Source organism: Rattus norvegicus, chromosome 3 (genome assembly GCF_036323735.1).
Source record: "Rattus norvegicus strain BN/NHsdMcwi chromosome 3, GRCr8, whole genome shotgun sequence".
Taxonomy (NCBI): Eukaryota; Metazoa; Chordata; class Mammalia; order Rodentia; family Muridae; genus Rattus; species Rattus norvegicus.
In genome coordinates this window covers 110,262,362-110,406,042 of record NC_086021.1, presented here as the reverse complement: position 1 = coordinate 110,406,042, position 143,681 = coordinate 110,262,362, and the positions used below count along the sequence as shown (strand labels likewise).

Here is a 143,681-nt window from a genome sequence, read left to right as displayed (position 1 = left end):
AAGAGCAGCTTCGGCACACACACACACACACACACACACACACACACACACACACACACACAAAGGCTCAGGGAAAGTGGAGGCAGTGAATGTATTACGCCAGAGATGGCTTGAATTCCAGAAATCACGCCTATGGGGACTTGACAGTGCTGTGATCAGGCAACTGGTACAAGACACTTTCAGAGTGACTGACAACAGGTCATACAACTCTGGGATGAGGGGAAGAAGAGGAGGACATTGCAAAGTCAAATCAGGGATCTAGATATGGTTACTGTGAGGTCCACGATGGAGCTGGACACAAGTTTAGAGAGTGAGGACAAAAGTATCAAACAATGTGACCTCAAATCTCTGATGGGCCGGGCTGAATCTCCCTGCCTATCTTGTGTAGGGGTGGCAGGCTTGGTCTGAGAATATAAGATAAATCTGGGCTCATGCTGTTAGTTGATAAGGCCTGAGACTCGGTGAGAAGGAACCCAGAAGTAGGGAAGATTTGCTTGCCCCACACTCTTTTCACCATGGTTGCCTATCACTACATGCCTGAAGATGGATGACCATTTAACTGCATGCTTTTCAAACTGCTTAGTTGAGAAATTATTTTTCTAGTCTTACACAAAACATAGTATGAGTAACAAAAAATACTAGGTTTGCTGTCGGGGTGTGATAAAGGGTTGAGCAGAGAATGTTGAGCCATGCCCACTTCATTTTTAGGCAGCCTGTGAGGAACCTTGTCAGAGCTTTGCCCTCTAGGAAAATTAACCAAGAGAGGGTCACCATCTCTTCTTTGATTCACCACCCAGGTTAGTGCACCTAGGGGAGAGATGATGAACAGAGAAAAACACCTCATGCAGAAGCAAGGAGAGCTGAAAGGGCCAGTAGGTAGGAAGGGTACATCAACACAGAGTTTTTTTTTTTTTAAGATTTTATTTATTTACTTCATGTATGTGAGTACACTGTTGCTCTCTTCAGACACACCAGAAGAGGGGATCAGATCCCCATCACAGATGGTTGTGAGCCACCGTGTGGTTGTGGGAATTGAACTCAGGACCTCTGGAAGAGCAGTCAGTGCTCTTAACCGCTGAGCCATCTCTCCAGCCCAACATAGAGGTTTTATTGTTGACAGAGAACCAGTGGTGTGTAAGCTGCTTTTATCTTAGGAAGTCCAAAGAAGCCTAGACTTGTCACAGGCATTTCTTTTATGATCTTCACAATTAAAGAAAAAATGGTCCTCTGTATTCACAGGTTCTGAATCTTGGGTTCAACCAATTGGTATATAGAAAATAATCTTTTAGTGTCTGGGAAGATAGCTTGGTCAGTAAAGCACTTACAAGCACAAAGACCGGAGTTCAATCCCCAGAACCTACATAAAACTCCCAGTATCATGGGTCTTGTTTATAATCCCAGCACTGGAGGGATGGAGACCAGAAGGAACCTGATACTTGCTTGCCAGCCAGCCTAGTTGAGTCAGTAAAACCCACGTTCAGTGAAAGTCTGTCTAAAACACTAAGCTGAAGATAGAGAAAGATACTATTGATTCCTCACCCCCACCTAAATGCATATGAACACCTACACATATGAACACTCACACATATGAACACCCACACATACACACGAACATCCATTTATGAATATATTACCTAGTCAATAATAGGTTTCTCCACCAGGGTCATAAGTCAATTCAAGCCGAATCAAGAGTATAAATGTAGGTTTATTGAGAGTCAGTTCTCAGGAGGGTTCAACTATCTCACAGGGAGAAGTCAGTAGAGTCTTGCACCTGAGCTAAATCAAGGGGATTTTATAGAGTTCAGGCAAGGAATGATGATGTGTCACCTAGGAGGTGGAATTATGACTATATGGTCAAAAACTGAGGCCCTGGGCTGGTATTCTTGGGTGGGTTCCCAGCTGAGGAGTGATGATTTGTTAGCCTGAAGCTTTCTCTGTGCAAGTGTTGAGAGTTGAGAGAAGGAGGACAGACAGGATTTCCCAGCTTGTGTAGAGGTGAGCAGGCATTTTTCTCTTAGTTGGGGTTTTACTGCTGTGAACAGACACTATGGCCAAAGCAAGTCTTATAAAGGACAACATTTAATTGGGCTGGCTTGCCAGTTCAGAGGTTCAGCCCATCATCATCAAGGTGGAAGCAGGGCAGCATCTAGGCAGGCATGGTGCAGGCAGAGCTGAGAGTTCTACATCTCTGTCTGAAGGCTACTAGTGGAAGACTGACTTCCAGGCAGCTAGGGTGAGGGTTTTAAGCCCATGCCCACAGTGACACACCTACTCCAACAAGGCCACACCTCCTAATAGTGCCACTCCCTGGGCCAAGCATATACAAATCATGACAGGTTCCAACACACACACACACAAGCACACACACACACACACACACACACACACACACACACACAAGCACGCATGCACACACCTTTAATCTTGTCATTTTATAAAACAGTTTTGAACATGTTTGGGTATGGGTATGGAAAAGTATCCTAGAAACAGTTCCTTAGATATGGAATAATGACTATAATTTGAAACAGAACCTCCATGGTGACTATGGGAAAGGAAAATATTCATTTCCCCAATACATGCTCTGTTTATGCTCATGAAATATCCCATGCAAAAAGAATTATAGGTTTGGGAAATTTTGCATTGTCTTTCTAGTATGTTCTTGACAAATAATATTTTATTTAAGACTTTGTTTGCATCTAACTTACTCTAGCCCAGGTTTAAATAGAAAGAGATCCCCCACCCCTGACCTGGATTTCATGTATGCTTGTATGCAGGTAGGCTGTTGTGTAACAGAATACAGGGAGATGCTATACACATCTACTCACCCCAGACCAGGAGCCCACAACAGACCAAAGTGCAGCTTGGTAAACCATTAAATTTTTTGGGGGTTATTTACAGGAATATTAGTGGGGGGTTGCTTAAAGGAGCAGAAATGATTCAGATAGCTACATCACCAAAGCCCACCCAGCATAGATGACAGCTCACAAAACTGGGAACCTGAAGGGCAGCACACAGCCTGCAGGCAGCTCAACAGTTTGGAGGGTGTCTTTTCCAGTTAGTCTAAACTTCTAGGCTGATTCTAGGCAGCACAGCTAGTTTCTGCTCTTCCCAGGCACCTAGTCTGGTTCAGAGTCTTCTTCCTGGTTTTGCTTGTCTGAGAATCTTCTTTGTGGCTTGGGCACTCTCAGCTTTTATTGTTTACTCTGGCAAGGAGGGGTTAGTAAAGTCTAGTCAATTTCAGGAACTTCCTGAATCTGTTTTGAGGTTTGTTTGTTTTTTTTTTTACCATCCCTTTAAGGAGCTTCCTACAAGGTAAAGTGTTTCAATCTAGGAAGAAACTGTTACACAACAGAGTCCTGAGGTTAAAATTTGCTGTTAATGGGTTGGGGATTTAGCTCAGTGGTTAAGCGCTTGCCTAGCAAGCACAAGGCCCTGGGTTTGGTCCCCAGCTCCAGAAAACAAAACGAAACAAACAAAAACAAAATTTGCTGTTACTGTTTTGTTTATTTATTTGTTTGTTTGTTTGTTTGACTTTCCATCACATATATTAAGGTTTGCTTTTTGGCTAGTCTGGTCAGCCAGTGGTGATAAAGTATCCTTATCTCCACCTCTCCCAAGCCAGGATTGCAAGTGGGACAACATGCCCACCTGGCTTTTTTATGGTAAGTTTTTGAGGTCCAACTTTGAGGTCCATGCATGTCATATGATCACTTTACCAGCTGAACCATCATTTCCACAGCCTAAGAAACCTTTCTTTCCAAGCCCTCTGTGGTTACTCTAAAATAATGGATACTTTCAAATTAATTTTAAGGACAAAAGATAGGCCCCACCCCCTTCATGTGTCTACTTAGGTAACTATCGCAGAAATCCAGTGACCTACCTGGATTAGAACAGGTCAGGGCTCACCATCCGGCCACTGACAACACTGATGTGCTGTATACAACTAAGATTCTGAAGGTATTTCTGATAGGTTTTCTCCACCAAAGAAATAAGTCAGTTCATGTAAACTAAGGCAATTAAAGGTTTAAAAAAAAAAAAAAGGCAGGTTTATCTGGGAATGGGCTCCGGGGAGAGTTCACCAGTCTTAGGGGACCGGACAGGGGTGGTGGGTGAGAGTGATGGGGTGGGGGTAGTCCTAAGCAGACCATGGTGTGGAGTTTTTTATAGACTGAAGGCAAAAGAAAATGTGTCTGCCACACACTGGGCTTGTGTGTGTTCTGCATTCTGAGGGGATGGCCTGGGCTCATGGCTGGTGACTTCAGGTGAAGGGGGTTGGGACAGGAATGTCAGGAATGCAGGACTGGACGATTTTGGCACCTTTTCTGTTTGGAGACTTTCTGAGTGGGTCGGGCTGGAGAGAGAGGGAGGCCTGGACCATGTTGGGGAGGGTTACAAGTGAGGAACTCCAACTAAACATCCTGATCTCTTTGGATGTATGGGTGCCAGTTCATGTCTGGCTTCTTCCTGCTCAAAAGGGACTGCATTAGGTGAGGGAGTCAGGAATTGGTGGGTTGGTGCTCAGCCGGAAGTTTGGGTGAAGAAACATGTTTGACCGTTACCTGGGAAACCTCAAGACTGTTTCTGGAGAAGGCAGAGGAGGAGAGGGGCTGGGGTGGGGGTTGGTTAAAAAGAAAAAATAGGCAGATAAAAATGAGGGGTCCTCATTATTGGGACAAGCCATTGGAAAAGGAGAGACTGCCAACAATTGGGGTGAAACGCCCCAGTTGTTGTATAGACCATTCATCTTGGGTGGGTGCCCTCTTAGTTTGAAGAGGTGGTACTAACACTGGTGTACCAGGAGTTTGGCACAGTGAAAGGTTCTTTCCACCAGGGCTCTAGAGACTTGGGAGATAGTTGCTTGAGGAGTCCTAGGTTCCCCGGGGAGAGTGAGGCAGACTCAGGAACAGTTGGGTTCTCTGGCACGGGAGCAGGCAGGTGCGGGTAGCTCTGTCATCATGCAGAGAAGAGACCATAGGAAGGAGAGGTAGAGTAGGTACCAGGCTAGCAGGGGGTTTGGGACAGGAAGTGATGGCTGAGGAGGAATGGCCTCCCATACGGGAGTTCCAAAGGATTTAAACCTGTTAGGGTTGGCCCGGAGGCAGATAAGGGTTATGGTGAGGAGGTAGGGCCAAGATAACCTGAGCTCCAGAGAGAGTTAGTAGGCTGCTGTTTGATGAGTCTGTTGGCTTTCTCAACCTTTCCAGAGGACTGTGAAGGGATACGGAGTTTCCAGGAGACGTTGAAAGCTTCATACAGGAACTCATTGACCACTGAGGTGAAGGCTGGACTATCGTTTGTTTGAGTGGTCTGCAGCACGCTGAACCAAAGAACTATGAGCTACTACGTCCATCAGTGTTTCCCTGGAGGTGGGGACTGACTCGATCCAATCAGTAAAAGTATCAACAAGGGTTAGGAGATAGCCGAGCTTTTTATAAGTGTGCATGTGGGTGGAGTCAATCTCCCTGTTTTGCCAGGCTGCTATACTCAAAACAGGTGCAGAGGCTGACGGCTCTTGAGAGCCCCCTGCTGGTTGGTCTTGGCACACATCTGGAAGGAAGTGTGGCCCTGTAAAATGTGGGCTCGGAGGTCAGTGGGATCTAGAAATTGGAATACGGTCTTGGGGCTGATGTATAGTGGTGGACATAGAAGAAGAGAGAAGGCACCTGCCTTGAGGGAAGAAGGTGGTTATTTAGGTAAAGCGGAGGAATTTGTTTTTCCCCTTTCTAGATGGTATTGAGGTTTGTAGGAAGATGTCAGGAAGAGGATGTATCCTGTGGGTCTAGAGGAGGTGAAGGCAAACCCCAGGCTACTAAGTCAGCTCTGACATTACCCAGAGCCACTGCATGGAGGTCTGCTGCCCCACGGCAGTAAATTACAGCTACCTCTGTTGAGAGTTGGAGAGCCTCCAAAAGTTTGGCCATAAGGGGGCCATTAACAATGGGTGTGCCCTTGGTGGTGAGGAAGCCCCTTTCCTTCCAAAGGAGTGGGTATGGGCTATTAAGAAGTCAGATTTAGAGTCAGTATAGATGTTAGCCCATTGGTTCTTGGCTGCTTGTAGCACCCTGCTTAAGGCAATTAACTCAGCCTTCTGTGAAGAGGTCGCCCAGAAAGGAGGTTTGCCTCAACTGTTTCAGTGGAGATAACCACAGTGTAAGCTCCCTGGTGGTTTCCCATCTGTCTGTGAGAGAGTTCCATCCATAGAGGATAAGTTGGGGTTATGAGGACCGGAGGAGGGAAAGAAAGGATTCAAAAAGTCTGAGAAGGGCTGGAGAGTTGGCTCAGAGGTTAAGAGCACTGTCTGCTCTTCCAGAGATCATGAGTTCAATTCCCAGCAACCACATGGTGGCTCACAACCATCTATAAGAGATCTGGTGCCCTCTTCTGGCCTGTAGTTGCATACATGCAGGCAGAAAGCTGTATGATGTATACATAATAAATAAATAAATAAATAAATAAATAAATGTTTAAAAAAAAGTCTGAGAAGCAATGGATGGAGTATATACTGTGATAGGCTGGAACTGGGTGATCTTGAGAGCTACCTGGGTGAGTTCTGTTGATGCTAGAGCTCTCAAGTGTGGCAGTCATCCACATAAGGTGGGAATCTAACTGTTTGGATGAAAAGTCTATGGCCTGACGGGAGGGCCCAACAAGTTGAGCTAAAACACCTATGGCCACTCACGTCCTCCCATCTGTTAAGAGGCGATAAGTGTGGTGGAGTCTGGGAGGGCCAGGGTGGGGCTCACTAAGAGGGCATCCAGCAATGAAGAGAACTGACTACCAACTGTGGCTGGGAGGGTGAGGGGTCTCATTGGGGTGTGTGTGGCTTAGCTGTAATAGCAAAATTGGGAATCCAATATCTGAAGAGCCCCACCAGGCTCAAAAATAAAAGAATCTGGTTTGCTGCATGGGGTAGGGAGGGTGTCTGCAAGTCCCACAAGGCTTGGTCTCAGTCAGAGGTGAGGGTCTTAGACCCTGGGCTGAGTTCGACATCAAAGTACACAACAGGAGACAGAAAGACTGGCAATCTAAGGAACCAAGGTAATTTAGGAGTGAGGCAGTAAGGGATGCATTGTAAAATGTCATTTACATCATAAAGAAGTGCATTAGGCTTAAGGTGTACAAAGGAAAGATCTCAAGCCAAAGTTTGGCCAAAAATTTCGAGGACTGTTCTGGAATCCCTGAGGGAGACCTGTCCATGAGAACTATCTCAAGCCCATGTAGCAGGGTCCTCCCAAATGCAGGCGAAAAGAAAATACAAGTCAGGGTGTAGGGGACAGTAAAGGTGCCCTTCGGGTCCAGGATGGTAAGTGGGAAGTTACAGGAAGGATGTTAGAAAGAAGGGTGTAACGGTCGGTAGTACCCACAGGGCGGGTTGGGATTGCTGCCCCATTCTGTACTCAGCAGTAGGCCCCAGAGGGCGGATGCACCGGGAGAACGGAACTGTTGCGAGGTGAGTCAGTAGGAATCAGGAGTCCCTGAGATAGAAGGCAGGTAATGATAGGCTTGAGACCATGGCAGTTGGTTTCAGAGATAGGAAACGGGTCTGGAGGGGAAGGAAGAGGGGTCCTTAAGGTGGATAGCAATTAATTACTGATGTGGAGATAGCCCATACTTGCGGCTGACCAGATTCTGTAGGATAGGGACAGAGCCGTCTGGGGTAGAGTTCTATGAGGCAACAGAGAAAGAAGATGGGAGTCAGGGAGGTTAGGGGGTCAGGGAAAGGGCAGCTCCAAAGCGGCTGAGAATATCACAGCCAAATGAAGGAACGGGGCAGACCAGCATGACCGGAACAAAGTGTGAGAAGAATCCTCCTGCAAGAATGCAGGAGAGTAACAGGGTCTTAGGAGGAAAGGAGGAAGTTCTGTCCACCCCTGTGACAGAAATTGGTGGTGGGGCCGTGGGACGGAGTGTGAAGAGAAGGCAGCCCCTGTGTCCATCAGGAATGAAATGGACTTACCTGCTACCTGCAGCGTTACCCTGGCCTTGGCAAGGGTGATGGATGCCCCGAAGTCTGAGAGCCATCAGTTCTCCAGCAGGCCAAGAAGCTCAAAGGCTGGAAGGCTCTGCGGTGCCTGTGCTGGTGAAACTGGGCCTCCGGGGCTGGGCACAGAGGATGAACCTGTATCGGGGAGTTCTGGCTTCCAGTGGGCAGGGCATGGCCTGGTGATCTGCTGAGGGTTTGGGTAGTTTTGAGAACAGTGTCCTTCCTGGCCATATTTCAATCAAGTCCTTGGTAGAGTTGACTTAGGCTGGACCCTGGCAGGATGGGGCCTGTCACACCTCACTTGTTCCCTCTGCTGAAACATCATTGGCCTCAGGGCAGCTGCCAAGGCTTGGGCCTGAAGCTTAGCCTTCTGCTCTAAGTCTTTTTCATCTACTCCTGTGTGGGAGTTTGGGGACCATCCTCAGCCCTTTTTACTTTTTTTCCCAAATATATGGCCATGACTGAGAAATAAAATGTGTAGTGAGGGCTCTAGCTCTCACTGTGGAGGCTAGGTCCAGGTGGGTATAATGGATCATGGTCTCTTGCAATCAATTTAGAGAAAAATGGCCTGATTTTCGTCCAATTACTGTGTAATTTTGAGGAGTTTATCAAAGTTAACAACTTTATTTGAGACTGATTCCATCCCTTGAAGGAGCCAGTGGACCATGAGATTCCTCCTCTGGTGGCCATCTTGATTTGGCTGGGCTGGTCATTCGAACTGGGTTCCATAGCTGGCACTGCTGTGCCACCCACGGGGACTATATTGTCCACTGAGTGGGTCTGCTCTGCATACTGCCCGGTGGCTGCCTGAACCCATCCATATTCCTCAGGAGTGAGAATGGAAGCCTGTATGATATAAAGGTCGAGCCGTGTTTGGTCATAGGCCTGGCAAAGGTAGTGCAACTCTTTAATATAGGCAGATGGGTTGTAGAGGAGACTAGCTGCTTCTCAGTCTGAGAGACTTCCTGCTGGGAGAAAGGAAAGTGAACTGGAACAAGCCCCTCAGCTCCTGCTGTGGGAGGAGGGAAGAGGTTGGGGAGGAGGTGGGTAAAGGGGAGGTGGTTGATTACATGGAGGTTGTGGCGATGAGGAAGAAGGGGGACAGTGAGAGAAGAGACAGAGGAAGGAGGTAGGTAAGGGAGAAGAGGCTGGTCCTTGGCTTATGTCAGAGGGGAAAAGAGGGGAGGGGGAAGAGGGGGGAGGAGGAAAGAGTGGGTGAAGGGAAGAGGGCTGGCTACTAGGTAAGGCACATAGTGATGTAACAGGAGAAGGATCAAGTGGGAATGGGAAAGGGGGAAGCCAATGACTCAGGCAGCTCAGTCATGGCAGATGACTCAGGGTCCAAGTCTCCCCGAACTTTGGGGTGCTGTAACCATGGCCAACAAGACTTGGGCTGTCATGCATTGACTACAAAAGAGGGGCAGGAGTGCAGTTCCCCAAAAACCTGAACTTAAAGGGAGCTCAGTCCACTTGCCCATGAGCCAGCAGGAAAATCTGAAGGTCATGGAGAATGTTAAAGTCCAGAGTGCCTCCTGGTGGTCATTTAGATTGGTTACCTAGTGTGTTCTGAGGTCAGGCCACAGAGCATTTTGGACACAAGTTCTGAGACAAACCCAATTTAGATACATTTTGCAGCAGATAGCCCAAGAGCATCTAGGGATCGATTTTAGACCTGGCAGTGTTCGTCTTCCCAGTCTTTCCCAGGACCTGAAACTGTGGGCGTGATAGCCTGGGGTCAAAGGTTAGCCTCAGAAGAAAGTCCTGGCCTTTGTTTTGGAATGGGTTAGCCCTGGTGAGGCTGTAACATGGCAGAGAGCCCGTCCCAGTGGGACCCAGAGGATTAGGCAGGCGGCAGCTGGGAACGGGTTACTCCCCCAGTCCAAAGTCGATCCATATGGGGTGGAGAGAAAGACAAGGGGAAAGAGACAGTCCCCAGGTGGCCAGAAAGGAAGGACCCAGGCCACTGGGTTAGGGGCTCAACTCCTCCAGGGTTCTCAGCACCCAGGTGATAACAGGTTTTCTCCTCTGAAGATAAAAACCAACTCAGCTGAATTAGAAGTAAAACAGGCAGGTTTACTTGGATTTGGGCTCGAGGGGGATGAGACTAGAAAAATCCACAGGCACACTATTGCATGGAAGTTTTGTTTTTCTTTTGGGGTGGGGGCGGGGGCTTTGTTTTTGCATTTTAAAAAATATTAATTCTTTTATTTATTTAGATTTCAAATGTTGTCCCCCTTTCTTATTCCCCCTCCACAAGCCCCCCAACTCCTTCCACCTCCCCTTCACCTCTAAGAGGGTGCTCCCCCAACTCCCACCTCACACCTCTAGCATCCCCCTTCCCTGGGGCCTCGAGTTTCCATAGGACCAAGCGCATCCCCTCCCACTGAGGCCAGACAAGGCAGTCCTTCGTTACATATGTAGTGGGGGGCACGGACCAGCCCCTGTATGCTCTTTGGTTGGTGGCTTAGTCCCTGGGAGCTCTGAGGGGTCTGCTTAGTTGACACTGTTGTTCTTCCTATGTGGTTGCCATCCCCTTCAGCTCCTTCAGTCCTTCCCCTAACTCTTCTATTGGGTCCCTGGGCTCAGTCCAATGGTTGGCTGTGAGTATCTGCTTCTGTCTTAGTCAGGTGCTGGCAGAACTTCTCAGAGGACAGCTATACCAGGCTCCTGTCTGCAAACACATCTTGGCATCAGCAATAGTGTCCAGGTTTGGTGTCTGTGCATGGGATGGAACCCAAGGTGGGGCAGTCTCTGGATGGCCTTTCCTTAAGTCTCTGCTCCATTTTTTGTCTCTGCATTTCCTTTAAACAGGAACAATTCTGGGTTATAAAATTTCAGATGCGGGTGGCCCCATCCCTCCACTGGGGGCCATGTCTATCTACTGGAGGTGGTCTCTTCAGGTTCTACCTCCCCTCTTTGGATATTTCAGCTAAGGTCATCCCTACTGGGTTCTGGGAGCCTCCCACATCCCTGGTGTCTGGGACTTTCTAGTGGTTTTCCCCATTCCCTACCGCACACTGCTGCATATTTCCATTCCTTCTCCTGGCCCTCTAGACCTCTCTCCTGTCTCTCCCCACACCTGTCCCTGCCTCCCTTTATTTCCCTCCCCCTCCCCTGTCTCACCCAGATCCTTCCCTCCCTCTGCCTCCCATGACTATTTTGTCCCCCCTTCTAAGTGGAATTGAAGTACCTGCACTTGGGCCTTCCTTCTTGTAAAGCTTCATATGGACTGTGAGTTGTATCATGGATATTCTGAACTTTTTGGCTAATATCCACTTATCAGTGAGTACATACCATGTGTGTCTTTTCGAGTCTGGGTTACCTCACTAAGGATGATATTTTCTAGTTCTATCCGTTGGCCTGCAAACTTCATGATGTTCTCCTTTTTAATAGCTGAGTAGTACTCCATTGTGTAAATGTATCACATTTCTATATCTATTCCATGTGTGTTTTTTAATTTTAGTTTCTGACTATCATAAATAAGGCTACATATATAAATGTGAACATAGTGGAGCACGTGACCTTGTTATATGTTGCAACATCTTTTGGGTCTATGCCCAGGAGTGGTGTTGCTGGGTCCTCAGGTAGAACTATTTTCAATTTTCTGAGGAACTGCCAGACTGATTTCCAGAGTGGTTGTACCACTTTGCAATCCCACCAACAATGGAGGAGAGTTCTTCTTCCCCACATGCTTGCCAGCATGTGCTGTCACCTGAATTTTTGATCTTAGCCATTCTGATTGGTGTAAGGTGAAATCTCAGGGTCATTTTTATTTACATTTCCCTGATGACTAAGGATGGTGAACATTTCATTAAGTGTTTCTCCGCCATTGGAGACTGTTGAAGGAATATGATGTGTCTGCCACATGCAGGGCTTGTGACAGGGTGGGGCTTGTGACAGCTGAAGTGGGTTGGGTGGTTGGTGACTTCAGGTGAGAGGGGGTTTGGGACAGTTGTCAGGAATGTAGGGCTGGGCTTTTTGGTGCCTTTTCTGTTTGGGAGGTTTTCTGTGTGGGCGGGATTGGAAAGAGGGAGGAATGGAATTTGCTGGTGGCAAATTCCATGTGGGGGAGGGGCAAGCCCAGGACTCCAAGGGAACCACTTCCACCCACTAGAAGGACAGAGGTTGGTTGAAGGAGGGATGGGGGAGGGGAGTAGTGCTACACCAGGCATTTTAGGATTCCTAGAGCAAAGAGGACCTTAGGTGGTTGTAAAGAAACATTCCACCCAGTAGGAAGTTAACGTTATAGCTTCATCATCAATCCGCTGGAGCTTGAAGTTTAGGTAATAAACTGGATCAAAGGACAAGACCTGGACAGAAGTACCCGGATATCCTGGCAGTGGCATTGCGGCCCAGTTCCAACGTGTAGATGTCTCATGAGTAGTTGTTAATCGTGACCAGTGCTCATCAGTTATGCACCACTCTCTACACAGTTTCCAGAGTAAAGAGTGGCTTTCACTCCAACTCTGTAGGATTTGCCAAATGTTCATTTTTGGCAACTCCGCTCTTACTACAGATCGGAAGTCCTAGGCTTCCCATCTTGAAGGTCTTGCTTCCATAAGTCTGCAATATGAACAGGCAACTGCTTTGAACCGAATTCCCAAGTGATTCTTATTAGATAAATTTGAGAAAGGCATTTGCAGAGCACCTAAAATCTTAACAGTGCTATTCCTAAGGCCCCACCTACAGAGCTTCAGTCAACGGGTCTCCTAAGACCTATGAATCCTTTTAACCAGCAGTCTTACACCACTGGTGTTGTGTTTTATAAATAAATTTAAAGAGAAAAAAGAAAAAGAGGAGCCAAGGATATGTTTTGTAGATCTTTGGTATGGTGAGGTGGGAGGGTATCCCCCTGAGGTATAGTGTGTACAGGTATAGTGTAAAATAGACTTTATTTAGGGTTTGGGAAGGGGAGATGAGAAGGGAGTAGAGGCAAGAAAGAGAGGGAGAGGTCAGGCAAGAACACGTGGAGGGTGGGGAGGGGAAAGGGGAGAGAGGGAGAAAGGGCCGGGGAGAGAAGAGTCAAATAAGGGAGGGTGGGCAGCTCCTTTACAGCTCCTTTCATAGTAAGCCAGGAATTACCTGACTATTGCCAGGTAACTGTTGGGCACAGCCTAGAAGGAATGCTAACAACTGATCCAGGCTAGCTTGCTTTCTAACAAGCAAATTTGGGTACAGATACAAGCCAGCATGTGGTGCTACAAAAATATCACCTGAAAAGTCAAGTTATTTGCACACGATCTGAAAGTACGACCATTTTCAATCACCCCTGATGATAGATCTGGGACCAAATCATTCTTCCTATTAATGAATTCTTCCCCATGCCTGAGGACAGCTTTGACTTTGAGTAAGGAAATTCAGCATCTAGAATGATTATACACAGTCGCAGCACAGAGATGGAAGAATTGCAGGTGGGATCAGAGGAAATGGCCTTCAGTGCAGACTTCCGCCTTTTTAGACTGCTAATGTAGGATTGGTTTGAGAATAAGGAACACATTTTGGTGATGTGTCTTAACTTAACAGTGATAAGTTAAAATTTTAACCACATTTTGGTCTGTTTTTAAACACTCCAAATTAAAGTAAGGAGTCAAGAGTCCACTGAAGCTGTTAAAGGACATTAGGGATGACCCTGACGCACAAGTGAATTCTAGTACATGAGACGACTTGTTTGGGGGTTTTAAAACATATTTAATCAGCAAATGAGGATCAGATACCTTAGCAGAGTTGATTTCTAATCAAATATTTTAGTTATAAAGCCTACAACTTTTTCTTCCTGGGAAAGTCACACATTTAAAACCAGAATTCCATAGTGAGCCTTATGGACTCATCACTCAGCTTTCACAATTATTAATTTGCAGCCTCTTTGTTTATACCACATCTCCCTAGCTCCTCTGGATCCTACTGAGGTCTATTGTAAAAGCCTCTTTTGGTGTTTTGAATGAGAATGGCCCCTATACCCTCCTATGCTTGAATTCTTGGTCCCCAGTTAATGGAACTGGGAAAGATTAGGAGGAATGACCTTGTTGGAGGAGGTATATCACTGAGGGTGGACTTTGAGGTTCCCACATCAGTCTCTCTCTCTCTCCTCCTCCCCTCCTTCCTCCCTCTGCCTATTACCTGTGGATCAGTGTGTAAAGCCCTTAGCTTTTTCTCCAGCACCACCCCTGTCTGCTTCTGACCATGATAAACATGGACCAAGCCTCTGAAACCGCAAGTAAGCTCCCAGCCGAATGCTTTCTTGTTTGAGTCAGGGTGTGCAGGAGTGCCTGTCTTTGTGTGTGTAGAAGCTAGAGGTTATGTTAGGTGTCTTCTATTGCTTTCCACTTTGCTCTTTGAGACGGGGTTTTCCATTGACTATGGAGCTCATCCGCTTTGGCTATAACCTGGCCGGCCAACTAGTCTCTGCAGTACGCCTGATCCCTACCCCGGGGGGCTAGGGCTACAATGCACACCACTATGGCTGGTTTTTCTATGGGTTCTAGAAGAGTAAACTTAGGTCCTCACGTTTGTAGAGTAAGTGCTTTACCCCACCAAGCCATCCCTATAGTCCCAGAACCGACTTTTATTTTCAACAGTATTTATTATCAGGGTAGGGCCCGCCATGGTGTACGTGTGGAGGTCAGCAGACAGTCTCGTGTATTTGGTAACCTTTAGATGGTCTCTTGGGATCGAGCTCAGTTAATCAGGTTCACATAGTTGGGCAGCCAGGCCCTTTACCCTTTAAGCCATCTCATCAGCCCCATCAGAACGAGCTTGTTTCGTTCGAGTCTATATTGTTCTTCTAATTCCTCCCATGTTAATGTCTTCCCCGGTGACTAGTATTTCTTTCTGACTGCTTTTAGGTTTGCCTTGTTCCTGTTTTTCTGAGACCTTGAGTTCCGTCAGTAGGGTTATTTATTTGAGGACTCTTTGTTTTTGTTTTTCCTTTTAGTCCAAAGGCTTCATTCTAAATATACTTTAGAAAAGAAAGGATGGCCAATCTTATCGCTTCTGGTCAGTGGGATGAGGAGGACCCATCTGGTACTGCTGACAAGGACCCTGCTTTGTCTAGTCATGAGCAGAAGACATGTAGTCGCTCAGTCCTTGAGTCTTAAACCTTGGGCACTTTGTACTAAATCACCGCAGGGAACGGTGCTCCAGTCAACTTGAGTACAGAGAGCTCCTCAAGTGGAGCCTGCCTAGAAACAGCTGGGTTGGTGTCCCCAGGCAACACTTAGCCTGGCTTCACCACATGGAGGCCCTCTGAGACCATGGCTACTGGCCCTGAGCTCATTGTACTTCACCAGCCCTGGAAGCCCACTGGATTTTGTTTTGTTTTGTTTTGTTTTTGAGACAGGAGTCTTTCAGGTCAAAGTTTCACACTGCTTCAGATGGTCTTCATTGGCCACCAGGTGGAACCCTTTCTGTTAGAATCACTTGATGATCTCAGCCACCAGGCAGCGCTGTACACCAGCTGGCATGGTGGGAGAGAAGGTAACCCTCCAGGTTGGTATAGTCCAGAAAGCTGGTGGGTTGGTGGGCGGCTAGGATGCCCTGCTCTCTCTTAATTTTTTGTTTTGTTTTGCTTTGTTTTTTGAGGCAGAATTTCTCTGTGTGGTCCTGGCTGTCCTAGGACTCATTCTACAGAGCAGATTGGCCTCAAACCCAGAGATCTGCCTACTCTGCCCCTCAAGTCCTAGGACTAAAGGTGTACACCAACAGCTTTTAAGTGTAAACATCATAGTCATAAACTTTCCTCTCAGAAATGCCTTAGCTGTATCCCAAGAGTTCTGATAAGTTATACTTTCATTTTCTTTTGACCACAGGTATTTTGTCTTGTTTATCCAATTTATTTATTTTTTAGTGTGTGTGTGTGTGTGTGTGTGTGTGTGTGTGTGTGTGTGTGTGTGTGTGATGTGTTTATGCAGGTATGTGCTTCATGGTTGTGTGAGAAGGGTCAGTATTCTTCCCCCATGTGTTCTGGGCGTCAAATTCAGCTGACTTTTGTATAGAAAGTACTTTTACTCACTGAGCCATCTTGGCAGTCCATTGGATTTTGTTTTGTTTTGTTTTTGAGACAAGAGTCTCCTGTAGGGGTTGGGGATTTAGCTCAGTGGTAGAGCGCTTGCCTAGGAAGCGCAAGGCCCTGGGTTCGGTCCCCAGCTCCGAAAAAAAAAGATCCAAAAAAAAAAAAAGAGTCTCCTGTAGCTGACCTTGAACTAACCATGTAGCTGCAGATGAACTTCAATTTTGAGTCCTCCTCCTTCTACCTCTTAAATGCTGGGATTGTGGGTATGCACCGCTGCACCTGGCTTGATTTTAGAATTTTAAAATGTTCTCCCAGTTTTCCTCAATGCACTACTGTTCATTCAAGAGTGGAGTTTTTTTTTTTTTTTAAGTCTTCAAGTATTTTGGGGGTTCCTTTTACTACTGATTTCTAATTTCACTTTGCTATGATTTGCTAGAAAATTTATTCCATTTCTTTAATGCTGTACTCTACACAGCTCCAGGGACTGAGCTAACTGGATTGACAAGGAAATACAAGAAACTGACAGACACAAGTACAAAGAAAAGCTGGGATGAGTGGTCTGGGCTTTCAGACAAAGAAGCCCCAGCACCCTGGAAGCCTGGTGTATTTATTGATGGTTGAACAGGAAGGCAAGGGTTATTGCATACAGCTGAACAAGGATGCAAATTTGACTAATCTCAGTAGGCACAGGCCGTGTAGGGGAGCAGTAAGCTATGCTTAATTAGCAGTGGAGAAAGCTATGGTGGAGATTTTCTGCACAGACTATTGACATTCACTCTGGACTTTGCCATCCCTGTGAACCTCACCCAAAGAGAAGGCCCTGCCACTTCCATGGGGCTGAGGTATTGGTTTTTGACACCGTTAAGCCTATATCACAGCACACATTCACTCGGGGGTTCCTCCAAAACTCAGACTTTTCTATTTGCTAAGCGTTGTTTTGTGACTTAGAACGTAATCTATTTAACAGAGAGTTCTGTGAGATGCTGAGAAGAATGTATATCTCATTCGCTGGATGGAATATTCTGCATATATCTGCTTGGTCCATTGCATCTACAGGATAGTTTAACTCTGAAGTTTATTTGTGTTTTTTTTTCTTTTGTTTTGCTTTTGTTTTCGTTGTTTGATTGAGCTATCTAAAGATGAGACTGGAGTAGTAAAATCATCCATTACTGTTATATAAAAGTTAATCTGACTTTAATGTCCATTAATGTTTGTTTTATGAAATCAAGAGCTCTAATGCTAAGTGCATATATATTTCTAATTGTTCCATATTCATGAGTTGTCCTTTTCATATAGTGACCTCTAAAAAAAAATCCCCTTTGATTAATGCTGTTTTAAAACCAACTCCATTCAGTATCAGAATAACTAGTTACACCAGAATAAATAGTTACAGATTAATAATGGCTTCCATTGCTTGATAAACTGACTTCTATTCTTCGGCTCTCAGTCTGTGAGGTGTCTTTAGCAGTGAGGTGAGCTGTTGTGGAGATAATCCGCTCTAGTTTGTAAACTCCTGTCAGCTGGCCCCAGTCTCTGTTGGTGAGTGAGGCTATTTACCGTTGATGTTCTTATTGAGAGCTATGTTGCTGTTTCCTGCAATTTCATTGGTTATTTTTATAACTGGTTATTTGGCCTCTTTTTGCCTCCGATTAGTATTAAGGTTTTAGAGGTATTGGATATGATGGGTCCTTTCTGTCAACCGTTTGCATGTACCTCTCACAAAACTTCTTTCCTGTGCTCCTGAGACCAACCGTCTTCTTCCTCTGTGCATGCTTTTCCTTACCTTCTGCAGTGCTGACTCGGTGCTTGTGACCTTGTGCTGTCTTGAAATGGCCTTATTTCTCTGAGAGTTTTAAAACATAACTTTGCCAGGACACAACAGTCTTGGTTGGGTTAAATTGCATGTTTCCACGCTTTCTTGGCTTTTAGGGTTTCTCATGAGAGATCCGGTGTTATTCTGATGTGTTTGCCTTTCTGAGTGAGTTTGCGTTTCCCCGTATAGGTTTAAATAGTTTTCATTTCTTTGAAATTTTAATTAAATGTACTTATTTATTCATTTTATGTCCAATATCAGCCCCCATCTCCTCTCATGCACATCCCCCTCCCCATTCTTCTCTCTCCTCCTTTGAGAAGAGGGAGCCATCCTATGGGTATCAGCCCCTTTAACTCCCATCCCCCCACCCCTGGCACATCAAGTCACTGCAGGACTAGGTGCATCCTCTCCCACTGAGGCCACACAAGGTTGCAGTTAGGGGAATGGAATCTGCAAGCAGGCAGGCCACAGAGTCAGAGACAGCTCCTGTTCCGGTTGTTGGGGGACTCACATGAAGACCAACCCGGTTATCTGCTACATAAGTACAGGGGGCCTAGGTCCAGCATTTGTGCTCTCTTTGGTTGGTGGTTTGGTCTCTGGGAGCTCCAGGTTAGTTGACTCTGTTGGTCTTCTGGTAGAGTCCCTGTCTTTTTCAGGTCCCTTAATCTTTCTCCCAACTCTTCCATAAGATTCCCAAGCTCCACTAATGTTTGGGTGTTGGTCCGTGCATCTCTTTCTATTGGCTATTGAGTGGAATCTCTCAGACAGTTATGCTAGGTTCCTGTCTGCAAGCATAACAGAGTATCATTAATAGTGTGGGGGAATTAGTTCTTGCCTATGGGATAGGTCTCAATTTGGGGCAGTCATTGGTTGGCTGTTCCCTCTGTTTCTGTTCTGTCTTTGTCCCTGCACTTCTTGTAGGCAGGACACATTTGGGGTTCTGTGGGTGGGTTGCTGTCCTTCTCCCTCCACTGGGAGTCCTGCCTGGCTATAGGAGGTGGCCATTTTTCAGGGTCCATCTCCTCCACTGCTAGGAGTCTCCACTAGAGTCACGCCATGGATCCCCGCCCCCACCCTGTCATTTCTTTGTACTTTTGGCATCATGACTATGATATGCCATGGAGAGGTTCTTCTCAGCGTGCACTGGGATTCTAAATGTCTCTTGTGCTTGGATATCCATCTAGTCAAGGACATTATATCAGAAGAGTTCTCAAATCTAGAAAAAGAAACAGACATTCAGACACATAGGTCATCTCAAACCTTAACTATTTGGAGACCTTCATATTAAGCAGCCTTCTCTTGGGGCCTTATTCTTAGTGACACTCACAGAGGAGAAAGCAAGCTACTGCTGATGTGGAAGAAATTCAAAGTAATAACATTGATATTATAAATGATTTACTAATAGGTCTGCTTAGGAGGTGTTAAATCACGCTAGTAGAATTTAACTAAAGGAGTGAGCACCACCTCCAAAATACTCCAAAGATAAGTAATATGCTGACAAGACCTGTTAGAGATAAGGTAAATTTAGGATGCTAGGATATAAATATTATTCACCAAGATTTGCCAGGCATTAGGCCCCATTCCTGTGACAAAGGAGACAGATTGACTACCAGCCATCAGGCCTACTCCCACCTGAAGACAGACCTCTGCCTGGGCAGCTCAGGGCTGGGGTACAGTAGGGGACCACAGTCATCACTGAATCCAGATCTGCCATTAAGTCCCTTTTGATCTTTTTAGGAAAAACATAGTTTTGCCTGGTGGACAAGGTGACCTTGGGTAGCAACTATTAGAAAAAGAACAACACTGGTGTTCTTAAAACCATTCTGGAAATATGTAATGTCTTTGCTGTGTAAATGCCTATCTGTCTAAATGGCCAGACTTGCTATCTTTTGTCTCTGTTTAAGTTATTCAAAGTGTAACTGTTTTGGTTTGGGTTTTATTAGTATGAAGAGACCCCATGACCAAGACAACGTATATAAAGGAAAACATTTCCCTGGGGCTGGCTTACAGTTTCAGAGGTTTAGTCCATTATCATCATGGTGGGAAGCATAGCAGGGCACAGGCAGATGCGTGATGAGCTGTGGGAGCTAAGAGTTTTACATCTTGATGCACAGGCAGCAAGGAGGAGGTGCTGATTTCAGACTGGGTGGAGCTTAGACATAGGAGACCTCAAAACACATCCCCATAGTGACACACTTCCTCACTTGAACAAGGCCACACCTGATAGTGCCATTCCCTGTGGGCTAAGCAGTCAAACACGTGAGTCTATGGAGGCCAAATTTATTCAAACCACCACAGTGACCTGGGGCTAGGACCCAAAAGAGATTTAAAGAGAGCGGTGTATATAAAATCCATAAGCAAGTTAGTAAAATCTTCTGTTGAACACTGGCTCTTCTATGGACATTAGCCAAGAACTAGACACTATTGTAAAGAAGTTCTTGCCTTATCTCTAAATTGTAGTGTGATTCCTTACTAGGAAGGCATATTATGTCTACACTGTGACAGCAACAACATCAAACCTATAAGATGTAGAAATACAGTTGAAAGTGATAAAGGCCTATCAATGCATCACCAATCACCACAAAACAGAAAATGAAAAACCCAGTGCGGAATGTGCTGAGGGGTCAGAAACCATTTCAGCAAATACAGAGATAGGAAGTGAGCAAGCTAAAGGAAGGGGGCATGGGAAGGGGAAAAGAGGAAGAAGAGGAAGATTAAAAAAAGGAAGATAGAGATGAGCATTGTAGATAAGACAAGAGCAAGCAGAGACAAATAGAAAGAAATGACAGGAGGGACCTCTAACAATTGAGTTCAGAAACAAAACACAAAAATAAATGTAACGAGTGGAATAAAAAAATACAAACACGATAGTTTTTCTTTTCTTTTTTTTTCTAAGATTTATTTATTTTATGTATATGAGTACACTGTAGCTGTCTTCAGACACACCAGAAGAGGGCATTGGATCCCATTACAGATGGCTGTGAGCCACCATGTGATTGCTGGGAATTGAACTCAGGACCCCTGGAAGAGCAGTCAATGCTCTTAACCGCTGAGCTATCTCTCCAGTCCCCATGACAGTTTTTCTTAATCACTAAGTCAAAATACTATAAAAATATAGAAGAATGGTTGAGCACGAGCCTTAATAGCAACACCCAGGAGGCAAGAAATGGGCAGATCTCTGTGAACTCAAGGTCAGTGTAAAGTAATTGGAGAGTTCAAGGTTAGCCAGAGCTAGTGAGACCCTGTCTCCAAATAAATAAGCAAACAAACAAACAAATATATAGTAGAAAAAGAAGTCATAAACAGATTTTTTAAAGGAAAAAAGTTGTTTAATAAAAAGTGTAAACAAATTAGATACATGCTAGGCTTGATGGTGCAAGCTGCAAGCCTTTGATCCCAGCCCACTGGAGGCAGAGGTAGATGGAACTCTGTGAGTTCAAGGCTAGTCTGGTCCTCATGGTGAATTCCAGGATAGCCAGAGCTATGTAGAGAAACCCTGTAGAAAAAAAACCTATGTAGAAAAAAAAAAAATATATATATATATATATATATATATATATATGAAGAGGAATTTAAAAATGCCATGAAATAAATTACAATATTACTAAAAGTATAGTAAAAAGGAAAAGTAAGTGTAAAAACAAGCTTTTTTAAAACAAAACGATAAAATCTGGTAGTAGCTTTTTGGGGTCCTTAGAAAATAGAGCCAGTCAGGTGTATGCCTGGGATTGAGGGAATGGCTGAAATGGGGGCTCTGGTCTTGTGTTTTAGGACAGTGCTGAGTATGTACTGGACAAGTGCCCTGCCTTTGCTCTCTTCATTTTGGTAGCTTGCTTTCTTTGTATACTTGTGGCCTCCGTTGGCTAAATTTAGCTTTGCCACCCATGGGCTAGGCGGGTTATCTTACCCTCCTGAGGAAGTCCCAGCTACCCTCCCCCTTAGGGTGGCTAATAGTCTAGTGGTGAGCATCTTCCAAGTGCATTAGTGTTGTATGACTTTATCCTCAGAGCAGGGAAAACTGCTCTGAGGATTTTCCTGAGACCAGGAAAGCATCATCCCAGATGACATTCTTGACTGTTGACATTTCCTTAGAAGGAGTGGGTGGGGACAGTCTTTGAATTCTTATCTGAGTACTTGGCCTCACTTTCCTATCAGTTATAAACAATTCTGCCCTAATTGAATGTGGTCACAGGATCTCAGGCAGGGATTATATTATATAGCCTGGGGAGTCCTAAGAGAAGGGGGTTCCATCTACGAAGCCATAGGGTGCCATCATCCATGCAGAAGCAGACCTTCAAGATCACCTGTGCTCTGTAAGTAAGCCTAATAAACTACTAGTTCTCCTGGGGAAACTGGTGGATTCTAACTCTGGTTAATCATTGGAACATTAGAAGGTGTATGTAACCATTGCCTATGTCTCACCGCACCTCTACACCCAGGGAGGAAACTCTTTCAATAATCAGAGATGTGAGAAGCAACCAAACAGTGAAATCTGGACAAATAGAGGACCGAACTTGGTGTTTTCAAGACCTCTTAAGTATTAGTTACCATGTTGGAAGAATGCACCTGTGGTTGACAAGTGGCCCCTTGGAGCTTCACTTCTGAGTTTTGGGGTTCTATGGTAGTGAATAGCAGATGGGGGTTCCAGAAGTGAGTCTATATACTATCTATAGTATAATCTATACTACCTCGGGGTTAAGGCTCTTGGGTTCCTAAGTTATTCTTAGCTGATAAGATCTGTTTTGGAGCAGGGTATAGTCAGGGGTCTCTAGCAGAACTTATAGAATGATTCTCTCTCTCTCTCTCTCTCTCTATATATATATATATATATATATATATATATATATATATATATATACACATTCACCTTCTTATCTCTGTCCAAAATTCCTAGTAAATAGTACAGAATTAAATCTCCTGAATTGTGAGATAAAATGGGCATTAAAACAAAATAAAACAAAGCATGAGAATCAATAAGTTATTTATAGCAAAGTTGAATGACATTATTCAAAACATACATTAACAGTTTTCATAAGAATAAACTATGAAAGTATAGTTTGATTTAAAATGAAAATGAAAATTTTGCCTGAAGGGAAGGACAATAAATTATACCCTATGATGCCATTTCTTTTTCTTTTTTTTCTTCTAGTTTTATTAAACTGGGTATTCCTTATTTAGATTTCAAATGCTATTCCCTTTCCCGGTTTCCTGTCCATCGGTCCCCTAACCTCTCCCCCTTCCCTTCTATATGGGTGTTCCATCCCTCATTACCACCCCTCCCCAACAATCCCTTACCTTGGGGGTCCAGCCTTGGTAGGACCAAGGGCTTCCCCTTCCACTGGTGCTCTCACTAGGCTATTCACTGCTCCCTATGCAGTTGGAGCTCAGGGTCAGTCCATGTATAGTCTTTGGGTAGTGACTTAGTCCCTGGAAGCTCTAATTGGTTGGCATTGTTGTTCATATGGGGTTGCAAGCCAGTCAGCTCTTTCAGTCCTTTCTCTGATTCCTTCAACAGGGGTCCCGTTCTCAGTTCGGTGGTTTGCTGCTGGCATTCACCTCTGTATTTGACATGTTCTGGCTGTGGCTCTCAGGAGAGATCTATATCCGGTTCCTGTCAGCCTGCACTTCTTTGCTTCATACATCTTATCTCATTTTGGTGGCTGTATATGTATGGGCCACATGTGGAGCAGGCTCTGAATGGTCGTTCCTTCAGTCTCTGTTCTAAACTTTGCCTCCCTATTCCCTGCCAAGGGTATTCTTGCTCCCCTTTTAAAGAAGGAGTGAAGCATCCACATTTTGGTCATCCTTCTTGAGTTTCATGTGGTTTGTGCATCTTGGGTAATTTGACCATTTGGGCTAATATCCACTTATCAATGAGTGCGTACCAAGTATGTTTTCCTGTGATTGGGTTACCTCACTCAGGATGATATTTTCTAGTTCCATACATTTGCCTATGAATTTCATGAAGTCATTGTTTTTGATAGCTGAGTAGTACTCCATTGTGTAGATGTACCACATTTTTTGAATCCATTCCTCTGTTGGGAAAGAACCCAAATGGAAGGACATTTGGGTTCTTTCCAGCTTCTGGCTATTATAAATAAGGCGATATGAACATAGTGGAGCACGTGTCTTTGTTGTATGTTGGAGCATCTTTTGGATATATGCGCAGGAGAAGTATAGCTGGGTCCTCAGGTAGCGCAATGTCCAATTTTCTGAGGAACCTCCAGACTGATTTCCAGAGACGTTGTACCAGTTTGAAATCCCACCAACAATGGAGGAGTGTTCCTCTTTCTCCACCTCCTCGCCAGCATCTACTATTACCTGAGTTTTTTTATCTTAGCGATTCTGATTGGTGTGAGGTGGAATCTCAGGGTTGTTTTGATTTGCATTTTCCTGATGACTAAGGATATTGAACATTTCTTTAGGTGCTTCTCAGCCATTCTATATTCCTCAGGTGTGAATTCTTTGTTTAGCTCTGTACCTCATTTTTTTTTTCTTTTCTTTTTTTCGGAGCTGGGGACCGAACCCAGGGCCTTGCGCTTCCTAGGCAAGTGCTCTACCACTGAGCTAAATCCCCAACCTCTGTACCTCATTTTTAAGTAGCGTTATTTGGCTCTCTGGAGTCTAACTTTGTGAGTTCTTTGTATATTTTGGATATTAGCCCTCTATCAGATGTAGGATTGGTAAAGATCTTTTCCCAATCTTTTGGTTGCCATTTTGTCCTAATGACAGTGTCTTTTGCTTTACAAAAGTTTTGCAGTTTTATGAGGTCCCATTTGTTGATTCTTGATCTTAGAGCATAAGCCATTGGTGTTTTGTTCAGGAAATTTTTTCCAGTGCCCATGTGTTCCAGATGCTTCCCTAGTTTTTCTTCTATTAGTTTGAGTGTGTCTGGTTTGATGTGGAGGTCCTTGATCCACTTGGACTTAAGCTTTGTACAGGGTGATAAGAATGGATCGATCTACACCCGCGGATCCAGGACTGCAGCAGCTCTCTGCTCCCAAACCCCGTGGGAGAGAGACCTCACCGCCTGATCAGGTGGGCACTCCTGAGGCTGCAGAGCGGAGGAGACCACCAACACTGCCCACCCCTGCCCACATCCCTGGCCCAAGAGGCAACTGTATAAGACCTCTGGGCTCCCGTAGGGGAGGGCCCAGGGGTGGCAGGACCCCTGCGCCTGAGACACCGCCGGAACCTGAAGGAAACAGACCGGATAAACAGTTCTCTGCACCCAAATCCCGTGGGAGGGAGAGCTAAACCTTCCGAGAGGCGGACACGCCTGGGAAACCAGAAGAGACTGCACTCTGTGCACATCCAGACGCCAGAGGAAAACACCAAACGCCATCTGGAACCCTGGTGCACGGAGGCTCCCGGAAAGAGCGGCGCAGATCTTCCCGGTTGCTGCCGCCGCGGAGAGGACTTAGGCAGTACCCCACGAGCAAACTTGAGCCTTGGAACCACAGGTAGGACCAACTTTTCCCCTGCAAGAAACCTGCCTGGTGAACTCAAGACACAGGCCCACAGGAACAGCTGAAGACCTGTAGAGAGGAAAAACTACACGCCCGAAAGCAGAACACTCTGTCCCCATAACTGGCTGAAAGAAAACAGGAAAACAGGTCTACAGCACTCCTGACACACAGGCTTATAGGACAGTCTAGCCACGGTCAGAAATAGCAGAACAAAGTAACACTAGAGATAATCTGATGGCGAGAGGCAAGCGCAGGAACCCAAGCAACAGAAACCAAGACTACATGGCATCATCGGAGCCCAATTCTCCCACCAAAGCAAACACGGAATATCCAAACACACCAGAAAAGCAAGATCTAGTTTCAAAATCATATTTGATCATGATGCTGGAGGACTTCAAGAAAGACATAAAGAACTCCCTTAGAGAACAAGTAGAAGCCTACAGAGAGGAATCGCAAAAATCCCTGAAAGAATTCCAGGAAAACACAACCAAACAGTTGAAGGAATTAAAAATGGAAATAGAAGCAATCAAGAAAGAACACATGGAAACAACCCTGGACATAGAAAATCAAAAGAAAAGACAAGGAGCTGTAGATACAAGCTTCACCAACAGAATACAAGAGATGGAAGAGAGAATCTCGGGAGCAGAAGATTCCATAGAAATCATTGACTCAACTGTCAAAGATAATGTAAAGCGGAAAAAGCTACTGGTCCAAAACATACAGGAAATCCAGGACTCAATGAGAAGATCAAACCTAAGGATAATAGGTATAGAAGAGAGTGAAGACTCCCAGCTCAAAGGACCAGTAAATATCTTCAACAAAATCATAGAAGAAAACTTCCCTAACCTAAAAAAAGAGATACCCATAGGCATACAAGAAGCCTACAGAACTCCAAATAGATTGGACCAGAAAAGAAACACCTCCCGTCACATAATTGTCAAAACACCAAACGCACAAAATAAAGAAAGAATATTAAAAGCAGTAAGGGAAAAAGGTCAAGTAACATATAAAGGCAGACCTATCAGAATCACACCAGACTTTTTGCCAGAAACTATGAAGGCCAGAAGATCAGATGTCATACAGACCCTAAGAGAACACAAATGCCAGCCCAGGTTACTGTATCCTGCAAAACTCTCAATTAACATACGTGGAGAAACCAAGATATTCCATGACAAAACCAAATTTACACAATATCTTTCTACAAATCCAGCACTACAAAGGATAATAAAGGGTAAAGCCCAACATAAGGAGGCAAGCTATACCCTAGAAGAAGCAAGAAACTAATCGTCTTGGCAACAAAACAAAGAGAATGAAAGCACACAAACATAACCTCACATCCAAATATGAATATAACAGGAAGCAATAATCACTATTCCTTAATATCTCTCAACATCAATGGGCTCAACTCCCCAATAAAAAGAAATAGATTAACAAACTGGATACGCAACGAGGACCCTGCATTCTGCTGCCTATAGGAAACACACCTCAGAGACAAAGACAGACACTACCTCAGAGTGAAAGGCTGGAAAACAACTTTCCAAGCAAATGGTCAGAAGAAGCAAGCTGGAGTAGCCATTCTAATATCAAATAAAATCAATTTTCAATTAAAAGTCATCAAAAAAGATAAGGAAGGACACTTCATATTCATCAAAGGAAAAATCCACCAAGATGAACTCTCAATCCTCATCTTCGATTGGTTTATATACAAGTGTGCAATTTCTAGGCTTGAAAGTAAAATGATGCTATCTGGTGCTGGATAGAGGAGCCTTATTTTTTATTATGGCAGCTTGCTATTTTTGTAACATGGTGATTTGGTTGAACACAATAAAGTACAGTAGTAACTGATCTCCCCCTCTTCCTGGATGAGTGAGGAGATGATTAAATGTTGATGTCAGCATCCATGAGCATATTCAGATGAGCTTCTGCTTCTGTTGAAAAGGATGCTGTGTTTGATTGTGGTCCGAAGCTTTGAAGCACTACTTGGCATCTCCTTCCTTGGAGGTCTCACTGTTTTAACATAACAGATTTGATAGCTTGTTGGTAAGGTGAGGTCCAGCTTGTCTCCACTATGGTTATACGGTTTTGTTCTAGGGATATTTCATTTTTTTAATAACGGTTTTAGCTGACATTCATGGAGAGAATGAACCCTTAGAAGTGTGCCACTAGTGAAAGGAAATCCTGTCTAGAGTATGTTTCTTTACAAAGCTGTGTCACACCATCCTTTGGGCCCTCTGCTGGAAAAGTAGAATCAAGTCTCAAATAATGCCTTTTAAATTGTATCCTCTAGTATTATAGATGTAGGACAGTACTGTATCATACCTCTGTGGATGTAAAATAGCTTGTACCTGCTTTATGATACGTAGTAGTGACCGTGCTTTATCAGAGCTGTTTTTAATGATGTTGCTCAGAATGTTTTCTTTCCAGATGATGATTGAGAAGCTAATTTAAAAAAAAATGGTGCCAGGTACCACAAGAGTAACGGAACTGTGCTGTTTTCTCGGGTTTTGTTTTTTTTTTTTACTTTTTTTTTTTTAATGGAGTGTGCTGGATGTCTCTACAGTTTTGTTCAGATGACTGCAGAACCTGGAAAAGCTGTTGCTGCTGTTGATGCATAACACACTGCTATTATTGGTCTTTTTATATAAATATAAATATATATATACAGATATATAATTTGAATTTTTTGAAACTTTAGCTGTGCTGTCAACTTTGGAAAAAAGTATCCCCGTTTACTGTGTTGAGTTGGCACTGTACAGAAATTAACAGCCATATTGGTCTAGAAATGTTGAACTTAAGTTTTTTCCATTTGTACAGGGGTAACACACTGTATTAAATATGTAAGGTCTTAAAAAAAAAAAAAAAAAGAATGGATCGATCTGCATTCTTCTACATGTTGCCCTCCAGTTGACCAGCACCATTTGCTGAAAATGCTATCTTTTTTCCATTGGATGGTTTTGACTCCTTTGTCAAAAATCAAGTGACCATAGATGTGTGGGTTCATTTCTGGGTCTTCAATTCTGTTCCACTGGTCTATCTGCCTGTCTCTGTACCAATACCATGCAGTTTTTATCACTATTGCTCTGTGACACTGCTTGAGGTCAGGGATGGTGATTCGCCCAGAAGTCCATTTGTTGTTCAGGATAGCTTTAGCTTTTCTTATTTCAGATGAATTTGCAAATTGTTCTGTCTAACTCTATGAAGAATTGGATTGGAATTTTGATGGGGATTGCATTGAATCTGTAGATTGTTTTTTGGTAAAATGGCCATTTTTTACTATATTAATCCTGCCAATCCATGAGCATGGGAGATCTTTCCATCTTCTGAGATCTTCAGAAACCTCAAAGCCCACCCTCTGTGACACACTTCCTCCAACAAAGCTGTATCTCCTAATCCTTCTGATCCTTTCAAAGAGTTCCACTTCTTGGTGACCGAGCATTCCAGTAGAAGAGCCATTCTTAATCAAACCACCACACTCCCTGAGTTGAGCCTTCTGTTGGCAGCACTTCGGTGTGTGAGTGTCCTGACCTCTTGCAAACCACAACCGCTTCCAGGCTGCATCTCACCCCAAGGCTATGGAAGGTTAACTTCAGGACCTCACAGTAGCTTCAGGATGTAGTGATCAACAACTTACCCACAGTCAGTGACCAAATGGAGTTCCTCTCACTACTGATCTGTTTGTTAGAGGAATCAGGATCACCAAAACCTGCAAATGGATCTCAGGCTTGTGAGGGCCGTGGGCTTATCCTGAGGGTAGGACTGCCCACATCTATTCACTTGTTGCCCAAAATGAGGTGTCTGATTTTCCTCTTGCTACCAGAGAGCTGCTTGGCTGGATGATGGGAGCTGGGTTAATCTTGGCTTACTACTGTTTGCTGTGCTGTCTGTCTTCTCTAGCTGCCTTCTTACTAACTCATCATTACCTCAGAGAATTTCTAAAACTTGATCATATGTTTCTCTCTCTCTCTCTCTCTCTCTCTCTCTCTCTCTCTCCTTCCTTCTCTTCCTATTTCCCTCCCCTTTTCTGATATGGAAGTCTCTTTTCCATTCTGAGTCTGAGTCTGACTTTTCCCCTTTACCACATCACATGGACACAGTCTACCATCTTCCCTATCTAGTCTATGACTTCCTTAAGTCAGGTTCTGCTCTTGTTTCAGGCCTGATTATTCTTAAAACAATGCTCTTCGCTAGAGATTCAATGAGCAAAGTTTATATCTTCAAGTCAAATTCATCTTGTACTTTCTATCCCAAAATGGAACCTGCCACTTTCCTAGAGAACTTGGGATCCTCCTAGGGTACTCCGGGAGTTATTCCTTTCTAGAGCTTTCCATCCCCTCAGGCCTCACCCACACTCTCTTCTCCTGCTACTATAACCCCCCATCACATTCCAATGTAAATGCTCATGACATGTCTACCCCCACTTTGATGTAGGCACTGTGAAGCCTGAGGCTTTATATTACTTAATTGTACAGCTACAGCAGCCACTGAGTGTATGCTCTGACCTGTTTAAAGCATTTAATATTTTGTTGAATAAAGAGATGACACTGTCATGTATATCCAAAACTGAATCATTTTGTGGATGTTTGCTCTCTCCCACTCTCTCATATTTCTTGAAGCTAGGAACCCTATCTTAAGGCCCTTCCTTCACATTCTTGTCTCTCCAGACTCTAGCATCTAGAGTGGGCCCTGTCCTAGTTTCACTCCTGTTGCTGTAATACAATGAAAACATAACACTTACATGACTCACTGAACATGGAGAAATCAAACTGGTATAGGCCTAACTATAACCTTCACTCCTACTGACTAATGTTCATGGTGCCGGAAGGCACTTTGTATGCAACCAAAGGAGAAAGCTAAATACTAACCTAGATACCTCAATCTACAATGGTGTACTGCCTGCCAGATATGCTGGTGCAGTAGTGGCACTAAAGTCGTAGGAATAGCCAACCAGTATCTGTTTGGATTTAAGGCTCATTCCATGAGATGATGAGATGGAATGCTTGCCCAACACTACTTGGGACTAGACAGACCATGGACCTAGGGGAAAACCAAACACTATTATTCTGTTAAAGGAACACAGCAATACAGTAAAATAACTCCCGAAGAAGATGTGAAAAATACAAAACCCCACAAAGCACAGAAAAACGAGAGACCTTCGAACATTCAGTCCTAAATGGGACATCTCCATCAGATGCCTCCTCTCAGGGATCAGGAGACTGTGGAAGAGGAGGTAGGAAGATTTTAAGAGCCAGAGGGGATGGAGGACACCAAGGAAACAAGGCCTCTAGGCACAACAGGACTGACACAGAGACTGTGGCAGTATGCACAGGGTCTGCACAAGTCTAAGCCATATGGGATCTGTGCTGGATAGTTTTATGTCAAATTGACACAATCTAAAGTCATCTGAGGATGAAACCTCAGTCAGGAAAATGCATCCACAAGAATGGGCAGTAGAATGGACACACTTGGTGGTAGGGGCATCCCTTAAAGTGACTGGACCCCCAGTGAATGGGATTGTTGGGGGTAGGGCGGTAATGGGGAGAGGATGGGAAGGAGAAGGGGTTAGGGGGATGTTGGCCTGGAAACCAGTAAAGGGATTAACATTTGAAATGTAAATAAGAAATACCCAGTTTAATAACGTTGGTGAAAAAAGGTGACAACTCCTACCCATGATAAATACCAAAAGAAAAAAAAACCAAAAAACAAACAAACAAACAAAAATCCACAAAACAGATTTAAAAGGGTAAAAATGGACTGTAAGCAAGCCTGTAGAACCTATCCCATTGCACCTGGGCTGGTGGTCCTAGGTTCTATAAGAAGGCAGGCTGAGCAAGCCAGTAAGCAGCATCTTGCTGTGGCCTTAGCATTAGCTCCTGACTCCAGGTCCCTGCCCTGTGTGAGTTCCTGCCCTCACTGCTTTTGATGATGAACTATTTATTATATGGAACTGTGAGCAAAATAAACTCTTTCCCCCCTGAATTGCTTTGGTCCTGTGTTTTATCACAGCAATATTAACTCTAAGACAGGGTCCCAGAGCCCAGAGAAAGAGGGAACCCAGAAGCTCTCTCCTGTTGATAACCACTCACAAAGAAAAACCTAGTTTTCTCCAATGAAGTCTTGCCTTATGCCCAGAAGTAAATGAACAACACAAACAAACAAACAACCTCAGTGGTATATTTGGAGGATTTTTTTTTTGTTTCATATTGCTTTGGGCATTTTAAAAAAGTCTTTTGGGTCTTTCGTTTATATATTATGGTTTCCAATTTGTCTGCAGTCATGTGGCATTAGAGTTTGCTTTTTGAAACTCCTGAGGGGCCATTGAGTAGTAATTAAATAATTCTCTTTTCCCTGTCTTCTACCCTTTCAAACTTCCAAAGACAAATAAAATTGGTCCTTGCTCAGACTTGGTGTGGACACTGGTGGCTAAATGGTTCCAGTAGGAGTCTCTAGTGTAACCTTAGGGATCATTCGTTTAGATCTGATACATGGCTTCAGGGTCTTCCTAAGAGTTGGTAACCAGGATATTGGGTTATATCCAGTAATACCCCAGGAACCCTGAAAACCAGGAGTAGACAAGTTGTGTTGGAATCATTACCCAGTATGTAGCAGGCTCTGCCTGGGAACCCTGGTTCAACCATCGGTCACAAAAGGAATCTGTTGTTTTATTTCCCCGTTTCTCGTTTTCTTTGGAGAGAAATCTAGGTGTTTGAGAGTAATCAATCTGCTCTTTGTTTGAACTCATTAACAGCTGTCTTGGAGCTGACTAAGATCAGACTCACCTTTACGGGAGGAAACATGCCCATGTTTTTTTGTGAGCACAGTATGGGATTATTCTCCATCAAACGGCTGGCTGCCACCTTCAGGAGTCATGACAGCTGGGCTTGTTCACTGTTGGAAGGAGGGGTCAGGGAGGATCCCCGAATGCCATCTCCTAACCAGGTGTATGCAATTCTGCCCTAATTACACATATGGCCTTGGGTCTTTGGGAAGGACTGGAGGAGATAGGTAGGGAAGGATTAAGGGAGGGGACTTGGTCTACTGACAAACACTAGTTTTCCTTAGTTTCTTCATTCTTCTTTTCTCCAATGACTGGATCCCTTTAAATAGTTTCTTTTTTAGTTTATTTCATTCATGGTTATAGTACTCAGGTACTACATGTTTGTATAGGTTTTAATGAATTGTTTTTCTCTTTGTTGAACGTACTTCTTTCTAAAACACTTCTGTTGTGAGTGTGGTGTATGCTCACAAGTGTGCCACTGCACGTATCTGTGTGAGCATATGGAGGCCAGAGCAGGATGTTGGGCGCCTTCCTCTCTCTGTCTGCCTGGAGACTGCACTAAAAGTTTGCTGTTGTGGCTAGGCTAGCTTTTCAGCAGGCTCTTGGGACCTGCCTGTCTCCTCTCTTCAATGAAACCACTTCTGGCTTTTAGTTTAACAGCTAGGGATTTGAACTCAAGTCCCTCTGCTTGTAGAGTAAGCGCCCTTAACTAAGGACCCATCTCCCCAGACCCTGAATGAAATTCCCTTGTTTTTCTTGTTGCATGTAATATTTTAAAAAACCAACTTACAGCCAGTGGTGACAGTCTGTGCCCAGCCTGATACTGAGACCACATGTTATCTTGTTGCCAAAGCCTGTCCTACCAAGTTGACTCTGCCTGTCCAGACTCTGAAATCGCTCTCTCCTCCCCACACTCTCTGCCCCCTGTTACTTGCTGTCACAAATCTTTGTAACCCAGTAAAATAAAACTCTAGAGGCTTATAATTTATCAGTCAGGTTTAGATCAGTAAGTTCTCAACCCAGAAAATGCCCACACAATGAACTCAGAGCCAGTTGCTAATACAGGCTGCCCACCTAGACTGGACAGATAGTCTGATATTATTTCATTCCTTCTACGATATTCACAGCTGCCTTTGGTTATTTCAAGTCACATAGATCAGGTTCACCCTTTTCTTCCTCCATCTTCTCTCCTCTCTCCTCTCCTTCCCCTATCTCTCCCATCTCTTAAACTCTCAGCCCGCCCTCCCTTTCCACTGGCCAATCACTGTGACTGCCCTCACCTACGTGTAGACAGCAATCCACATTTCCTGATCACACTGAGTTCTCTGTTTTCTAGTAGCTTACTAAACCTCTTTAAAAGAATTTGTTAGGTTTCATTTGGTTTTGATTCAAGATATTGCTATGTAGGCCAGGCTGGCTGAGAACACATTGTGTAACCCAGATTGTTTTCAAACTCTCAATCCCCCTGCCTTAGGATGTTCAATACTAAAGCATTTATTTTGAATTTTTCATTGGACAATGAAAAGACCTTCATTTCTTTGGTTGCTGGAAATTTGTGTTCCTTTGTGTAGAGAGAACATCTTGTGTATTGTATGGATGCATCACCTGTCAATCAAAAAATCCTATGGCCTACAGGAAAGGGTAAAACAGAAGGTGGATTATCTGCGAGACAGAAAGAATTCTGGGAAGACCCAGGTTGGAGGTTTGACGGGAAGGGTACCTGAGCACAGATAACCAGCCACATGGTAGAATGTAGGTTAAAATAAATGAGATAATTTATGATCCAATAAGAGACAAGCCTAGCTATATGGCCAAGGTAAATATATTTTTAGTCCAAGTCTTATTTCTGGGAGCATGGGGTATATGCTGTGATAACTCCAGCTTGTGTCTTGGGAGAAAGAACCAGACATAATGTCTACAGCTTTGTTCGTTAAGGTTCCCTCATGTATCATGTTCTTGTAGTCCTTTATTGATGTCTCTGTGTTTGAGGAAGGAGTCACCTCTTGCAAATGGCACAGGCTTCATTTGGTAAGGAAAGACCTTCATATCTCTTGTCTTAGTCAGGGTTTCTATTCCTGTACAAAACAGCATGACTATGAAGCAAGTTGGGGAGGAAAGGGTTTATTCAGTTTACACTTCCACATTGCTGTTCATCCCCAAAGGAAATCAGAACTGGAACTTAATCAGGTCAGAAAGCAGGAGCTGATGCAGAAGCCATGGAGGGATGTTACTTACTGGCTTGCTTCCCCTGCCTTGTTCAGCTTGCTTTCTTATAGACCCCAGCACCACCAGCCCAGGGATGGCACCACCCACAATGGGCTGGGGCTGGGTCCTCCCTCCTTGATCATTAGTTGAAAAATTGTCTTACAGCTGGATCTCACAGAGGCATTTCCTCAACTGAGGCTCCTTTATCTGTGATAACTCCAGCTTGTGTCAAGTTGACACACAAAACGAGCCGGTACACTCTCTCCCTCCCCCACCTCTGTGTGTGTGTGTGTGTGTGCGCTCACGAGCGCGTGTGGGTGTTGTGAATTGTTATCTGTCTTCCCCTCTCAATCACGAGCTTCTCCACCTCAAAGGCCATTATTATTCACCATTATTACCCATCTTTATCTCCTGAACACAGGTCACAATTCAGTGGGGGATGGATAAATGCTAAATTATCAAGCAGACAGTATACAGGGGAGAGTTGAGAGAGTTAGGTTTTTGTTTCAAGGGATATAGTGACAATCGAGATCCATTGTGCCCTAACCAAGGAATGCCACCAAGAGACCCCTTTCTATTAAACAAAAGTTCTCAAGCCAAGCTCACAGTCAACACTGTCTGTGACCTCTACTGCAAAACAACCACATCAGTGTCTGAGATAAAGAGCCTCACCATAAAAAACACCATGGCGGCAATCCAATGGGTAAGAGACCATCATCATCAAGGCTAAATTGAGGTGAAAGGTCAGGAGCTTCAGACTGTGTGCAAATAATTCACAGGGATGGCAGACATATGCTGGGAGTTCTGTTAACAGACTATCGTGTTTGGGAGGTTTGGTAAGCATTTCAGGGAAACTAAAAGAAAAAAAAGCCAGTGCTTCCCAAATGGGTACAGAAATTATTGGGTACCTCAATAATACCCCAATCCTTGGGAGATTAATTGAAACACACTCATCAAAACTTAGAAATGGTCATGAGTTTTTCCTCAGTGTCCAGGAGTGAGCCCAGAGCCTTGTGCATGCTGGGTGAATGTGCTACCCTGAGCCACACCGACAGCTCTTAATGCAGGATTATTGTTATTTTTCTTTTTGAGGCAGGGTATTGCTATGTAACTCTAGCAAACATGAAGCTTGCTATGAAGTTTGAGCAGAGCTGAAACTCATGATCTTTTGCCCCCACTTGCTAAGTGCTATGTGTGATTGTTTAAAAAAATTTTTTTGAGTTAGCATACAAACTAACGGGTTTACCGTGACATCTTCATACACATATGTTGGACTTTCTTCTCCCTCATTCCTTTCCCCTGCTACACTCTGGTGTCCGCCTACAACTGGTTGGTTTGGGTTTTTTTGTTTGCTTATTTATTTTTTTGTTTTTCATTTTTACGTATGCTTTTCTATCTTTTTAAAAATTATTTATTGTGGGGTTGGGGATTTAGCTCAGTGGTAGAGTGTTTGCCTAGCAAGCGCAAGGCCCTGGGTTCGGTCCCCAGCTCCGAAAAATAGAAAGAAAAAAATTATTTATTGTTATTTTTGTGTATAAATGTTTTTCTGGTAGGTGCTTATGTGTACCTCCTCGGTGCCTGGTGCCGGTGGAGGCCAAGAAGAGGGTGTTATATCTCCTGGGATTGGATTACAGAGAGATGTAGGCTGCCATGTGGGTACTGGGAATCGAACCCAGATCCTCTGAAAGAGCAGCAGGTGCTCTTAACTGTTGATCCAAATCTATAGCCTCTTACGTGTGATTTTTGATCTAGCAATTTTACGCTGAGAATTTATACTCAAGGAATCACGGAAGTGTGCAGGAAATCACCCCCAAGAATGTCTACCACAGTGTCACCGTGTCACCTCTAGTGCTAAAAACAAACAGAAGAGCAAGCCAGCATAAACAATATCACCACGTGGTAGCAAAGACCCGGTAAAGCTAGGGATGGATTATTCATCTAACCTGGGAATGCTTTTTCGTTCAATGTGTTCAATTGCTTATGTATTTTATGTTAAACCTTGCTCAGTTAAACAGTTGGCTAAGTATTTTCTCCCATTAGAATAAAATTTTTTAAATAGAAAAAGACAAGTTTCTTTTAAAAAAAATGTAGACATGTAAAAGGCAAAACCAAAATAACCATAGAAGGATGTTGTCCTTGAAGTCAGCTCTTATAGAGCACCTACTCTGTACGTGTACATAGTAGGCCTGATTTCAAGTAAGCTGTATGTGTTAACTTGCTCAACTCTCATTAGCCTCTCAAGGATTTTGCCTGTTGGGAAGAAACTGGAGCACAGGGAAGTTCCAAAATTGTGTCAGGGCACAAGCTAGTAGAGCCTTGCTTTGGACCGGATGAATCAGTAGCTCGAAAGCGTCCTAAGGCTCCATCTGACTATCACCATCTCCCTGATGTTCGTGCCTGCTTAACTCTGGCCATGTTGGGGGTGGGGTAACTAGGTCAGTTTTTACATATTACATATAGAAAAATCTGTAATATCTGTGGGTTTGCAACTGATTGCAGGCAAAGTGCTCTGGGCGAGAGTCAGCTCCAAGCAGCTTCTGCCCCGCCCACTTCCTAATTCAGGTCCTTCCTCTGCTTGCTGATACTGAAGGTTTGCCATCAGGGTCCAGAGCTTCCCTGACACATTTCTCCTATGGCAAAACACGTTCTCTTAACCTTTGGTTTTGTTCTAGGCAACTGTTCATCAACAAGTCAACACATATGGGTGTTGTTATGTCCCCCTTCTGTGCGGCATGCACATGTAAATAGAGGCCTTCTAGAAAATGATTCCTACAGCCAAAGAATTCACTCTTGGACACTGTAGGGAAGTGGTTTATGTCTTAATAAAAGATCGGCTGGCTTAGCTCACAATGGTGTCAGATATTCTTACCCCATGCTGAGGATGGGCTAGGAAGAAAGACACACACACACACACACACACACACACACACACACACACTCACACACAGAGTCCCCTGGCAGCTAGGGCTGGCTGCATTATACAGTTCCAGTCCAAGCTTGTCGGTGTGGGGCAAAAGTTTTGCTTTTCTGTTAAAAGCAAAACATGCATGCTTTTGTTCTGTAATATCTTCTCCTTCTCTCCTTTAGGTGACTTCAACTTGATATCTGGTTCTGTCTTGGTCATTTGTGAATGGAGGATTTGGCCAGAAGAACCACAGAGTTGCCAGCCCAGAAATTGTGGAGTCACCAAGTCAATAACAGCAGCCTCCATCATCCAGGTTTTTTAAAACAGGGGTGAAGAATAACCCCTGTGTTAAGCCAGATCATCTTACACTTTCAGTTAAGGCATTCCTAACCAATATTCACACTTTTCAAAACAAACCACAGTTCATATTCCTGGCTCTGGTTTTGTTTAGGAAGGTGAATTGTTAGAAACACCACAAGAAGGCCAACAGCATCTTAGAAGCTTGCACTTCTCTGAATACTGTCTCTTCACTTTCGATTGCTTTAAAAAAGATTAGATAAAAAAAAGAGGCCATCAAATCTCAACTCAGATAAATAAATGTCATACTTGTGTGTGTATGAACTGTTAAATTTTCATTTTATTGATTTGACAAAAACACTTATGAACATTTATATGCATAGATTCTTGGTGACTATTTTATAGTATTAATAAATTTATCAGATTTTTTTTTACCAGTATGTATGTAATGCAGAACTACCCTGGTCAGGTATATATTTTTTCCCTTTTCTATCCCCTCCCTTTTTTTCTTTTTTTTCATTTGGACTCTCCCTTCCTCTCAGTCTCTCCTTTTGTGTAGTGTGGTTGTGATGTGTGTGTGTGTGTGTGTGTGTGTGTGTGTATGTGAATGCACATGTGTGTGTGTGTGTGTGTGTGTGTGTGTGTGTAAGAGTGTGTGTTGGTTACTTTTCTCAACATTGTGATAGCAAACACCTGACAGAATAACTTGAAGGAGAAGCTTGCTTTATTTCCTTTCCCATCGTGGAGGAGGAGGCAGGGCAGCTGAAACAGCTCTGTTTAGAGCAGCAGCAGTGTGGCATGGGAGTGGTTTGCTCCCGTTTGTGACAGGCAGGAGGCAGAGCACAAGTGACCAGTAGCAGGGCTAAAGCCTTCAAAAGTTCCCCTGTAACCCATTTGTACCCCCACGTTCCAAAGGTTCTGCTTCCTCCCAACTAACACCACCAGCTAGGAACAAGGCATTCAAACACAAACGGCCTGTGGGGCCATTTCAGAGTTCAGCTATAGCATGGGTACAGCCCAGAGTCTTGCGTGTGCTAGGTAAGTGCTCTGCTACTAAGCCATTCCCAGCACTCTCCTTTTTTTTGAGAGTATAAGCTACAGTCTTATACCAAAGGAGAAATGGCCAGGGTAGTTAAAATGATAATTGCAGAGACCCAAGATGAGAACAGTGCTGGATGCCTTCCCTCTGTCAGACGAAGTCCCTCCCTCATGCCTTTTCTCAGGAAAGTTGTGTGGACCTCTGGCCCACGTTGGCTACTGACTTCCTTCCCTGATGAAAGACCAGAGGGGAAAGGAAGCAATGTGGGGTGACTGTTTTAGTGGCTCCTATTAGAAGGCATCTTAGACTAGCTGCACTTCCTCTAACATAACAGAATCTCATTCCTTCTTGACTTTTCCAGCTTTCCCCTTGTCTCTTCAGATAGGGACCTGGCAACAGTGAAGACAGCCCCATCGTGTCTCCCCACCCCGCACTACCGCAGTGATTAGCTGTCTTGTCTGTAATTCCTCCTCGAATTATTGAGTGAGATGCTTTCTGTTAGAATCTTGGTTGATAGAAACCAGATGCTGCACTGTGTAAAACCAGTAGCCACTGGTTTGATGTGGTCACTTAAATATGTATCCGATTTATTAAATTTACACTCCAGTGATCTAAAATGAAATACGATTAAAATTCAGTTCCATGGGTCACCTTTCAGTGCTCAACAGTCATGAGGGTTAAGTGGCCTCAGGATGTGACAGCCTAAATCTAGGGTGTTCACATCACCACAGCGAGTCCCACGGGACGGTACAGTTAGAATTAACAGCCCCGAGCCACCACAATGTTGATGCCTAAGAAGAACCAGGCTGCCATCTATGAACTCCTTTTTAAGGAAGGGGTGATGGTTGCCAAAAAAGATGTCCACATGCCCAACCACCCCGAGCTGGCAGACAAGAATGTACCCAACCTTCATGTCATGAAGGTCATGCAGTCTCTCGTCTCGAGGCTACGTGAAGGAGCAGTTTGCTTGGAGACATTTCTACTGGTACCTCACGAATGAGGGCATCCATTATCTCCGGCATTACCTGCACCTACCTCTGGAGATCGTGCCTGCCTCCCTGCACCGCAGCTGTCCCGAGACTAGCAGGCCTCGTCCCAAAAGTGCAGAGAGTGAGTGGCCTGCAAGATTCACAAAAGTGGAGGCAGACAGAGACACCTACAGAGGAAGGGCTGTACCCCCTGGAGCTGACAGGAAAGCTGAGGCTGGGGCTGGCTCAGCAAAGGAATTCCAGTTTAGAGGGAGCTTTGGTCTTGGATGTGGTCAGCTACCTCAGCGAAGTTGGGGATTAGGTTGCACTGAATACACTTTAAAGAAAAAAAAAAGAATTAAACAGTCCCAAGATCCACCTTGTCACCTGTCTTCTTTGTGTTTTGTCTACCTTCCTTTTCCCAAGCTAAGATGGGGGTTTTGGGAAATACCCCAGGCTAGCCTTGAACTTACAACCTTCCTGGCTTCCCAGTAGATGGAGTTCTCATGCCAGCTGTAACTGATGACATCCTTGCTTTTCTTTATTGTTTTACTACCCGGGTAAATATCCTAGTTAACTCGACTTAGATTTTGCCCATTTTCAGCTCTAGAATGTAATTTTGTTTTGCTGAGACATGTTCTCGAATTGTATAGCCCAGACTGGTTCCAAATTCAGAGCTGATAGCACTCCTCCTACCCGGGCCTCTCAAGCGCTGAGATTACAGGTGTGCACTGGCTGCACTGTAATTTACATTTCGTTTTTGTTGCTGTCTTGTTTCTCGGCTGCTTCAAACAATTGCACATATATTGCTTATTAACGTCCATTTCCATTGCAGATGTGGTATCTCACCGATGACATTCACACAGGCACGTAAATCAACTCTACTGCTGCCAGAAGCTTGGGTTGTGTCTCACTTCATATGCCGCGTCTCTGTTTTTTTGTGTATTCTGGTGCACACGGGCAGACATTTTTGTAGTTGCGTAACTGGAGTGGAGTCTTCTGAAGTGATTGGACTGATGTATATTGTCGTCAACACTCAAGGTCATTCTAACAGTGTCTGAGAATACTGTTGGTTGCTTCAGCAACACTTGTTATTCCAGAAGTTTATGTTTTAATTCTAATATAATCCTGAGGAGTGAGTGGCGATAGCTCATTGTAATTCTTAAAGTTGTACTGACTATTTACTAATGAAGTTATTATCCTTTCAAGTCCAACTTCTATTACCAGGTGTCCCCGCATCATTATTAAAAATACTGGTTCTTCCTCATGTCCTATGGGTTATTGTAAAAATCAAGGCCTGCAACTTTGGGGGGACATTTTTTTTCTTTTTTTTGGAGCTGGGGACCGAACCCAGGGCCTTGTGCTTGCTAGGCAAGCACTCTGCCACTGAGCTAAATCCCCAACCCCCTGGGGGGACATTTTTAGACTCTCTCTGTATTTTTTTTTTATTTATTTCTCTGTATCAATCACATAGTTTTAGTTACTGTGGCCATGCTATTTACATGTCTTGAGACCTTCTAGAACAAATCCTTCAAGATTATCTTGAGCTGGGCATGATGGTGTGAAACTATAACCCCAGCACAGCAGGACGGCCATGGCTATAAGTATACCCTATGTGAGTGAGTTCCAGGTTACCCTGGACCATTACATAAGCCTGGGTTTCAAAACAAACAAACAAACAAAACCAACGATCCCCTCCCCCAAACCAAAACCAAAACCAAAACCAAAACCAAAACCAAAACCAAAACCAAATAACCAACAAAAGTGTCGTGTTGTATGCTTTGACCCTTTGCCCTACCAGCTGGACAGGTTCTAAAACAAGACAAAAATCATATTAATATGAATCCTAGTGAATCTTTTAGTCAATAATATTATACATTGTCTCATTTAGCAATTTTAAAACAATCTTAGTTATATGATAATCTCTGTAGATGACTTCAATCTCACTTTTAAGAAATTATTTATTTTGAGACAGCATTTCAGTCTGTAGTTGTGGCTATCCTAGAACTCTCTTTGTAAACCAGGCAGGCCTTAAACTCAGAGAGGTCTACCTCCCTCTGCTTCTTGAGCACTGAGATTAAAGGCATGCACCACCATGTCTGGCTAGACTTCAATCTCTCAGAGAAATTTATTTCTAGGTATTTAATAATGCTATTGTTTGTAGTTTCAGTTCAAATTCATCATTTAATAATCACTTTTTGGTATGGGCTGTTAATGTCTGCATATTGCTTTTATATCCAACAATATTCCTAAGATCCCTTTTCACTCCTATAATATATGGACGGATTTTTAAATTTACTATGTTTATAACTAGATAATCTAGAAATAACATTGTTTCTGCTTTTTTTCAATGCTCACACACTCTCTCTGAACTATTTAGAACTTCCACTGTAGACAACACTGTTTTTACATTTTAAATATCACTTTTTACTACTTTATCATGTATTTTAAAATTTGTATACTTTTAATTAACTTATCTATTTACACCTAATACTGCCCTTCACATAGACAACAGTATTAAACAAAGATTGTTCTACAAATCCTTTTTATCTTATCATACTTAGAAATGGAAAGTTCTCAATAATCAACTACTATTTACCTGGGTAAATGATTCACTGCGGTTTTATTTTTCCAGGTACCTTTTATTAGATTAAGATTTCTTTTGCTCCTAGTTTGCAAAAAAGTTCTTGAGATGGCTCAGTGGTTAAGAGCGCTGACTGCTCTTCCAGAGGTCCTGAGTTCAACTCCTAGCAAGTACCTGGTGGCTCACAACCGTCTGTGATGGAATCTGATGCTCTCTTCTGGTGTGTCTGAAGACAGCTACAATGTACATACATACATTAAATAAATAACTCTTTAAAAAAAGAAATTAATGCATATCAACTTTGAGTCTTTTTTTGAACCTACCGAAATGAGCTTATATGCTACCCTCAAGACATGAGTTGAGCTTCCGGGACTGTTACCCAGTATCAGTGGTTTAGAAGCACACACCTGGGTAATATCAGTTTAGCCTGCTTTGATAGTGAAAAAAGAGACCTATTGTCTCATGTAGCTGTAACTCAGTGCAGGTGAATTCAGGCATCAAATTGTGTTCCTGGGGCCACTTCTCTTTAACCTTGTGCTCTGCTTCCCTATGGTCTCATGTGGGGCAAGATGAATTCCCATAGTCCCAGCGCCATCCTCAAACATCAGACTCAACAGTATGAAGGTGGTTTCTTTTTAAATCATTGTTCCCTGAAAACCTGTCCTTCCAATCTACACTTGATCTTAGCCAAAAGGCCGAGAAGCGATCTGTCCTTCCAATCTAATGCCTGATGTTCAGCCATATTTCCATTCTTAATGCTGGTACCAGATGAGGAAAATACCATGCTCTCATTGGACAGAATTTAGTCATGTGTCCACTATTGAACTGGGAATAGTAGCATCAACTCATCCTGAGTACCTGTGTGGAGAGTGGCAGAGGGTATAGGGGGTTAACAAAAAACCTGGAGTTTGGTTTTTAGCAGTAGATTAAGGTTGTCTTCCTAATACTAACTTGACTCTTAAGTAGCCATATTTTTCTGCTCTCTCCCTCATCCCACCCCCATCCAGGGCCTTTCTGTGTAGTGTAGTATGGTTTGCCTTGAACTTGCTATGTTTCTCAGGCTGCTCCTAAATGTGCAGCCTATCTGAGCCTCACGTGTTTGCATTGTTGGTGTGTGCCCCTCTGCCTGGTCTCAGGTCAGTATTACCGTGCAGATTTACTTGTGGATTGCTAGGCGTTGTCAGCTCTGTGGATAGTTTACTCTGTAGTTCTAATAAAAGCTCCAAAAAGTATGTGGGACTATGACCAAAGCTGATGTCATACAGACCCTAAGAGAACACAAATGCCAGCCCAGGTTACTGTATCCTGCAAAACTCTCAATTAACATAGATGGAGAAACCAAGATATTCCATGACAAAACCAAATTTACACAATATCTTTCTACAAATCCAGCACTACAAAGGATAATAAATGGTAAAGCCCAACATAAGGAGGCAAGCCATACCCTAGAAGAAGCAAGAAACTAATCGTCTTGGCAACAAAACAAAGAGAAGAAAAGCACACAAACATAACCTCATATCCAAATATGAATAAAACGGGAAGCAATAATCACTATTCCTTAATATCTCTCAACATCAATGGGCTCAACTCCCCAATAAAAAGAAATAGATTAACAAACTGGATACGCAACGAGGACCCTGCATTCTGCTGCCTACAGGAAACACACCTCAGAGACAAAGACAGACACTACCTCAGAGTGAAAGGCTGGAAAACAACTTTCCAAGCAAATGGTCAGAAGAAGCAAGCTGGAGTAGCCATTCTAATATCAAATAAAATCAATTTTCAACTAAAAGTCATCAAAAAAGATAAGGAAGGACACTTCATATTCATCAAAGGAAAAATCCACCAAGATGAACTCTCAATCCTAAATATCTATGCCCCAAATACAAGGGCACCTACATACGTAAAAGAAACCTTACTAAAGCTCAAAACACACATTGGACCTCACACAATAATAGTGGGAGATTTCAACACCCCACTCTCATCAATGGACAGATCATGGAAACAGAAATTAAACAGAGATGTAGACAGACTAAGAGAAGTCATGAGCCAAATGGACCTAACGGATATTTATAGAACATTCTATCCTAAAGCAAAAGGATATACCTTCTTCTCAGCTCCTCATGGTACTTTCTCCAAAATTGACCATATAATTGGTCAAAAAACGGGCCTCAACAGGTACAGAAAGATAGAAATAATCCCATGCGTGCTATCGGACCACCACGGCCTAAAACTGGACTTCAATAACAATCAAGGAAGAATGTCCACATATACTTGGAAATTGAACAATGCTCTACTCAATGATAACCTGGTCAAGGAAGAAATAAAGAAAGAAATTAAAAACTTTTTAGAATTTAATGAAAATGAAGGTACAACATACCCAAACTTATGGGACACAATGAAAGCTGTGCTAAGAGGAAAACTCATAGCACTGAGTGCCTGCAGAAAGAAACAGGAAAGAGCATATGTCAGCAGCTTGACAGCACATCTAAAAGCTCTAGAACAAAAAGAAGCAAATACACCCAGGAGGAGTAGAAGGCAGGAAATAATCAAACTCAGAGCTGAAATCAACCAAGTAGAAACAAAAAGGACCATAGAAAGAATCAACAGAACCAAAAGTTGGTTCTTTGAGAAAATCAACAAGATAGATAAACCCTTAGCCAGACTAACGAGAGGACACAGAGAGTGCGTCCAAATTAACAAAATCAGAAATGAAAAGGGAGACATAACAACAGATTCAGAGGAAATTCAAAAAATCATCATATCTTACTATAAAAACCTATATTCAACAAAACTTGAAAATCTTCAGGAAATGGACAATTTCCTAGACAGATACCAGGTACCGAAGTCAAATCAGGAACAGATAAACCAGTTAAACAACCCCATAACTCCTAAGGAAATAGAAGCAGTCATTAAAGGTCTCCCAACCAAAAAGAGCCCAGGTCCAGACGGGTGCAGAATTCTATCAAACCTTCATAGAAGACCTCATACCAATATTATCCAAACTATTCCACAAAATTGAAACAGATGGATCACTACCGAATACCTTCTACGAAGCCACAATTACTCTTATACCTAAACCACACAAAGACACAACAAAGAAAGAGAACTTCAGACCAATTTCCCTTATGAATATCGACGCAAAAATACTCAACAAAATTCTGGCAAACCGAATCCAAGAGCACATCAAAACAATCATCCACCATGACCAAGTAGGCTTCATCCCAGGCATGCAGGGATGGTTTAATATACGGAAAACCATCAACGTGATCCATTATATAAACAAACTGAAAGAACAAAACCACATGATCATTTCATTAGACGCTGAGAAAGCATTTGACAAAATTCAACACCCCTTCATGATAAAAGTCCTGGAAAGAATAGGAATTCAAGGCCCATACCTGAACATAGTAAAAGCCATATACAGCAAACCAGTTGCTAACATTAAACTAAATGGAGAGAAACTTGAAGCAATCCCACTAAAATCAGGGACTAGACAAGGCTGCCCACTCTCTCCCTACTTATTCAATATAGTTCTTGAAGTTCTAGCCAGAGCAATCAGACAACAAAAGGAGGTCAAGGGGATACAGATCGGAAAAGAAGAAGTCAAAATATCACTATTTGCAGATGATATGATAGTATATTTAAGTGATCCCAAAAGTTCCACCAGAGAACTACTAAAGCTGATAAACAACTTCAGCAAAGTGGCTGGGTATAAAATTAACTCAAATAAATCAGTTGCCTTCCTCTATACAAAAGAGAAAGAAGCCGAGAAAGAAATTAGGGAAACGACACCCTTCATAATAGACCCAAATAATATAAACTACCTCGGAGTGACTTTAACAAAGCAAGTAAAAGATCTGTACAATAAGAACTTCAAGACACTGAAGAAGGAAATTGAAGAAGACCTCAGAAGATGGAAAGATCTCCCATGCTCATGGATTGGCAGGATTAATATAGTAAAAATGGCCATTTTACCAAAAGCGATCTACAGATTCAATGCAATCCCCATCAAAATACCAATCCAATTCTTCAAAGAGTTAGACAGAACAATTTGCAAATTCATCTAGAATAACAAAAAAACAAGGATAGCTAAAGCTATCCTCAACAATAAAAGGACTTCAGGGGGAATCACTATCCCTGAACTCAAGCAGTATTACAGAGCAATAGTGATAAAAACTGCATGGTATTGGTACAGAGACAGACAGATAGACCAATGGAATAGAATTGAAGACCCAGAAATGAACCCACACACCTATGGTCACTTGATTTTTGACAAAGGAGCCAAAACCATCCAATGGAAAAAAGATAGCATTTTCAGCAAATGGTGCTGGTTCAACTGGAGGTCAACATGTAGAAGAATGCAGATCGATCCATGCTTATCACCCTGTACAAAGCTTAAGTCCAAGTGGATCAAGGACCTCCACACCAAACCAGACACATTCAAACTAATAGAAGAAAAACTAGGGAAGCATCTGGAACACATGGGCACTGGAAAAAATTTCCTGAACAAAACACCAATGGCTTACGCTCTAAGATCAAGAATCGACAAATGGGATCTCATAAAACTGCAAAGCTTCTGTAAGGCAAAGGACACTGTGGTTAGGACAAAACGGCAACCAACAGATTGGGAAAAGATCTTTACCAATCCTACAACAGATAGAGGCCTTATATCCAAAATATACAAAGAACTCAAGAAATTAGACCACAGGGAAACAAATAACCCTATTAAAAAATGGGGCTCAGAGCTAAACAAAGAATTCACAGCTGAGGAATGCCGAATGGCTGAGAAACACCTAAAGAAATGTTCAACATCTTTAGTCATAAGGGAAATGCAAATCAAAACAACCCTGAGATTTCACCTCACACCAGTGAGAATGGCTAAGATCAAAAACTCAGGGGACAACAGATGCTGGCGAGGATGTGGAGAAAGAGGAACACTCCTCCATTGTTGGTGGGATTGCAAACTGGTACAACCATTCTTGAAATCAGTCTGGAGGATCCTCAGAAAATTGGACATTGAACTGCCTGAGGATCCAGCTATACCTCTCTTGGGCATATACCCAAAAGATGCCCCAACATATAAAAAAGACATGTGCTCCACTATGTTCATTGCAGCCTTATTTATAATAGCCAGAAGCTGGAAAGAACCCAGATGCCCTTCAACAGAGGAATGGATACAGAAAATGTGGTACATCTACACAATGGAATATTACTCAGCTATCAAAAACAACGACTTTATGAAATTCGTAGGCAAATGGTTGGAACTGGAAAATATCATCCTGAGTGAGCTAACCCAAACACAGAAAGACATACATGGTATGCACTCACTGATAAGTGGCTATTAGCCCAAATGCTTGAATTACCCTAGATGCCTAGAACAAATGAAACTCAAGACAGATGATCAAAATGTGAATGCTTCACTCCTTCTTTAAAAGGGGAACAAGAATACCCTTGGCAGGGAATAGAGAGGCAAAGATTAAAACAGACACAGAAGGAACACCATTCAGAGCCTGCCCCACATGTGGCCCATACATATACAGCCATCCAATTAGACAAGATGAATGCAGCAAAGAAGTGCAGGCCGACAGGAGCCGGATGTATATCGCTCCTGAGAGACACAGCCAGAATACAGCAAATACAGGGGCGAATGCCAGCAGCAAACCACTGAACTGAGAACGGGACCCCTGTTGAAGGAATCAGAGAAAGAACTCGAAGAGCTTGAAGGAGCTCGATACCCCTTATGAACAACAATGCCAATCAACCAGAGCTTCCAGGGACTAAGCCACTACCTAAAGACTATACATGGACTGACCCTGGACTCTGACCTCATAGGTAGCAATGAATATTCTAGTAAGATCACCAGTGGAAGGGGAAGCCCTTGGTCCTGCTAAGACTGAACCCCCAGTGAATGTGATTGTTGGGGGGAGGGCAGTAATGGGGGGAGGGTGAGGAGGGGAACACCCATAAAGAAGGGGAGGGGGAGGGATTAGGGGGATGTTTGCCTGGAAACCGGGAAAGGGAACAACACTTGAAATGTAAATAAGAAACACTCAAGTTAATAAAAAAAAAAAAAAAAAAGAAAAGAAAAAGAAAGTTGATAACAAAAAAAAAAAAAAAGAGTGTGGAGTTGGGCTCCTCCAGCCATGTTCAAGGTCTACCATCATGGTCTCAGCAGGGTCTTGGATATGCAGCTGTGCTGCAGTTCTATTTAGCATGCAACACAATGGAAACATTTAGCCAATATTTCTCCATTTCCCTCCCTGGATCACCGGATTCCAACAAGTTACGACTATGAAGCTCCTTCCACCGCACCAGGCTCCAAGTGTCTCTTCTTATCACCCCTTTTCTTAGCCGAGGACTTATTTGTGTTTCTGTTGAGCCATAGTAGACTGAGCATGGTCTTCCCCATCACTCTCTGCTGGAATAAGGGTGGCATAGAGGTGTAATCATTCATTTCAAATGCATTGGTTATCCAACCTCAAACCATCTTGGGAGATGAGAGAGAAGACAGTTAAGGCTTTGAAGAATCATCTTTCCTCTCTACTAGGTAAAACCCAAGCAGAGACTTCTCCAAATTAATCACATCTTTGTGATTTGCAATAACTGTTTTCTTTTCTTACTACTATGCATCCTCTGAGACACATCTGATTGCTAAATTCTCAAACCTACATAGTTATATTATTTATCTTCTGGATCTCAAATGTCTATTTTTCTCCTATAGTTTTTCTAATTGCGTTTCTACACATACTATTTTAAAACACATTTGGCACAATAACTTCTTTGTATAGTATAGAATCAAATGATTCTTAGTCTTTAGAATGTGTTAAATGAGCATAAGCAGAGTGTATGAGAGAAGGGATCTCTGTTCTTAGGGAATGAATGCCGTTGGTATTGAGTGGTGTTGCTTGACTCTATGGGAGAGACCTTTAGGGTCATTTCATTCCTTACACAGCTACCCCTAGCTATCCAGGGACATCTGTTCTTGAGTTCAGCTATTCAAGTGTGGTGAGAGAGCTGGAATAACAAGAAAGAACTGTTCTCACAACTCTAGAATCAGAAGCTCTGGAATAGAACCCTGCAACTTTAACCATTAAAGTCTCTAATCCCCCTAATCCATTCGGCAATCCAAAGTCAACCCTATGTAACTCCTGAGGGCAAAGCTTTGGTCACAGCCACAGCTTTGTCCTCCAGTTAAGTGTGTTTAGACTTTTCTAAGTTCTCATTGAGCAACCAGGAAAGGCTCAAAGGCACTAGAGTGGAGAAATTACATAATGGCATATTTATTTTAAACGAGTCTATAACTCCCTTTTAAAAGGCAGGAAGGAGAGATTAAGTAATAATTAAGTGACAATCATTTTATTATTAAAACACCAACGATTTTCTCAAAGTTTGCTATTGTCTATGAGAACTCAAGCTATTTGTAGAAAAATCTCTCCTTTCTTATAACTGCAAATGTTGAGGGTATGTTATTTTGGCTATTTCTGTGACTGAAGACCTGACAAGAGCAACTTGATATGGAAGTTCTTTAAGATGTATAGATTTTCAGATCTGATTAATTTCAGTGTGTAGTATTTTTTATTTGCAAGTTTTTTTTCAGATAATATATGCAGTTTGAGGGGGCAGGTTTACTTATTTGTGTGTGTGTGTGTGTGTGTGTGTGTGTGTGTGTGTGTGTGTATGTGCATGTACATATGAAGGCCAGAGGTCAATATCAGGTATCTTTTTCAGTTCTGTCTATTTTTTGGAGGTAGGTATCTCCCTGAGTCTTTGGCTAGACTGATGGTCTAGACTGATGGTCTGGCCAACCAAGGGGATCCTCCTATCTCCATTGCTGCTGACCCTAGCATGGTAGGCACATCAGCAGCATAGGATTTTTCAATTTTCATTTGTTTGGTTTTAGAGACAGGGTCTCTCACCTGCCTGAAACTCAGATATTAGGCTAGGCTAGCTGGACAGTAAGCCCCAGAGATCCTTTGGTCACCATGTGCTCAGTGTTGGCACTACAAGTCTGCCACTATGCCTGGCTATTCTTATGGATTCTGGACACTGAATTAAGATCTTCCTGTGTGCAAGGTCATCACTTTACTGAGTCGTCTTCCCAGCTGGGAAGGGATTTCAGTTTGTGAAGGAACCCAGCATGTCTCGTAGTAGGGAAGGCGGGTAGAGAGGATAAGGCAGCTGCTTGCAGTGTTTTCACAGTCTGGGAGCAGAGAGAGAGAGAGAGAGAGAGAGAGAGAGAGAGAGAGAGAGAGAGAGAGAGAGAGAGAGAGAGAGAGAGATGTTAGTGCTTAGTCTAGGACACCAGCCCAGCTGGTGAAACCATACACAGGCAGGGTGTGTCTTCCCACCTTCTGAGAAGAACCTCAAAGCACGCCCAGAGGTGTGTCTTCTCTGTGTTTCTAAATCCAGTCAAGTTGACAGAGGGGCCACCACAGAGTTTCTCTAGAAATGCTTTGAAGGGTTTGGGGAGATAGCTCTGAGGATAAAATGCTTGTCATGCAAATTCGAGGCCTGGAATTTGGATCCTTCTGTAGAAGAACTTTTAGTCCAGTAAAAGATAGGACAGCTTGGGAGCCACCTACACGCTGGCGGCAAGTACCTATATGCTGGCTGCGTAGTTTGGAGCTCTGAGTTCAAAAAATTAAGAGAACAATTTAGGGAAATGCTCAGAGATAACGCTGGGTGTTCCGTATGTGAATAAGAATATACAAAGCACACAAACCACACATAAAAAAGAAGTGCTTTAAACTTTATAAAGTACTTTAATTAATATTTCTCTATATTGTCTTGGATCAGTGGTATCTAGCAGGGCTTTCTGCAATGATGGCAATGTTCTGTTCCATCCGGAAGACCACACCAGTCACATGGGCTACACAGTGGAGCGTTCGGGCTTTCAAACACAAAGCACGATGCTCCTACCAGCAGACTAAATGGATGCTTGGGGGAAAGTAGAGGATGTCTACTATGAAACAAATTCCATGTTCCAAAATGCATTCTAAAACATAATAAATTTCAGTTAATTGATTGACAAAATTTGGTGGTTCTGTAAAGTGAAGAAAGCTTTAGTAGGATTTATATGTATTGGGTAATTATGTTATTCGAGTTCACTTCATCTTACTAATTTACATCATGTGGCTACTCAGAAGTTTCCTCTGCCTAAATGATGGTGAAATTTCCTTTGTACCAGATGTCAGCTTGCCTTCTTCTGCTGAGACCATAGCAGGTACTAAGCCGCCATATGATTAAAGTGCCATAAAAAAATGACTTCTCTGCACGACATTTTCAGGTCAAGTGAAGGTATTCAGGGGTGTTGCCAAAGGTGACTTAAAAGTCTCTAGTGTTAGCATAACCTGTACTTGGCCCAGTCACTCAAAATTAACATACACATCATGCGAAATTTTTATTTGTTCTTTAAGGAAGAGTCAGGAAAAATTCCTCATTCTGAGCCAAGAAAGTCATCAAAGTCTTTTTCCTATAAATGTGCCACAGTTGTCTTAACATGTCTACTACCCTGGTACCTTTTGTTTATGATCTCCACAACAGGGGAGAATGGTTTCATGGATAGCAATGAACAAGCAGTAACAACCAAACCCAACCAGACAAAAAATTCTCTGGGTACAAATGTGGGAGAGTGGCTGTTATTTTGATAAGAGGGTATGCCAGTCCCACAGTAGCCAAACGGGTTTGCCAGTCCATCTCAGGCCAAGTAGACACCGCCGCCTGCAATGTATATAAATAGAAACACAAATGCCTGCATTGAAACATCATCACATTCACTAGCTATCCCCACATGGTTTCTAAGTATCACCTTCAAAACAATAAAAATGCAACATTCAAAAGTCCTTGAGAGGATATGCGGCATCTAAGGGTGGGTCTGCAGAACCTCAGAGCCTGCCTGAGCTACTCCAGGATGGGAAAAGCAGGGCTGCACACTTACTGAAGTGCTAGATGTGAACTGTCTCTGTAAGGCAAAATGACTTACCTTTCCACGTCAGCTCTCCTCCCTTCTCCCCTCCTCTCCTTGTTTCTTTCCCTCCCTCCTTCCTTCCCCTTCCTGGTCCCAGTCTCCTCCCTCCCTCCCTCCCCCCTCCCTCCTTATTTCCTTCCTCTTTCCTTCATTTTCTCCCCTTTTGCTTCAGTTCCTTTCTCTTCCTTCTTGCTTTAAGGTAGAGTCTCCAATAGTCCAAGATGACTGACCTTGATTTTGAAGCCCAAAACAGCCACGGACTCCTAATCTACTTCAGCCTCCCTCTTGAATGCTGGGCTTACAGGCACTTGCCACCATGCCCAGGTCTGGGTCAACTTTTTAACTTTGAAGTCGGGACTCGCATTCATGTCCTAGCTGTTGTGAGAATTAGACAAAAGGCTTCACATGCCGCACCTGGTACATCCTGGTCACGTGATCTTAGGCGAGTGACAAATGGAACTTCAGTTTAATATAAATAGGGAAATGGTGCTAGGGTCCTCTCCACTGAGGGCTGAGAGAAAATGTGTAAACTATGTCTTTCAATGTCATACATGTTGTAGGTCTTTCCTTCCTCTCCCCTTACCTTCTTTCCATCTCCCTTCCTCTTTCCTCACCACTCAGGTGTGTCTTTCCTTCTTCTTTCCTGCTGTTGCCTGAATTTCTCCTGATCATGCGATCTTTTTCTGAGTCTTTTAAAAAGAGATTATCTTGTGCCAGGCAGGGTGGTGCATATCTTTAATCCCAGCACTCAGGAGGCAGAGGCAGGCAAATCTCTATGGTTTGAGGCCAGGCTGGTTAACAGACTGAGTACCAGGACAGCCAGAGCCATACACTAGGACTCTACCTTAAAAAAAAAAAGTAAGTAAGTAAATAAATAATACTAAAAATAAATAAAATCAAATCTTTTTGAGACAACTAGTATGGTGGTACTAGGTAATTGTCATCTAAATTGATTTCTTCTGCTAAGTACAATAAGTTAAAGGCTGTTAAATTCACTGGATACCTGAAGGGAATAGGGAAACCCAGCCAAGTTCAGTTTCTCTTTGTATTTCCAAATGCATTTCATAATTTCCTCAGTCTAGAATGTTTTTAAAACCTCTAGTCCAAAGGTCGTATGAAGTTCCTTTATTAATTCAAGAAACTAATAGGAAATAATATTTTATAATTATGAAAGGTAAACTTTCATGAAGGTTCCATTCTGTTGATTGATGCCATTACTTAATATTTGCCTTTTAATTTTATCCATCAATCAACATTATTGATCGAAATACTTCCCATGTGTCCAGCTTTCTGTTGGACTTTGGCTTTAAAAATAAAGTTTCATGAAAACCAGATTTATGTCACAACTCTATTCCAGCAGTTGGGAGGAATTCCAGACAAACCAAGTATTTCTTTTTTAGGAGTGATCACTCTTATTCCTATGTGTGTCAGCAGATATAAGCACCCTAAATGGGAAGTTGGGTTTTGAGGGGGAGGATCCCAGAGTGTCATCGAAGAGCAAAGGTCTGAGAGGGCAATGAGCAGGGTTTGAGACCTATGTCTCCAACCAACTTTGAACCCAAATGCATAGCAAAGTCTCTTCAGAGTTGTTTTCATTTTGGGTGCTGGGGATTGAACCTGGGACTTCATAAAAGTGAATCTTGAGTTCTACCATAGAGCTGTACGTGGCCTGCAATTGATAACATAAAGAGGGGATTGGGTGGTTTCCTCAAATCCAGTGAGTAACCCTTGGGGCAGTTGATTGACTAACTCCTGGAACTGGGCAACTGCTAACTGGGGGTAGACTGGAGTGCACAGTCTATGGAGCAAAGATCACGACTGTCTTATCGGACATTGGGTGCCTGTTTGTGTCAATACCCAGTAATAGTTTGTGGAACAATGGGGGATCGGCAGAGTTTGATTCCTTCCCTTCAGAGATATATCTACCTAAAACGTTAAGCTGTGAATCTATAAGTTAATAGCCAATACATATTTGAGGAAAGCAGAAAGGAAGGTAAAAATCTTCAATGATAGCTTAATTGATGGTGAGCATGGGGTGAAGGTTTGGACACTCCGGATTTACGTTCGTAGGTTGGATCACGTTGCACTATACCCAGCTGAGCCTTCTGCAAGCTCCATAAACTAAACAGAGGCTTTTGTCTAAATAGAGAGCATGTCTATTGTGCAATTGACCTTTTCAGGGGATCCTGACCTGTTCTTGACATCTCCCACTGTCACCATCACCTGTCACCAGTGACAGCTCAACCCCTACCTCAATATCAACAAAGAATGATTTGTTCAGTAGATACAGACTGCTCTCAGGTTGGCAGAACTCGCCCCCAGAGATCCAGTTTAACTGGATGTTCTGGAACAAAGCTGCTCTATGGGCTGGACCCGTCCCAGAAAGGGTGGGGAGACTTACAACTGCTATTCCTGCCCTCCGTTCCAAGCAGACATTAAACAAGAATGGAAGTGTTCCCCACCCCCTAAATTTGGTTCTTAAAATGTATGAAATCTATTTAGTATTTAATAAGATTCTTTTGTCTACTATTGCTTTTCTTGTCTTGATCTCAAAACATTTATACTTAGTATCCTTCAAGTTGGCCATGCACTCCTAGCTAATGAAAAGCTGGAAATTGCTGTTGTAATTATCTTAGGAAGCCTAAAATGCCTCATAAAGACTGCATCCCATCTTTGTACAATGTTTGGCAATGCAGAGGTTGAACAATCCAGTATTCACGTTAACTTCTCAATCACATGAATCATAGTTAATGACATTGCATTTTTTTCCTTCTTTGTTTTCCTAATACCCACCTTTAGAAGGTAGCATGCAGGTGAATCATTTTGACATCCCATAAATTAACTTCCACAGTGACTCAAAGGCAGCGATCATCTATCTCCCTTGGCACCAGCTCACAGATGAACAAAGAATTAGTGTGAGCAATATTCCTCGGGTCTTCAGTTCTCCTGTTCAGATCTCACTTAGTCACGTGGAAATCACTTCCTCAAGATTGAATTGCTAGGAGGCAGCAGAGTTGTCGAAAATCCAAGGATCGTAACTTCTAAGCCAGGGCCCATTAGTCTGTTCCAAAAATTTGATTTCCAAAGTATGATTTGGAAAATACTGTTGAGACTCCCTTATAGCCTCAACAACACCAAAGCTATCTCACTGGTCAGCTGTTATCTGCCTTCTTATTCTTTTTCACACTCATGTGTAGAGTTCTCCAAAGTTCCCTGACGTGATAGTGCAAGAGAAGGAACGTGAGGCTGAGACGGGACTCTGTCTTTCGTTGTACCAGACAATGAAGGCCCTCGCAAAAAAAATGTAAAGCAAGTATTATTAGTATAATCTCAGTAGCATTAAAAAGTGTAGTTCCTCTTCATAAAAATATATAACTTACATTAACAATGAGTGTGTTATCTTACTATGAAACAAATAATTGCATACTTAAAATTTCTTAGTTGTCAATTCTAATTATATGCACATGTACACATACTAGGTGGATGGATGGATAGATGGATGGAGAGATATTTAATGTCAAACATTAACCAAAGAAAGCCCTTTGTGATTCCCATAATTTTAAAAAATGTTTAAATAAGTTCTAAGGTCTAGAGTTTGAGAATTGCCGCCCTAACCATAGAATTGTATGAGGCATGGCCATACACTATTTCTAGAAACTTCCTTTCAAAATGTATCTCATTATTTTGTTTTGTACAATTTATATCAGTCAGGAGCCTAACAGAAAACAGCATTGAAGAGATCATTGAGAGAATTATGATGAAGGAACAACGTATAGTGTTTGAGGAGAGGTAAGGGATTGTGGTAGTTTGATATCTCCCACATGCGTATTTATTTGAACAGTTGGCCCCCAGTTGCTAGTGCTGTCTGGGTAGGTTTAGGAAGTATGGTCTACAGAGGGCACAAGGTCCTCGTGCTCACAGATAAACTATGGAAACTGGGAATATTAAACATGCACGGCTCTCTCCTCAATGGAGGAGATGTATACCTATTTTCTACCCAGAAGCCTAGGAGTGGATGTCATAAGTAGCACTGTGATCTATGGCATCTATAGGGCTAGACCGCATCTGAAGCCCTACTGCGCTCTGACGATTGTTTATCCCAGACTCATCCTCCTCAGACCTTAATCTTTAGTTTTCTTTCTCAGTCAATAGAATCCATTCTTAGAGGTGCCACCTGCACTTTATAGCTCGATGGCTTCTACGCTATATCTATGTGACTGAGACCACACCAGATCCTCCCCTAGACCCTTAAGATAGAAAACCCATCTTTATGGAAGAGCTAGTTTTGATGTAGTCAACAACTTAAGTTCTATTGTGTAGATAGGATTTGTTAGGTCCTGGGACAAATAGCTGAGGTACCTTTTAATATATCAAAGCAGATGCTGGCCAGCTCTCCTAGTGCTCCTCATCGTCTGCGACTCTTCCCAGCTCTCCCAGCATCACTCAGTATTTGTCCTCCACCACTGCCCCCCTCCCCGCTTCTCACTTCCTATCCTAAACCTCTCCCCCTTACGGACTAGGCGTCCTCCAGCCTGATGCCTATATAACTCAGCCATTTTGGCTATACTGCTCTCTTGCCCTCTTAGTCCAGGCTATCTTGGTTGGGAGCTCTTCTCTTGCTCTCCCTCCCCATCTCTTCTCTCATGGTCTGGCTTAGTCTGCCAGCCATGTTCAGCCTGAATTCTCACCTTTATTTGTTTTCTCTCTTTTATCTAGAATAAAAAAAACCTCCACATTTTAATAGTCATCATGTCCTTCTTCTGTTTTATTTTTCCACTCAGGATTGAGATAATTGTTACCAGAAAACTGTTCTTCCAAAATGATATGTACTTAAATATGCCTAAATGAACTGCCCACTGACAGACTATAGCAGTTTGAACTATCAGCACCTACTGAGTTGTGTTGAACTGGATTTCCTTCTTGCTTCATGTGGATTGCTACTCTCCTGGCTGGAGTTTGTAGAGACTCCCACATGACCTTGCTAGGAGTATGTCACTGGAGGCGGGCTCTGAGACGAAAAGCCTTCTGTCATTTTCCAGTTCTATTAAGGATGTGCATTTCTTTTTCTCAGTTGGCAGTGGGAAACCAACTAAAACACAGAGTACTGCATGTGCTAGTTTGATTTAGCCATTTTGTAATTTAAACTTCAAAACATATAACTACAAATGTACAGTTAAAATGAAGACTCCCAGAACCTATTTTAGCATGGAGAAAGGTAGAGATTTTATTGGATCTGGAAGAGCAATCAGAAAATATACAGTTGTTCTGTGTGACATAATCTAAGCTTGACCTGCGCCTGTGCGGCAATTGATCCATGCACAGGCCTCACACTGACTGGAGAAAGGGTTTAATTTGGTCCACAGTTCCAGGGAATAGCCCACCATTTCTGGGAAGAGTAGATGTTTGCAACTTGAAACAGCTGGTCACATCTACAGTCCAGAGCATTCCAGAAAGTGTATGTGCTCAATACTTGCTTTTTCCACTCTTACACAAGCCAGGATCTCTGCCTAGGAAATGGTGCCACTCACGTGGTTGGATCTCCCCCCAACCACTTAACGAAATCAAGATAATCTTCCACAGACATGTCCGCAGGCCAAGCTGATCTAGACAATTTCTTACCGAGACTCTCTTACCAAGTGATTCTAGATTGTATCAAGTTGACAATTAATACTAACCATTGCATTTAGCAACCAAGTTTCAGCTCCATCTTGTTAGGGAAACTGAGAGTTCATACAGCATTTTTGGGGAACATATTGTTTCAGCCTCAAGCAGGTAGCTGATGGGGTTAGTTTTAAATAATGTTTGTGAGTACCATATCTCAGTCTCAAAGTTGGCCAGTCATGCTTCTGATGCTCATCAATAAAACTGCCCAGTTTCTCCCTGCTCCTCCACCGCCCCCTCTGTTTCCTGTCATGGGCAGTTTCTGCTCGATCTTCTTTGCTTGTTTTGTTAGAAACAAGGGCTGTCTGTAGCCCAGGCTGGCTTCAAACCCATTGCCCTAATGCCTCAGCCTGTGGGTTTACTCTACATTATCATGTCTCACAATGCACTGTTGCAATACATGTTTTACAGCTGGATTTTAATTGTAATGCTTGTAACTCGGGTTCAGAGTCACCATGACTTAGCAAAAATACCTGAATGACTTACCATTTCATTTCTGATTACTGACCATTATTTGATCTTGGGGCACTTCTTACTTGGGGCCAGCTCAGAAATGATGGAGACTGACATTTGGTTATGTGACTGTTTCGATCAGAAATTGGAACATATTCAAGACATTATAGAGAAGTGAGAATTAAGGAAGGGACACAGAGGAAGGCAGAGAAAGGTGAGGAGCGAAGGAGGCAGCAATTAGGAAGTCATGGAAGAGATTAGGGAAAGTCACATGTTTCCATAAATGTACTGCACTTAGATGGCGGCAAAGCAATGACTCACCATCTATCTAGCCTGACATCATGAAGGACCATTTTATAATAGAAATTGCCTCTTCATGACTGACTTCTGCTCCTTTGTATTATCTACAGTAGCCTTTACTCAAGTGGCAGAGCAAAACTTGATGCTTTCAACTCCTCCATCTGGTTCTTGGTTTGTCTTGTCTGTAATCCTTTTAACCAGTCAGCACTGTAAGGGTTCCCCCAGGTTATGTGAGCCACTCAGCAGATAAGACCTGAAGATTAGACCTGAGGAGGTGGTAGCAACTCATAGCCAGTTGGTCAGAAGCATGGGTTAAAGCAACCTGTCACTCATAGTTAGCATGTGAAGAGGGTAGTGCTGAAGGATGGAGATCCTATCCCATGGTATCTGATTGTACCTACAGGCACATGGTGTCAGAAATGACTCAGAATGTAGGTCATCTAAGCTAATGTCTGCTGAAGAACTTCTTGATTTGTGGAGAAATCTTCTCTTATGCAACTGATGCTTGAAGTTTGTGAGTGAGAGAAATAACTTGAGGTATTTCATATCCTGGGTATAGTATGCCTCTTGTAGACACATTGTTTGCCTTAAATCTTGAATGTGAATACTGTATCAAGGAGCTAATATCTTCTTGTCTAAACTGACAAAAGATTAAGCAAAACCTAGATTAGATCTCAGATGAAGTCATACTAGGAGTCATATTGTCACCAAACTGTTTTTTATTGGAGAAAAGTATGTAGCAAAGATCTGGTAGTATTCAAAGAAAGTATTCAAGCTCAACATGGGTAGACTCAAGGATGCTTTCTTTCTATGAAGATCAGAAGTTTCACTAACCAATTGAGGAGATTCATTATAGGCATCACTTGCTTATGTGGCTCACTAGGCAGATTATACTCCCCATGGGGAGGGGAAGGTGGATTAGATCATCATTATTCATTCTGGAAAAGAAAGCCAGGATGAACTATGGGAAAAAGGATTTCCTCCCCTTTGGGAGAAATGAGATGTGAAGTAGGAGAAGTTCCTCTGGTATAAGTTGATTAAGGTTCATTGATACATGGATAGTGTTCATAAGCAAGGATGGGTCCTACTGGCTTATTTTAGATCTCTGGTTACAACTTTTGATTGAAATTCTTGTAACTGGTGTATCAGAAGCAACTTCATGTTTATCTCTTATTAAACTTCCTCAATGGAGATGGACTCTTTCCTACTTTTTGATGAAAACTGGAAGTCAGTCAATGCTGACAGATAATAAAATAAACAGTGGTCACATGAAGTTCTAAGTTCAGTTCCCTGTGGTGTTTGTGTTTTCTCTATCCTTCCACTTAAGACCTTCTACAGGCCAGAATGTGTACTCCAGGGAGGGAATACATAATCAGATACTTCTCTCTTTGCTGACATCCTCTTTTTCTGCCTAGTAGTTGCTCTTACTGAACTTTTCTTTGAAATAAAGAGAAAGGAAATGAACTGAGTATAGAAAAGTTCTTGATCAGAACTATTATAAAATTGTTTCAGATTCTCTGCACAAATCTTTCTCATTAGCACTTTCATGGAGTAATTAAGAAATCTCTGCTGAATTCCTGTGATTCTTGTTCCCTTTGTATTATTTCCAATTCCTCTAGAATTGCTAGGACCAAGCTCTTTAGTTCTGTGTGGAAAGTAAGTGTGTTGTGTTTCAAATAGTCTCTACTATGTTGCCCTAAATTTCGTTAGTATTCTACTGAGAATTAGACATCTATTGCTCTATGTTCCTGGTTGTTAGGGGACACATGTCAAGCTATCTGAAGAGTCCTGTTGAAGTCCTTTTCATAGGCTTAATTTCTTGTTTATTACATTCCTCTTTGTGTATTCTTCCCCCACCCAGTCTTTTGCTAAAGTATACCCCCAAATTGTTCGCTCATTAAGCACTCATCAGGTTTTAAATGTCTCTATTATGGCGGCGTTGTTTAGCTGGGTATAAAAACTCATGTTGCTCTCCTCCTTTAATGCTAGAAGACACTCCTCTATGGTCTTTGAGTATATTCTGCTGAGAAGGGGAGTCTGCCATTAGGATATTTTAAATCATGTCATTATCTTTGCATTTTGTTAGCTTTTACATTTTTCTTCTTTAAATCCTTTTGTTCTATAGCTTTGCTATATTGTGTCATGGTTGATCTTATTTTTATATATCATTCTGTTGGGAACAAGCAAAATAAATTATTCTAAGTACTATCATTTTATTTTCAGATTCCATTTAATCATAGGGAGAAACTAAATTCAAGGTCCCAGGCCCTAGAGGAACTGGAGACTTTCCTATAGCTGAACAGCTTCTATTGTAAACAGTTGTCTGAGTCCAGCCATCTCAGGGCCAACTTCTCCATCTTATTGGCAAGGTCAAACAAGTTCCAGGCCTAGGAACAAACATGTTTCCCACTTCTCCAAATGTTTTCTGAACTGTCTGTTAACTGGTAAAGAATATAGAAATTGTTATCTAAATCAAGGTGCATAAGCTATAAAAATATATAAGCAAATTGTCTGTTATTTCCCAGTGAACTACATGTAGCTAACTTATTCTCTTGTCCCCCTATTACTCTGAGTTCTGGACCTAAAATCTAGGAGAATTAAGGGCCTTGAAATCAGGTGCCCTGGATACAGTTCAGTCTCCAATGGATACTTCCTTGCTTAAACCATAATGTCAAAATACAATTGGATGACATTGAAGCTCCCAGGTCCCCCTTGCTTTGTGTTCCCATCTTTTTAAAATGTTGTACAATTTCCCTCTGGGGATGCAGTTCAGATTCCAAACTGGCTGCCTCTCTGAATGCTTAGAAAATATAGCTTTCACTCTAAGCTTCTGTGTCTAAAGTATGTTTTCTCAACTTCTACTCCAAACCCAACACCTCTCTCTACATAATATATGCTTTATAATTGTGATGGTTTGCATATACTCAGCCCAGGGAGTAGTACTATTAGAGGGTATGGCCTTGCTGGAAGAAGTGTGTCACTGTGGGCTAGGCTTGGAGACCCTCCTCCTAGTTGCCTGAGGATGCCCAGTCTGTTCCTGGCTTCCTTCAGATGAAGATGTAGAACTCTCAGGTCCTCTTATGCCATGCCTGCCTGGATGCTGCCATGTTCCTGCCTTGATAATAATGGACTGAACCTCTGTACCTGGAAGCCAGTCCAATTAAATGTTGTCCTTTATAAAACTTGCAATGACCACAGTGTCTGTTCACAGCAATAAAACTCTAAGACAATAATCTAAAAGTTTTATGTCAGTATTTCCTTCTGGAGACCCTAATACATTTATTGTATCTCTCTCCACTAATCTAATCTTCATTTCTCCTAATTTCTCATTAATAGTTTATTTTTAAAAAGATTTATTTTATTTTAATTATGTTGTATGTAAATATTTCTGGGTGTACGTGAACGTGAGTATGGGTATGGAGGCCAGAAGAGAGTGTTGGATGCCCTGGATCTGAAGTTGCAGATGGTTATAAGCTACCCAGCATAGGCACTGAGAATTGAATTTGAGTCCTCTATAAGAGCAGTATACCCCCTTAACCACTGAACCATCTTTTCAGCCCTTGTTTTCACCTTTTATAGCTGTATTTTTTATTTACAGGATGTAAGTTGTTTATTTTTCTTAATTTTTGGTTATTAATTTAATATGTCTTTGTACAACTTGCAAAATTCATTAATTCTGACCTTGAGTTTGTTTTTGTTGGAATGCACGGTGCCATGTTAACTGAACCTGTGCATATCAGAACTGTGTTCACTTGTCATAAGACTGTACAAAGTTAGGACGTGGCTCTGCCATGCATAAGTCTCCATTGACAGTGCCACGCAAAGAGGATGGCTTGCATATGTAGTTCATCAATTTCGTAAACCTCATATAGCTGTATTTTTTTATTTACAGGATGTTAAGTTGTTTATTTTTTAATCTGGTGGTTCTTAATTTAATATGGTTTTTCTATCTTTCTAATATTCTTTAAAGTATGCTATTGCTTCATTTCTTTCTTGAGGTTCTTAAACATACTCTCTTTAAAATAATTTTCAAGAGCAGTTTACAACTGTATTTCAAAAGCATTTAATTAATTTTCTGTGATTGATTTTGTTACTTAGATCTTGCTATTCTTCATGCCCTAAACTTTTTTCTATACAGCCCAGGCTGACTTTAGATTCACTTCTGAGTGCTGGGATTTCATATATGAGCCATGAAACCTATCCATGTTCTGAAGTTTTCTTTGCATATTCATCTGGAGTGGAAGTTTCTTTCCTCCTTTTCTCAATGCTGACTCTACCAAGGCAAGCATATTTAAAGTTGCCTCCACTACGCTCAGAACTTGCAACCTACTGGGTGTGCAGCTAGAGGTCCAGGGTTCTTGTCCTGCAATGATACTGATTTGGTCATCCAGCCAGTTGGAAGTTTGTCAGCTTTTGTCCACAAGGCATTTTCTGCCTCCTCCAGCCCCTACATATAACAGTTTACAATGCCACCTTTTACTGTGAACAAGCTCTGTCCTATAGCTTCCCCTTTCCAGTGTGAGACTGAATGTGATTCTTTGCTGACATGGGGTACTTTCACTTTTATTAGCCTAAGCATTATCAAGTTACTCTAACTTGGACAAAGAATTCCCCCATGATGTTCAGTCCTTTCAAAGGGATTGGGCCAACACTCTGTATTGGTAGATGAATTCTGCTAAATGGTGGTTGTTTGTTTTCTGCTTTTGAGACAGGGTCTGCCTTTGTGGCCTGGGGCTAGCCTGAAACTTACTATGACCCTCTTGCTTTCTTCTCTAATGCTGGTGTTGTTGGTGCCCATCACATACCTGACTCTCCTAAAAGGTGTTTGATCACTCAATTATGTCAACCCAGGGAGCAGGCAGATACAACAAAGATAACTTAAACTTAGTTCAGAAAGAACACAAGAACTGACACAGTAGCCACCACTCCAGAGCTCATGTATTTTGGAGGACAGAGATAAAGAGTCCTCTTTCTTATCAGAAATATCTCTTCGGTGGATTACTTTGGTTACTTCTGCTGTACTTTCTGGAGGGTGTCCCTTAGCCACTGAAAAATGTGGCATATCTAAAAAGGGCTTTGGAGAGACAGATATGGTGAGAGCTTTATCAATTATAAGTCCATTCTATATTCCACGGTTTTAAAGTTTTGGGTGTCCTTAATAGCCACGTGTAGATGCTTTTTAATTCATTGCAGGGTTCTCTCCTATCAAATCCAGCTAAGTTGAAAACATCAAAGTCCAAAGTATATTCAACCCCACAGTTTACTGAACATTCTAGCTGAGAAAATCAGAATAGCGCCAAATATTGGTTGTTTATATCATGATCTTGTGGTTCCCAGGGAACTTCTATTAGCTGTAGCTGTCCTACATTATGACAGGGAATCGAAGCACATCACTGAGCCTGGGGGGGGGGAGATCAAAATTCAAATACAGCTACAACTAAATGTACATCTTATGCATAATCATAAAGTTAACAATCATAAATTAAAACCTTATAATTTAGCTCTGTAATCAGCTCTATAATCTGGTTTGAGAATTTTTCTCTTTTAAAAATAGGCTGGAGGGAGTGATATCAGCTGAGGTAGATGCACGTGCTGAGGCAAGACACTTGCTGAATCAAGGTCCCTGGAGGACATGTAAGGTTTAGAGGGTATAAATGGGACTCGACAGACAGTGATGGAGGCTGAGCTTGGCTCGCCTCCAAGCTGTGTAAGACTTGTTGGTTTCTCATCTTCACCGATCTTTCTTCACTGACAGAGGCACAGCTGAGAGCTTTACTTGGCATTCCCTCCTGGGCCCTCCTGCTGTTGTGCACAGAGGCTGAGGCCTGGCTGTTCCTGCTAGGTCATGCCACTGCTGCTGCTGACCCAACTCTACTGAACTGGACTGCTGATATTTTATGAGGTGCTTTCTAGTGAACCGAGCTGCTGACTTCCTGACAACACAGATGGGAGTTAGTCCAAAGAACCATCCCTAAACAGTCCCACTTGCCCGACATCCTTTCTTTTCCACTACCTCTGGTGGGTGGTGGGCTAGAAGGGAGGTTAAAGCATTTAAGAACCTTCATTAAAAATAGGTTTTGAAAAAAAAGAAACAGTTACAATGCCTGGCTGCATTTTGACTCTTAGAAGAAATCTTTTTAGTGAGATTAAGAGATTTCTACTCTAAAGATTTTTCCGTCTCTTTGAAAATATCCTCCCCTTTTTAGCATAATGCATCAGATTTTTAAGGGAAAAAACTGAGAATTGTGCATGTTATATTGATATATCTTTGTTGGGAAATTTACAGTTATTTATACCACGTAGAATATGAAGAGTGGGGCTTAGTGATATGATCAGACTTGGCTTAAAGACTACATATCTGTGTGAAGAAGTAAACAGATTTAGGCAAGGCACTGTGGTGTTGTAAGGATGCATAGTTCTGGAACTGTTTCCCCCAGGTTAAGCAGAATACTGAAGGCAAAGAATAAATTTGCGTAGCACTCCTTATTGAAATAGAAGGGTGCTTTGCTCCCCCACCTTTTTAAAAGATAGTCTTTCTATGTAACCTTAAATCAATATCTCCCTGACTGCTAGATCACAGGCATGAACCAGCAATCCGGGCGCCATGCCTATCTTGGATTCCAAGACAGAAGCTAGTGGCAGGTTTTGCAGCTATGGTGCCAGAATAAACAAACATCCAGCTGAGTGGCTGTTGTGCAGAACTTTAATCCCAGCATTAGAGAGGCAATGGCAGGCAGATTCCCAAGTTCAAGGACAGCCTCATCTACAGAGTGAGTTCCAGGACAGCTAAGGCTACACAGAGAAATCCTGTCTTAGAGAGAGAGAGAGAGAGAGAGAGAGAGAGAGAGAGAGAGAGAGAGAGAGAGAGAGAGAGAGAGAGAGAGGCTAAATATCCTTGTTTCCTTGGAGCAATGGGGAAGCCCGTGAAAGTCTCATGACCCAAGAAACCACTTGGTTCCAGGCAAATAGGGGTGGTTGGTCTTCCAAATGATGGACATATCAGCAGTGACCAGGAGATAAACTCCAGGTGGGGCAGCTGATGATTGTGGATACACTGGAAACTAAATAAAATGAACTGGCAGTTGTCATGGCAACAGTAGTGCAGTCTGTTAGAAAAGATGGCAGAGCTTGAAAATGCCACTGGCACATTGACCTGGGCTCCATGGGAAGAGCCATGCTGACAGCTTTAGTACACCAGGTTTTCCTTTCTTCCCACTGCTGTTGTAAACGGTGACTCCAAGGTGCTGGGGTATAGTAGGTCCCAGGAACAACAGCTTTGATTCCAGGAGTGACATGACCATAGCTCTGTATCTATGTCCTTGAAGTTGTCCTCCCTCGCCACTTGACACTAGGAAGTGCTAGCTTATCTCTCCAGAAGTTTGTTGGTTTTATAAGTCTTTCTGGGGCCAGAGTGACCTTTAGCTCCTAAAGGAATGACGTGAAATTATCCCTTACCTTTGACTATACATGGAGGAGCCTCAGCACTTGAAAAAAAAGTTAAGGTTTTTGTTGAACAAGAGCCAAAACTTAACTGTCACAAATTAAGGATTTAAAAACATGGAGAGGGCTGGAGATACAATTCGATGATGGAGTGCTCACTGAGACCAGACCCTGGGTTCCATCCTAGTACCTCAAGACAAACCAAAGCAAAGCAAAATAAAACAAAACTCTAGCACTGTGCATAGGAAGAGAGGCATCCACAGGGCTGTATGTTAGTCAAAACAGGTATTACGGGTCATTGACTGGGAAACAAGTTTCAGTTAGACTTGAGGTTTTGGCAAACAGGGGTCACTCAAAGTCATGGTTCCAACCAGCTGAAACTCCGTAGATGCGGTTGTGATAGAATGCTATATGGTGTTTAGTTGTGCTGTTTCCTAGACAACTATTGTTCTAAGAGGGTGTTGTCCCTTTATGCCTCTTCACAGGCAAAAACCACTTTCCCAGTAGAGCAGTGTGGGCTCTTGAAGTCTCCTCTGCCCCTGAAGAGCTGGGCTCCTCCTGAAGTGATCTCAAGCCCTGTGTTTTCTTCCATTCCCTGGGCTCTGCTCTGGTGCATCATGGTCCTCCTAGTCCCCGACTCCCAGTGCTTGCCTCAGACTAGTGCTGAGATCTAGTCTCTATCAACATTTCAGCTTTCTCTAAAGTCTGCATGTAAGTTATGGCTCAGTCTGCCTTGCTCTGTGCTCATAAACTTCTAGTGCTCTGGAGGAAAGGAGGGTGTGCACAAATGCTGCAATGATGCTGTTGCTGTCTGTCATTTCCTATGTATAGCCATTCACAGGTGCAAAGGTTAGCAAAATGGCTGGGAGTAGAGGGTTTGGGCCATCAGGCACAAGGTAGAGAGGGCTCTTCAACTCTTAATTTTCCTTCCTCTTCTTCTTCCTCTTTTTTCTTGTTTCTATATTTTAAAATATACATCTTGAAAGAGAAGCAAAGAATAACTTGGCTTTGGTCATACAACTTATGGGCTGACAGACTATCTTTTTTATGGTATATATAATTTCTGATGGTTACATATTTTTTTTAACATTTAGGTCATGAGACTGTCATGCTGATATGTTGGAGAGAGGTACTCCCCCAACAACACACTCAAGGGATATAATAGGAGAGGATGTGCTTTTGCTGGTAACCAAGCACACACTTCCTCTTTGCTTGTCTGCCCAATGCAAGGCTTTTGACCATGTGTCTTGCTGAATTCCCAGATCCTGTACCCTGAGATCCACACTGCTGAGTCATGCTTCCAACCTTGATGTTCTCCAGGGGATTCAATGTGGCAATGAGAGACTTGGTGTATGGTACTTTGGGCACTGTCTTAGGGTTTCTATTACTCTGATGAAACATCATGATTAAAAAGCAAGTTAGGAAGGAAAAGGGTTTATTTAGCTTACACTTTCATATTGCTGTTCATCACCAAATGAAGTCAGGACAAGAACTCAAACAGGGTAGGGATCTGGAGGCAGGAGCGATACAGAGGTCATGGAGGAGTGCTGCTTTCTGGCTTGCTCCTCATGGCTTGCTCAGCCTGTTTTCTTACAGAACACAGGACAACCAGTCCAGGGATGGCGCCACCCACAAAGAGCTGTGCCCTGCCCCACTGATCACTAATTGAGAAAATACCTTACAACTGGATCTCATAGAGGCACATTCTCAACTGTGGTTCCTTTTTCTCTGATGACTCTAGCTTGTGTCAAGTTGACACAAAACTAGCCAGTATGGGCACCTTCTGTTTGTTGTGGGCAGCAGTGGCCTGTCTTTTTTTGAACATCATGATACTTTATCAAGGTTTACTCCATGACTGACTGTTGCTACAGACACTCAGATAGCAGGAGCGCATGTTTGAGAAGTATGTGTTGGTACAAGGCAGAGTACCTTTTCCGTACATGACCAACTCCACGAGTCAAGACTTGGGTTCTCAGGATCCACAGAATGACAGAGTAATCTCTCAGCTTAACAGTGTGAGCCTGCAGCAAGATAGGGACATGTTCTAAATACCACCAAAGGTGGATAAAATCAGGGTGTGTAAGGACGACAGTAGCAGATATTTATTTACTAAACACATGACTGATCATACAGCAATGAGAAAGCCAGAAGCATATGTTAATTGTTGAGTGATTTCTTTCCTCAGAACAATGATATAGAATAGGCTTAGAGTGCTCACTGTTAGGGGAACCTTGGAGTTTTCTTAGTATTAACGTGTGGAATCTCATAATACATAGACAGTTTAAGGGAATCTTACAGCCGTTTCTTAGTGTTGCCCACCTGACTGTGTTTATACCTTCCTGCTTTTTAAAGTTCTCTCTTTATCTCTTGACACGGTTCTGTGAAAACGTTTCAGGTGCAAGTTCAGACGTGATATGGGTGAAGCAGGAGTTCCACTTTTGAAGCCCTACCCTATATATGGTATTCTTTGGACCCCATTCTGCTTCTCGGTCAGTTGCCAAATACTTTATTGTTAAGGTACTGTCTGAGAAAACGCTGGTAAATGAACACCTCAAGGAATATATTTACATTTTAGGGGGTGCATTTCTACTTTGATCTAATACTAAGATTGCAAAGGGATCAAACCTAAGCAGGACAAGCAAGTAAACTTCTGTTCACCTTTGATCTAGATTTTTGGATGTTTACCTGCTATCTTTGTATGTGTCCAGTCATACACATACACATTAGCTCTGACCCATTTGAGTCTGCAGACGTTATGTCTTCTTCTTTTTTTTTTTTTTAACCACCATAATTGACCTTTGTTTTCATGAGGCAACTGCTTTTGACATTTGGCACAATTAGGAGACGATTGCTTCATGTCACAAAGTCTCAGAATTGAATTTGTTTATGTCAGTTCTGGATTAGGAGCTTCAGAGAAGTGGGTCAGCAGATCCTCTTACCTGGTAGAAATGGAGTCTTTTCACGAACACGTTTTCTCAGGGAAAAGTCATTCTACCACCGTAGAAGTCCAAGTCAGCACCTGCTCTTGGCTGTAGGAAGGCTGGCTGGAGAATTCTTACCTCAATTCCTTCTGCTTAGCAAGACTGTCTTGTCTGGCTCCTCTCATGTCCCCTCTTACATGTGGTGTGGATTCCACAACCTCACTGACTCTCACAAATACATCCACTACCACGTTTCATGCTTCATTTCGATGCCTTTATCCTATAATCTTCCTCTATCGTGAGTAGAAAACATGGCTCCTACAAAGCTAGGTCCTAGGTGGGCAGAAGGTGGCACAATGTGTTAGGAGTATTCTAAGTATAGAGGAAGCTCACCTTAGGACTGCCTGTCTACTTTGTTGCAGGCAGAGCAACGTAAGAGTTGTGATTTTATCTCCAGGGCCTCAGCCTTGTCTAAATTCTGACCTCATCGCTAATTGTCTGGGTGACTTTGGGAGATGAAGATCATTAGACTCATAATTAATTAGGTCAATACTACAGAACCCCTGGAGCTGGTCATGGTAGGAGCAATATAAATTTTTGTTACAGACTGCTCTTAAAGGAAAATATGTGGTGTGGGACCAAGTTTAGATTGGCACAGAGATAGTTCATTACAATGTGACTTTGTAGCTGTGCATGCAATGGCCAGAGGCAGTCTCTTAATGATAATATCCTAACACAAAACTGGCTAGATTTTCTAAAGGGTAGAAATAGCCTATAAAAGACATAGGATAAAGAGCAATGAAACTTCTTGGAACTGAGAATACTCACAACTGATTCTCTTAAGTATTTCCCCCACTAGTGTTCACAATAGTTCCAGTAGGTCAATGTGACCGATGTTGCCAGCTGACTCCCAATATCTTTTTTACAATAAAATGTTTCAGTTTTGCTTAACACGTGATTAGCCAGTGAGAACATGTTCAAGTTTCCTACATTCTGGCCAGTGGGAAGGATGTAAGCAGAAATGAAGTGTGTAGTTTCCAGGTTGGGCTCTGCAAATGACTAGGTATTTGTGCCTTTGACCATGATCCCAGTGGTTGGCGTGCAATTATGAGCATGTAATCTGAACCTTGGACTAAGAGATGGATGTCTTGGACCTGGCAGAGCTGCCTAACCACCATTAGTTATAACTAATGTAGAAGATGTTTTGAGCTTCCCTTAAATGGAAGTTTAGACTAAGTACCTTGGCTGAGGCAGTAATATAGCTCAGCCAGTAAAGTGCTTGCCTTGGAAGCATGAAGACCTGAGTTCAATCCCCAGAACCATTAAGAACCATCAGATTGAAATTTAATTAATAAATAAATAAATTAATTAAATGTATGTAAGTACACTGTCACTCTCTCTCTTTAGACACACAAGAAGAGGGCATCGGATCCCATTATAGATGGTTGTGAGCCACCATGTGGTTACTGGGAATTGAACTCAGGACCTCTGGAAGAGCAGTCAGTGCTCTTAACCACTGAGCCATCTCTCCAGCTGCCCAGAACCATGTTTTAAGAAGCCAAGTGTGGAGGCACAGGCTTGCAATCCCAGTGCTGGGGAGGCAGAGACAGACAGATGCCTGGGGGTTATTTAAAGAGTTCCAGGCCAGTGAGAGATCTCATCTTGAATAAGCTGGCACATTGGCTTGATACATAAGGAAGCTTGCTCAAGCATAAGGACCTGAGTTAAAATCCCCAGCACTTATATAAAATGTAGGACATGACTGCTCTTCCCTGTAACACCAGCCTTGGGAGGCAGAGACACGAGGATCCTGGGAGCTTGCTGGTCCACCTTAGGAAATGGTTTGGGGTCCAGGAAAGACCATATCTTAAAAGAAATAAAGGGGAGAAAAACAGTCCTCCAACCTCCATATGTACAGGCATGAGTACATGCACCCACACCCCAATACACCTACACACACACACACACACACACACACACACACACACACACACACACAGAGCCACCATGCTCACATGCCTGTGCTCACACACATTGTACACAAAACAGAACAAAAAGGTTGCTTCTTGCCTGCAATGCACACCTACACACCTATGAGGACTACATGACTTGCCTGAGATCATGAACTTTGTAAACAGCCATGGTTAGATCCCACACCAAGTGCTCTGATGCTAATGTGGGGTTGCTTCTCAAAGCCCCGTTGGCCTGAATGTATGGAAATAAAGGACAGAGATACCTGTTCTCCCACAGACAAGCTATGACCAATGGCTTCACACAGGACCTTTGTTTTTATAACCAACTGTTTATGTTTTCATAGATACCTCACTCATGTTGAGTTCTCCACCCAACCAACACTGGGGTTTTACTCCAGCATTTGCAGGCAACAATTCCCACTGAGTTATACCCTGTTCTCTCAGTGTGTTGATTTGCCAGTGATATTTTGTCAGGTTTGTCTGGTTTCTGCATCTAGAGTTCAACCCAGGGCCATGCACAGGTACACCACTTTACAGCACAAACAGGAGCATCAATCAAAATACCTCAGACAGTGGGGGTGTGGGGTGTGGGGTGTGGGTGTGTGGGGCTGGGGAGGATCAGCCAACCAACCAACCAACCAACCAACCAAAAAACCAACTCTAAGCCAGGCACACCATCCCGGCTATTCTCTTACTCAGCAGTTCAGGATGGCAGCTGACAGGAGGGACAGTGACTAAGCAGAAGGTGACAGAGCCAAAGTTAAACACAGAGGCCGGTGTCCTGGCAAATCCAACAAGGATGCACCTCAGTTATGGAAAGATGTCTGCTTGCTTTCCCAGTCCATGAGACACCACAATACACCGATAATGAAGTCAAGGAAATATGGAAGAAACCATTTCAGATCTCCACGCCGGGTGAACCATAACCTCAGTGCTTGGTGTTGTACCTGGCAGCTCTTCATGATTCAACAGTGGCTTTCTCTTCTCTCCTCTCATGCTCAGGCTAGTGGCTTTCCTGGGTATGCCTGCATTTGCCCGTTCCTATCACACACTCGCTGCCGTGCCGAGTGTCCACTTTATCTCTGTTGGTCTTTCCTCACAGACAAAAGCCTAGGACATGGCTGCAGGTTGTGTGACTTCTGTATGGCTATGGTGGTGGCTGAATGTAATACGAGAGACTGTTCTGAGGAATTCAATACAATATGTAACTCTATTCGATTCTGGTTGGTTTTGAAACAGGGTCTCAAGTAGCCCAGGACTCTATATCATCCTACCTGTACCTCTTTAGTGGTGATAGGACTGAAGTCATGTGCCACACCTGGCTACATTCTGAAGTATCTAATACAATGTGTGACTTAGAAAACGTCTAGAATGTACCTACCCACCTTTTAATCTTATTACCAAATCTTATTACTGAGTGCCAGTAGGTATGAGCGTTGCTCAGCTCCCAGAGAGCATCAGGTAAAATGTTGCAGGAGCCTTAACACGTTCAAATGGTTTGAACCAAATTTACACAATCTGCAAAGTAGGTTTCTTCACTTGCTCGTCCCCTTACTCCGAGCATTAATTTTTCTACAATAACAGAGTAGTTACTTCCTGGATTTGCTTTCGTTTCTTTGAGGTTTATTTTCAGAAGATATAGAAATGAATTGGGGGAAAAAACTTTATTCTGGAATGCTGAGTGAGAAAGCAGGACACGGGGATGATGAAGACATGGTTCAGTTGGTAGAATGCTTACCCAGGGTGGGCAAAGCCATCCCCAGTGCTGCGCAGACCAAGCATCCTAACGCACACCTGGAAACCCCAGTCCTGCAGAGGCAGAGGGTAGTGCTTGGAATAAGAAATACCCTGCACAGGCTCCTGTGTTTGAACACTTGGTCCCCGGTTGGTGGTGGTGTCTGGGGGAGACTGAGGAGGCTGGGCCTTGCGGGAGGAAGTGTGTCCTTGGGGGTGGGTTTCGAGAATATGTGGCTGCATCCCGCAGCTAGTTCTCTCCCTCTCTCTCTCTCTCTCTCTCTCTCTCTCTCTCTCTCTCTCTCTCTCTCTCTCTCTTTCCTGATGTTATAACTCAGTTTTCTGCTCCTGTCTCAAAATGCCTGCTCCTCACCGGTGTTCCCTAACCCCTACATCATTGACTCTTATCCCTCTGGAACAGTAAGTCAAAATAAATGTCTTCTGAAAGTTGCTTCTGGTCATGGTGTTTTATCCCAGCAACAGGAAAGCAGCTGCTATGAGAGGCACGAATATCAGAGGTTCACTGTCATCTTCAGCTATGCAGAGAATTAGAGGTCAGCGCAGAATACATGAGAACGTGTTTTAAAAACAAAAACAAACAAACAGACAAACAAACAGAATTAGGAGAAGCATAGCAAAGCAGTTACATGTTCCACATACTCCATTTTAAGCCTCTTTCACCCTCACGTATGTGTAAGAGATAAAACATTGGTGAAAAGGACATTTAATACCATCTGTGATTTTTTTGGGGGGAGGGATATATAAGTCTATAGTTTGTAAGCCTTACATGTATGCTTACATGTTAAAAAAGAAGTCATAGAAACAAGTTTGCCTCTGGTGTCTGTGTTTCCCCTTTCTCCAATACTGGGTGAGTTGCATGCATGGTACATGATGAACGGAGAGTACGGGCACATGGGTCCTCGTGCCTCAGGATCTGTGCCCATAAGTAGTCACCAAGGTAAACCTGGGCTCTCTTTAGTGCTAAAGCGGGGAGGCAGAGGTGAAACAGGCGGGGCTACAAGCCACGGCCATACAGAAAACTAACTTCTTTAGAATTAGAATTTTGTCTTCATCTCTAGCTGCTCAGGCCTGATCCATGGTGGACTATTGACAGTGTTGGGGAGGCATCTGCACCCTCCCCTTACGGCCAAGGCTCTTTATAAAACGAAGTAATTCTCTTTTCTATTGTGCTTTCTGCTGCCTCTCCACTTCCTCAGCTTACCTCTTATAGCCCCGGTGAAGAGACGTAAATGGAAATGTGGAGAAGACTCTGTTTCTTGAAGAGCGGGTGGACCTGAGTAAATAACTGGATGGCGAGGCTGTTCCTGGGGCACCATCGCCCCCATCATCCAAGGCGTACACACACTTCTCCTTTCTTTACTTCTGCTATCCAAGAGGGACGTGTTATCCATAGCGATCCCCTGAATAGCTAATCTCTTCTCTTTAGCCTGGGCTTTAGATATCCCGATATCAGGATCAATAACACGATGGTTTGTGCCGGTGTATTTTACTTCACTGAGCTCTGAGCAGTCAGAGAACAGCATTTCCGAAACAGCAACTCTATTCACTGCCAACAGAATACTCATGTTTGTATGAATAAAACAGTAAGGAGGTGGTCTGCCGAACTCAGGGCTTGGAATTACCTTGAGGAATCGGGGATCAGGTTTCAACTACTTGAAGCGATAGGGGATATTTATAGTTGTCTCCACTTAAACTGTGATTGGTTTGCAATCCTGAAAAGGATGGGTAGGCATTCTGCTTAGGTAGCCAGTATAAATTCATCGCCGCTGTTGTGAGCACACAACACCTTATTTTAAAACGCAAGACAGGACAAGATCAGAGCCTGCCTGGTTTCTCCGTTCTTTTTGTTCCCGTGGAAATAACTCTTTAGGAATCTAAGGCAACAGTAACAGAAACGGGGAAGAAAGAAAGAGCCCCAAGTCAGACAAGACTCGTCCACACAAAGAAGGAAGGAGAGCACATGACTGGGGCTTCTGTTTGCCTTGCTCAGGTGTATTCTAGCTACGGAGGAAAAGGTCTGCTCTGCTCCTCTCAACACTGACCTGCTAGACAAGCAGCAGGCTCTGGCCATGAGTGGATAGGACTGGAGTTTTGATTGTGTCTGTCTGTAATTGTGCGACTTTGAGCGAGTTCTTTATTTACTGTCCTATACCTCAGCTTCCCGGGCCGCTTAACAATCGCAGTATCAGTATATAACTTACAGTGTTGCTGGGTCAACTAAGCAAATATGGTAAAAAAACACCCTGATAGTCGAACAGTCCCTGGCATACAGGAAGTACTCACGGAGTTCTAACTTAAAATTGGTGTTACACTTAATTACTGAATTAACTGTGTGTGTGTGTGTGTGTGTGCGTGTGTGTGTGTGTGTGCGTGTGTGTGTGTGTGTGCGTGTGTGTGTGTGTGTGCGTGTGTGTGTGTGTGGGGGGGCAAGCTTTTCGGAGTCAGTTTTCTCCACCACGTGGGACCTGGGTATTAAATTCAGGTTGTCAGGCTTGGCACAGAGTTCTCCTATCCACTGAGCCATCTTGCTAGCTCCATATTTTCTTATTTTTATTTATGTTTTCTTTTTGTGGTGCGGCTCCACATATGCTAAGTGAATACTTTACCACTGAGTCAAACAAGACACGTCCAGCCATGTGCATGAACGTGTGTGTGTGTGTGTGTGTGTGTGTGTGTGTGTGTGTGTGTGTGTGTGAAGACATTTGATAGTTGGTACTTTTCTTCTACCTCATGGGTCCTGAGGATTAAACTTTGTTTGGGTCCTAGGTCTCAGGCAGTAAGTGACTTTCTCCACTGATCCATTTTGCTGGTCCCATGGGATTTTAGACATGACTGTCACTGCCTTTATGGGCTTCACATTCTAGGGACAGTGTAGATGTAGATTAGCAAAAGACACCAAAACAAATGGCCCAATGAATGAAATTTTACAATTGTGTTAAGAACAATGTAGAAAAAAATAACATTGATTAGATGAATTTGTGACTGTTTTCCCAAGGGATTGCAAAACTTACAATTTTACCAATCTCTGTTACCACATCTTTGTCAAATCAAGAACAAGTTTTGGAGTGTCCTCAGTCACGTGCCCACAGCCCATAATCAAGGTGAAAGTTGAGAAGGTTTATTTTGAAAATGACAGCATCAAGGTGTTTAAAGATAATTTCTAGCAACTGATAGAAAATCTTTAACCTATTGATTAAAATGAAAAATAAGCGACAAAGTCACCAAATATTTACAAACATTAGTAAATGTTTTACTTTCTAGCTTTTTTTATTTTTTTGAATCGGAGTTTCATATCCCAGTCTGGTCTCAAAGGAGCCATGAAGCTGAAGATGACCTTTGATTTCTGAACCTTAGCTTCTACCTCCGGAGGGCTGGGAGTAACGGCCTGCGCCACCGCACAGTTTATATGGTCCTGGCGACTAAACTCGGGGCTTTCTGCATGCTAGACACTCAACCTTCCGAGCCACATCCTCAGACCCTTCACAGATCCCCCTCTCCCCAAAGACAAAGAGCTTTCTATTATTCTCCAGTGTCAGGGGAGAAAATGGAGGAGTCTGTTACTGCAGTTAATACAGGCCACTTTGGCACAGTGGGCCAAGTGACAAGTCAGATTTCCCCTCTCACAGAGGAGGAAATCCGTACAGATCTGTAGGAAGATTAAACAGTTCCTGAGCGTTTTTACAATAAATTATTGGTATACAGCTTGGTAAATGATAATCTGAGTGAGAGAAGTTAGAAAAAGAACTACCCACCAATTAGTACCAAATAAATAAGCAAAGTGAGAAAACGTTGCACAGAGGAATTGGTCCCCGAACTGTGACTCTCAGAGGTCAGAGAGCACCGCCTTTCGGTCCCCACCCATCTCCCCAGCCTCTTCCCATCCCGGGGTCCACCTCCCGGAGCCCACTGCTCGCCCCACCCTCCTTCCAATCCTGTCCCTTCTAGAGTTTCAGTGGCCAATCAGGAGGCGGCCGTCCCGAGAGGTGGGGGGTGGTGCTGATTGGCAGAGCCTGAAGTCACCACTCCAGCGGGCCTGACTGACGCGATTGCCTACCCCGGGTGGAGACCGTGCTCGTCCGGCCCTCTTGCCTCACGTTCTGCAGCTCTGCAGCTCCGCAATCCTACACCATGGCGGACAGCCGGGACCCAGCCAGCGACCAGATGAAGCAGTGGAAGGAGCAGCGGGCCCCTCAGGTATCCAGTGTTCCTCAGAGCCTCACGAGAACTTGGGAGGCGGCGAGTAACGGCGCGGGTTCCCCCTGGGTAGCCTGTGCTGGGGCTGCACCACTGGCTGCACTCGGGTGGCTGCTTTTTGTCCCACGGACCGTTCCATTCTGCGGAGAGGGGATGGGGCTGCAGGCCTGCAGGACTTGTCGCTAGCAGCAGGGGCCGGGTGGATGGCTCCGAGTTTGGCATTTGTGCCAGCTGGGACATAGGTCACAGCTTGAGGGAGACGTGGAGCCGCCTGGGTAAAGAGGCAGAGAGCTGTGAGCCAGGAAGTTGGAGCCAGCTCCTGCTTTATGTTTGTGAAATCTTAGATCTGTACGCATTGCTGTTGGGGAAGTACACGAGCCTGTGCCTTCAGCATCATTCATGGCGACAGGCAGAACTCACAACATTCAACGATTAAATAAAAGCATTTTTACAACCATTATTTCATTTCCACTGAGGGGAGCGTCAGACCTGATATTTTAGAACTGGCAATGACTTTAGACAGTAATCATCGGTTTGATTCACAGAACTTTGAGTGCCTGTATGTGCCGTTTGGGCTGGACGAGGTATACACATATTCCTGTGAGATAAGACCACACCCTGGTGAAGTTTAGAGTCAACACTGAGAGGCAAGATGTGTAAACAGATGATTACCATTTAGATCCAATTGCAGACTAGCTGTGGAGTGTAGATGAATGCCGGGGTTTGGCTGCAAGACATCCCAAGCAGATGACACTGTAACAGTGTCCTCAAAGATAGTGGGGATTTCAGCAGACTTGGCAGGGATGTTCCTGGCCCCGGGCATCTTAGAAAAGTTGGAGCAAATGATCCTGCACGGTACCATGGCTTCTGGTTAATAGGGCAGGGGTTGGGGTGGGTGTGAGGGAGACTTTCCCCCTTGCTCTTTCTTCCTTAAAACCCTGCTCGTGTGGGTGAACTGGGAGATCAGTGTTTAGTGTTCATGGACCGAGTTTGAAATGATTTCAAATGCTGAAATTCTTCTCTAAGCTCTTGGCCCCGTTGCCCTTCATTATTTACAGCTAGGTCTGTTAAGTTCTTCAAGTGACCCAGAGAGGCATAGAGTCGTAATCAAGGACATACAGCTAGTTAGTGGTAGAGTCAAGATTAGAACTGAGCTCCTCAGAGCCAGGACCTGTTGGGTACCCAGTAGTTGCTGAAGCCTGCTGCATGCTGGCTGGCTGTCACAAATATTTGTGAACTGAGTAACACTTGGGCCGAGTAGTGAGATTTTTAGAAAACAAAATACACGTGTTCTTAAAGGTGTCCCGTTTATTTTGAGACCAGCTTGTCCTTCTTCCATACCATTTCCCTGCTCCCTGTATGTCACCTATTGCTGGTGATGCCGATGTTTCTTCCTCAATTCATGCTACTCTGTATAAACATTTCTAGGAAGAGAATCCCCCTTCTGGAAGGAAATTCTCATGTGTTACGTAGCCTAGATAAGCTGAAATACTTGATTATGAAAAATGTCAAGAATTCACAAACACTGAAAAGAACTGCTGTACACACTTGTTCCACTTTCTGCAGTGTACAATTACCTCTTTTATAAGATTATCCATCTCCCTATCCCTGATTTTTTTTTTAAGTGTATCTCTTCAACAGTATACTTTATACCTGAACACTTCAGGGATGTGAATGGAGAGTACAGTGCACATGTGCAGGGTACAGTAATAGTTACATATAGTGAAACATGTAGATTTATGCGTTCTGCTCAACAAGGTTTAATACACACATAGACAATGGCATCCTAAGCCCCTATCAAGATATCTGAGGCCATACTGAGGAGATGGCTCAATGGTAAGGGACTTTCTGTTAAAGTGGGAGGGTATGAGTTTGAATCTCCACAATCCATGTAAACCCTGCCATGGTAACGTGTGCCTTGGAGTCCCAGTGTTCCTTTATGGGAACAGGCCAGCTCAGCTGGTGTACACAGTAGAAAGACCCCATAGACAGAGTGGAAGGTGAGGGCTGACACCTGAGGGTGCTCTGTGACACACACACACACACACACACTTCAGTGTTTCCACCGGAAATCATTGTTCTTAATGTTTTAACCCTTGATTTATGGGTTTTAGTTCAAAGCTCTTTCTGTTGTTGTTGAGTAAAAATGCTTTCCAGCTAGTCACTGTGCTGTGTGTCAGCAGTGAGGGCTTCTCCACACTTGAATGTAGGACTTGGTGATGAGGTTAGACCACTGTTTGTATCATTGCTGGGCACCTGGATTCCAAGTTTGGATTATTATGAATAAAGTTGATATGAAAACTTTTACAAATTTATTTAATTTTTAAAAAAATGTTGTAATTATATTTATGTACAGAAAACTTAGTGTACATTTAACTCAGTTTAGTGGCGAGTTCTTTAGCCTTTGCCTTTTCCAGATTGGCAATATGAGCCACAGACTTAGGACCCAGGACATTGCCTCCCCAGTGACAGCGGATCTCGTCATATCTGTCATTGTAATTGGTCCTAATAGCTTCCACCAGCTTAGCCAGAGCACCCTTGTCTTCCAAGTTCACCTGTGTGAAGGCAACAGTGGTGCACGTCTTCCTGTGGACCAGGCGCCCCAGCCTGGCCTTCCCCTTGATGATGCAGTAGGGCACCCCCATCTTTCGACAAAGGGCAGGCAGGAAAACCACCAGCTCAATGGGGTCTACGTCATCGGCAATCACCACCAGCTGAGCCTTCTTGTTTTCCACCAAGGTGGTGCCTGTATTGACCCCTGCTCGGAGGACAGGTGGTCTCTTAGTTGGGACGTCCCCTTTGCCAACAGCTTTCTTCTCAGCGTGGGCCAGCAGCCTCTGCTTCTTCTCCTGCTTTGTCTCTGGCCTGTACTTGTGGGCAAGCTTAAGCAGCTGAGTCGCTGTTTGCCTGCCCAGGGCCTGGGTGATCTGGTTGATGGCAGGAGGTACTTTGAGCCGCTTATAGAGGATGGCTCTGCCACTGCAGCCTGATGTAGCGGGACCATTTGACGAAGCATGTGAGATCTCTTTTGGGCTGGATGTCCTGCCCAATGCCGCAGTTCTTGGGCCTTTTCTCAAACAAAGGATTGACCACCCTTTTTGGCCTCCTGTTTCTTGATGACGTTGGGGGCTGGGGTCACGTTCTTCCCCTTGGCTTTCTTTCCTTTGGGCATCTTGCTTGACTGGAGGAGAGCTATTTATTTATTTTTTAAAGATTTATTTATTATATATAAGTACACTGTAGCTGCTTCAGACACATCAGAAGAGGGCGGCCTTGGATCCCATTACAGATGGTTGTGAGCCACCATGTGGCTGCTGGAAATTGAACTCAGGACCTCTGGAAGAGCAGTCAGTGCTCTTAACCGCTGAGCAATCTCTCCAGCCTGATATGAAAGAAAACTCTTATACCAGTCATTTTCTGCACCCACATTTTGATTTTCCTAGCTTTCTAGCTGGATGTGCTGGCACACACCTCTAGTCCTAAGGATGAGGAAGATGGACACCAGTTTGAAGTCAGCCTGAGGTTCATGGCAAGACTCCTGTCCTAATAAATAAGACAAAACCCCAAACTACTGGGATTGTAGGATTTACTGGGTTATAGGGCCAGTGACTGTTTTAGGAGCAAACTTCGTAGTCGTCTTCCAGAGTGGCTGAACCATTTTACACGTCCACCAATGTGGAAGCTCCGGGTGCCCCGCTTCCTGTCAGCTTTGGTCTTGGCAGACCTTAGTCAGTCATTGCTCTCTGCGGTTTTAATCTGCTCTGCAGTAATGGACCGGAGATGTTGAGCATCCTCTCAGATGCCTGCTGAGTATCAGCCCCAGTGTAACCTGTTGGTGTTTCTTTCGTCCTTTTCTGAACTTGCCTTGTTTGTCTTTCGCCATTGATTCATGACCCTTATTTTACATTCTGTCCTGTGCGGGCTAAACGCTGTAATCACAGTGTCCAACATACAAGACGGCACAAGCACGTCAGGAATTTCTTCCTTTTCTGTATGGGTCAGAGTTGTTTGAGGGTGAAAGAGACAGGCGTGTTTTGTCACCGAGGGCCTCAGCTGAAGGAAGCTCCTGGCTGATTAGCACAAGGTTCTAAGTACTTGAAGCAGGGGGCTGGCTCAGTAGTTAAGAGCACTTGCTTCTCTGACACAGGACCTGGGTTACCAGCACCCACGTGGTGGCTCAAAATGGCCTGTAATTCCAGTCACAGGGATCTGACACTCGATTCTGGCCTCTGAGGACACTGTACCTCTCATAGTGCCTATACACCCATGTAGACAAGACAGTAACCCACACATAAAAATAAGTATTTCTAGGTAAGTAACAATCCCTCTAAAGTACTTAAGGCATCAGTGTTCAGCCACAGAAATGTTAAGTGTATGGAAAAGGTATTTGGGAAGATTTGGGATCAGGTTCACTTCCAGTTAGGTAGACCTCTGTTATAGGCTAAGCATAGGGGAATCTGGGAAATGCGGTCTACCTCTGTGTCTAGGAAGTCACATTATCGTGTGGTCTAAGGTACACACTTCATATTTCCTGGAAAGCCGTCAATGTATTTTCTCTTCATGTGATGAGTTAACAGACACAATCTCTTTTTAAAGACTTAGTTATATTTTTATGACATTAAAATATCCTTTTTTTTCTTTTTACTTTTACGGGAGCTGTAAATGGTGGAAGTGTGCCCATTCTGTTATCTCCTCTCCTAAGAACCAGATGTCCAGCCCAAGCTGGATGGATTGGAACCAGAGTGTTGATCATTGTGAGAGCAATTTACAAATGGAGTCTTCTTGTGGTCAGATGTTGCTGATAACTGAACTAGGAGCTTTGTGAACATTGATTATTGAGTATTGAATCCAGTGTCTTTGCAGGCCTGACGTAGGCCCACTTGAAAAACCCCTCTTCCTCTCAAAATATATTGAAGAGTTGATTCAATAGGAGTTTTGTCACCCGCTGCTCAGACCATATGGGCTCTTCCTTTGGGATTCCCAGGTTTAATGTCACCTCTGCTCACTGGAGAATCTGAACGTTAGAGTCCTGACTCTTCTGTCCCCGAGTTACCTGCTCTTAGCCTGCCTGTCTTGCCAGTGAATTTTCTATAAGAGCACATACGTTTTTGAGGTTAACCCTGATAATGAGCACGCCATTGGCACGCTGTCAATGTGAGGGACAGGAGAGGAATGGAGTGGGGGAAGCTGAATTAACAAGAGTGAGCTTTCAGGTTTCAGGCTAGCAGGAGAGGCCGAACTGCTATGTCATGGTGTGTCAGCAGGAGAGACACGGCCCGAAGGAATCACATTTTTCTAAGTCGTTGTTTTAGCCAAGGTCTAGGCTGTTCTATGTTTTCTCTCCAGGTTAGAAAGCAGGAGCTGACTGTAAAGTGTAAATCAGAAAATATATACCCACAGTTACCATTTTTGTTATTAGTTTCCTCTTTTTTTTTAAAGTACCCACATCTTTCAGCTTCTAATAAAAAAGAAAAAGAATCTTTTTTCATTTGTAGATGACCTTCAGGTTTTAAGCCTCTCTGTCCAGATTCTCCCCCTTTTCTCTCCCTTTTGAAAACTCGTACTAGACCAGACATGGTGCTAACAAAATTTTGATCTGGTTTCATGAGAGAATACTCTTTTGCTGTTGCTGTTTCGTGCTCTTGGTAGGTTTGATCTTTATATAGGATTATTCTAAATGTTTTTAATCACTGAAAACTAGCAGCTGTGTTTTGGTTATGAAGCAGTAAAAGTGAATACTTGAGATGCGTTAGCAACTACCGAGACCTGTTTACTCACATACAAATAAGATAGCGTGCCTTGCTTGACAAAACCTTCTCATGTGTGTAACTGAATGACTATATTTAACCTGTCCTTGGAACCCTGGTTTGGTGAGTGTGTAACCTGACATAATTGTTCTCCAGAGAAATTTTTTTTTCTCCTGAAATTAACAATAGTCCACTGGTTCTCTTGGAATCCCTTGCTATCTCCTTCTGTCCTTGACCCTCCCGATCTACACATTTTTAGCACCAAGGGTTAGCAGTTCTTTATTGGCTTGTCAGATATTTAGAGTTGTGCCATGACTCCGTGCGATCTTAGCATAAGGCCTCTGGGTAGCGTCAGAATAAAAATGGAGCTGCTTGTTTCAAACCTTTGTGACGGCAACTGAAAGTCGTAATGAAGCCCAGAGATTGTGAAGGAGGGGACCTCATGCATATTTGTTTGGTAAGAATCACACAGAAGAGTCGGCTTAACCCCAACCCACACAAAGGCTACTGTGAGCTTCCACAGAGAATCCTCTGTAAGAACATCTGTCTGACAAATGGATGTTCAACCGTGGACCACTGCTACCCTTGTTTACTGATCCTGACAGCTGCAGAATATTGTTTCACAGTAATTTATATAGTCACCCTCTCTTACTTTATACAATTTTATTTTGGCTCTGTTGAAAACACCTAGGCAAGTATTGTGATTCTCTCAGTTATTCCAAAATAAATGGCAGAGTTCTTTAGAGAGTCCGTGTTCAGGCCATAAAGGCTGTAGGTGGAGTAGCAGTTACAGTTCTGTGGAGACACTCAGTACACTAGTTTGTTCTGTGTGGATCTGCCCTGTTTCTTCTGGAAATACTGCAGCCTTGGGATTTCCCAGCACCCCCAGCTCTTACAGTCTTCCTTCCTCCTCTTCTGCATAGGTCCCGCATAGAGGCGAGGGGTTTGATGAAGACAGCATTTCAAAGTCTCACTCTGCATGTTTTCCAGTTGTGGGTCTCTGTTATCTTTTGCTAGAAACAGCTTCTCTGATGAGGTTTCTGCCATGTACTGATGGGGTCTCAGCCAAGTGTGGTGGCTGTGGGGTCTCTGGTAGAGAGCGGTTCTCCATTTGCTTCCTTTTGCTTTGGTTTTCCATATAGAAAATAGGAAGACGTTCTTTAAAGTATTATTTGTTTGTTTGTTTGTTTGTTTTTATGTCTGTGGGAGTCAGAGGTCAACTTTCAGGAGTCTTTCCTTCCACCTCATGGGTCCTAGGGAATGAACACAGTTGTCAGACTTGGCAGCAAGTGTCTTTACCCACTGAGCTATTTGGTGGCTTGGAAATACCATGGTTGTAGCAGGAAGTGTTTCGGGAGAGGCATGGGTGGACAGCTAGTTGCAGTAAGTAGCTATTGGCCAGATATCATGTTGAGAGCCACTACAAATGCTACCTTTTCAGAGCTAGCTCTTAAAATTGTCCAGTAGCAAAAAATATGTCTTTTAAAAAGCTCATTTAAAGAATGTTTGCTTCTGGGGCTGGTTTGATGAGTCAGCAGGTAAAGGTCCTTGTCCCATCTGGACAACCAAGTTTGATTCCTAGGATCCACATGGTAAAAGGAGAAAACCGAATCCCACAAGTTGTCCTCTGACCTGTGTGTGTGTGTTCATGTGTGTATCTCTCTCTGTGTGTGCACAAATAGGAAAAGGACTTAGGGAACGTCAGTTTTAAAAAGTTAAAAAAAATTGTTTTTAAAGTGATGTTTTGCTAAGTTAAAAATTATACTAGAAACATTGTATAACTGTTACAATGTTACAAGTTGGAGATAATCCTGTTGGACATTCATCCTCTGTCCAAAGTTACCTAAGGGCCTGAGAGATGGCTCAGTGGGTAAATGTTTGTCATGAGGACCAGGGTTGAGATCCTCAGAATCAATGTAAAAGCTGGGCAGATAAGGCAGCCATCTATAGTCACAGGAGGCAGAGACAGACTCCCTGGGGCAATCTGGCTAGCTACACTTGTTGGTCAGTGAGATCTGGGTTCAACTGAGAGACCTGAGACCTGCCACAGTAAATAAAATGAACAATCAGAGAAGATGCTTAAAGCAACTTTGAGCTTCCATATGCTTACGTGTGTGCACCTGACTCACATATGTGCTCACACACACACACACACACACATACACACACACACACACACACACACCCTCTGGACATGTGCATAACCCATTACGTTGAACTCCTAACATTGGTCCGATGATGAGATTGTACTCATGTGGTCTATTCTCTAGTCCCACCAACTCATTGTAGTTAGCAAATCTTTATTCGTGGTGGGATCCTGATCTTCACTACAGTAATTGTCAGGGTGAGGGATCTGACCCAGAGCCTTACACACAGGAGAAAAGTGCTTGACCATTGGATAAGACCTGCTTCTACTGTAGTGTTTCATGTATGACCATATATTGCTGATGAGTCCTGCGTCAGCCCTCTGTCCAACGCTGCCCTGAACATCCCCTGAAGCTGGGCAGTCTTCTTTTTCAGTCTTTGCCCCCTGGACTCTCTTTTGAACTGCAGCCTCTTGAAGCCTTTTCTATCATGTTTATTTTGGAGGAAAATTGTATGACCTTGAGGCCATGCGAGGAAATCTGTTAATGATTTAGGAAATTTGGTCAAGTGGTAGAGCACTTGTGAGAGTCTTGTTTATGAGTTTTATAAATTCCCAGGTGATTTCCCCCCCAGCGCTCTCCCATGTATAGCACATCAGTAATATAATCCATCTTACCAGAAACAATTGGTTTTAGCCAAAGGAAAGGCATTTTGTTTGTTTGTTTTTAAGTTGCGAAGAGATGCCAGGCGTGCTTGAGAGAAATGAGCGTCTGTCCACAGCGCGCGCTGCCTCTGGATGTCCCTGTCACAGTGTCCTGAGATTACTGTGTCTGAAAGTCCCACTGCACGACAAACCAGGCCCCGGGAAACACCGGCTGGCGTGGATTCTTTGAAGACCAACTGCTTGCTGTTAGTTTTGACGTTGGGTGTCAAGCACATATATTCCCTTTTGGGTGTAGGTACCTATCTAGAAGCTCACATGTGGAATCCAGCGCCCATCTCTAGGAGCAGTTGAACTTAGTCAGAATAGTCACCTCTGCTTCCAGAACAAGTGTCTTGGGAATTTCTGTTGAGGATTTCTGAGAGCAGATTTAATATTTCACACAGGAAGAGGAAGGTGTAAACATTGCCAGGTATGATGGTGTTAGGGAAGGGTTCAGCTGTGCTGACTCCTCTACTTTTCCCTTCGTGTTCATGTAGAAACCCGATGTCCTGACCACCGGAGGCGGGAACCCAATAGGAGATAAACTTAATATCATGACTGCGGGGCCCCGAGGGCCCCTCCTCGTTCAAGATGTGGTTTTCACCGACGAGATGGCACACTTTGACAGAGAGCGGATTCCTGAGAGAGTGGTACATGCAAAGGGAGCAGGTGAGCGCCATCTGTGTCCCTCACACCTAACCTGTCTCTAAGGCTTCCCAAACATCCGACAACCTCAAAATTTCCTTTTGGTAAAACCCCAATCTCCTTTCTTGGAAGAAAGGAAAATTGTTTGTTAATAGAACAATAGCCTAGGTTTTTATATTCTTATGTATCATTATAATGACATATATTAATTATAGAATCATATATTAATTATTATACCATTTGTTTGCATATATTATAATATGTATGCTATAATTATAATATATAAGTAATAATATAAATAATACACAAGTTATATATTATATAACATATATAACAGACAAAAGTAATATAACAACATATAATATGTAAATATTTTTATGTATTTTTGTTATACATTGTGTATAAAAAAATAAAAATATTCATTCATTTAATGTGTAAGGGTGTTTTGCCTGAGCACCACATGTGAAACTAGTGCTGAGGAGGCTGGAAGACGGCATCGAATCCCCTGGAACTAGAGTTACAGACATTCTGTGCCGCCACGTGTGTGTTGGATGTTAAAGCTGGGTCCTGTAGAAGAGCAGCCAGTGCTCTCAGCTGCTGAGTCATCTGTCCTGCTCCAAAACAGTTTCCAAAAACCCGACTTTTGAGAGCTGGGGAGATAGCTCAATTCTTAAAGTGTGTCCTGTACAGCTGTGATGACCTGGGTTTCTACCTCCAGCACCCACATGTGAAAAGAGCTGGCACACTATAATGGACTGTAACCTCTGCACTGGGGGGAGGGTGTTGGGGGAGGGGAGTGAATGGGAGCTCTCTGTTAGCCAGCCTAGTCAGATCAATGAACTTCAGTTTTGGTAAAAGATCTGAATCAATCAATCAATAAAAATGGAAAGCAATCAAGGACATCCAGTTTCCCCTCTGACCTTCACACTCACATGCACATGCATATACTCACATGTGCATGCTCATGTAGTACACACACACACACACACACACACACACACACACACACACACACAAATAGTAACTTTCCAGCCAGGTGTGGTGTGTTGGCACATGCCTGTAATTTCAGCACTTGGGAAGCAGAGGCAGAGAGAGACACAGTTTCCAGGCCAGCCTGTGCTAAGCTGTAATATCCTGTCTCAATAAATCAGGCTCAGTACTAGAGTGCTTACCTAGCAAGCCTAGGGTTCACGCTCCAGCACCACACATACTCATTAGTAAGCTTTCATTACCTTTTATGTTATGTAGCTTAGGAAAGTGAAAGCACAGATAGAGAAACACACAGCGGCAGCTTCCTTAAAAAGGGCTCTTTTGGGATAAACACTGAAATGAACGGAGAAATAGAGCATTCTTATGTTGGAGTGGTGGGTTTGTGGTGAATTCTCCTTCTCTTTTGTCTGCTTCTGTAAACTTTTATCTTCTTTTATGGTGGATGTAAAAGATGACATTGACGTTTAAAAGAAAGGCCCAGCAAGAAAAAGATTAGCAGCCAGGCGGTGGCGGGTGGCAGTGCACACCTTTAATCCCAGCGCACAGGAGTCAAAGGCAAGTGGATCTCTGAGTTTGAGGCCAGCCTGTTTAACATAGAGAATTTCAGGATATCCAGGGCTACACAGAGAAACACTGTCTACAAACAAACAAGCAAACGAACAAACAAACGAACGAGGAATAGCGCGTGGAAAGGATGAAGCATTTTCTCCTTAGCTTGCTTCTGTGTTCTGTTCAGCCTTCCTGACTTCATCTCTGCCTTCTAGAGAAGTTACTTCCCGTTGTTTTGTCTTCTCTGTTGGCACTTGTTGTTTGCAGCTGTTCTTTCAGCCCCTGACTCCTTCACTGCCGTTCCTTGGCCCCTGGCCCCTGCCTCTACCTCAAGGCCCTCTGAGGTCCTTTGTCTTTGGTCACCCAAAGCTCCCAGCCCCATCCCATCTTGGCTCCCACCGCGTGGCACTCGTTGACAATAGGGCTTTGCCTCTGGTTCCTGACATCTTCTCCCCCATGGTCGTGGAAGATCCCGGAAGGCTGGTGCTGGGCGCCTGTTCCGTTTCTCTCGTCACAGGCGCCTGTTGAGGGCCTGAAGCCTGAATGATGGACCTGTGCTGAGAGTTTCTGTCTCGCTCATTAGGTGCTTTTGGATACTTTGAGGTCACCCACGATATTACCAGATACTCCAAGGCAAAGGTGTTTGAGCATATTGGGAAGAGGACTCCTATTGCCGTCCGATTCTCCACAGTCGGTAAGTCAGTCTGTTTGCATGCCTCCTTTGGTCCCTTCAACCCACACTTACAAACTCTCAAGAAAAGCATACTAAGAAAATAGGAAATTGTAGCCTGTTTTATTGTATAGAAAATATCTGGAGACATTCCGGAAGTTACTTACTGCTCTGTCTGTTGAACCATGGAGGGGCTACTACTGCCGTTTTCTGACGTTTAGAAAGAACTCTATAAGCGATTGTCTCAAAGAGAAGTATGAAGTGGAGTTCTAACAACTGCTTTTTGCTGAGAATTAAGTCTAGAGCAACTTAGCATAGGTAACTAACTTATTATATATATATATATGTGTGTGTGTGTGTGTGTGTGTATTCTAACATATAGATTAGTCTTCTCTGCTATGCTCTGTGTTTAAACAAGCACACAAACCATACTATGTAAAAATGAGTGAGATAAAGAGTAAACCTATGCCTTAACTAATTTCTTAATACTAACTTTATGTCAGTTCACTCTTAAAATTTTTATCATTTTTATTTTATGTGTTTGGATGTTTTGCCTGCATACATACCTGTATACCGTGTGGATGCCTGGTGTCATCAGAGGACAGGAGAGGGTCTCAGACTCTCTGGAAGTGGAGTTACATGGTGTGAGCTGCTGTGTGGGTGTTGGGGATTGAACCTGAGTCTTAATTCTGCTTAAGAGCAGCCAGCGCTCTTAACTGCTGAGTCATCTCTCCAGCCCACACAACTCACGCTTTATTACTCCAGTCTTAGTAATCATTTTCTTAATTACCTGTTTCAGTGGATAATCTTGTCAGTTGTTGGTATGTATATATATATATATATATATATATATATATATATATATATATATATATATATCTTATCACTCTCACTGCATTCTGTTGTCTGATTTCTAGACCCAGTTAGTAGGTAGGCCGTAGTTAAATTGCACAGACATTTAAATACCTAACCTGCTTCTAGGGATTCTGGGATTCCAGGAATCTACTTCTGCAGGAAGTGGATTGATGATGGCACATGCTATGTTTTTCTATGGTTTATGGCTTCGTGGCTGCGGTGCACTTGGGTGTGACTCATTCTTCCGTTTGGCTCTTCCAGCTGGAGAGTCAGGCTCAGCTGACACAGTTCGTGACCCTCGTGGGTTTGCAGTGAAATTCTACACTGAAGATGGTAACTGGGACCTTGTGGGAAACAACACCCCTATTTTCTTCATCAGGGATGCCATGTTGGTAGGTGATGGGCTGTTTGGTTCCCTAAGTGTTGTTGATTGTATTGATGTCCAGTTTTCTTTAGTGATTGGCATTTGAGTATAAGCCCTGGAGAAAAGAGAATGTAGATATTTTTTGGGTTGCCCTTTGTCGTAGGGCTTTGTTTTTTATTTTTTTTCTAAGATTTATTTATTTTTTATGTGAGTACACCGTTGCTCTCTTCAGACACACCAAAAGAGGGCATCAGATCTCATAACAGATGGTTGTGAGCCACCATGTGGTTGCTGGGAATTGAACTCAGGACCTCTGGAAGAGCAGTCAGTGCTCTTAACCACTGAACCATCTCTGCAGCCCCATCTTAGGGTTTTATTGCTGTGAAGAGATACCATGACCAAGGCAACTCTTATTGAGGAAAACGTTTCATTGGGTCTGGCTAACAGTTGCAGAGGTTCAGTCCATTATCATGGCGGAAAGCATGGCATTGAGACTCAGCGCTGGAGAGCTGAGAGTCTACATCTCGGTCTGAAGGCAGCCAGGAGGAGACTGTTCCATATTGGACAGAGCTTGAGAGTAGAGACTTCAAAGCCCACCCAGAGTGATACACTTCCTTCAGTAAGGCCACACAGTCTCCAAAAAGGCCACTCCCTATGGGCCAAGCATTCAAACACATGGATCTTTGGGGGCCAAACCTATTCAAACCACCACACCCTTTAAATTTTTTTCCCCAGAATTTAGTGTGTCTCTGTAAGAGCAAATGATAATTGCCATTAGCCTTAGATTTGTCATGTCAAGAGTCACTGACCTGGTGGGAACAATCCACGATCCAGCTTCCATTGCAGAACCTGGAGGATTAGTGAGGACAATAAAGGATATTTCTGTGTGTGTGTGTGTGTGTGTGTGTGTGTGTGTGTTATGTATGTGTTTGTTTCTGTGAGTGTGTGTGTGTGTGGCATAAGGTGTGTGTGTATATAGTATGTATGTATGTATGTATGTATGTATGTGGTAGGTGTGTGTGTATAGTATGTATGTATGTGGTAGGTGTATGTGTGTGTGTGTCTGTGTGTGTGTATGTGTGTGTTTGTGTGAGTGTGTGTGTGTGAGTGTATGTGTGTGGTGTGTGAGTGTGTGTGTTATGTATGTGTGTGTGGTATATGGTGTGTGTGTATAGTATGTATGTGTGTGTGTGTGTGTGTGTGTGTGTGTGTGTGTGTGTGTTTGGTGGTGGTAGTGTTTAAAGAGATACTTCAGCTCTGAGTGCATTTGACACTAGAGAATCCAAAGAATTGGTTGTACGTATTGAATTAATTTCATTTGAAAGTTTAGCAATCTAAGTTTATGGAATTGTGTTGACTAGAATTATAATTCATAAGGAAGCCATAGACAGTAGTATATGATATAAACATACATAATTCTTAGCTTTGGGATTTTTATTTTTGTTTTCTCTCCCCTCTCCCCCATTTAGTTTCCATCCTTTATCCATAGCCAGAAGAGAAACCCACAAACTCACCTGAAGGACCCTGACATGGTCTGGGACTTCTGGAGTCTTTGTCCAGAGTCTCTCCATCAGGTGAGACCCCTTCTTCACTATTAAGTCGCCTGGGATCCTGGCATTGCTGAGGAGGCCTTGTAATGTGCTCTCATGCTTGGGTTGTTTTATTGGATTTGGCTTCTCTCTTTTTGGGGTGCTTCTTCAGATTTTTTTGATCACCAAGAGTTAGGAATAAAGTCTAGTCGGGGGTCAAGCCGGGCTGTAGGGAAGCGAGAGGAAAGCAGTGAGAAAGCCTTAGCTATTAAAATAAAGTTTGAGAGGCCGCCTGTGGTGGGCAGTGGGCACGGTGAGCACAGTGAGCACGGTGGGCACCACCACGATGAACAAATATGTGATGGAGAGGTGGGACAGATAAAACACGGAGCGGTACACGCGCTGTGGAGACATGACAGCAGTGAGGACTGGGTGGATGTGAGTGGCCTGCACTGCCACTTGAGGCCATGGCGTTATCTGTTTGTGGTCTGGGCTACCTCTGAGGGCCTCGTCTGGGTCTGTAGTCCTACTATGGGCAGGGACCATGTTCGTGGTCTGTGCTGTCGTCAGAAGCCATGTGGAAGTCAGCTCTGACTGACTGTGAAGAGCAAGGAAGTCGCCTTTGCAGTGACACTGGTGATTGCAGAGACATAGTTGAGAAGGAGGGACATGGAAGGATTTTGTGACAGTCCCTACTCTCACCCTGCCCCCAAAGTAACAGCCTAAAAAGGGAGACATCGAAGAGAAGGAAATGAAGTCTCCGCAGTGATGGCTGCTGTCAGGGATGCAGTGTGAGGGAGGACTCAGCTCTAAGGGGCAGGCCACTGGGACTTTGACCATACTCCACTCAGTGTATGGGCAGCCCCCATGGGACTTGTAGTTTTAGTTTTCTTTTTTTATTAATTAGTTATTACTACTATTTTTAAACTTTGTTTTTGTTTCCTTTGGGGGAGGTCTCAAGGGTGGGGGGCAGGCATGGAAGGGCCGAGAAATGAGTGCAGGATGTGAAATTCCCAAAGACTCAGTAAGACTATCGCGTTAAAAAGATAAAGAGACAGAATCCAGACTTGCTTTAGCATTCCTTCACAGACGCCTTGTCATTTTCTATAGGAGAAATCATGATAACCCATGGAAGTTAGAGGGTGTGTTCTGTGTCCATAAGGAATTTTCTGGAAATGCATGGATGTAAAAACCGTGGGATACCTTTAAATGGGAGGATTTCCGTTTGTCTTCCTTAGGTTACTTTCTTGTTCAGCGACCGAGGGATTCCAGATGGACATCGGCACATGAATGGCTATGGCTCACACACCTTCAAGCTGGTTAATGCGAATGGAGAGGCAGTGTACTGCAAGTTCCATTACAAGGTACAGGGTGTCTGGACAGAGGGCACACGGCTCCTACATACCTCTCTCTACCTCTGCTATAGGCCTGAGGTCTCTCCTGCCCTTCTCTCACTTCCACCCTAGGTACACAGAATTGATATAATTGAACAGCACCATGAATATTTTGTTGGCCACCAATTTAAAGAACAAATTCAGGCCGCTCAAATTAGAGCTGTGTGTAGTTGGCCGTTGGTTTTTTCCTTACATGTAGTGAGGCTGGGGCACATGGCTTCTGTCTTTGGTATGATCTTGGCTTACATTATAATATGCAATATTTACCAGTTTGCTTAAGAGGGTTATCATCATTCCCTAAGCACATCAGAAGGTTAAAAAACTTCTGTTTCTAAATATCGTTGCTAAGCTAGGAAGAAGGAGGTGGGTTAATGACAAATGAAGTCTCCCTTCTTTCTGTGTCTGTGGTACTGGAGTTGAACGCAGGGCGTTACACGTGCTCAGAAGTACTGTGCCACGGAGCTGCTGCATCCCCAGCACCTTTCCTGTTTTGAGGTGCACAGATTAGCCTTGGACTTCCTTGGTATTCCTGCTGGGCCTTGAACTTGCAATCCTCTTACCTCCATCATCTGAATAAGCTGGGCTTCCAGGCCCACATGACCAGGCTTAGTACCTCTCCCTTTTAACAACATCTCAAAGGCATATTTTAATACTTATTTGAACAAGCTATTTAGGTGTATTAAATGGAAGACATTTCTCCTTTACAATTTGGATCAGAGTTAAGAAAACAGTTGATCTCTGGATTTATAGCTGTCACAGGGAACTGTGTAAGGTCACTCAGGGGAAGACTCAGTGACTGTGGGGGATACTGACTGAGCCTAGGCAGAAGCCTTGCAGGTATGCCAGCCTAAACTCAGATCTTCACTGTCCTGGATAACTGAGATTGGATGGATTGTTGGAAGTGCTTTTCATTGTAAAATTGGGATGCAACTACAGCTGCCCACAGGCCTGAGTGAAAAGATTGCTTATAAATTTATTCAGCAGAGAATCCTGAGATAGAGTGATATATATATATATATATATATCTCAGTATATGAATTTACTCATTCATTTGTTTATCCTGATTTATAGGTACTCTCTTCTAAACACGAGAGATTTGGTTAAAATCAGAACAGCTTTGTACTGTTAGGATAACATTGAACATATTGGGTGACCTGCAGATGGTGGCCTTCATTTTTAAACCCTGAAGTTGCCTTCCCCTTTGGTCCCTTCCAGAGTTGCTTTTGCTAAATGTTTCCATGACATGTGTGTTCAGCCAGTTGACCAGGACTAGAGATGGGAGTGCTGGGGAAGTGGCATCATGGTTTTGAGTATGTTTGGCCTGCTTGGAAAGGCAGAATGCTGATTTTTGCCTGCTCAGAGAGAATTGGCATAGAGCAGCTACAGTGAAGCTCATGGTGGCTTGATGAACTCTGATTCTATAATTTCTAAAATTAAACAAAAGCAAGACAACAGAGACAGAGGGCTGACAGTTTTAGGAATTTTTTTGAGCTGTTTTAAAAACGGGAATTAGGTTATTTCCAGAATTCCTTGGTATATATCCAGGTCAAATGATACTGGATGTCCAAGAGGCATGTGCACTCTTGTGTTTTTAAAGAGTGTCCATCATATGGTGAGTGGATTAAGAAGATGTGATGCAGTGGACTTCTGTTTAGCCAGAAGAATGGGGGGAGGGAGGGAGGCAAGGAGTCAGGCCACGTCTTTGTGACTGTGGGTGCAACAGTAGACCACTGTGCTAAGTGAAATGAGTCAGGCATAGAAAGACAGATGTAGAATGCTCTGTTTCATTGGTGGGATTTGAGAATTAGAAATGGTGGTCCTCAGAGTCCAGGGTGAGCAGAGGGGCGGGGGTGGGGGTGGGAAGCTGGCTTAGTCACAGCTGGGAGGATCAAGTTTAGTGAGCCTGTTGTATGTGACTAAAGACAGCCACTGCACTACATCTCTCAAAAACCTGGAAGAAAGGATTTCAGTGTTTTGCTATAAGGGGATGGTAAATATTCTCAATTAATATGCATAGTTTTGGTGTTTTAATGTATTAGTTAAAAAGGAAGTGAATTATCTTTTGCTTATTTTAGTGGATTAGAATTTATCTTTTTAAGACAGTTTTTTTCTCATTAAAAAGTAATAGCATAAAATTTCAAATGATATAGAATACATAAAGGGAAAGAGGAATAATTTAACATTGAAAAGAATTGGTATAAATAAATATAGTTTCCTATAAATTTATTAGTGTTGATTCTGAACAATAAACGTATGATTTAAGGAAAATATCATTGTGTTACCCAAATGGGCTGTGTTGCTTAGAACCCTTCAATGAAGTACTGGTTACATTTTGTAACCTCTTTCCTAAACTCCATATGAGTTTCTTACTTTCACTCTGCAGACTGACCAGGGCATCAAAAACTTGCCTGTTGAAGAGGCAGGAAGACTTGCACAGGAAGACCCGGATTATGGCCTCCGAGATCTTTTCAATGCCATCGCCAGTGGCAATTACCCATCCTGGACTTTTTACATCCAGGTCATGACTTTCAAGGAGGCAGAAACCTTCCCATTTAATCCATTTGACCTGACCAAGGTAAGGAAGCAGCAGCTGTATTATTTTGTAAGATCTTCCTGTATACTCCTCCTGCTGCTGCTGTTGCTGCTGCTACGACTACGACTGCTATTAATAATAATGTAAATTATAGCCGTGAATCCACTGTGACAAGAGCAGGCTAGACAAGCGGCGGTTGACGGTGGTGACTCAGCGTGCCCTATGCCTGCGAGTGAGTGCCTCACCTGCACTCCTGTATGGGGAACTCCCTGAGGTCACTTTAGAGACTTCCTGTGTTATTAGCAGGGGACAAGTTTTGAAAAGCTAATTTACTGTTTCTGCACCAGTGTCAATATTTACCACTTACTATTACAAAATGATAAGGCAATCGCCTGAAATTCTTATCATGTTTCTGTTGGGTTAAGAATTATTTTCACTGACTTGATTATATGTGAAAGTTGGTGTTTTCATGAGGGCCTTTCAGATCCGCCGGCTGACTGTCTGGTAATTATGAATGTGACATTGTTTTCAGGTTTGGCCTCACAAGGACTACCCTCTTATACCAGTTGGCAAACTGGTCTTAAACAGAAATCCTGCTAATTATTTTGCTGAAGTTGAACAGATGGCTTTTGACCCAAGCAACATGCCCCCTGGCATTGAGCCCAGCCCGGACAAGATGCTCCAGGTAAGCTAGCGAGATGACACGTTCTGAGGCAGGTGTCTGACTGTGCACACACATACATGTGCACATGGTGCGTAACTTGGCATGATCATTTATGAGGAATTACTAGACCTTTCGCTTGAATTTTATTTGAGGTGCTTAATTCCTGTGAGGTCACTTGGAGGAGACATCCTTTAGATGGTCATTCTTTAGTTACACCAGTTATAAAACACGTCCATAATAAAATATCCAACATTTCAAGATGTGAACACTTGATTTTGGAAAAAAGATATAATAGTTATGACTCCATATTTTATAAAAAAATAGCATGGCTAGCTCAACCTATGAGGATTAATGAATTATTAGAACCGTCGACACCATACCATACCCATTTCCTATTCCAAGCGATGTTTCAGAGATATTTTCTATCTCTGGAAATGGCTCCAAGCGATGTTTCAGAGATATTTTCTATCTCTGGAAATGGCTCCGTGGATGATCTTCATTAACCCGACTTGATTAATGGCAGTGGAATGGCTTAATCATGTGATCTCAGTAGGCATTCAGCACCCTTTAAACCGCTCTCTAGGGCGCTGTGCCAAAAGGTCAAAGAGGGAAAATTCTACTTTGGACTAGGAATCAATAGGAAAAAAAATTTGGCTTAATAATTGCTGTGCAAACCAATCTTCTGTGTGTTTAGACTGTGAACACTAAGCAGGGGTTAAAGATCAGACCTTAGATCAGACCACAGCGGTCGAAGGTTGCTGCTTACATAAGTTCTGATCCCTGGCAGGTGTCAGGCTCCTTGGAGAGCAAGCTGAGGTTCTCTGTGTGTCTGCGGTTCTTTGCTGTGGCACTGGGGACATCTGATACTGTTTTTGAAAGTCAGTTGTCCTTACCGTAGTTGAGTAGTGCCCTGCTAGGTGTGGTTCTGTGAAACCCTGGACAACCATGGTATAAGGCAGAGAGAGTACTATGACAGATGTGAGACGGGGTCACACAAAGTTCTAGGGACAAGATGGCATGTGAAGGCTGATTTTCCATTCAGCAAGTGACACAGACAGTAGAAGGCATGAGGACAGGCACAGAGGTGTGCTGCGTTGAGAATGTCTAAACTATAGTAGCCACTCTGTCCTGGATGAGAGGAGTGGGTGTGCACATGTTCACCAACACTCTTAGAGGAGCCTTTAGATGTTGGACATCGTGCAAGTGTCTGTTCTGGGAAGATAGAAGGACTTTCCAGCTTTAAGAAGCACAGCCTGGTAGCTGTCAAGGAGAGCAATTCTCCTCAGTGATGGTGGCAAAGGAAGGAGCTGCAGGTAGGGACAGAAAGGGAACTGGAGTAGCCAGCGTAAGCTAAAAGCAGACAGACATGTTAGCGGCGTGGTTGGTACTGGGGAATAGAGGAAGTCCAGCTGTATAGCCTGCCCACAGCCTTCCCTGCTGGGTGGGCTCAAGGGAACTGAACTGTGCGATTGTGGAAATAGCAGGGTACACCGGGTCATGAAGTCACCACGGCCAGAGCTCAGACTACATAATACATACTGATGTTGAGAAAATGAATTGAAAAATACAAAATAAAAGATGGCTCACAGTCTTCCTGAGAGTCCATTTCACCCATGTTCGTTGGGACCACGGTGACACCTGACCAGATATCGGGTCAGTCACACAGTAAAGCAAACTGTGAAGCCCAGGGTGAAGCAGCCACAACCATATTCTGTGCGATGAGGGAAAACAAATGTAAGCCAGGGACGGGGCTGGTATTTAGCCATATATTCTAATTCTGTGGTGCTTGTGAGGAGCCATGCAGCTGGGGAAGGACTATTGGGTTCCGTTAGCTGTTTGGTCGTTTGAGTGGATGAGGACTGTAATCTACGGGTCCTTAGGAAGATTATTTATGGGAATACTGGGGCAGAGAGCTCGTTAAGAAGACTGTAATTACTCCTGAGGAGAGTGAGCCCTGAAGCTGGGCAGTGACTTTACTGTGTGGATGGGCAGCATCTTTGTTTACATTTAAACCAGGTCATATTAATAAATCTTCAAACTTAATCCAAAGCGGTAAACCAGAGCATCACGAAAGGCAGACAGTAATGCAGGAAGCAGACTGTACTGGGTGCCTGGCCATGCAGCTGTGCGGCCTTTCTTTGCTCCTGTACGTGGTCATTTGTCTGCTGGGATCTGGAAAGAAGTTGTACGGGTTGCTTGAGTGGGGCAGAGCTGTTGGTCAGGTAGAACAGTGGTGTAAAGGGCAAAGCCTTGGGCACAGCCTCCCTGCAGGTCACTGTCAGTGTGAGCGCTCACTGCACCCATCTCTCGACCTGTCTGTGTCACCTCTACTCATTGACAGGGTTAGGGTTTCCAGCTTACTGTAAAGCGAACAAACCAGAGTGGGGTACACCAGAGTGGGGTGCTAGAGCACTGGTTCTCAACCTGTGGGTCGCGACCCCCTTGAGATCCAATGGCCTTTTCACAGAGTCACCTAAGACCATTGGAAAACACAATATTTACATTACAATTCATAACAGTAGTAAAATTACAGTTAAGAAGTAGCAACAAGAATAATTTTATGGTTGGGCATCACCACTAAATGAAGAACTGTGTGAAAGGGCTGCAGCATTAGGAAGGTTGAGAACCACTATGCTAGCCGCTCCATCCGGGAGCTACCTGAGACTCTGTTATAGCCTGTCGATGCCCTCGGGCCATTCAGGAGCTACCTATGACTGTTACAGCCTGCCTGTCGATGCCCTTGGGCACGGTTTCTGGAGCGAGTGGAGACAGCCTGCTCAGGTCCAGTCACACTTGCATGACCAGACATCTAAACGTTACCTAGGTGATTCGGAGTGATTGTGGGGGAAGGCTTAGTGAGCAGCAGTGTTGGCAGAGTCGGTGGGACTGCATTAAGCATGCAGATGTGAGTGTTTGTTACAAAGTAACTGCTGTGTTCCCCTTCTCTACCTCCGTGCTTAGGTTTACTTTTTAATGCTCATTTGAGAAATGTAGTTCAGGGTTGGGGATTTAGCTCAGTGGTAGAGCGCTTGCCTAGGAAGCGCAAGGCCCTGGGTTCGGTCCCCAGCTCCGAAAAAAAGAACCAAAAAAAAAAGAAATGTAGTTCAATTTTAAATTTTTAAATCAATCTAAGTTAGCATACACATTAATGAGTTTTCATTAACACACACGCACACATATATGTATATATTATTCTTTGTTTATATATGCATATATACCCTTCCCCCTCTGCCCTCCCTTATATTCTTCCTTTGCCCTCCATCTTCCCTTCCTTCTCCATACTGCTCCCCTAAATCCCTTCTGCTCTTATGTCACATTTATTCTATTACCCCCTCTATTTCTTCCTTCTCCCTACGATCTCTTTTCCCCCTCTCACAGTCTCCTTTCTAATTTTTTAGCCCTTGTTTTTGTTTTGCTATCTGTAATTAGGAACCAAAGAAGGCTTTCTAGGACTCAGGGCAGTGAGCCAGGCAGAGGGAGAATTGCTCAGAGTAAAACCTCGTATGCTGAGAAGAGCTCAGTGATTGGTTAGTGAGACCAGTGCGGAGCCTCCTGCTAAAGGGAATGCCAAGGGAATGCTAAAGGGAATGGGAAATATGAGGCGTGATTTGCATATCCTGGTTAGCCTCAGACTCATTACCTGTGGCCGTGGAGGGCCAGTGGTTCCAACCACCGCTTTCTTTCCATGCTTGTTAGTAAATCTCAGAATACAGAGTGTCTAATTCACCATACTGTGTGGGAGGTGCGTCTCTGAACAGTTTCCACACGGACGGCTTTGGAGAATGGTGCTGTTTTAAGGGCAAAGGCTCGAGTCTTCCCTTGGAGTAGAGGCTGGGGAGATGGAGAATTACTTCAGGATTCTGTTGAGGTGAACTGGGAAATATCACACCAAGGCAGTACTGTGTCCTGGGGGGCAGGTAGGCACCGTTGTCTAGGACAGATGTGAAGTGATGGCCAGGTGGCAGGGGTGATTAGGGGTGGCTTCTTTAGGGAGATGCACTTTCTAAATGGGAAGACTCTTGACTCTGCCCAGCAGAGCTAGGCAAGGTTATGCGGTCGGTATTCATGTGCTTTGAATTTTAGAATGATGCTCATAGTTTAATTCCTATTTCTTACGTGACTGTTCTTAATGTCTGTTGTGTATTACTGTAGGGCCGCCTTTTTGCTTACCCAGACACTCACCGCCACCGCCTGGGACCAAACTATCTGCAGATACCTGTGAACTGTCCCTACCGTGCTCGCGTGGCCAACTACCAGCGCGATGGCCCCATGTGCATGCATGACAACCAGGGTAGGCCTGGGTATATTTGACTCCTTCCCTGTAAAGGCAGAGAGAGCATGGGACTGGGTGGGCAAGGATGCTAGGCCAGTGGCCCTCAAACTGTGAGACTTCCTGTGCTGTGACATGCTCTATAGGCACTGCCAGCACCCAGATCCTCAGTCAGGAAATTTTGAGCTGCCCGTCCATGGTCTCTCCTGGTTTCTGTCCATTTTAAAAACATCCTTGAGAGTTCCCTCATTGCCCTTGGTGTCTGTCTGAAGTAAAAGGCTAGGAGGAGGGCCTAGCACAATGGCTGCTGTGGAGTGTATCCAGCCTAAGCTACAGGATGTGCAATTCCTCAAGTCACTCTTACCCTTCTGAGACCTTGGCTTTGACTGGAATTTGGAAGGGAAGAAAGAGAGAAAGAAAATCAAGGGGGTCTCTTCTTCCGTGTTTTTTGTCCAAGTTGAATCTACCTAAGTCATCTACCAAGATGACATTCTCCTGCATTTGAGTGTTAGGGGTTCATTTGTCAAGTGCATGGCTTTCCCATCTTACCTTCTGAAGCCAATGCACAGACAGCCTCAGGTCTTAATTCTGGTTAGCCAAGCAGAGAGATTGGTTGATGTGTTTCTTTTAATCTTCCAGTTTAATGAGTATCTTAGTTTTTAATCTCATGCCGGGAGCCTGTGTTTAAGCGATAACTGTAGAAATTGATCTCTGCGGAAGTTTGACCAGTGATGTCTATTTGAAACCATTGCTATCTGTACAGAAATCAAACATGGACTGTTATAGGGTCACCTCCAATAAAAAAGAACATGCGTAAAGGCGACTTGGACTATAGAGGACAGAAATCCATTTAACAGTTCTAGAACCCATAGGCCACGACAATTTCATCTTTCTGTATTCCTTGCCTTGCTTTTTCAGGGGCCATTTTCCCACATTTAATTGTTTTGCATATGCTATTTTGTGCTCAACTGTCCTGTCCTTACTCCCAGGTCTCCCTGGTATTTACTGAGTGTGCATGCTTTCTGCCAAACTCCAGTAGGTCTAGTATTTCTGCTCCCTTAGGACTCGAGGCATGGATCTGAAGTAGTAGATACTCTGTGTCTGAATCCTGCCTTTCTGGTCTTCTGGGCTTACATTCTTTTTCCTTCTTCAGTGGTCCTTTTGTTATTGCAGCTGTGGATGACACAGGTGTCATTGTTTATCTTGAGTTTCATTTATAGTTAATTATTTCACGTTTACATCCCACTGGCACGCTTGTGAGAACGTTGCTCTGGGGCCAGTGTTGAAGTCCTCTGCTTGATTTTAGAGCGAATTTGGGCTGTGCTCTGGAAATTCTCATGAAAGAGCTTAATTGTTTCCAGTTACCAGTACCACCAGGACAACTCCCTCTTTTGGGTAAAGGTCAGAATGTACTTGAAAATAGAATTAAAAACCTCTCAAGGGGTGAATTCCATATTGTGGCAGTTAGCTGTTGAAGTCTTGGCTTGCCATAGTGATGCAGCTGCCCCAAGGCTACCCACTGAAATGAGTGGCTGATTGCCACAATGGCATGGGGCTGTTTTTTCTCTGCACACACCCTGGCGCCTCGATCACTGTGATAGGCGGCATCTCCTAATTATCCACAGTGGATAATCTGTTCCGGAAGGGAGCCATGAAGTGTTCCAGCCACAGGCTGCTTCCTGTTAGCCGCTTCTTATGTTCCTAGGCATTGTTTGTACAGGCAGCCTGAGCTCTGATAGTCAAGCTTATGCTCCTACCAGCCAAAGCAGAGTGTCCGTCTGGAAAGTAAATATACCACGTCAAGTGGGCAGTGAGGTTGCTCCAAGGGTTCAGGGTACCTGCTGCAAGCTCGGAGATGTGAGTTCATTCCCTGGGCCCCACATGGTGGGTGGAGGAGGGAGTTGACTCCCGCAAGTTGTCCTCTGATGTCCACATATTTTGTGGTATAAGTATACCTGCGCGCACGCGTGAACACACACACACACACACACACACACACACACACACACACAGAGTAAATAATAGTTAATAAAAAATATCACGATGAGGAAAAGCCTTATTTTTTATTTCAGAATCATGAAAGATATATAATTATATCTGCCAATATTTTGTCCAATAAATCGAGATAAATGAAAACTAGCATATTACAAATACAGATTTTTTTTTCTTTTCTAAGTGGGGAGGGTAAAGATAGAATTGGGGGGAGCATTAGAAACAGCTAAGTAGAGATGTTCCAGAATCTTCAGGCATGTGAAGAAGAGTTTTGTCACGTTTTCTCATGGAAACCGACAGAAATGCTGCAGCTTCTTCTCCCCTCGACCCCCACCCCCACCCCAATGCAGCAACTCTCAGATGCGTGAACTCTCAGAGCTTCAGATTAGGTCTGCAAATGAGGGGACAGAACTAGGCTGCTCTTCACAATTGAGTCAATGTTTAGGTGGAGCCTGCATCCAAATGAAACTACATTGTCTCCGGGCCTGATCTCAGTGGCAACCATGTCAAATCTCTGCAGAACCTTCCAGTAAGCACCAGGAGGTGTTGTAGACGGGGACCTTTGAAGTGCTGACTCGGATTTGAGACCCTTGCACTCAGGCTGAGAGTGAGGCAGCCCACGTGCGCATGTAGACAGAGCCTGCAGTTAGGCCTGGGAAGAGAGGAGTCATTTCCCAGCCTGGGGTGTGTCACTTCTGTACCTAATGTGTGTGTGTTCCATTACCTTGGGGCCTGCTCCTTCCCACACTGATGGCTCGTGTGCACTGGTCGGTCCCCTAAGAATGTCTCTGCTTCCTGTTAAAGGTGGTGCTCCCAACTACTACCCCAACAGCTTCAGCGCACCAGAGCAGCAGGGCTCGGCCCTGGAGCACCATAGCCAGTGCTCTGCAGATGTGAAGCGCTTCAACAGTGCTAATGAAGACAACGTCACTCAGGTAATGGCTTTATCAGCTCCTCGGTGGGCACTTGGCTGGTTTTCCCGTCAGACCTCATTACAGAGTCCATCAGTCTCATTATATAGCTCGGCTACTATATAGACCAGGCTGGCCTAGAACTCATACATACCACCCTCCTTACTTCTCTCTCCCAAGTGCTGGGACTGAAGGCTTATGTCCTCACGTCTCACTTTCTGTCTAGTGCATCTTGAATTGAATCCAAAGAAGACTTAGTGCTACCAGCGGATCAGTGTCCGTTGGCTGGAGCCACAGAGCTGTCATGCTACTCTGTCCATTTCAGACATGGGGACTCATCCTCGGTCGCCCAGCTTTATTGAAATGGTGAAGTTGGTGATGCTGGGGAAAATGATCTCCTGGGACTCTAAGAACTGGGCAAATGAGACATAAACATCCTGGCAGAGGAGCCCGTTTCCCAGGGACCCGGTCACCCAAGACAGCCTCTGAGGGCCGGGAAAACAGTTCTTTGCCTGCCTTGGGTGTGAATCCCAATCCTGGAAAACGCAGAACAGAGCTGGCAGCGAGAGGGTGTGGGGTTCCACTCAGGGCTCCTGGGCACCTGGCTCTGCTGTTCTGCAGGTGTTCCCTTCTGCTTTCCACTATTGGTTGCTTGTTGACCCCTGCCCCCAACTTCTGCTGCTTCTTGGCCACGCCCATGGCTGGCCGACCCACTCTCTTTTTCTGATGTTTTTCTTCTCAGCTTTTCTCTTTTTGAGCACCTTTCACTCTATTTTTGTCATAGTTGAGAGAGAATCTGATGGCTGTTTTTACCCCAGATTCATTCACTGACCCCAGATCACCCCACTGCTAGCTGCCCTGGGTCAGGTGCTCACCTGTTTCCAGTTATCTGCCCGGAGGGCTTTTCCAGTGGATGCTGTGGGAGGCTGTGTGTGGGCTGGGATGTGCTCAGTGTAACTTCCACCACACCCAGCCAAAGAAAGAGAAGGTAGTTGCTCTGGAGTCCTGAGTGGAAGTCTATAAAATCGATATTTAAATTTTTATTTTTATAAAATATTTTTATTTTCTCAGTTTAAAAATGTAGATTCCAAGTGAAATGTTTATAAATACATAAATGGATTCACTGTGAAGATGTTTTTGTTTGAAAGGTGTGCGAGTGTGTGTGTGCGCGCGCTATTTTATTGTCGTATAGAAAGCCCATTTAGGTAAGCCTTTTATAGTAAGGTTTTATTTTTAGAGGTGTGGGGACATCAAATGTATTGCAGTATAGCCTGGGCAATCAAGGGTTTGCTTGTATCAGGTCATGGTAGGTACAAGGCAAGCCTATACAACTCCTTTAGGAATGAGACTGTCGTTTGTACATGAAGGTTTGCTGGGTGAGCTTTATTATGGCCTTCCTCATTTTAGTGAGAGGTTTTATCATTATGTAGGACCATGTTTATAACTAGCCATGACACTGGTATCATGGGTTCAAAGCACAGTGTTGCAATAATAAAAGTCCTATAACCGATACCTAAGGAGGGAGCTTCATGTTCAGTTCCTTAAAAATGAGTCATGTGGCCTCTGGCTCAGAGGACTTGTTCATATCAGGCCTATCCTCTTGTGAAGAACATTGGAAAGACGGATTAAAAGCTTTGAAGAGGGACCGGAGAGATGGCTCAGTGGTTAAGAGCACTTCTTATTCTTGCAGAAGACCAGGGTTCAATTCCCAACATCCATATGTGGCTCACAACCATCTGAAACTTGAGTTTCACGGACTGTGACACCCTTGTCTGACCTCCTGGGCACAGGCAAGCATGTGGTGTGTATTCTAATACAGGCAGGGGAAACATTCATACACATAAAAGAGAATGAAGCAAGGGCTCATGGCAAAGCTCAGAAAAGCTGGAGGGAAAGAGTTGTGTATGCGCAGGTAGCCTGCTAACAGAATCCCTGAACCATTGACAGTCAGCACCTGTGAGAAGCTGGCTGCAGTGACCACTGGAAATGCTTCCAGAAACCCCTTTTAGGGCAACGAGACGGCTCAGTGGTTAAAGGCGCTTTCAGCCAAGCCTAACAAACGGAGTTTGATCCCTGGAATCCACATAGAAGAAAGAGCTGATACCACAAGTTGTCCTTTAACATCTACACATGTGCCATGGCATGCATATGTATGCACATGCTTGTGCATGCTAAGTAAATAAATAAATATAAAAGGATCATAGAGGGCTGCCTACCTCCTCCCCCTCCAGCTCTCCCTCCATCCCTGCCTGCCTCCTCCCTCCCTCCATAGACAGACTATATCAAATACTCTGGAAAGGTACTGCACTCAGCTGAACAGGCTACCTTTCCGTCCGCAGTGAAGGCGAGTCACAGTAGCAAGTAGAGCTATACGGGAAGTGTGTGCCCTGTGGGAGAGTGACCAATATTTCCCCCGTGAAGGGGTTATGCCTCCCAGGAGTTAAAGTTCAAGTTGTAGGTTTTGTGGGTTGCAGAAAGTTACATCTGGTCTCAACATAGCGCCGAGGACCAGGAAAGTGCACCATTTTGGAAATACTGCCCACCAGACTGAGCACACCCCTTGGAAGCAACTAAGTGGGAGCAACCAGTCCTGAGAAAATTGGACACACACACACACACACACACACACACACACACACACACACGTACACACATGCACACTTGCACGGATACACAGAGAAGAAAACCGGTTATAAGCTATTACTAACAAAAGAATTCAAAATAAATTAATTCAACACAAATGGCAGTTTTCATTAAAATTTTTCGGTGATTTTTAATTGTGCATTTCAAATGTAGACTCTTGGGTGCGTTTTATTCATGGTAAGATGGTGGTTTTGTCTTTTGCCCTCTTGCTGCTGAGCAGGTGCGGACATTCTATACGAAGGTGTTGAATGAGGAGGAGAGGAAACGCCTGTGTGAGAACATTGCCAACCACCTGAAAGATGCTCAGCTTTTCATTCAGAGGAAAGCGGTGAGTCTGGCTTTGCCAGCAAAGGGTGACACCTGCTGGCTCGTAGAGGCAGTGCAGCCGTGTGGGAGAACCCTAGCGTCAAAAAGCGGTTTCTCGGTTACCTGAGCTGAGATGACACTTTAGACAGAGTAGCAGTTCTCAGTCAAAGTCCGATTAGCTTGTCTCGGTGTTTTGTCTGGTTGACACACACCCTCATTTTTGTCTGGTTTTCCAGTGTGTAGAAATTCAGCTGAGTTTAGAGTGAATTCTTGGGTGTGCTGTTTAATTCAGCCGTAGTCCGTTCTGTGTGTGGTGGTCAGCAGTGGCTCTGCTCTCGTGTCCCTTAAGCTTTCAGAGGATGCCGGGTTTGAAGCCTGTGCCAAGGTTCATCACCATGAGTCTGTGACGACTCTTCAGACAGATAGAAATTTGCCTCTTTTCTAGAGTGAGTACCCAGCTATCCCCCAAAGCAGGCTGAGTCAAGGTGCTGAGATGTGTCTCATTGAGCTACCTGAAGCCCTCTCTCTGGCTTCTAGATTTTTGGTTTGTCCCAGAACATTCATTATGAACTGAGTACCCTTTCCGTCCCCATGTGTTAGTTGCTGCTACTCTGATCATAGGACCACTACCTGGAATGTTACAGAGCCCAGATCACGAACCAGCAAAGAGCCTGGTGGCTGCTCTGGGGGATGGGCAAGGCATGTTTTATCTCTCAGTCCTGAGGAGAGCAGGCAATGCATCCTTGGCAGACTCCTCACATATGCCAAAACTCTAAAGGCTGTTTGTTCCCGGTGCTCTGCCTCCTTTTCCCTGTCTGCTGGGGCTCACCCAGTGGCTGGGAATCCTTCATGGAGTTGCCTGGCATATGACAGTGTTGTACATCATATCAATGGAGGCAGTGCCAAGTCTGTCCTTTCCCACAGGTTACTGACTACTTAGGTATCCACCGTGGGGCCAGCTGTTTCCTGGCAGCTGGTACAGGTGTTGTACTCGGGTGTGTCTTCCCCATAAGACGCTGGTTGTTTGCTTTCTCCCTCAATAAGAGTTCCTGAACCTTTGGTGGTATTTAGTTTCTTACAATTCAGTTCAGCTGTGACAAGAGTCCCTGGAACTTGCTTCATCACCGGATTTAGGGGTGAACCCTGTAAGAACCCCTTCCACTTTAGATTCAAGCGAGATAGCTGGCACATGCACGTTCCGACTGCTGTCAGGGTGCACAGGATCCTCTGCCAAGTTTATTATTTGCTAAGATGGCTCACAGGACCCCCTTCTCCTGAACTCATCTCAGAACTCACCAATGGATGAGATGCACGAGCTTGATGTGGGAAGGAAGGGCGACCAGTTCTCATGTCTCTCAGCCATACCAGCCTCTCCACACCTACGGGGAGGCTCTGAGAGCCAGGTCATACAAGGGCTTTCATGGAAGTCTCCCTACATAGGTATGGCTGATCAGGTCATCAGCTATGACGTGACTGGACACCATCTGTAGGCTCAGGGTGGAATTGGACGTCCCACCCTCGAATCCTCTGCTCGTTGTATCTGGTCCCAGCTCTGTCCTGCAGCTCACCAGGATTTCCCATACCATCTCAGTGGCACACGGACGGCAGTAAATTCCATGGGCTTCAGGGATGGAGGATAAAGACCAGATGTGTTTCTATGAGACCACATAAGTGTAATTGTCTTGCTCATTTAGAGAGGGGGACATGGACACTCAGATAGGTGAAGTAGCTTCTCTGAGGCAGCTCAGCCCATAGACTGAAGAATTTATACTGGACCCCCAGGTCTTTCCCCAGAACCCAAAATGACCTGTTGAAATGTCCTTCCTCCCCTCCCCAACCAAGCACAAGACACTGGCAGTCCATCTAGGGGTGAGGAGATGCTAATGTGTATCTTCCTTTGACTCCAGGTCAAGAATTTCACTGACGTCCACCCTGACTACGGGGCCCGAGTCCAGGCTCTTCTGGACCAGTACAACTCCCAGAAGCCTAAGGTGAGCCCTGAGTGGTGTGGCTGGTAGAGGAGCCCGTGCTGGGCGGGTCAGATACAGCTGGGTTTCCACTGCCATTACTGCCTCAGTTCAGCTGTTGTGAGGTCTTTTCTTTGAGCCCTAAGGAACTTGCACAACACATACGCTTCATTTTAGCCCCACACAATATGAAATCATTCACGGTGAACTGATTTCTGAGTTGTTAAAAGAAATCCCAAGTGCCTAACTTGCTGGTCTCGTGTTCTCTTTCTTTGACCCAGAATGCAATTCACACCTACGTACAGGCCGGCTCTCACATAGCTGCCAAGGGAAAAGCTAACCTGTAAAGCACGGGTGCTCAGCCTCCTCAGCCTGCACTGAGGAGATCCCTCATGAAGCAGGGCACAAGCCTCACCAGTAATCATCGCTGGATGGAGTCTCCCCTGCTGAAGCGCAGACTCACGCTGACGTCTTTAAAACGATAATCCAAGCTTCTAGAGTGAATGATAGCCATGCTTTTGATGGCATTTCCCGAGGGGGAAATTAAAGATTAGGGCTTAGCAATCACTTAACAGAAACATGGATCTGCTTAGGACTTCTGTTTGGATTATTCATTTAAAATGATTACAAGAAAGGTTTTCTAGCCAGAAACATGATTTGATTAGATATGATATATGATAAAATCTTGGTGATTTTACTATAGTCTTATGTTACCTCACAGCCTGGTATATATACAACACACACACACACACACACACACACACACACACCAAAACACACATACACTATACACACACACACTAAAACACACATACACAACACACACATACACTACACACACAGAACACACAACACACACATACACACATAGACACACACACACACACACACACACACACACACACACACACACACACACATGAATGAAGGGATTATAAAGATGGCCCACCCAGAATTTTTTTTTTATTTTTCTAAGGTCCTTATAAGAAAAACCATACTTGGATCATGTCTTCCAAAAATAACTTTAGCACTGTTGAAACTTAATGTTTATTCCTGTGTAGTTGATCGGATTCCTTTTCCCCTTGAAATTATGTTTATGCTGATACACAGTGATTTCACATAGGGTGATTTGTATTTGCTTACATTTTTACAATAAAATGATCTTCATGGAAGGATGGTGTTTGATTTCTTTCAACTCTGTATAATGTGAAACACAAGTTTTGTCTGCTGTAACAGTGAAAGTGCCAGCAGCCAGAGGACTCCGTGCTGTCTGTCCATGGTGTTCGTCTTGGAATGACCTTCTGGCGCACCTAGTCAATGTCCTGAATTGAAAGTTCCTATATCCTTTGCTCATTAGCTTGCTTTTCAGGAGTCTGAAACCTCCGAGGGACTGGAGCAAGAGCTCACACCTTAACAACTTGCACTGCTCTTACAGAGGACTCTGAGGTCCCTGGCTGTCAGGAACAAACTGTCCTTTACCACCACTTCCCCCTGTATCTGAGCAGACATGAGACTGGTCTGCCTGTAGACACAGGAAGTAGGTCTACCTGTTTACACCCAATGCTGAGCCCTATTGGAGCAGGAGCTTACCATATACAGTTCTCTACAGTAAGTTTGTAAGATAAGCTCTAAAAAAAAATGAACACTGTGTGCTGGTAGGAAGGAGAAATATGTATATGAAATATGTATAATGTCAGGGAGTTAGGAGCTACTCTTCTGCCTTATAGTTTATTTTCTAACATAAGCTGGCAGTTAACAACCGTACGTTACAGCATGTTCTCTCCGTCTAACACAGTGGTTCTCAACCGTGGGTCATGACCATCAGACAATACGCGTTTTTGATAGTCGTAGGAACAGAGATACCGCTCAGTAGCAAAATTACAGTTAGGAAGTAGCAACAAGAATAAATTTATGGTTGGGAGTTCCTAAGACAATCAGGAATACGTGCTTTCCAATGGTTACGACCCATAGGTTGAGAACTGCTGGCCTAATACTTTGAAGTATCTTCTGTTTTTCTGTGGAAACGTCTTGTTGTGGGATGATGTCACAGGTGAGGCAGGTACAAGATAGAAGGAGGCCTGTCATTGGACGAGAAGGAAGGATGGGCGGGAGAAAAGTTTGAAGGAAGAGGAGGACTGGAACAGAGAGCAAGAAGAAGAGGAGGGACAGGGAGAGAAGCCATGGCAGGACAATATGGCAGGTGATGTTAAGATTCTGCTCTGTGTATTTACAGGTCGATATTGTTCTTAAGGGATGGATGGTACTGGGCTTTGTATGTTTAGGTGGGCAATTATATCTTATCAATTGGGCCAAAGGTTATTGTGTTGTGTGTTCTTTTATGTGACAGTTTGAGTGTAGGAAAGTGTGAGGTAGCTGGAGACACTGGGCCACCGCCGAGGAGTTTGATGTGTTTCCACCAAGACATCTAGCAGATATCTTGGGGCACTGTGGTGCTGAACCTAGCAGGGTAAAAGACAACTATACTTTTTTTATTTTTTATATTTTTGCAACAACATCTTGTGACTTTTAAAGATAGAGACACTGATGAGGTTCACTTCCCTCATTAGGTTTTGTTTCCTGTCTCGTTATGGCGTGCTGAGGTTACACCCTAAGAGCTGCACAGCTGAATACCTAAGGAGGATGTAGAGAGGGACACTATACATCAGTGGCCACACACCGTCGTGGTCACTATGCTGTCCAGTGGCTTCAAACAACAGTCGTGGTGTGTTGGCCCTGGGCCTGGTTGGTCGGATCCAGGCTGGTGTCACCTGGGGACAGTTTGGTTAGTATGGCTATGTCACGTGTCTCTACTCTGCTGAGACCTATAGTGCTGGTGGAATCAGGAATGTAATCTGGGTTGTAGGAGCGCCTCTCCCACCTTCACATCATGCCCACTGGTAGTTCTCTGGTGAGGCAGAGGGTGTAGAATGAGGAGATTTGCTGTGTGGAGAGGATCTGAGTTAATGTACTGATTAGCACTCCACCAGAGGACTCTCCCTGCTCCCATTCTACACCCCTGGGACCTTCCATCCCTTGACTGAGCCTTCTCACTGTTTGTCCCCTCTCCACATCCACCTTCCCTTCCATTCTGAGGCAGTTTTTACTTTCTTTTGCTTGTTTTTTTTATTTTTTATTTATTTTTTTGAGTGTGGGTGTCCCCATGTGCTCCTATGTACAAGTGTGCATGTGGTACACATGTCGAGATCAGAGGACAATTGGTCCTCTTTCTGCTGCAGGGGACCCAGTGATTGGCCTCGGCTTTTCAGGCTTGTGGCAAGTGCCTTTATCCACAGACGCCATTGCTCTGGTCTAGAAATAAGTTTTACAGTTTGGCTGTTTCTTGACTTCTCAGGTCATGAAAGGATCACAGGCTCAGAGAGACAAAAGGTGAAAAGCCTCTGAGCTTTGAAGGATGGGAAGGGTAAACATGAACGGATTTTAAAAGTTACAATGAATTTTAAACAAACGTAAGGCACCACATATCAGCACTCTAATGACTTGCTGGGAAGCCATACTGCAGGTCCATATTAGTGGAAGTGTGTTTTTCTCTCATTCTACTGATTAAGCAAATTTGGTATTGTCTGGTATTTTGATCTTTTCTTATTTCTCGTTGGCATTGTTTACATAGAATAGTGCCTTAGACGATATAATCCCATTTTCTGTCCTTAGATGAAGTCTAACCTGGGCTACATCTTTACATAGGACACCTGCTTCCAAGAGTGTGGTGGGCTGAATGCTGGAACTCCCAAACGTACATCCTGGAAACTGAATGTGCCCTTATTTGGCAAAGAGGTTTTTTTCCCAATATTTATTCATTTAGTGTGTGTGTGTGTGTGTGTGTGTGTGTGTGTGTGTGTGTGTGTGTGTACATATACACTGTAGCTGTCTTTTGGCACACCAGAAGAGGGCATCAGATCTCATTACAGATGGTCGTGCGCCATCATGTGGTTGCTGGGAATTGAACTCAGGGCTTCTGAAAGAACAGTCAGTGCTCCCAACCGCTGAGCCATCTCTCCAGCCTTGGCAAAGAGTTTTTGCAGACATCTTTAGGTTATGGATTGCAAGGTGGGAACCTCCTGATAATCCAGGCAGGCACTCCAGGTGACAGTGTAGAGAGGAGAGAAGCAGCAGTGTCTGCAAAAAGCCGGGCCTAGACCTCTGTAGCCTCTAGCCAAGGTAGTCACCAGGAGCTACAGAAATGATGGTGACTTGTAGAGAAATTTAATCCAGCAACATGGCTACTTTGGCTGGAATACAGAGACACCTTTAATCCCAGGAGACAAAAGTAAGCAGATCTCTGAGTTCAAGGCCAGCCTGGGATAGACAAGTTGCAGGTAAAGAAAAGCTTAGGTCCAGGTGTACATGCCTTTCATCCCAGCACTTAGGAGACAGAGGCATGTGGATCTCTGAGTTCAAGTCAGTTGGTTCAGTGCAGTTCAGAGCTAAGGAGCTGGGAGTCAGTCATTTGAGTTCAGTGAGTTGGGAGTCAGTGCCGTGAGTGCAGTGCAGTGGAGTTGAATTCATTCATGAGTTCATAAAGCTCAGTGCAGGTCAGCAGAGGCAATTGAAACCAGAGAATGAGAAGGAATCAAAAGATTAGAACAAATTGCCAGAGTTAGTTTGAGGCCAAGTAGAACAATTAGGTGAGAAACTGAGAGAAGCCAGATTGAATCAGTCAGCTTGGTGAGGAGTTTGGGCCAGAACAGCTGAATTGAATCAGCCAGCCAGAGTTCAGAAAGAACCAGACTGGGTGAGCTTATGCAGTGGAAAGCCTCCGAGATGACAATTACATTAAGTGTAATTAATCAGACAAATAAAATCTACTTTTACAGTGGCTCTGTTCCTACAGCCTATGGATTTAGTGTGGCTGTGGGGGTGCCTTGACTTCTGGTCTCCAGCCTTGTCAGGACTCACTGTTCACTGCTTTTGTCTTAAGCCTCTGACTTTGACAGGTTGTCATGGGCAGCCTGAGAACGGACAGTGTGGTTGCTCTGATGGTTTTGTAAACTTAAAGTTTTATAGGCAGCTGAGGGGTTATTTCGGTCTCTAGGTTGTTTGGTGAGCTGCCTTGTGTTAGCGGAGAAGCGTCTCTTAGCCATGTGGTACGGCTCACTGTGGCCTGTTCTGTCCACCTCAGGCCTCACCCTCATCCTCTTCTTGGCTCTGCCATGAGTTGGACGAAGTCTGAAAGCTCTCAGTTAGCATGTACCCCTTGGATAATCCCTTCTTTCAGTTGACTTGGGGCTTTGTTTCAGGCCATTAACATGGTACTTGGCTCCAAGAGCACAGGCTCCAAATGTAAAATGGTGGAAAAATCAAAAGCCAAAACCAACGTGAACAACAGCTGACCTCATCACAGCTAAGAGGTGGGAAGAGGAGACCAAGTGCCTGTCCCAAGTGCAGCTTCAGCTCCGTTTCAAGAAATTTATGCCAAAAAGGACTGCAAGTCTGTGGTTCAGATCTGTTTGGTTTTACTGAAAGAAGTTTTCATTGTTGTTGGTTGTGTGTGTGTGTGTGTGTGTGTGTGTGTGTGTGTGTGTGTCTAATTTCTAAATAAGACAATTCCCACCAAGAAATAATGTACAACTTTAAAAGAAGCGAAGTACAACACAAACACCATGAACTTAAAACAAAAATGAATTTATTGGGGTCGGAGAGTGTGGTGGTAAAAAAGAAAAGCAGAGCGATCCGTTCAGTGATGGCGTACCGGGAAGTCGCTCTCTCACTAGTTCTGCTCCATGGGGCCATAGGAACTAGCACTAATGTATCTCAGCGGCTCTATGCTGCCCCCCAGGTACCCTGCCCCGGGTGGTCCACGGGCTGTTCCAGCGTGGCCCCTCACCACACTGCTTTCCTTTCACCCACAGTTCTCTTGGCCGGTTGTTACCACGCCAGGCATGCACATCCCTGTTCTGTGGCGGGCTTGGTGTGTCCCGCCACCATACCTTCTCTTGAACTCAATTAAGTCACCACATGAAAGAACACACCACACAACAACCTCTGGTCCAATTGATAGGATATAATTTGCCCATCTAGACAGCACAAAATCCTGTACACACCCATCTCTTTAAAATGTTCATAATAATCTGTATCTATGCACAGAGAAGAATCTTAATATCTGCTGCCAAGTTCTCCCAGCTCGGGCTCCTTCTCCTCTTTCTAAAACTTTTCTCCCGCCCATCCTTCCTTCTTGTCCAATGAGAGGCCTCGTTCTATCATATCTGCCTCCCTGCATAATGACATCAACCTACAGGAGAGACAGCTCAGCAGTGAAGAGCACTACAGGTTGATCGTGCAGAGGATCTGAGTTCCATTGGACGCACCTACAAGGCTGCTCACAACCATCCATACCAGTTCCAGGGAATCTGACCCCTATGGGCACCGGGCATGCATTCGGTCCATCTACTTGCAGTCAAGACACTCATACACATTAAATAATATAACTCTACAAAAGAAAAAGTCTATGTTGGTCCCATTAGCCCTATTTGGTAACAGTTGGAATTCTTATTTCTTAGATTTTGGAGGGAGCTTCTAAAATGAGCCATCAAAGGTCCTCAGGCTGCAGAATTGAACAATACACAGACATTTGAACATGTTAAATATTTTATTCACATTGTTTATAAACTATGTCCACCTGGAAAACACACGAATCCAAAAATAGATTATGTTACAGTAATTCACATTTAAAAAAAAAAACAAGTTAACTTTTGAGGTTAAACTCTAAACATGGAGGTCTTCAGCCTGCATTGCTATTCAGTGCCTGTCGCTAGACAGTCCCAGTTCTGGGGAAGTTAGGGTTCAGGGCACTCTACCATGTTGCAGGTCATTAACACCTTGCGTGTATGCCAACGGCAGACGAGGAAATGTCAGTGCAGACTTTAACCCATGAGCAGTTATTGATGTAAATTCACTGTTCTTATTTTTGTGAAGAGAATATGTTGGGATGTTTGAGTATTCATCAGGACAAATCAGGAAAGAGATTGACATGTTCGCCTGTCATGGCTTGTCAGGACATTTTCTGCTCTGTAAAGGTTTAACATCTTAGCCTCAGAGAGAATCAATAAATTCTATTTGAACACATTGACAGTTTGAATCATAGGCACAGCAGTGATTTAGAAATGAATGCACATGCCTGTTGACTTGGTCTCTATAGATCTGACACTAGCCACCAGTGAGGAGAAGGGGGCAACAGTTTCAGTCCCAATGTGACTAATTACAAGCATGTTAAGTTCAGAAGGATTGGCCATGGATTAAGTGGGTGTGGCTAAGTGGTCAAAAATGGTGATCTGGCTAAGAAACTTATTACTAACTTAGGCTATATCCAATTAGGTCCCAGTTTAGTGGCTTAGCTTTTTATTTTTATTATAAATTTCTATGGAATATAATTGTGATAATTTCAAACCTAAAGTAAGTAAGTCATACATCTCACCCTCTCCTAAAAACTAACCACGGGTGAGCTGCCTCAGTTGAGGGTTCAGAACCTCTGGAATGGGAGGATCATGTGTCCTTAACGGCGTAACAGGGCCCTCTTTTGAAACAGCACCCATAACACTGGCTACCTTGGCTCCAAACACTTCATTAAGAAAACAATGTCCCACCAAGTTGCCACAAGACCATCCCTTCCTCCCCCTAGGGATGAAGACCATTGCTTAAGGGCTGATGCCATCACCCCAATAGACAACAACTGAATTCAAATGTAAGCTGAGACACCAGAAATTTTATCAGTGTGTTTGTAGGTTTTGAAGAGGAGGAGGGGGAGGAGGGAAAGGAGGAGGGAAGGGGGAGGAGGGGGGAGGAGGGGGGAGGAGGGGGGAGGAGGAGGAAGACTTTCAAATGTCTAGTTTGATCTGATTGTTTCAAACAACAGCAATCCATCAAGTGAGCCTGGTGTCCGGTGTAGATCATAGTTTCTCTTCCTGCCACCCGTGCGCATTTTTTCCAAATTTGTACACTAACCGCCGGTCAACCCGCTCCAAAATTCCCGTTTTATAGTAGTATCTGTGAAAGCAAGCAAAAGAAAGAAATCCAGGGAAGGTTTGCAACACAGGAAAACAACAGCATATAAACACTCCTTGCCCACTCAGGTGACAGCTTGGGCTTTGGCTCCCCTGGTATTTTCACACCCTGTTATCAACTTACACTTAAACCCTTCCCAGACACTTTAAAGACCACACCTCTCCACAGTCAGTTCAGCATGTGTTTGTGTGTCTGTGCAAACGGTGGCTAGGGTTCAGGGTGATCCCCCCAGGGAATGATGCCAAGGCCCAAAAGGATGGAGGGTCACTTTACAACCCATAATCCCATCTGAAACTAAGAAGAGGTTTAGCTCATAACCCTTTCATATAAAGTGGGGGAGAGGGAAGCTGGGAAAAGAGTGCAGTTCTCTCTGGCCAGCTATTTTATGGCACCTGACGCTGCTCACTTACCTCAGGGCTCGGCTCAACTTTTCATACGTCATCCTGTCGTTTTTCTTCCTTTGTCCCCACATCTTTGCCAGGGCTTCTGACTTAACCACTCGGAAGATGCCCTGCTCCCTGTCTTCCCACTCCAAGATGCCACAGTTTTCTTCAGGAGACAGAAGCAAGTCTCTGACAAATTCCCACAGGTGAGAACTTTGGAGGTCTTTGAGGAAGAAGCAGAATAAAGTTAGCTTTCACTTAAACTGTCTTTTTGTTTTGCTTTGTATTGTTTTTTAAAGAGGGACTGTGTCTCCTAGTAGCATCCATCAGAAGCAATACCCATAAAGTTTCACCAACATGATTGCCTGGTCATACGCTGAACAAAGAAGGCACCAATGAACAGGCCAAACTGGATATGGAAAAGCCCATGAGGCCTCTGTCCTACACAAAGAACTACAGGCGACTGAGTAATGTTGGGAGTGGGAGAGGTGTCCCTTCCCAGGGAAGAGGATACCAAATGGTTGTCCAGTGCCCAATGGCCAGGCCTGAAAACATACATACAAGTAACATTATACAGACTGAACAGGTTATATTTAGGAATATATATATATATATATGCACATATATATATTCCATGGACTTGAAGAAGAATGGGGAGGAATGTATGGAGAGGAAGAAGGAAAGGGAAGGGAGAAATGATGTCATTGTAACCTTAAAAAAATAAAAAGAAATGAGAAATGTGGACAGGCCGTGTGGAGGGAAGGATGTATATGCATATACATTATAGGCATGTATACCTATGTGTATGTAGATAGAGAGGTAACATTAACCTGTGAGAATGTTGCTGGGTGGGACAACTATCACTTGGAGTGCTCTGCATGGAGACTTATCAAGCTGGGACATGTCTGTTTTCTGATAAACTACTAGTAAAATCCCCATGCAGAGACCCAGATTTACCCAACTAGCCCCATGGCTTTTCAGGAGCTCACAGCTTGCTGATGGGTTACGTTAAGATGGCTGCCCTACAGTTCATTTATCATGGGGAGCTGGTATTTTTCTTGTGCCTTTAGGGCATAGATAAGACCCATCTGGGCTATGACTCCCTGGTTTCCTGGATCTGGAAATGCCGGATTCTCTTTCATTGCCGTAGGTGGCAAAGGTGTAATAAGGTACCTGTGTTATACCGTGAGCTGACAATCTAGTGGTTTAATGCATGGTAAGTGGCTAGATTCTGCCCCGGGCAGATCTTGGTGCTGCAAAAGGCTCATAGACCGCTCAATTCCCCACATTCCCTTTATTCTCTCCCCCTGGGTACTTCAATGAGAAGGCCACAGGGTGGATCAGGAAAAATAAAACCCTCCTTCAGTAATAGAACACCGTCAGAACATTTCTTTAATTCTTAAAGTTCTATGTCCAAGTGAAAGTCATGATTTTGATCATATATATGGACACACTTCATGGACACGCTTCCACTGCCTCCCTGGGGAAGGGACTGGTCCCACTCAAACACTTAGTTTCAAAGGTGAACTGCTTCGGGGAAAGGAAGTGGTGTCTAGGCTTACTTGTTCGGGTGTGACAGTCTTGACTCTTGATGCCACTTGTTTTCAAGCAACTGGAATCAGCATCTGAAATAGAAGGACCCGTGGCAGTGGAGGAGCCTCAAGCTGCACTCCAAAGAATGGACGTTAACTGCCAGCCTTTGTGGCAGGAGGCTCTTTAGGGTGGTTAGGAGATGGAGGGGTGGGATGTGCTCAGTCCTGGGACCTGCCGTAAGTGCATACTGGGCTCCTGCTGGAATACAAGAGAGAAGACACAGGCACAGCCCCAGCTCACGTGACCGGGTGAAACCCAGGTGAAACAGACAAATCACCTGTTGCTTCAAACGTGATTAATACATGACACTGTATGGAGAATGAGCTAAGGAAGTGGCTTCTTTCTGAGGGAGGATCTCACAGGAGGAGACAGTTCCATTGTGAACCAGTGAGAAGAGGAAGAGAGGGAGAGGGAGGAGAAGGGAGGGAGAGGAGGAGAGAGGGAGGGGGGCTGGAAAGGTGGAGAAGGAAAAGGGGAAGGAGGAGAAAAGGGGAGGAGGGAGAGGAGGAGGAGGAGAAGGAGGAGGAGGAGAAGCAGCAGCAGCAGCAGCAGCAGCAGCAGCAGCAGCAGCAGCAGCAGCAGCAGCAGCAGCAGCAACAGCAGCAGCAGCAGCAGCAGCAGCAGCAGGGTTTTGGGTGGAGGGGCAGTGACCATGAAGTCCTTTCTATCATAGAGCACCTAGGAAGCTTGCACACCCTGTGGCTGGTGAGGGTGGGAGGAGCTACTGCACCCATGTAAGTTGCAGACAGTGGCAGGCCATGTTTTTGGAGCCTGGGGCGGGGGGTGGTTTGAGAATTTATATTAAAATGAAATCCGAGATTCCCACTCCCTGCCTTCTTTTGAGACAGGCTTTAGATAGCTCACACTGATGCTGAACTCACTGTAGTTTAGGATGACCCTGAACTCTGACCCTGCCTCCCTCCGCGTCTTCACTAAGTGCTGGGAATACAAGCATGTGCTGCCTCTTCTGGTTTATGCTGTGCTGGGGCTGGAACCCAAGGCTTCATTCATGCTACACAAACTGCTTACCGAGATACCTTCCTATCTCAGCAGCCCACGGTTTAGGAAGATCCCTCTTGTGATTGTGCGGAGAGCAGATTGGAAGGGACACAGTGAAAACAGAGATGAGAACTCAGGAATGAAGAGAGAATTAATTTAATATTAAATTGAATCACATATTATTGTGCTTTAATTGATATTCTGAGATACCCACATGCATTGTCTCAACGCATATGAATTATAAAAAGAACTTTAGAACCAGACCTGCCTCACCTTAAATCTTTGTCTATTCTTCCAGCTCTGGGCTCACTTTGCTTCAGTCACATGGGCTCTTGCTCAAGAGGCAGGCACGTTCCACCGTGACGCATTTGCAGCTGCTCTTTGCCCTTTCCTTGACTGTCTGGGTAGTCACAACTTCATCTCACCTTCTAGGGGTGACTTCCTCCCACTATGCAAATTCTAATCACACATACTGCCTTTGGGCCTCTACTCAGGATCTCACATTTACTTCCCTGTCTTTATTGCCTTTGAGTGCCTACGCATTGCGGTCTGTGTCCACTAGAGGGCAGGGTTTGTCTTTACCTATGTATTCCCTCCCAGGCACAAGGCAGATGTTAAATAACTGTTATTCTCTGTCTGCACTACACTCGTCATGCTGACCGTATAGTCTAGGATATGTACTGATGGGACAAAGGGCTGGACATGTGACCTTGGGAGGAAAGGGTGTCCTATCCCTCCCCAAGTGAATGTCTTGTAGTGTCACCAGGATGAAGCCTGTCACATGAAGCGGAGGACCTCACCCAGCCCTCTAGCCTTGTCTCTTTCCACTCCCCTACTTTCCCTCATCCCAGGTTCGTTGGTGTCAGTGGGCTGCGACTTGCCTCTGCCTCAGGACGTTTGCACATTCCTCACTCACCACATCTACTCAGCAGACTCTCACCCCACAGGATCTCTTCAGAAGCCTCCCCTGAGCCCACCTCCTGGGCTAGAGCACCCGTGTCCTGTGCTAGAGCCCCCACCCCATGACTTGAGGTCCAAAATCACCCATGTGTTTCTTGAATCATAGCGTGCTTCTTCTCCCTTTAAAACCCATCTCACCTTTCGCTCACTAAAGCTTATGCTTCTGGAGCCTTTTAGCAAATGCTCAGTGCTTACTAGAAGCCTCATACTCTGCATCATAGTCCTTTAGCAACTGTGGACAATGCTAACATTATTGTCATTTTGTTAGGGAGGAGTTTGAAACCCAGAGAGGCTAAGAATTTTGTACAGGTGTGAAGCTGGACTTGAGTACAGTGTTTCCATCCCGGAGCTGACACTCACCACCAGGTCATGTCCTTCTCGGGGGTGTTTGGTAGGCACCGAGTGAGCACGTAGCTCAAATGGTCTGAACAGTGGTCACTGGCTCATTGTGCCGTGTGTCTATCCCTATCTCTAGACTTCCCCATTGTGTCACTGGATCTTTGGGGGTGGGGAGGTGGGAAGCAAGCGGAGCCATGAGAACAAACAAAGGTGAGTTGCTGACCATGAGCAGATAAGAAGTCTTCACTGGACTACAAGGAGAGCCAGGGGAGGGGCAAGCTTTTCCTTTCCGTGGTCCCTTGAGCTCCACATGGAGTTGACTTGGTGTGATGGGGGCGGGGCACAGAGCAGAGGGATTACACAAGAGACATAAAGATTGTCCATCTGGTCAGGTTACTCTGTTCCTACTGTTCCAGGTCAGGTGACTTAGAAGTCCCTCATGGGTTGAGAAGGTTCCAAATCTCTCTCTCTCTCTCTCTCTCTCTCTCTCTCTCTCTCTCTCTCTCTCTCTCCCTCTCCCTCTCCCTCTCCCTCTCCCTCTCCCTCTCCCTCTCCCTCTCCCTCTCCCTCTCTCTCTTTAATCTAATGGTTGAGGTAGAGGCTAGGCAGAGGAGATGAAGTCATTACTGCCTATCTCCAGGTAGGTGCCTGATCAAACCCTTCACTAAGATGAGCTGTTGGGTCATTGCAGTACCCTGAAGGAGCTCTGCACGTCTGCAGACACCAGCCTCATAACAACCATACCCAAGTAGCTGGGGTACCTGGTGTGGCGTGAGGGGAGGCATATTCCTACTGCTGTCTCTGAGGTTTGGACAGGCCTGGTTGTCCTTGATACTGGAAACTTAAATTTTTAAGTTTATTATCGTGAGATTATAATCAGGTGTCCTCTAGAAGCTAGGATGGAGCTCTGGTGACAGGGTTTGAAAATCAAGCTCATTGCTGCTCATCACACTGTCAGGCCATTCAGAAATCCTAGCCCCGCACTAGCACGCCACAGAGAGACTCCAAGGCTCAAGGGCAGCAGTCACTAGCCAAGAACTCAAACCATAAGCTCTGTCCTTGAGTACAGTGTGATCTCTACTGACATTTCTGCGGTGGAGGAGGGAGGGGACAGGTGGAGAGAGAAGGAAAGAAATCAAGGGCTGAACTGTTTCTGCTTGGCCAGTTTTGATGGCTTCATGGCTTTCTGGGTTTTTGGTAGGAACTAAGTTGAAGATCCCCCATTATAGATTACTATCAAGTTAGATTCAGAGCTAGACAAGTCCTAGGAACCTTGGATCTCCACTGAGTGGGGAGAAGAAGAAATAGAAGGGCCCAGGGGGTAGCGATGCATGTGTGCATGCGTATGTGTATGCCCACATCAGTCCCAGGTCTGTGTTTATTCTAAAGTTGCTGCTCCCCAGTTTTCTTCAGATGCAGATGGAGATGGGGAGTACATGTGAGTTCATATATCCAGGATTCCCTGCTCTATACCTGGCACAGAGCTAAGTGCTTTAAAAACATAATGATAGCTATCAATTTTTATCAAAGCCTCCAGGATGGGGTCCTGTCCTCTTTGACTACGCTGTGGTCTCTAGTTGGCACATCAGCATTGGAAGGCAGTCTCTGGTTTCATTTTCCAGGATATCTGGGACCATGCAACATTGCATGGGTCATAGACTCTGTGGCTGTATGGTCTGTGTTTTCTAGGACAGGCTTACTGTATAAGCTATCAAATTGCTGACTTCTTACTGCCTTGTGCCCATCAAGTTTTATATTAGAGTTTCTGTTTGGGGAAACATGGTCCCAGGGGCTGCAGGAAAGCCTGAGCCAGGCCTCAGGAGGTGTCCTGACTGTGGAACCAGAGTTGGGGGCCTGCTGTTTGGGTGGTCTCAACCTTAAGTCTAGGCTCAGTCTAGAAGTTGAGCCTATTTGGGTCGGGGCACATGGATCAGAGCCTTGAGCAGCAGCTATCAGAGGAAAGGTTATCTCCGTGAGTTCTAAACACTCTTACCCAAAGCCTTCCCCCACCACCCTCACTTTTAGAAGCTTCTATTCACTTCTGCTCCATTACTGGTTTGGGCCACCAGCATCGGCACCCTAGGTTCCCAGCTAGACACAACCGTCTAAGAAATCTTCAAATCTGGTTGTGAACTTTACCCTTTCAACACTTACAACCCTCAGTAGCTTCCCAGCATGCTCGGCATGAAACCCAAACTCCACTACTCATGAGTCTGCCCTTGTCCAGCTCTCAGACTCAGACTCATTCTCCACTGATAATGGCCCACAGGACTTTTCATGATGGGAGATGCCAGCAATCTAATATGGTGTCCACTAGCCAGCTGTGACTGTGCATTTAAAACATGACTAATATTCTTGAGGATCTGAATTTTAACATTATTTAATCTTAGGTAATGGCCCACATGGCTAGTGGCTATTGCTTTGGAAAACTCAATGACACTCAGGACCATATGGACCCTGCGTTTGTCTTTGTTTCCTTGAACCTTTTCTTCCTTCTTTCTGGTAGGACCAGCTAGGATCCTTGGGGCTGGATGGAAGGGAACCATTTTACAACTGAAGTGGGCTATTCCTGCACTATTGTCCCCAAACCAAAAGACAAAAATCACAAAACCTCCATTAATCAGAAGTCTAAGAACCTGAATCCTCAGTTGACTGAGAGTTTAGGAAAAGGGGGGAACCCCCTCCCAGAAAACCAAACCTGGGCCAGCCACTTGGCTCTGAAAGTAAAATGTGCTTGCTGTGCAAGCTCAAGGAGCTGAGTTTGACCCCTGCAACCCTCAGTGGAAGGAGGAGCTGCCTCCTAAAAGTTATTCTCTGACCTCAATGTTTGCACTGTGGCATGTGCTGGTAGGCGGCCCACACTCCAGTGGATGGGCCCACACCCCTGCACTCATATTGGTAGCACTAGCTGGAATCATGCATTATATGCATTATAAGATCATGTTTTATAGATAAGAAAAGACATGAAACTGGGAGGGGACATGGAGTATGGGGGTGGATGTGATCAAAATACATCACACACATGTATGGAATTCTCAAAGAACACAATTTAAAAAAAAAAAAAAGAAGCTCCACAGTTCCTTTCTCCTGCCTCCATCTCCAGACATGAAATGGGACTAATTGTTAGGCTTGTGGGCCATTTGAGACCCCCTACCCCACCATCCTTTAATTATCAATGGTTTATCAATGGGCTCAGATCATTCTGAAATATCAGCAACTAGAAGGCCTCTGATGGCTGGAAGTCATTGGCTCCATGGCTAATGGGCTCTGGCTTTGCCACATCCTCACTGTGGGCACCTACAAGGTCCTTTACCAGGTACAAATGCCACTGCTTCTTAAACCCACTCCAACCCTGAAGGGTCCTGATATTTTATAGACAGGGAAAGTCTTGAGGAGGACAGGGGCTCCATGGACATGAATTATTGTCCCACAGACCCCCTTTCCCCATCACACTCTTTTAACCCATTTCTCTCTACTCTTTCTCTTGGCTTGCTTTCGGTTCTTCAACCTTCTAGTGTGGTTGTTAAATCAGGATCAAGCCCAAGTGGCCAGTAATAACCTGGGCACAGTGTTGGGCAGTTTGAATGTCATACTTACAATCTTTGATGGCGGTCTTAGTCTCTTCAGCATCGTTGAAAAAGGAATAACCTGGGGAAAAATGGGAAAGAAAGATTCACCAACTATTCCATGCAATCCTGGGGTCTGGCCAGACCAGGAGAGGAGATTTTGGAGGAAGGGAAGTGACTCTCCCCTCTGAGGTTTGTTTTCTTTCCAGAGGGAAACTTGGACACCATCTGGCCTTTATTAAGCCACCCTGAAGCCAAATATAACAGCATCATACTTTTTCAAAGGTTACCTAAGAAGAACAACGGGTGCCAGGGATTGCAGAAGGCTCCATAGATCTGCTGACTGAACTCGAGAGAGTGAATATTGCCTAGGAGCCAAGAAATCTGGGCTCTGAACTGAGCTGGACTGCTGTGGTCTGCATGGTTTTGCCAGTCACTGGCTCTCCAGATCATTGGTCAGTCTTAGTGGAGTATGAGCTTTAATACCCACTCAACTCCCTTCTGGCCCTGGGCCTGTGGTTTCTGACATGGGACTGTAATCCTTGGAGATCAGAATGCCTGTGATGTGATAGCCAACGAGAAGAGAGGGATAAGAAGCTCAAAGGGCAAGAGCTCTGCTTGAATGCTCAGTTCTTTGGAAGACCGAGTTGGTGCCTTACTTGGTAGAATGCTGAGCTAGGCTGGAGTTGAGATCATATTTCCAGGTCAGGTCAGTAGATGATCTGTTTCTTAACTTGCTGTCCAACATGAAGACTACTATCTCTTTACTAACACAGTTGGAACACTCTGGCCAAAGGGCCAAGTAGAACAGGGTAGGGACTGATGAAAGATATTTCTTGTCCTACCCTATAGAAGCCATTCTGTGACCCCAGTCTTTCCCCTGACCTTTCCTTCCCATGACCAGTGCCTCCACGCTTCTAGACCTTTAAATCTTTCTACAGCTACCGATTCAGATGATTCTTTGGGCTCTGTAGGCCCTTCTAAAACCTCCCCTGGTTGAAGTGTCCTTATTCTCTATCCCGTTCTTGCAGAGCCCCAGACTATGAGGTACACAAGGCATAAGCTAGATAGTTACCCAGAATATATATTTTTTCAAATGGAGAAACCTCAGAATGAAGGACAGCTTTACTGGTGATAACTCTAGAATAAATGGTGAGCTCAGTGTGTCCTGGGCAAACTGCTGGAGTGTAAACTCTGGTCACGATGCATATGTACACAGACTGAGGAACATTGAGGGAGAACTTCAGAATGGAGCAGGTTGGTAGGGAGATACTTTTCAGACGTAAAGAGTGACTTAAAGTCCCATTGTTGGAGTTGGTGTGGCACTCAGGGATTCCTTATTGGTCAGATATTACATAGTGTCACATGCCTTTAAACCCAGGACCTAGGAGGCAGAGGCAGGCAGATCTCTGTTAGTCCCAGGACAGCCAGAGCTACAGAGTCAGACCTTGTCTCAAAAATACCAAAGTGTGTGTGTGTGTGTGTGTGTGTGTGTGTGTGTGTGTGTGTGTGTGTGTAGGACAGAAGAGGACTTTGGATCTCCTGGAGCTGGACTCAACCCCATGTGGGTGCTGCTCAGAGTCAAATTTAGGTCCTTCAAAAGAGCAACATGTCCTCTTAACTATAGAACATCTCTAAAGCCAGTTTTGAGCTTAAATTATCTGGGAAAGTAGACCATTGTGGAAGCCCTTAGCCCAGGAGTCACTTGGGACTTGAGACAAACTTAGTTAATGTGGCGTTTGGCCAAGGTAGCAATGCAGCAATGCAACCTCGACTTCTTCTGAGGTGGAATAAGGCCCACTCCATGACCCTGGAAGTTTTAGCAAGATTGTCCTCTCGGGAGATTTTTATTTTTAAAGATAGAGTCTTACTCTATCTTGTTACCTTGCTGGCCTAACACTTACTATACAGATCAGGCTGGCCTTGAATTCACAGAAACTTGTCTGCCTCTGTTTCTTTTTTTTTTTTCTTTCTTTTTTCTTTTTTTCGGAGCTGGGGACTGAACCCAGGGCCTTGCGCTTGCTAGGCAAGCGCTCTACCACTGAGCTAAATCCCCAACCCCAAATGTGTAGCCCAGGCTGGCCTCGAACTCGTGATCCTCCTGCCTCTGCCTCCTTCAGCAAATCCTACTGGCGTGCGCCACCACAACCGGCCTGCCTCTGTTTCTTAAGTGTTGGATTGAAAGCTGTGTACAACCATACCTGCCTCTTGGGAAGTTTTAAATTGAGTCCCAGGCTTCTTCTCCCAGAGTGGCTGTGACACACTCAGCCTTATCCGGATTCAGGGAGTGCACATGCTAAGCACGGGCAGCTTCTAGCCCAAGGCTGCCACTCTCTGCTTTCTTGTCCTTAGTCCTTCATGATGGGAGAAACAAACGGAAGGGGTAGATGCCCAGAGCTGGAAGGTGCTCTGGGGTTTCTTTGCCCCAATAGGAATCTCTTCTTTGCACACAGCGTCCTTGTAAAGCAGGGACTGGCAGTCAGTTTGGTTTTGGTTTTCCAGTGGCAGGGAACATCCTGCTTTCTCTGTCTCCCGAAGAAACCTTTCCAAGAGAAACTGACTTTTCCGAAAGTTCTTTTGTGAAGAAGCATAGATGTGTCTACTTTGGTTTTGTTTGTTTGTTTTGTTTTGCTTTTGCCTCTTGGTTATATTAATGACAATAGCTGCTACTTGGTGTACTTATATGTTGTGCCAGGTAATCATTCACCAAATCCTTTAAAGTCCAGGGAGGGTCATCAATCCTCCCAGCTGACATAGCTACTGGGGATTTGGACAGGGGGCGCTTCTGGCAGAAAGAATCCTATGGCTTCTGTATATAAGGGCCCAGATCGTATCAATAACACAGTGGGTCCTTCTGATTTCCAAGTTTTCACTTTGCCCCGACTGCCTGGGAAACAGGCCTGTGTGCTGAGCAAAGGCACGAAGCCTCTTTTACCAGCTGCTTTATCACTGGGACACAGTTTACTAGTTTGAGAAAGCAGCGCATGCTCATGGCGTCCACGCTACTAGCGCCACCTTCTGGCCATTGGATCCTTGACCGGAAGGAATGTACTAAGAATGGCAGTTTATGGACTCCGCTGGAAAAGAAAAGGTCTATTTCACTGTCTTCCTTTCTGCTTAGTCAGATGAAGCAGAACGCATTTCCCCCCCTCACCTTTCAAGGTTTAATTAGTTTGAACATCCGTATTTGAGGTTGTCAGCGTAGACTTCCTTATGTGTGCTTTGAGTTTTACTTTTCTTTTAAAAAAACCTACCCAACTTTCTTTCTTGGTTCTTGCTTTTCTTTTGGTTAAACTCTCAACACTGGATCGGTAGAATCTCTGGTTACGGAGAGGTTTTGACTGAGCACTGATACCAACTGATTATGAGAGTCAGGGTAAGGGAAGCACCTATGGGGTATTGGGTCCCAATCCCAGGACCTCCTCCTGAGGCTTGTTGATACTGACCTTGTGAGCGAATGTTCTGGAGGATGAAGTACAGGTACTCCCCACAGATGCCGGCTGCCTCAATGAACTCCTCCTGCGTCATGCTGCACAGCTGCAGACCGCTGATGTTGAAGTGACAGAAGGAGATGCAGTTGGCGTCGAGCTTGTACTGGTCACAGCAGAACTGGAGCCATTCCCAGACATGGCGCTTGGTCCAGTATTCAGGGTGCACTGATGTCCAGTAGGAATCACAGGCTGCTTCAAAGCACAGAGAAGTAAAGGATTACTAAGGGCTCCCCCAAAGAATACTCCAGGTATGTTAGCCTCTTTGTTCCCTATTCAGAAAGGGCTCTGGGTCTGTCATGCACCGACAAGGATCCAGCTTACCTTCTCTGCAGATACCACCAGGGAGATGGGATTCTATGAATGACTGTTGGGGCCAGAAAGAGTATTGGCAGGTGGGAAATTACTAAATCTCTTTCTGGTGCTTAATATGATGGGTACACTAGAGAAAGAAAGCAAAAAGATTCTCTACCTGATACAAAGAATAAAAACTCAGGAGTTCTGAAGGCCTTGGTTTAAACCCTGGTTTAGCCACCTGTCTTTTGGGTAAGGCTCACAGATATTTAGGCCTCTGATTCCAAAGCTGTTAAAATGGGAATGATATGTTTGACCTACAGGGCTGTTATAGAGTTGGAGTTAATGTAAGGAGACCGGTGTCTAGGAAATCACCAATCAATTCAAAAGTTGTTAGATGTCTTCCCTGTGTTAGACTCTATCTGAAATCGAGTGTGTACTAATGGACAGGCGCTATAATGGCTACCTATTGTGCATAGCCTCCAGTCATCTTTTATAAGGGTCTTGGTCTGGTTAGATATCGCTCATAGTGTGGCAGAGCATGGACTACCATAACAGCTAAGGGAAGTCATGGGGGAGATAGCTGTACTGATATGATTGTGTTCCTGGTGGTGTTTTAAGTTCTATCCTTTCCTGTGCTCAGACTACCTACTCCTTCAAAGGACTCAGTTGTAGGTGCTGTCCTGTCTTGTAGACTGGGAGGTCCAGTTGCACCTTGTCCACGTGTTCAATAGCCTTGTCTCAATGTTTCAAGCAGAAATAGATAGAATAGCAGACATAAGAATAGATGTGCGCACCTGTGTGTGTGTGTGTGTGTGTGTGTGTGTGTGTGTGTGTGTGTGTTTTACCTGGCACTTGGTCAGATTCTTTGGCGATCGCTGACAGCTACCTATGCAGCCTAGACAAACACTTTACCAGTGAACCGTATCCCCAGCTCCAATGTAAATAATTTTTGTAGCCACCACCGAATCTAAGTACTCACTTATCAACCCACTAGGCCCCCATCCATCCATCCATCCATCCATCCATCCATCCATCCACCCACAAACCTGTTTGTCCATCCATCCAATAAGTAAGAGCATCACTTTCTCTCTTCATGAGATCGAGAAGTCTATAGTACCCATATCACAGACTCGTTCTACAGGTTAAACGAGCTCACATATGCTTTAACGATATTATTGATGTTACTGCTATCCACCTACGCTGTGTGATGCTACAAATCACCTGGGAAGAATTCATGGTGGATAGCCATATTTGGCCTTTGTGCCCTGATAGACGAGGAACTCAGGGATTATCGGAGGAGAATCATTTCCCTCAGATCCCGCTGTCAGCAAAGGTGGGATGTGAACTGCGATCTGAACGCCTCACTCCTCTCATCTCATTGAGCTCATCCTTGGAGGATCAGCACAGAAAAGAAATGGCATCCGAAGAGAGAGGTAGGCAGAGAGCAAAAGAGAATGGGGGTGGGGCAAGTCAACAGAGCTAGGCTGAGGTCACTGGCTCAGGCTGTGGGGATTACAGAGCGTGACCTCCTTAGGACAAACCACAGCCACTGGCTTTATTGCTATTGCCACCCCCTGCCTCTGTGCCTAGATGAGCTATGCTGCTCCTGAACCCAGCTATGAGACAGCTGTGCTCCACTGGGGGATACCTCTTGTAGCCTTTGAGGCGTCACGCCCTGATTGGCATTCTTCGGTTTGCTGGATTCTTCCAGTGTCCTACCTCATAGGTGTGACAGGGCTATTTCATAAAGATAGAAACAGTGTCCCTCTAAACCTCAGAATCCTCCTAGAAATCTCTTCCCACTGGTGAGCCTCTTGGTACCCAAATCCTAGACTTGTTTTATTTTTAAAATTTTTACCATTTTTTTTCCCGTTGGGGTTGGAACTGAGCCCAGGACCTCACATGTGTTGCAAAAATTTTTATCACCAGCCCTTTAACCAGAATTTTGCATTCACATGCACAAAAGAACCTGCATTGTCAGGCTGGTGAGTGCTGGTGTTATAGCCTCTGCCTGGTGGTTGAAAACATGGAAGGAATGGTTTGACCCAAGTACCCTTTCTGTGATTCCCCCATTGCTGGCTGGAGCTGGCTGATCAGGCTTTTGGCTGGTTCCTGGCAGAGAGCAGGGTCTCCTGAGAAAACAGACCCTTCCTGAGTTCTGTCTGTGCTTTTTCATCTACTGATTGCTGGCTTGAGTAAACCTAAGAGGTCTTTAGACGTTCCTGGTATTCTGATGGGAGCTGTTTATGATCCTTGACATTCTTTGGCTGCTGGTCCTGCACTGGGGCCTGACTGAGATGGCTATCGGTGCACTGCTGTGTAGCACACAGCACGTTTATCTCCATGGAAAGGTTTTTCTGTGTCTCTGTTCCTTTCCTCTCTCCTGTTCTATAGCATGGTTATTTTGTTTGGAAAGAAGACTACATTGTTTCTTCCCCTTAAGGATCTAGAGATGTGGTAGGTGAGAGGTCAGTTCTGACACCAGGAAGGTGTTGCTGGCCTAGTGCCCTGCTCTCTGGCTCCTTGGTGGAATTCACTTACAGAGCAGGCTTTGTAGGCAACGGGCTCAGCTACACAGTGGCTGGTTTTCCTGTTAGCAAAAGCCTTTCTCACAGTCTCCAGAGCTGAGAGGAAATGGCTGTTTTCGGTGATGTGGAGGCAGGACTAGGGGAGAGAATCCACAGAGACTGGGTGGGGGAGTGTTTCTGTGGTCTCAGCTATAGGGTGAGGGGAAAGGTGTCAGTGGCACGGCAGGGGAAGGGAGGGGTCCTGCCCCAGGGCCTCTATTATCTGCTCCTGTGTCACTCCCTGCTCTCTGCCTGAAGGTGCTTTCTTTCCCCATTCCTCTGACCCTTGAGTTCCTCCTGTTCTCCCTGAACCACAGCAGCTCACACTCTCTCAAAGAATCTTTCCCTCCGGTGCCCTTCTAAGAAGGTTCCAGAAGGATTCACAGCACCCTCCTCCCCAGGTGTCAAACTCTGGTCACCCTGAATCAGGAGTGCTAAAAGAGCTCCTTCCCATCCCCCCTTCTTAGCCCACCAGTCCTCAGTAAGTGTTACCAGATCACCAGTGATTATGATCTTTACCTCAAGGTAAGGAAACAGGTTCTGGGAGGTTACACGGTTCCTCTCCAGGGTCACAGTGGTCATTAGTAAGGTCATTAGACACCATGTGGACATCTTGCATCATGCCACATTTCCTGGTCTTGGAGAACCATATGGGGTGCACATATCAAAAATAAGATTTGGATGGAGGCAGGTAGATTGATACATATCCATGTTCATCTATTGTCTGTCTGTCTGTCTGTCTGTCTGTCTGTCTGTCTATAACTTAGGTCTGGAAAATCAGAAAGAATATGGAGAGGTGAAGGTACCAATGCCTGTGCTTCCAGCAAACGACATGAAAAAAATACCTTCGAGTATTTGGAAGGAAGGGGCATAGTCAAGGGACTAGTTATATAAGATTATATTCTCTTACTGGGTCCTATTGTCTGGAAAGGTACAGTGTTTTCCTTGTCTTGTCTCTCATTTACAAAGCACACTGAACTTTTGGGAGAGGCTTGCTGTAAGGCCTGTTTGCCCAGGGTCCTAGATGAGGCCAGCCAGCATCCTATGTCCGGAGAGTTTGACGCAGAATCCGGAGGCCACTATTAAGCAGCAGGCCTTGCCAGCTCCTTTGAAGTCTGAAGTGGGTCAGGGCACTTGAGGGCCAGCTCTGCCTTGGGAAGAAAAACTGAGGAGCTAGAGGAGTTCTCATTGATTCTGGGGGAGCCCTCACAAATGATGCTATCAAGTCGGATGTATTTAAGTTCTTTGGACTGATGTCCTTCAGGGCCCTCAGAATAGGGAGGTAATACCCGAGCCGGAAGTAGCTCCAGGTAGGGACACCGGGATTAGAAAGTTCATACCATACTGGACAGGAGCTGCCCAACTCTCTGTGTTCATTCTCAGGTTAAGGAACAACCAGAATAAAGCAGATTCAGGACTGGGAAAGGGAGAGACAGACAGACAGTCGGCTTTAGAGGAAGCCCAAGTTAGACAACTTGGGACCATAATTAGCATGATTTATTAGCATAGGGAGTTGGGAAAGTTTTTCGCCCAGGGCGACATCGTGGAGAGGTGGTGAGTGACGCGGGTAGTGTAGGGTACCATCGCTTGCAGCTTTGGCACAGAAAAGAAGGGCTTTATGGGGGAAGTCCTGTGGTGATAAATGGCTTCCAGATTTCCTCTCGTGGCTGGGCTGGCCCCATCCTATAACCTCTCTTGGCTTCTTGTCCTAACCTTGGAATGACACAGACCACGAGCAGTGTAAGAAACTGGATTGAGAAAAGAGGAAGACTGGCTAGGGGTCTTCAAAGTGTCTTGGAGAGTTAGGGAGAGGCTAAGAGAGCCAGGCCCTGAGTTGTGATGGCCATGGCTGCCCCTTAGGCCTCAGTGGGCAGACAGAGCAGAGGTCAGGAGTGATTTCTCTGGGATACAACTTCTGCTACGGGACTCTGCTTAGGTCTTCGAATGATTTGTGTTTGTTCTCCAGTTTAGATTTAGGAATTCTTAGGCCCGTACCCATGGATGTGCTGTTGAGTTTCTGTGCCCAGCACACGAATCTTTCTTAGAAAAGCCCAGGTATGATTTAAATGCTTTCCCCTTTGATTTTTAATACTTAGGATAGCTTGGCACTATTCTTTTAAAAAGCTCTTCTTGAAGTAAAATCTCACATTGAGTAATCACAGCTGTTATGTTTCCTCTTCTCTTTTCTTTCTTTCTCTTTTTCCTTTCTTTTCCTCTATCTATCTATCTATCTATCTATCTATCTATCTATCTATCTATCTATCTATCTATCTAGAGACAGGGTCTCACTATATTTCTGGCTGTCCTGGCCTTACTCTATAGGCCATCTTGACTTCGAACTCACAGAAATCAACCTGGTTTGGCCTCACTGGCATTGGGATTAAAGGTGTTTACCACCACACCTGGTCCAACAGCTGTTGTACTTCCTGAGTTCTCTTGTGTACCAGTCACCCTGCTAAATAAACGCTGTGCTCTTTCCTGCTCTTTCAACACGTTTGACAAGATCCTCCATCATGGCACCAATGGAAGCCTCAGGAGACACCCTTTCTAAAGTCACACAGTGGGTAAGGGACTGTGATACAGTCGCACAGTGGCTAGGCTCGGGTGATGCAGGTGTTGCCTACAGCTGAACCTTAATAACAGCTAGGCAGAATGAAAGTGGAGGAATATGGCCGATGGTGAGGGTGCAGAGGGGAGAGCCCGTAGTACCTAGTCTTTTCCACTGCCTCCCAGACTCTGTACTAGACTTGAGGGCTCTCTTGGAACTAGTTCCCTATGGCTTCCTCAGTCTAGAAAGCTCTGCTGTGGAAAAAAGCATGAGCAAGATCCTAAAGTGAAGGAGGTACCACATGTCGGCCATTTTGAAGGTTAGGGGAGAGGTGGTGAGGAGGATATCCAGGGTGGAGCTCCAGGAAGTAGAGGTAAGATCAGAACTCTTTAGAAGGTAGTCGAAGTTGGAGGCCAGCCTGGTCTACACAGTGAGCTCCAGTACAGTTAGGGCTATATAGTGAAATCCTACCTCAAAAATCCATGTGTGTGTGTGTGTGTGTGTGTGTGTGTGTGTGTGTGTGTGTGTGTGTGATTTCATACCATATTATATATGTGAAGTACACAGTTTCTACTGAATAAATTATCTAACTGACAATTCTTTATTTTGAAAAAGCTGAGGTCAAGGCCAAAGTGAATTAATAAAATTCCAGTGTGTTTTGTAATCTGTGACTCTGCCCTTCCAAGGGCAGTCAGGCAGAGGTCCTGCTTCAAAGAGCAGTGCAGACTCATTTGTGGTGAGTGCACTGAGGGCACAGGCTCAGGCCTTCTCGGCTGAAGTCATTCGCAAAGTTTGAAAACACCTGGATTTTACTAGGCTGAACATCACATCCACTCTGTCCTGGATGAAACTTGTCTGGAGCGTACCTTACTTCTCCTTCACTTCCTTTGCCTTTGGTCTCAGTCCCAGATTGGGAGGGTTACTACTGAGATCGAGGTTGATGACTGGAGAGAGGAAGGCAATGGCTGTTTTCTGCCTCTCTAGGAGTTGTGAGGTGTCCCTGTGAAGCAAGCATCTGACAAGTGCCAGGCATGTGTCCAAATGCCTGATAATATTAACTCTTATTTTACACTCCCAGCTTTCGGGAATGGATATACTTTGGTGAAGGAAAATGTGTCAAACGGCCTGCTGGATGTCACTGGCTGGTGAGTGGCAATGTCATCACTTGAGCATATACCAACAGGAAGTTCTTATTAGGATAACTCCCTAGACAAGGTGTGATTCAAGATGGAGATCTATGAGGCAGCAAGGAGACATGATTTAGGGGAAGTGGCCAGGGTATCCTGACTACCCCAGTTCTATTCCTGGTAGAGAAGAGTTTTTAGAAAACTCAGATCCTGTCATTTCTCTGGCTGATGATGTCCTGATTGAGGAAAAAATGAGGGTATTTTATTTTCGTTGGCCTCATTTCTTGATGGAGATACTTTAGTTCATTAAAACAGTGGTGAGAGAAGTTTTATGTTTCTGACGTCTCCTGATGCAGGATTCAGAGACACCGCTGGGGCAGCAACATTGTCTCACCTTTCATTACATTAATAGAAATGCCAAGTCCTCAATCTGTGGAGGGCTGCTCCCCAAGAATCTGAGGGTGTACAGAATTATGTTACAGGGTCAATTCCATTGACAGTGCCTTCTGTTAACGGATTATATTTTTACTGGGGCAAAGCATACCAAATCAAAAACGATTTTAATCTTTTAAAATTGTACACTTCAGTGAGATGACGTACGTTCATACTGTTGGACAAACATTATTAGCACAGCCATCAGCTTTTGCACTTTCTTCTACCCTAGCTGCATTTTGTTGGTTCCTGCCTATAGCCTCATCATTTGCCCATCAAAGGGGAGATTGGGGCCCGAGAGGATAAGCTGGGGCAGCCAGTGTCAAAGCTACTCTTTACTTTAAGGTCACATGGAACCATAGCTTAGACTCTTGTTGACTGCAGAAGCTACTGCTCCTGCAGACAGGACAGCATGCGGGCGTCTCCTGACTGCCACCCCAATGTCATCTGGAAATGCAGGCACCGAGAACAGGACGGAACACCCTGAAGCTTTCATTGTCTTCTTTTCAGGTTCATGTTTGAGGGAGCAAGGTGAATTATATCATCTTTCAGAGAACCCAGGTACTTCTGGGAGGGACCACAGGAGAACTGTGCTATGTGCTCAGATGAGTCAAGTCCAAATGCAGGGATCTATCAGGTACATCCTCGATTCAACACTGTGACATGGAATTGTCAGCTGCCAAGTTCACTTCTAGAACTGGGCGATTGACTTACAAAAATATTGCAAATGGCATATCTCATACTGTCTTAGAGTGTGTATGACTTTTGTTCTGGGGCACGTTTATGATTATCCTTCACTGCACGTGGACTGCAGGCCACAGGTTGGACAAACCTGATAGGTCTTTCAGCTGAGAGAGAGAGAGAGAGAGAGAGAGAGAGAGAGAGAGAGAGAGAGAGAGAGAGAAGGATGCTGGTATGTGCAGTCACCCAAACACTCACTTAGGCATTGAGGCCTCAGAGGGTTTCTGGGGCAAAGCTCAGCTGGCCTGCCTCTGTAATGAAACTTACACAAGACCTCAAGCTTACTGCTTAGGTACAGAAAACTGAGCTAAGCACTGGGAGGGACAGGGAGAAGAAGAGGGAGAGAAGGGTGCGGAGGAGGTCTTAGGATGGGCAGGGAACCATGCTTATTAAACATTACTTTGAAGCAAGCTGCAGAATTTGCTAGGAAGAGTAGGAGAGAGGATTCTAAAGCCCTTCTTTCTGCACAGGTCTGTACTTCCTTCTGCCTGGCTTTCCACCAGCATTTGCATTGAATGCTGACATTTCTGGGTTGCCCTAGATCCGTGCATCCAGCCTGATCCCAGCCCTGCTGCTCTTGAATGGGAAGCCCCATATGCACATACCTGTCTGATGCTCAAAGGCAGGGTAATATTCTTCATTGTTGAACAGATCGGTCCAAGACATCAGGGGGTCACAGAAGGAAGCGTTGGGCAGGAAGGTGCTATGGGTTACAGAGTCCAACATCACCCTGGAATATTAGAGAGGCTGTGAGGACATACAGAGCACAAGCTTTCAGAAGCTTCATGGTGTAGAACTCCTGACTGAATGAGCCTTATCTTTTAATAAAGGGCAGAAGGTAGGAGCTCCCATCAGGTGCTTTACGCAGATGGTATTCTATAGTCCTCACCACATCCTGTCTATCCCATTACTCCTATGAGAAAACTGAGCCAGAGGAGTTGAGACAGTTGCCCAAGAAACATAACAAGGACGTTTCAGAGCTGGGATTTGAGGATGGAGACTTGGATTGTACAATCCTGTCTCTTTCTTGACATTTTTCCTCTCTGTTCATGCCTGACTTTCCGAACTCTGACATATAATATTTAAAAGTGCTCTTGGGAAAATGAGTCAAGCATTGACCTATGTGATTCTATCTAGAATGCTAAAGTCGGACAGTTCTGAAAGTTCCAATGTGTTAGCATGTGATTGTGTTTGCCACAATCTTATTTCCCAGCAAAACCAGTCCTGAACTGACGTTGTAAAGCTTTGTGTGCATTAGACATGTGCATATGAACACATACACACACATATAACAGCATGTTACAGCTGTGGGTAATTTATTAGGTAAATTTGTAGGTACACGTTGGTGAACATTTGCATGACACCCTGCACCAATATTTATATGCCGGAGCAATCTTGAGTCGTCCTGGGAGCTCTGTGTCTGCAGGATGTGTACCCTATTACATTCCTGGCACTGAAGCATTCTGAATGTTCCAGTATACCCTGCTCCAGGTGTGTGAAGAGTCCTCTAGAGCTTTCCCTAGAGCAACCACTCCAATAGGTGCCGGGAAAGGTTTTGTTTTATGGATGAAGGATGGGGGGCTCTGGGATTCCAGGCAGCAAGTCCAAGACAACCCAGCCGACAGGAGATGGAATTCGAATGGCAGCTCAGTGGATCAGCTTGGAAAGTTCCTGATCCTAACTGCTGCACTTCACTCCCCTAGCACCTTGTGGTGATAGGAGGGGAGCTTAAGCAAAGGTGTCTGGCTGAGACTGGACAGAAGGCTGTGTTCTGCCCTGCCAACCTCCCCTTCGCTGTGTCCCATACAACCAAACACTAGTCCTACGCTTCATTCTGTATTTCGGCAATTTCGGTGTGTGGGGGGGTCATGTTTGGAAGGTTTTTAATTATTTTTAATCTGTTCACATCATTTTCTTTAATTCTTGAAATAAAGTTAATGAGATAAGCTGGTTCAAACCCGGTTCACAGGAAGGACACAGCAGCTCAAAATGATAGCATTGATAAACACCAGGGTGAAAATGAGATGCTTTGTCCAGGGATATTGTCAGATAGAACTGGAAGGCATGAAAGCTTCTCCATCATTTGGTACAGTGTCCTCTGAACTGCAGTTTTGTTTGTTTGTTTACTTATTTATTTACTTACTGCCAGTCACCAAGGTAATTTTACTGAATCCGTTTGCGTCTCTAAATACAATGAATTAAAAATTTTAAACAGTCACTTTCTTTTTTGTTTGTTTGTTTTAAAATGAATGTGTCTTTAAATATAAACTTTATATTTAAAGCCTGTTATTATAGATGGAAAGTGAATATTCTTTCAGCGTACATAAAAACGCACCACCTAATTCCAGTTATTGACAACCTGAAGCCAGCCCAGCCCATAGCTCCTTTCTTTCTTTTTCCTGACTCGAGAAATCTTTTTAGATTTTGAAACACATGTTTACTTAGCGTGCTTGATTTTTGTCTTTTGGCCAGCAAATCATAAAATATTTACTGCCCGGCCCTTTGAGGGATTTGCCAACCTCTGGGCAGAATTACCTCCTGCTTTGCTAGTCCTGTAGCACCAGGGCTGGAGAATGCACTCTGTCATTGATAGGGAAGGAAATGGAGACCCAGGGAATCTGTGTCACTTGCTCAAGGTCACACAGCCGATGGACAGCAGGGTTGAACTGGAGGGAGGCCCTAAGTTTCCCATGTGGTCTGTTAGCTTTTCTGAAGGTACAGCGCCATCCCAGGAATATTTATAGACTGGAACTAGAAGTCACAGGGGTCTTTTGAGATGCTCACAAATCTACCCTCATGATCACCACTCGGTGTGCAGAAGAGCTGTTCCTGGGAATAAAGAAAAACTAGAGCTCCTGTTCTTATTCTTGGATATCTTTCCTGTGGGAACACACAGACTCCTGTATGTTCCCCAGGTACCAATTAGGAAGCCCTTTCCTTGATGCCCTGACAGGGTTAATGGGCCCAGCAGTTATCATAGCCATAGATCTCACTTGGGAGCCTATCAATCAGTTGTCAAAGTTTCCAGGGTTTGGGCCCTGATTTTCCCATGGAATGTCCAGCTTTGTGTCTTGAGTCTATATAGGGTGTGGATGTCGGGGAGGGTTAAGACTGTGCGTGGTGCTTATTCTAAACTCGACATCTGAAAAGTCTTCTAAGTGTGAGCAGAGGACGGAAAGAGTCTCACGCCTTTTGGGCTGGACACTAAGAAGACCACTGACGTCGCCTTCACAGCATATGGAGGAAGGAGAGGTGGCCCCAGTGGAAGAGAACAGAACACAGTCTCCAAGTCTTCAAAGACTACGGGGCACCCTCCGAAGATTAACCCTGACCTTGACTTTGCCCTTCCTCATCTATGCCTAACATAGGGAAGACATTTAGTATTTAATAAAAGCTTATTTGGTAAAATTGAACTGGATCTTATCAGTAAGGTGTTCCCCTCCTCTAAGGATTCTAACCCTCTCCCCACCTCCACCTAGCGCACCCTCTTGATGTGTAATCTCTTCAGCACTGCACACAATGATGGATCTGGTTCACTGCGATGATTCCGTTTATGGAAAATTATACCCATTAGGTTTGCATAGAGGGCTCTCTCCCGTATTTACCATGCTGTTTTCCTTCCACAGTTATTTCTTGCTTTTTTGTGGAGGGGGGGGCGTCTTTTATGAGAACAGCGAACATTTCTTTCTTTGGTTTTTGCTTTGCTATTGTAGTAAGAGGAGGCATTATTAAGTCTAAGCTCACCACAAAGGGCCAAGCTACTTAGCCAGCATGCACTAGGTGTGCATGTTCAGGAATAAAGACGGCTTTGTGTTCAGCAGTCCCTTCTCTCCAGGCCTCGGAAGGTGCTTGCAGTAAGTGAGCATTTTGACTGTTTTTTTTTCTTTCTTTCTTTTTAAATGTAGGTGGCTAATCAGTGTGGAGACCTCTTCTCAGTGAAGGTTCTGGACCAGCAATATGCAAAGACCAGGTCTGGGTTTGCATAGCCGTTCTCAATGGGTATGGCTGTGACAGAAGGCGCTGGTGTGTGTGTGTGTGTGTGTGTGTGTGTGTGTGTGTGTGTGTGTGTGATAATGAGAACAAGGCAGAAAAGAACTGGGCTAGGTAGGCCCAGCATTGCACAGGACTAAAAGGGGGATACTAGAAGGTTCCTGGGCCTGCTAGTCTAGCCATCCTCTGGCTCGTCATTATGGAAAGAGCCCTGAACTTTGAGAAATGATCCCACCTCTTACATCTCTCTAGATCTCAGTTCTTCACACACGACAGGAAAACACCGAGAGATGGACTCAAGGTCAGCTCTGGCTCTGTGACTTTCTGCAGCTTCTCAACCGATCAGCCAAATGCTTCCAAACCCAATACATGTACACACGTGCAAACACATTGACACCATTTGCACTTGGCTAGGTGAAGTCGCCGAATACTCAAAACACAACCAGTACCACCGCAGATTAAACCTGGAGCCCCAGAAACCGTCTGGTCCCCTCCTCCTCCTTCCCTCTCATGCTCCTCTGGACAATCGAGCCAGGTACCTTACACTCCCATGCCCTGGCTTTCAATAGACCAACAACAGACGGAAGCAGTTTCCCCCAGATTAATTACCACCCTGGCCGCCTCATGAGGAAGGCATGATCGGTACGAAAGAGATTGGTGTGATCACCCTAAGGTGGTGGAGTCGAATGAGCTCTCTTTTACTGGTGAGAAGGCTGATTATAGGCACCTTGGGAGTGAGTCAGAGCAGGCCTGGAACTGAGAGCCTCCAGCGACTTTCTATCTCCTTTCAGAGCAGCCTCACACACCACGTGTACACGTAGGGTCCACCCAGCTAAAAACCCAGGCCCATGGGCCTTTTCCACTTACAAACCAATGGCAAAAATAATGGCTATAGTGGGGCGAAGGTGCAAACTACCCAGCCTTGGCCAATTTGTCAGAGGGGGAAAATTCCTCCTTGACCCTAGCCGAGATCGTCAAGGTCATTTTGGGCATGTGGCCAAATATCTACCCAATTAAGCATCTACACGTTGGCCATTTCTCCTCTTTCTTTTCCACTTCTTTTCTCCCCTCCCCTTCTCTGGTGCACGGACTTACAGTGTAGATCAGGCTAGCCTCAAACTGGAGGCAAGCTTCATGTTTCTGTCTCCTGAATGTTGGTTTATGGCATTGGCTATTTCTCTGTCAAAACATCTTTGAACAAAGCCAAACCAGAGCAAAATAAGGAAAGGGAGACAGTGAAAAACCTTCCACAATTCTACCATCTAGGCAGTGAGGTCGAGTTGAGAAATGCCTTTTCTTTTCTAACACGCCATGACACCCAGATGTCCACTGCGTCCAGAGCCTTATGGACAGGGAGTGTTAACTTCCCAACCTTCGGGGCTCTTTAAGAAGGGCGGCGGCAGAGGGCTCAATGAGGATATTTCAACACTTGCAGCAAAGGAAGGCTTGTGGGCTGGGTACTTGAGTATTTGTTCTGAAAGCAACCACCACATTGTGGGAACCAACTCACCGATGCCTTATTGAGTAATTCTTCATTTTTCTTTAGCTTATTTAGGACTTCATTTGTTTGTTTTTTAGCTATTTTTTCTTAAACCTCACAGAAGGAAGCTGTGGGCTTCAATGTGAAGATTACAAGTTTTAGGTTAAAGACCTAAGGAATGAATATTGTTTGTGGTACTTACAAAGCAAGCGAAGAGAGGGCACAGTTCCTAACTGCCTAGCCTGCTGCGACCTCTGACTTTCTTGCAGGCATGCTAAAAGTTTTGATTTTTTTTCCCCCTCCATCCTGGTCTGCTATTCTGTAACCATCTCTGATAACCTCATCCTTAAAATGAACATTTTAACACACTCCGAGCGTCCCGAGGATTTAATAAAACCAGTGAGTATAGGTCGAGTAGCTAAAGAGTCTCGTTCTGAAGACTTTTGGCAATCAGTCCGTAAAAGCTGCGGTCCCAAATACCTTGAATCATAGAAAGACCCTTGCCGAGAGTACAAAGGCAGAATTAAACTTTTCGTGTGAATGAGCAAGCAACAGTTTGGGTCTGAGTCTTTGGGCTACAACACAAAGCCATCTCCATAAATTACCAGGCCTTCTTGTGTCTTGGTTGTCCCATCTGTAAAATGGAGACAACTACATAATGATCTAGGACCCCTTTCTGTCTTAAAGTCTAGTACCTTATCGCAGATGCGGGAGAGCGTGTGTTTCCAGTTACTGCCAGTAGGGGGCGAATGCGCACAACTCCCCCCCCTCCCCTCCCCGCACGCACACACTGATAAGGTTTGAGAATACAGTGGAAAAAAACCCTAGCCACTTCTTTTCTGGCTAAGCATTCTGTCTCAAGAGGTTGTGAGAGGGCCAAATGAGATTCCTTTAAACTATTTTGTACAACCTCCTTAAAAAAATGCCTCAAACTGTAAGAATACCGTTCTCGGTATCAAGAGGGGCAACTTGTCCCCCAAAGATCTGAGAGGTGAGGTCAGGGTTTGGGGAAGTGGTGGGTTTTTCTTGAGCTGGCTATCCGTACAGAATCCGGTTCCCTCCTAAAGGCAGCTGAAGGATGGGCAGAGATTTAAGCGCCTGTACACATTCTCTCAGCTGCCTTTGGTTTCGTGGAACCAAGGGAAGTGGGGGCCGGCGAAGAGGTGGGTGGCCACCTTCCCCGAGGAGACAAAAATCTCTCCGGCAAGCAGTCAAGCCTGAGTCAAACACCCCCGGAGGAGGAGGCACTCTGACTGCCTCACGGAGGGGCTGCTGTGGGAGCTGGAGACACTCAGTCCCAGGCCCCAGTTGAGTCTCTGAGCCCCAACACCCCTTCCAATTCATTCAAAAGAGCAAAGAAAAGCTGCTTACGTGAAGACAAGTGGTGGCTAGGTCCAGACAGAAGGCTTTCAAGGCAAGAGAAGGCAGGCGCGCTCCCAGCACCAGCGGACGGTAGAAATAAAGGCACCTGTAGCCTTGTGATATAAGTGACACCTACAGACAGGTCCGTTTGGTTTTTCAGGTTTATGCACAGCCCCTTTGATGACGGTGACATACGGTGTGACACGGCTCCTCGGGGGTGGGGGGTGGTTTTCACATGCAAAAACTTTACCTTTCTCCTGCTTTTGTGCCCAGCTCCCACCACCCACCGAGGGGACCCAGGAAACAAGCTGAGAATTCTTGCCCCCGGGAGATAAGTGGAGGGCTGGCTGGAGCATTCTCCTTGGAGCAAGCTGGAGGGAAATTCAGGCCCGGTGTCTGTTTATTGCAGCTTTGCCTGGGCTGGACAAGTCCTGAACCTCTGTGTGTAGTGTCATCCCCTTTCTGTGTGAAAGAAGAGCCGTGCCAAGTAGTGGTAAAGAAGAAAGATGCTTCAGGGATCAAATTCTGAGCCCATCATTTTCTGGCTGTGTTACTGTGAATAAGTTAATGAGCATATCCGGGATTCATCAGATTAATGCAATAATGGAAACTGTCCTTGGTCTGCTGGGAAGGCACACTTGGGAATGTCAGCAAATCCTGGAAGTCTGTCCTTATATGCTACATGCTTCCTTCATAAAGCACGCTGGTCGCTAGTCAGAATTCCCTTCCTTCTATTGATCCTGGTGGGGACCTTCTGATCAGGGGGCAGTTACTTGGCTTGTTCACTCTAAGTGCCCAAAGGGCATCACGTTTGAGTGCAGGAGCCTCATGACTGCTTTCTCCTTTTCCCTGTGTCCTCCGTTTTACAGATGGAGATATGAAGGGACCTTGTGGCCCCAGCTTCCAGTGTCCAGAACCACACACGGGGGTCCTGACTTTGCTTGCAAACTCTCAGTTGACTCCCTGAGAACTACCCACTCTCTCGGACACCTCTCAAATTTAAATGATGACAGATGCGGTGCTCTGGGAGGAGTGCTGGTAACCCCTCTCGTGTGTTCTGTTCCTCCCTCAGTCTCAGGCAGCTGAGACACCAAAATGCCCAAACTGCAGACTCTTGAGCTTGAAGTGGAAAGCAGAGACTGGTTGGTTAGGTTTTCTTGGGAACACTGGGCACCGGCACAAACACTCAAATCCAAACACATGAATGGCGTGAAGAAACAAAAGGCAGTTCATGTGAGGAGTTATGTGTCATCATGGAAAAATAGTTGGGGAAAGATAAGTGGACTGTTGAGGCACTGGCTTGGCTCTGGGACCTCAGTCAGGAGAGCCGGCTTTCCTGGGTCAGAATTCTCCCAGCAGCAATAGGAGAAAATGGATGTAACAATGCCTTTTATCCCAGCACTCAGGAGGCAGATATATGTGGGTTTGAGGCCAGGCTGATTTACACAGTGAGACAGACCCTGTATCACCAGGCATTTTTTTTTAAAAAATGATTTATTTTTTAATGCACACTGGTATTCTGCCTACTTGTATCCTGTGTGTGAGGGTGTCAGGTCCCCTGAACTGGAGTTACAGAGAGTTGTGAGCTGCCACGTGGGTGCTGGGAATTGAACCTAGGTCCTCTGTGAGAGCAGCAAACTTTAAGCCATCTCTCTAGCCTCTCCACTTTGCTTTTGACACAGTCTATGGCTGAACCTGACTCAGCTATGATAGCTGGGTTGCAAACTCCCAGAATCCTCCTGTCTCTGCCTCTCTAGTCCTGGGATAGCAGAGCTGCCCTGCTGCACCTGGCTTTTTCTTTAATTGTGGGTTCTAGGGATTGAACTCGAGGTCTCGTGTTTGGGAGGTAAGTACTTTCTCCATTAGCACCATCTGTCCAGCCCTTAGGGCAGGAGTTTAAAAAGTGTCCTGTGCGAAGGGCATGAGTGTAGAAGAGGGGTTAATCTAATGCTTCCCCCTGGGATTCAAGAAGCCTCGAAGCTTTTCTCTAAATCTTCTTGGTAAGGTTTCATCCGAACAGAAGAATCTTCGCATGGCCAGAATTTAGAAAGAACTGAATTCAGACGCCCTCAGGGATTTTTTTTTCTTTTTTAAGTTTTAATATCTGTGACTTGTCCGTCTGAGCCTGGTTTCTGGGGGACTCCCATAGTCCTACATGACTCTCTCTGCCGCCAAGCTTCGTCCATCTTGTTACTGATTTCTGAACCGCACGTACAGTCTTCCCAAGGAAAAGTTCCCCAGCAAAACACGCTGTTCTGCTAC

General features: G+C 44.4%; 2 protein-coding genes, 2 long non-coding RNA genes and 2 pseudogenes across 7 annotated transcripts; 3 read left to right on the top strand and 3 right to left on the bottom strand.

The window, feature by feature from the left end:
• The first annotated feature begins 39,152 nt into the window (after positions 1-39,152).
• Positions 39,153-39,795, top strand: Rps10-ps19 (ribosomal protein S10, pseudogene 19; annotated as a pseudogene).
• An 11,642-nt stretch (positions 39,796-51,437) lies between these two features.
• LOC120101609 (uncharacterized) lies at positions 51,438-74,732 on the bottom strand. Of its 2 annotated transcripts, XR_010064862.1 has the most exons (3): positions 56,911-74,732; positions 54,811-55,307; positions 51,438-51,770 (listed from the first exon to the last, which is right to left on the bottom strand). It is a non-coding gene; the product is annotated as an uncharacterized LOC120101609 (long non-coding RNA). The 2 variants fall into 2 exon arrangements; XR_005502304.2 differs by having other exon boundaries at positions 54,811-74,732.
• A 1,784-nt stretch (positions 74,733-76,516) lies between these two features.
• Cat (catalase) lies at positions 76,517-108,703 on the top strand. Its single transcript, NM_012520.2, has 13 exons — positions 76,517-76,714; positions 85,747-85,918; positions 88,017-88,127; positions 89,220-89,350; positions 90,792-90,896; positions 92,090-92,215; positions 94,629-94,820; positions 95,311-95,463; positions 99,595-99,733; positions 102,509-102,639; positions 105,479-105,586; positions 107,472-107,555; positions 107,813-108,703. The coding sequence occupies exons 1-13, from the start codon at positions 76,649-76,651 to the stop codon at positions 107,876-107,878; spliced, it is 1,584 nt and encodes a 527-aa protein (NP_036652.1). The 5' UTR covers positions 76,517-76,648; the 3' UTR covers positions 107,879-108,703.
• Positions 79,075-79,892, bottom strand: LOC134486130 (large ribosomal subunit protein eL8-like; annotated as a pseudogene).
• Positions 108,704-114,116: 5,413 nt separating the features above from the next.
• Positions 114,117-141,583, bottom strand: Elf5 (E74 like ETS transcription factor 5). Of its 2 annotated transcripts, none has more exons than XM_008762070.3 (7): positions 141,429-141,583; positions 135,193-135,317; positions 126,834-127,070; positions 123,419-123,469; positions 117,493-117,555; positions 115,958-116,153; positions 114,117-115,529 (listed from the first exon to the last, which is right to left on the bottom strand). In XM_008762070.3, exons 2-7 carry the CDS (start codon positions 135,311-135,313, stop codon positions 115,433-115,435), a joined length of 765 nt encoding a protein of 254 aa, XP_008760292.1. In that variant the 5' UTR covers positions 135,314-135,317; positions 141,429-141,583; the 3' UTR covers positions 114,117-115,432. The 2 variants fall into 2 exon arrangements, with proteins under 2 accessions (XP_008760292.1, NP_001102426.1); NM_001108956.2 differs by having other exon boundaries at positions 126,834-127,067; positions 141,429-141,540.
• Positions 126,407-136,805, top strand: LOC102548892 (uncharacterized). Of its 2 annotated transcripts, none has more exons than XR_010064861.1 (5): positions 126,407-126,478; positions 126,881-127,126; positions 133,366-133,432; positions 134,357-134,483; positions 135,058-136,805. It is a non-coding gene; the product is annotated as an uncharacterized LOC102548892 (long non-coding RNA). The 2 variants fall into 2 exon arrangements; XR_352477.5 differs by having other exon boundaries at positions 126,445-126,763.
• Positions 141,584-143,681: the final 2,098 nt, after the last annotated feature.

What these genes read in the sequence shown, in the direction of transcription:
- Cat (NM_012520.2), top strand. Translation starts at nt 76,649, where the DNA reads ATGGCGGACAGCCGGGACCCAGCCAGCGACCAGATGAAGCAGTGGAAG. An exon ending in GCCCGGACAAGATGCTCCAG is followed by an intron (nt 95,464 to 99,594) that starts GTAAGCTAGCGA and finishes GTATTACTGTAG; the next exon opens with GGCCGCCTTTTTGCTTACCC. An exon ending in GTGCATGCATGACAACCAGG is followed by an intron (nt 99,734 to 102,508) that starts GTAGGCCTGGGT and finishes TTCCTGTTAAAG; the next exon opens with GTGGTGCTCCCAACTACTAC.
- Elf5 (XM_008762070.3), bottom strand. Translation starts at nt 135,313, where the DNA reads ATGTTGGACTCTGTAACCCATAGCACCTTCCTGCCCAACGCTTCCTTC. An exon ending in TGCCTTTGAGCATCAGACAG is followed by an intron (nt 127,071 to 135,192) that starts GTATGTGCATAT and finishes TGTGCTTTGAAG; the next exon opens with CAGCCTGTGATTCCTACTGG. An exon ending in AAGTTGAGCCGAGCCCTGAG is followed by an intron (nt 115,530 to 115,957) that starts GTAAGTGAGCAG and finishes TTGCTTTCACAG; the next exon opens with ATACTACTATAAAACGGGAA.